Source organism: Antedon mediterranea, chromosome 2, assembly GCF_964355755.1.
Source record: "Antedon mediterranea chromosome 2, ecAntMedi1.1, whole genome shotgun sequence".
Taxonomy (NCBI): Eukaryota; Metazoa; Echinodermata; class Crinoidea; order Comatulida; family Antedonidae; genus Antedon; species Antedon mediterranea.
In genome coordinates this window covers 24437817-24543104 of record NC_092671.1, presented here as the reverse complement: position 1 = coordinate 24543104, position 105288 = coordinate 24437817, and the positions used below count along the sequence as shown (strand labels likewise).

Sequence of the window (105288 nt, the reverse complement as noted above, 5' to 3'; positions counted from 1 at the left end):
TAAGCATAGGTTAGGAACAAGCAATAGTGTTGACCTTCATTGTTTGTGTTTCAAGGTACAACATCAAGCATAGGTTTAGGAACAAGCAATAGTGTTGACCTTCATTGTTTGTGTTTCAAGGTACAACATCAAGCATAGGTTTAGGAACAAGCAATAGTGTTGACCTTCATTGTTTGTGTTTCAAGGTACAACATTAAGCATAGGTTTAGGAACAAGCAATAGTGTTGACCTTCATTGTTTGTGTTTCAAGGTACAACATCAAGCATAGGTTAGGAACAAGCAATAGTGTTGACCTTCATTGTTTGTGTTTCAAGGTACAACATCAAGCATAGGTTTAGGAACAAGCAATAGTGTTGACCTTCATTGTTTGTGTTTCAAGGTACAACATTAAGCATAGGTTAGGAACAAGCAATAGTGTTGACCTTCATTGTTTGTGTTTCAAGGTACAACATTAAGCATAGGTTAGGAACAAGAAATAGTGTTGACCTTCATTGTTTGTGTTTCAAGGTATAACATTAAGCATAGGTTTAGGAACAAGCAATAGTGTTGACCTTCATTGTTTGTGTTTCAAGGTACAACATTAAGCATAGGTTAGGAACAAGCAATAGTGTTGACCTTCATTGTTTGTGTTTCAAGGTACAACATTAAGCATAGGTTTAGGAACAAGCAATAGTGTTGACCTTCATTGTTTGTGTTTCAAGGTACAACATTAAGCATAGGTTAGGAACAAGCAATAGTGTTGACCTTCATTGTTTGTGTTTCAATGTACAACATCAAGCATAGGTTTAGGAACAAGCAATAGTGTTGACCTTCATTGTTTGTGTTTCAAGGTACAACATTAAGCATAGGTTTAGGAACAAGCAATAGTGTTGACCTTCATTGTTTGTGTTTCAAGGTACAACATTAAGCATAGGTTAGGAACAAGCAATAGTGTTGACCTTCATTGTTTGTGTTTCAAGGTACAACATCAAGCATAGGTTTAGGAACAAGCAATAGTGTTGACCTTCATTGTTTGTGTTTTAAGGTACAACATTAAGCATAGGTTTAGGAACAAGCAATAGTGTTGACCTTCATTGTTTGTGTTTCAAGGTACAACATCAAGCATAGGTTTAGGAACAAGCAATAGTGTTGACCTTCATTGTTTGTGTTTCAAGGTACAACATTAAGCATAGGTTAGGAACAAGCAATAGTGTTGACCTTCATTGTTTGTGTTTCAAGGTACAACATCAAGCATAGGTTAGGAACAAGCAATAGTGTTAACCTTCATTGTTTGTGTTTCAAGGTACAACATCAAGCATAGGTTTAGGAACAAGCAATAGTGTTGACCTTCATTGTTTGTGTTTCAAGGTACAACATCAAGCATAGGTTTAGGAACAAGCAATAGTGTTGACCTTCATTGTTTGTGTTTCAAGGTACAACATTAAGCATAGGTTTAGGAACAAGCAATAGTGTTGACCTTCATTGTTTGTGTTTCAAGGTACAACATTAAGCATAGGTTAGGAACAAGCAATAGTGTTGACCTTCATTGTTTGTGTTTCAAGGTACAACATTAAGCATAGGTTTAGGAACAAGCAATAGTGTTGACCTTCATTGTTTGTGTTTCAAGGTACAACATCAAGCATAGGTTAGGAACAAGCAATAGTGTTGACCTTCATTGTTTGTGTTTCAAGGTACAACATTAAGCATAGGTTTAGGAACAAGCAATAGTGTTGACCTTCATTGTTTGTGTTTCAAGGTACAACATTAAGCATAGGTTTAGGAACAAGCAATAGTGTTGACCTTCATTGTTTGTGTTTCAAGGTACAACATCAAGCATAGGTTAGGAACAAGCAATAGTGTTGACCTTCATTGTTTGTGTTTCAAGGTACAACATTAAGCATAGGTTTAGGAACAAGCAATAGTGTTGACCTTCATTGTTTGTGTTTCAAGGTACAACATCAAGCATAGGTTTAGGAACAAGCAATAGTGTTGACCTTCATTGTTTGTGTTTCAAGGTACAACATCAAGCATAGGTTTAGGAACAAGCAATAGTGTTGACCTTCATTGTTTGTGTTTCAAGGTACAACATCAAGCATAGGTTAGGAACAAGCAATAGTGTTGACCTTCATTGTTTGTGTTTCAAGGTACAACATCAAGCATAGGTTTAGGAACAAGCAATAGTGTTGACCTTCATTGTTTGTGTTTCAAGGGACAACATTAAGCATAGGTTTAGGAACAAGCAATAGTGTTGACCTTCATTGTTTGTGTTTGAAGGTACAACATTAAGCATAGGTTAGGAACAAGCAATAGTGTTGACCTTCATTGTTTGTGTTTCAAGGTACAACATTAAGCATAGGTTTAGGAACAAGCAATAGTGTTGACCTTCATTGTTTGTGTTTCAAGGTACAACATTAAGCATAGGTTTAGGAACAAGCAATAGTGTTGACCTTCATTGTTTGTGTTTCAAGGTACAACATCAAGCATAGGTTTAGGAACAAGCAATAGTGTTGACCTTCATTGTTTGTGTTTCAAGGTACAACATCAAGCATAGGTTTAGGAACAAGCAATAGTGTTGACCTTCATTGTTTGTGTTTCAAGGTACAACATCAAGCATAGGTTTAGGAACAAGCAATAGTGTTGACCTTCATTGTTTGTGTTTCAAGGTACAACATTAAGCATAGGTTTAGGAACAAGCAATAGTGTTGACCTTCATTGTTTGTGTTTCAAGGTACAACATCAAGCATAGGTTTAGGAACAAGCAATAGTGTTGACCTTCATTGTTTGTGTTTCAAGGTACAACATTAAGCATAGGTTTAGGAACAAGCAATAGTGTTGACCTTCATTGTTTGTGTTTCAAGGTACAACATTAAGCATAGGTTAGGAACAAGCAATAGTGTTGACCTTCATTGTTTGTGTTTCAAGGTACAACATTAAGCATAGGTTTAGGAACAAGCAATAGTGTTGACCTTCATTGTTTGTGTTTCAAGGTACAACATCAAGCATAGGTTTAGGAACAAGCAATAGTGTTGACCTTCATTGTTTGTGTTTCAAGGTACAACATTAAGCATAGGTTAGGAACAAGCAATAGTGTTGACCTTCATTGTTTGTGTTTCAAGGTACAACATCAAGCATAGGTTTAGGAACAAGCAATAGTGTTGACCTTCATTGTTTGTGTTTCAAGGTACAACATTAAGCATAGGTTAGGAACAAGCAATAGTGTTGACCTTCATTTTTTGTGTTTCAAGGTACAACATCAAGCATAGGTTTAGGAACAAGCAATAGTGTTGTACCTTATCTACAATATCCTACCTCTGATGATAGGCCGGTGAAGCGAATGACGGTGTTTAAATTTGACGCAAAATTGAGTTCAAATGTTATAATAATGGAATAAAGTTATTGCTTAGATGTTAACAGGTTGTCTTTTTCGTTTAATCTTATGAATATGGGTGTAATGTGAGAACATAGTACACACTGAAAAATACTGAAATAAATATGAGATGATTCGTAAGTTATAAATGAATAATGTGGTGGACTGGGCGAACACTTTCGATATTCCAAATGATGACCAAACTAACCGTATGCTTACCTGATTTTACCATAAACAAGCATGACGAGAACTAACGCACGAATAATTCTAAACATTTATTGACATACCGGGTTTTCAAATTGCTTGTAATTAAAAACTCCGTAATTTGAAATCCTTATTTTAAATATCAATTAATTTTATTTCACACATAGAAATAATTCCAAATTTTTTTTATAATAATAGAAATTAAACAATAAAATACATTTCCTCTTATGCTTGTGAACTTTTCAATTTACACATAAATTGTTGATAATAGTGAGAAGACCATTGACATAAGACTTCATTCGTATGTAAATACTACGAGCAATAGTATAGTTGTATAGTTGGAGCCCTGCTGATTAACATATTTCAACCGAGAAAACTTGTCAACGCATATAAAATAAGATACCGTCCGTTTGAAAAGTTTGAAAAGCAACTCCACTGTTGCTTACGAATTCGAAAGTTGAAACTTAAGTTGCTAGAACATATTGAAAAGAATTTTGAAAATGGTGGTACGTCCGTCCGTAGATATGTAAATAATTAGGTGATTTTTTATATAACAGTAACAGATATCTCAAAACACTAAATTTTCACAATATCTTTCAAATAATAAAATCTCCTCTAAAATATAAAATCACTCGTCCGTGAATTCATTTATATGTTGTATAATCACATTATTAATCATATCTCCGTAACTTTTCATCACATAGGCCTATCAGTTAAATTCAATTTACTTAAACTTCAGGTTAAGGGTAAAAATATTTAAAATAAACATGTGCGCATATACAAGGTCAGGCGCATAAAATCGCGCAAAATTTAAAATGCTTAAATAACATTTTGATCAATTAGAGCATGATTTATGTCATTGTGAGCTTGAAAACATTACTGCGCAGAAACACGTATTTGCGCGCGCGATACTTAAGAAATGTAAAAATACTATTTAGTATTTTTGTACACATTTTTATTCCACTCACCTTCCTTTGTACATTTACCAAATTTGATTTGATTCTGACTTTAAATAGCGCTATACGAGCACGTTAAATATGACAAAATGCGTAAATTAATTGGACAAAAGTGCTAAAAATTGTAAAAAATAAGGAATTTTTTAAATCAAAATAACTCTTCAGAAGTTTCGTCGACCCCCAATTTTTTTATGATATTTATAGCTGCCATCTGCCAAAGTTTATTGAAACTACTCCCTCTATAATTATTTACCGGCAAGAGAAGATGGGGGATGGGGGAGGGGAGAAGGAGGGGGATGGGGGAGGGGAGACAGAAAGTCATTTGATTTTTGTCTGAAAATCCAAACTCAAGTAATACACGTATGAAACGCTATATGTGTAAAAATATTTATATTTTTACTAATATTAAGAGTCTCTGGAGCCTGACTACGTTGTTAAGTTGTTGCGATTGCGTTGACGGCTTGCTTACTCAAGCATTATAAATATAAAACTAACAGTTGATAACAATAGTAGGCCTAGTTATTATTGTAGTTTGATTCAATTTTAACGGGGTCCTACTAAACACCACCAGATAGGCCTACCACCAGATACCACCAGATACCTACCAGAGCAACAAATCCTACCACCAGAGAGCAGCCACCTGTTTGGAATGTATTATTAATGGTATATTACAAATTTCAAGGCTTAATTTATTCAGAAACTTATAAAATTGAAGTTCAAAGTGATTTTCTCGCCGTCGCAATTACAGAATCGAATGCGTTCGAACTTCGTAACAGTAACGAAACGAACGCGTTCATCCGTGTCTATTGTGTATTGTATTCAGCAGTCAACTGTGAGGCACTACCGATGCATTTTATTTGGTTAAATAAATTCTGTGCATTTATTTGGTCAAATAAATTCTGTGTGCACTAACATTTATTATTCATTTCATTCCAGACAAACAGCGAATCATCGCCACTAACATGCTGGTTAAAATCTTAATAAAAATTACTTTAGATAACAAAAAATTAAATCATTTAAACAAGATGACATCGAAAATAGTCTTTTTTTTTTAAATGAAACCATAGAATTTACTATAAGTACGGTCATTTCAGTAAATCCGACACGCCATCTGTCCGTGATGGTATTCTGTTCAACAATGCGTGTGTCTTTAATTGATCATATAAAATTGTACCCAAAGTATTTATTCAAAACAATCCAAATGTTATCATTTTCGATTTTCATGTAATTATTCTTCCGAAAGTCGATTATCATTTAAAATTCGTTTACGCATTCTGGAGAAATTGTACAAAGACATCTTCAAACAATTGGTACAAAAATACAAAAGAATATTACGCACAGAATTAATGAAGGTTATTTTTTCAAACAAAGGTTTACTTGGATGCGAAGACGAACATGACTTCCAAAAATGTCGATTTAGACCTACTAAAGGAAAGAATCTTTAAAGAAAATCCTGATTTTGTTAAAATACGCTATATTTTGCCGCCGAAATCAAACACATGGTTGCCGTTTGATTGGAAGAAAAATTCTAATAATATATTAAAATTAGCAACTGACTGGAAAACATTAATTAGCCGACCTGATTGACAATATAAAGGATCGTGAAACCGTCAAGCCATTTTACCCCTTTTGTATGATAAACTTCCACGTTTACTTTTATTGTATGTTTTGTTATGTTATGTATCGTTTTTGCCATACGATCGAAACATGATAAAAACAAAATAACCGGCCGTAATGAAAGAAATCGCGCAATCGATTGGTGTGTATTTTTTTGTACCAATTTTTTTTTTTGAAGATGTACATTTTTCTCCAGATGACGTAAACAGAAAATGTGAGATGAAAGTCTTGACTAAAAATTACAATTAACACAATCATTTATCGTGACGATAATAATTTTTATTATTATTGCTGATTCTATGCGATATAAAATACACGATAATACTTTTGGCGGTGTTATATGTTCTTGCCACATCCCTCTTCTCTATGATTCTACTCTTTTTTTTAAAGTACGAAAGCCTAACGAATTTTAAAATGATAATCGACTTTCGCCGGAAGAATATTTATTAAACAGAATACTATACTTCTATCACTGACCATAGAGATATTATATAATATCTCTATGCACTGACAGAAAGGATTGTCGGATTACTGGAATGACCTTAGCCAATTGTATGGTTTCATTAAAACAGGACGAACAACATATCAACCAAAGAATATAGTTGCTTTAAGTTTTATTCATTTTTAAATGTTATAGTGCGTGTTATGTGTACAAAAAGAATTTCTGATTTTATTTGACCAAATAATGCCGTGAGAGCAGTTGACCGAGTAACAAACGCGTTATTTATTTTGAAATGTTATAGTGATTTATTTGACCAAATAAATGCATCGGTAGCACCTCATAGTTGACCGCCAAATACAATATACACGGATGAACGCGTTCGTCTCGTTACTGTTACGAAGTTCAAACGCATTCGATTCTGGAAAGGCGACGGCGAGAAATTCACTTTTAACTTTAATTTTATCAGTTTCTGAAAGAATTAAGCCTTGAAATTTGTAATAATATATACCATTAATAATACATTCTAAAACAGGTGGCTGCTCTCTGGTGGTGGTAGGATTTGTTGCTCTGGTAGGTATCTGGTGGTGTTTAGTAGAACCGATTACGCGTAGCCTAGGGCTATCTATGAGGGATATTATGACTAGCTAGGGCTAGGCCTAGCTAGGCCTAGGCTATATGTTGTTATTTGGAGATCCTCAGGCGTTTATTATGACACCACCAAGTGAGGTTTTGTTACTTGTTTATTTGTTATTTGATAGCATTTTCGCCGTAGGCCTAGGGCCTAGCTAGGGTAGGCCTAGCCGAGGTCTAGGCCTAGGCGAAACCTAGCCGAATTTTACTGGTAACGGGACGATTCGGCCCCGAGACGATTCGGCCCGAAACATCCCACTTTAGACCAAATTCATATTCATTTTTGTTGGTATTTATCAAGTTTTTAAAGGGGTTTAATTTAACAATCCGTATTTTATTGATATTGACAATATTGATATAATAGGCCTAGGCCTAGGCCTATATAAAATGTTATGCGCGATTTGAACGATTTGCGCAATTTGAAATTGCGCAAAAAAAATCCTTGCGCAATTTGAATTGAAACATGTGTTTCAAATTGCGCAAGCAACGTATTAAATTGCGCAAGTAATCTGCAAATTGCGCAAGGTTTTTCGACAGATTGTGAAATCATGCATACCCATATTTTTATAGTAATTTCTAAGAATGATTCAAAATTAAAGATAAATATTTGCATTTTCTTATTTTAGTAGTGCAAATATTGTTATAAGTTAGCATACCGTCGAAGAACCGACGAAGGAAAACGAAGCGGTGGTGTTCCACCAGGCGGGCGCGGCGCGGGCGGCCGGCTATACTACTCTAGCCTAGCTAGGGTCTGGACTACTGATACTGACTAGGTTAGCTTAAACTAATATTAAAAACTTAATTTTTACATTTATTTTGATTTATTTCAAGTTACAGTGATAATATTATTTAATTGTAATAATAATAGTTATGTATTTATTACACACATCTTCGCATTTATTATGTTTTATTTTGAGTTATTTAGTTTCCAATAAATTATTATAATACCGATTGTCTGGTAGAATTTTGTTGCGCAATTTGAAAATTTACAGTTCGTTTTCAAATTGCGCAAAGGTGTCATATTGCGCAAGAACTATCTTGCGCAATTTACAAATTGTGCAGCGCAATTTAAAATTGCGCAAAGATTTTCTTGCGCAATTTGAAATTGCGCAAGTTGATTGCGCAATTTGAAATTGCGCAAAAAAATCCTTGCGCAATTTTAAATTGCGCAAGAATTCTTTGCGCAATTTCAAATTGCGCAAGGATTTTTTTGCGCAATTTCAAATTGCGCAAATCGTTCAAATCGCGCATAACATAAAATAAATTACTAAAAAAAATGTAATTTTATATTCAATTTATTACTTCTTCGAAAACTTTGTGTTTTGGGCATGACTTGTTTACATCGTTCGCGTGACTAAAAAATGATCATTTTCAACAATGTTTTCAAAATATTTGCTTTATTGCATCTTTATCCCTAGTACTAGGCCTAGTAGTACTGAATGCAGGTCAAGTCGGCCTCAAGTCAACTCGGCCTCACGTCAACTCGGCCAAAAAATAATTGGTCAATTCAGCCACAATAAAGTATGGAATGCAAAAAGTGCTTAATATTATTATGATTATTACTATCCACGCTTTAAAAAAAATGAAGAAATAAGAAAATTACTCATAAAAACATGATCTCTTATTGCCGATATGAAAAGAAGTACCCACGTGCAGGTACCGCATTTTAGTAAATCGAAGACGAGGCTATGCATATGTTCCACCATTTGTCCATAGACAAAAATAATCGTACATATCATTTTTGTCCATGATTTGAGAATAAGTGAGCGTTTTAAAAAAGGGGAATACCCCGGTCAGCGAAAAACACGTAGCATATCAAAATAGCTGCCAAAGGCGCAGTTGTTTCAGACGCCTAATTAAATGCATACACTGCAGAAATCTACGCGTGATTCAACCATGGAGTTAACATTTTATACCTCCATAGTCAACCAAACAATCTTATTACACCTAATAAATATCCCCGCATATCTGGCATGTTTATTGAATTTGACGCCGCCGAACGAACATGTACGCGCCCACGTACGTGCATCTTCATTATGGGCCTACAATGTGTTTTATCCAAATGTTCATTGTAATCATTAATAATAGTATGAATGCTTATTAATAAATTGTTTGTTATGCGCTGTTATGCGCGATTTGAACGATTTGCGAAATTTGAAATTGCGCAAAAAAAATCCTTGCGCAATTTGAATTGAAACATGTGTTTCAAATTGCGCAAGCAACGTATTAAATTGCGCAAGTAATCTGCAAATTGCGCAAGGTTTTTCGACAGATTGTGAAATCATGCACACCCATATTTTTATAGTAATTTCAAAGAATGATTCAAAATTAAAGATAAATATCGCATTTCCTTATTTTAGTAGTGAAAATATTGTTATAAGTTAGCATACCGTCGAAGAACCAACGAAGGAAAACGAAGCGGTGGTGTTCCACCAGGCTGGCGCGGCGCGGGCGGCCGGCTTTACTACTCTAGCCTAGCTAGGGTCTGGACTACTGATACTGACTAGGTTACATGGCCTAGCTTAAACTAATATTAAAAACTTAAAAAGTGAGTATTAAACATTATCTTCATTGAAATGGTCTTATTTATATAATAAAATACTAAATTTTAAACTCCTCTGCCTAGGCCTAGCCTAGCCATGTATGGGAAAATGTACAGTTCGTTTTCAAATTGCGCAAAGGTGTCATATTGCGCAAGAACTATCTTGCGCAATTTACAAATTGTGCAGCGTAATTTAAAATTGCGCAAAGATTTTCTTGCACAATTTGAAATTGCGCAAGTTGATTGCGCAATTTGAAATTGCGCACAAAAATCCTTGCGCAATTTAAAATTGCGCAAGAATTCTTTGCGCAATTTCAAATTGCGCAAATCGTTCAAATCGCGCATAACATGCGCAATTTGAAAATTTGAAATTTCATTAAACGTAAATAAAGGAAAGTTGGTGAAATCCTTCTTTATTGGTTTTATTTTCTAAACGTATTTTTGTCTAAATAATAATATTTATTAAAAGTCAGAATTATTCAGAAATATTATTTTATCGATCCCTTCCTTTGCACTTTTTGCGTTCCATACTTTAACGGGGTTGAGTTGACCGAGTTGACTTGAGGCCGAGTTGACTTGAGGGCGAGTAGACTTGGGGCCGACTTGGATTGAAATCGTAGTACTAAACCCATAATCGGAAAATAAAGTTAGATAAAAAAAAAAAGCTTATTATGCATATCAAAGCCAATAAATTTATGCGTGCCAAATCGTCCCGGGCCGAAATAAATGATATTTTAAACTGTTTCTCTTTTAATGTTACAAAAGGAGCAGTTATCTTTGTCAATGTACTTAATAATCTTAAGGTAAACTTTAGTTGTGAGGATACTGATTGTTAAGTCTATATATTGGAACCATTGTAATTTTATGTTGTCGGTCACCTTAAAAGTTGCAACATTAATTCCTTCCCCATTCATGTTCCGAGAATTCAACAGTTAAGATTTTACCCCACTTTTGTTTAGCTTTACAAATTACAGTAATAGTCTTTGTTTTGAATAAACTTACTATAGAAAGCTTTACATCCTGCTTGAGGTTTTGTTATGGTTTCAAGTATGGATAATTAATTTATTGGGTTTTGTAATTAGGTTATATGCATTAATGCATATAACCTCTTGATTCAGGATCAGGATCTTTATTTATTTATTTATTTATTCTTTCCTTAGCACTATTTTGTCCGTGAATTATCTTGGCATCAGTTTCATCTAGCTAAGTCAATTTTTCAGAGTATATTCCTTATGGCCAGGAATCGATGTGGTTATGTTTTCACGGTGTGCAATCAATCATTACGCGGTCTACGCGCGATTTAACGAAATCACGTTTGTAATCATATCTTCACAAGCATGAATCACAATTAAACAAAATTTGGTACTCATAAATGTCGGGTCATATTTCATCATATGGCAATACAATTACGTGCGTAGCGCATATAACGCTTGCGTACGCGCACTTAAAATGTTCAAAATTTTCAAAATTTATTTTCGATGAAATTAGAGTACGTTTCAGGCAATGATTTTTAGGCGTTTAAAAAATTGCCATGAGTGCACAGATTTTTGCACGCGCACTGCACGTTAAACGTTAATAAATACGCACTCTTTTTACCCGATTTCTGTTTTACAGTCTTTCTTTAATAATATCATCATATTTGATTCACTTTTCAACTCGAAATTGCGTTATACGAGCACGTCAAAAGTGACAGGCTACGCACGTATAAGTTAACAAAATGGTGAAAATATGCTAAATTTTAAAATTAATATATATCGTCCGAATGCTGGGGAGCACCTATTTTTTATTTCATTTTCTTGAAGTGTATGTATCATATGATGATTTATTATCAAATTAAGAGAACAAAAGTTGATTAAGTCTTCATTAATTGCATATTAAATTTAAAAAAAATAATTTCGACAATCAAACAAATTATGACATTTTCTTAGGCCGAAATAACAAACTTAACAGTAACTTTCTTTCTTAAAGTGGAGCTCCACCCAGAAAATTACTATATTTCATACATTTCAACTATTATTTAAAAATATCATCCCTTATACTTCATATTTTTTTGAAATTTTTTTCAATGAGTACGATTTTCTTGAAAATCACGCCTTTTTGCGTTTTGGGGGGATACCTTGTAATTTCCTATTCTTTTACATGCAAAAGGGGGGTATATTTGAATAATCCTAAAAAATTCATTTCTTCACCAAAAAAAAAATGTAAAATGTATATTCATGTAATTTTTCCAGATCTTTCTATTTCTGGTATTTTTATCACGTATACATTGCGCAATTTTGCGTAAATAGACACTTTCCCCCGTTCGGGTCCAATTGGGTTTTTTATTTTGCTAGGGAGTACGATCACGTGACATTTTTCACAATCACGCTACTGCAGCTGGCGATCTGTTATTTTGTCGCGATGTTATTTTTGACGGGCGAAAAGTATATTAAAACATTCTGAATGTGACCCTATTATGTTTCACAGTGTAATAATGTGATTATGAGACTATTACTAAAATGTCAAATTTAACGAGATTTGAGAAAGATGTGGCTATATATTCAATAAAGCTAGGCCTAGGCCTACTAGAGTGTAGGTATGTACCGATGCTGCTTAGAGTGGCTTGGCCTCAGGCTCTAGCTAGGCTAGGCTGACAGCAGTGAAGTTTGTTTTGCTGTTACCCGACCTTGGCCTACCCATGGGTCATGATAGGGTGCCTGAATAGTTGCTTTTCAGTCAGGTCTAAGCTTGCACATCGCTTTACTATTCTTTACTACTCTTGTTCTGTATAGGATTTTGTGTTTCACAATTCTTAATATGCGAGAAAACCCAGGAACGATAAATGGGGCGAAACGACCATGCCTATGAATACATAGGCCTCTAGACAAAAATTCAAGGCTAGCTAGGCTGAGCAGACGGCTTAGCTAGGCCTAGACCTAGCTTAAAGTTAAAAGCAATCTGATATTATAATGCTGTTGTTGTACAGTGAAAATCATGAGGTTACATGTAAATTATACTGACATTCTTATCGGAAATATTACTTAGGCCTAAACAAATCGTATTAATTGTGTGTATAAAATTTATTCCCCATTTTTCGACACATAATTTACCAAAGGGAAGAAATTTCCACAATGCGTTGACCAGCGACTAAAACGCGTCAGTCGCTAAGTGTAACGCGTTTCGCGACGTATTGTAAACTAATAACCCCTAAGTTACTGAAAAACTGTAATTTGTTAAAAAACACTATTTTCTGACCGATTTTTTAGAAATGAGTTTTTGGAAAATATTTCCGTATTTTTCCTATTTTTTTTTATGTAATCACTTTCAATTAAACATACTTAAACATAATATAAGCTGAGAAAGTCTGAGTGTAGCTCCACTTTAAGAAGTTCATATATTAAAGTTAAAAGTATATAGTTTGACAGTGCATCATTTTTTTACATTTTTAAAGATGTCATCATAGTAAAAAATTATAATTCATTGCGGTATGTAATAATCTATTTGCACCAAAGTGGTTACTGCATAGTAAATACACGGAGGAATTTTTCTACAACTTTTAGTCAGTTGTGTATGGCTCGATGGTCTGTGCTCGTGTCTATGGCATTCAAGGTACCGAAATCGAGTCTCACCTTGGCAAACGAAATAAGATTTTTTTTTATTATCCGTATTGTTTGTTCAAATTTATTTCTTAGTGTATTTATTATACGCATGATTTATAATGAAATCTAGATAAAAATTAATCAATATATCTTTTAAAAATCAATTATCTTTATTTAAATCAATGCATATAACCTATAATTCGTCATAGTGACGAATTAAATCTAGTTTAGTATTTATTTCTGTACCCAAAGAAGGGTATTTAGTTATAATTGCATCAATTAATCCATAGTATTTAAGGAAATTATTTTTTTTCGCCAATTTTTCAATTCTTTTCTTGATTTATTCGCCTTTGGGTTTTTGAGTGACTGAAAGGTTACACGTTTTAAAGCCATATTTCAAAGAACGAAGAAGTAGAGCACCCAGTTTCCCCCAAAAAATCTTGAAAAATTCAGACGTAAAGCCGTCTGTTCCAGGTGATTTGTTGTTTTTCATTTGATTGAGTGCATTTTTAAGCTCAGCTAAGGTCAATTCACTGAGCTCTCAAGCTTTTGAGACTCTTCTTCTGAAACTTTTTTGAAGTTCTGGTTTGTTATTAATAGGTTTAAGTCAATTTGCTCTATATCTTTTTTTTTTAAGTTGATAATTTTTGTTAAAGTCGATAATTTAATGAAAGCTGCTTCTGTTGCTGATAATTAGGTGCTCACGCACAAGGTGGTGGATAAAGTCTGTTGATGATTCTAAGGTCTAATGTCAGAAAACTACAGTCAATAGTAGTAGTAAATTTGTTAGAATTGTTTTTTTATTGCAAGAAAAAGAGTCATTGGCAGATTGCTAGCTGTTTCAAAACAAAGAGATGTTGATGAAAGTAAAAAGTTGATCTAATCTTCAGAACACAGAAAAAGTGTGAAAGCTATAAGCCTTTCCTCTCAACTGGTTCTGTAGCATTGATCAACGATATGAATCCGAGTCTTCCTGTATAGGGTGTCACCCTTCTTTTGGGAAATTACTTGGCTGGATCTATAGAAAATAAAACCATAGATGAGAGTATTGACTTTAGTGATAGTTTTATGGAGAGGCTGTCTGCTCAGGTCCTAACTTACACACTGCCTAGGCTGAACAACAGCATCCCAAAGTGTGTGATTTTGGTACGGTAGTTCTCAACCAGTCTAGGCTATAGTGTCAATAAAAAAGTAGAAAAATTTTGGCCAGGTCCAAAAATATGTGTCTAACTATTGTAAATCCTGTGATGCGTGTCAGGTAGTGGAGAAGGTTCCAGTAGCCCACACTTCTACAGCCTATTCCTGCATTGGTGAAAACATTTTCAAGGGTTATTGTTGATTGTACAGTATGGGACGGTTTATACCATGTACTAAAAATGCAAAATCTATTAATTACAATAATGTGTGCATCAAGTAGGTTTCCAGAATAAAGCCGATTTTTGTGATGTTATCATATGGCCAGCTGAATGAAGTTAAAATGTAGTTGGGAATACAGTAGAAATAAACATTGTTGGGTTAAAAACAATTAAAAGATTTGCTCAGGTATGATCAGAAAGTTGAAAACAAATTTAAGTTTATTAATGATTTTAAACTTAGACTTAAATAGTAATTAAGAAAAATAAAACTATAGGTGCAGTTGCATTGCTATCCTATAATAAGTACATTTTTGTTTTTTTATTTCTACAGTATATATTATGGAATTTGACATATGTATTGTAGGTGCAGGAACATGGGGATCAGCAGTGGCTTATCATTTAACTTCAGAGAACCCTAACAAACTTAGAGTTTGCTTGATAGGTCCCGAGGAACCACAGGTTTGTTTTAATGGATTGTTTTTGGTCTCAGTTTTCACAACATTTTCTTCTTAGGTTTGGAACATAACGATGTACAGTACACAACTATGTAATTTTCAGTTTTCGTTCATACAGTATGTTACAAAAAACAATATTCACAAAGAAACATACCAATACAGTGGTGTTATTCACCGTCAATCTTCACAAAGAAACATACCAATACAGTGGTGTTATTCACAGTCAATCTTCACAAAGAAACATACCAATACAGTGGTGTTATTCACAGTCAATCTTCACAAAGAAACATACCAATACAGTGGTGTTATTCACAGTCAATCTTCACAAAGAAACATACCAATACAGTGGTGTTATTCACAGTCAATCTTCACAAAGAAACATACCAATACAGTGGTGTTATTCACAGTCAATCTTCACAAAGAAACATACCAATACAGTGGTGTTATTCACAGTCAATCTTCACAAAGAAACATACCAATACAGTGGTGTTATTCACAGTCAATCTTCACAAAGAAACATACCAATACAGTGGTGTTATTCACAGTCAATCTTCACAAAGAAACATACCAATACAGTGGTGTTATTCACAGTCAATCTTCACAGCTACGCCCATTATCACTACAATGCACTGGCTAGCTAAGTTTGGAAAATTGGGGACAAAACTTTTTGATTCCGCTTGTGCCAATAGCTTTTTAAAAGGTCAATTTTACACATTCTAAATCTTTAATTCTCAAAATAGCTTATTGCTTAAAGTCCTAACAGTTAAATTTACAATTACGTCTTGAGCCACTTATTTTTCAGTAATTTTAATGGTCAAAGCACTTTTAATGATCCATGACCAAAAACCAACTCGAAAGGGTCAAACCTAACGTTTCTTGTACAAATTCCTTTGTCCCAATGCCTTTGAAATTCTACAAAATATCATCTTAGCATGTTTTTTAAATCTCTCTACAGCACCTTGAGACTCTGGGTGATACCACCTAGGTGCAGTATTGGTCTAGCACCAAAAAGCAAAAAATAAGCTATATCTATTTTGCACATATAAAGGCATATAATTACCTCTTTATATAACCTTTTTTCTCTTTATTGCATAGCTTATGTTTCGCTTAAGCTTTAACGCACCTATTATTCACATGTTTAGCACTTGTAATGCTGCTTTATTCACTACTTAAAGGACAACTTGACCGAGGACCATATTTTTACTTTTTAATATTTTAAATACAGCCGTCGCTGGACTCATTAAGTAGATTTTGCTATGCACCTGTGACGTCACAGCAATTTTAGGCGACGGCGAGCGCGTGCGGCGATATCCTTAATCTCGTGATTCTGAAATCAAATGTACATCCCTAAACAGTTGTAAAAATATGGTCCTTTATTAAAGCTATTTGCTATTGCTATTTTTAGGTAAAGGTAAAGGTATTCATATTTGTCCTCAAGCTTAACTGGAAACTGAGGAAATTCGGATTAGGCCCTCCACGGACACACGGCAGCCAGCAGTGCAGTGCCTACCAGATTAGCACACCGGGAGACGATCCCCTACTCTTTTCGAATAGTGTACCAAGTTCTTTAACGTGCACTGTTAAGTACACGGGACCAACGGCTTTACATCCCATCCGAAGGACGAGGCAATAAGAGTAAAGCATCTTGCCTAAGGATGCAATTAGTATGGTACAGATAACCTCGAATCCATGCCTATCACATGCTAGTCCGATATTACCATTACACCATCACTCTCCAGTATATACAGCACCCGCCGCGATTTCTAGACGGTCTCCCATCCAGAACGCAACCGGGCCCAACGTTGCTTAACTTCGGTGATCTGACAAGAACCGGTGTTTCAACGCATTGCTATATCTCTTTTTTGCACTGATAATGGCAATGCTATAATATTGACATGCTCTTAACTTTTCCTTAATCTGCTGAAACTGCTATATGCTCTAAAGTTTAGCTGATGCTGCTAATATATTCTGACATGCTGTAAAGTGTTGCTTAAGCTGCTGAAACTGCTAATATATTCTGACATGCTGTAAAGTGTTGCTTAAGCTGCTGAAACTGCTAATATATTCTGACATGCTGTAAAGTGTTGCTTAAGCTGCTGAAACTGCTAATATATTCTGACATGCTGTAAAGTGTTGCTTAAGCTGCTGAAACTGCTAATATATTCTGACATGCTGTAAAGTGTTGCTTAAGCTGCTGAAACTGCTAATATATTCTGACATGCTGTAAAGTGTTGCTTAAGCTGCTGAAACTCTTTCGATTTTCCAACTTCACTCCCGTCCTCAAATATAATCACTTCTTCATCTAAAGTATTCATCTCTTTAGTCTTACATTTACAAAAGTTTCTCAAAACCAATAAATCTGGCTTTTGTAATGTATTAAGTGTTTCCCATAACACTACAATATGATTTTCATGGGCTTCAATTCACTACTACTTTTATTGTTGATTTATTTTTGTAGGATCGATCAAATGCTACAATTTTTGGTTCTTATTTTGATGAAGGTCGAATAACGAAAGTAGCTGATCAAAATATAATTTGGGGTCATCTTGCTAAAAGGTCATTAGAAAGGCATCGTGAAGTTGAACAGAAATCAGGTGCTATAAGTTAATATATTTTGTATTTGATTGTTCTTCCTATTACATTGGCAGCTATTTGTAATAAAGGTTGGTTTTTGATCGCACGTTATGCAACAGCCAACTACTTATATTGCAAAAACTTCTCAAATGTTATAGTCTGAGAGATGAGTCAAGTTAGTGCACATATTTTACCATTGGTCTTAATATGATTTTTGTGTGAGGCATACTTTGGTACATCTAAAAACCCAATTCTTAAAATGGACCTGAAATGGATTTTCGATTTTTTTCATTTTAGAATGATGTTTTGGGGGCTATTAGGTGTTGCTAGAATGTATATTGTTACAAAATATAAATTGGCCCTTTTGGGGAAAGCCCCATTTGAAAATCAAAAAAATTCGCGGGTGACGTCACTTTGCAAATGGACAATTTGCAGTTTTTTGGCTATAACTCTTGAAATCTATGGAGTATTTTCTAAAAAATGCTTGTGCATTTGCAGAAACGTATTTAGAATTTTTTTAGATAAAATTATTACCGTATAAACGGTTATTCATCGAGTAAATGACGATTTAAAATCTTAAAATCAACGGTTTTTTTCTGGCAATACCGAAGTTGGCCTGGCAACGTTGTCCGGGATACAGCTCCGTGCGCAATGATGCGTATCCATATTTTCCGTTCGTGTATTTTGTATCGTTCGTAATTTATACTGCTAAAATGTGTTAGTTTCTTTAGTTTTTAGTTTAGCAGAATTAAATTAGTAATATGAGATGATAATTTATTTGTCACGAATCAGGCAGTTTTATTCATATTTTACTTTGGCTTGACAATGAGCGCAGCAAGTTGTTGATATCACTTTGGTCTTGGATGCACATGAAACGGAGCCTCGCCGCATGATGTGGGTGGTGGATCGACTCCGCGCACTGGATTGGGGGCCTAGGCCTAGTAAAGGTTTGGGAGGTAGGCCTTCTAAATTCGGGTTTTAGAACAAACGAAGTACATTTTAGGAACCTATATTTCAACAACATTAGATATTGAATAAATTAGTATTAGTGTCAACGCTTCGCGTATCTTTCCAGGCCGTCGATCATTCACTGACTATCGGGCGGCATACACGCTCTCGATATCATCGTGTGTATGTGACGTCGTGAATATAGAGGCTTCCGACGGCCGTTGAAATAGAATATTGCAATGGCGTGAGTAATTTTCGCTAATTTACCATGGTATCTTAAAATTTCGTTTTTACTCAAAATACTATACATTTTGTTTTTATTTGTATGGGTTTGTGTTAATTTGATACATTTAAATAACATGTGTGAATTTCTTGAAAATCGAAATTCCATTTCAGGTCCATTTTAAGTGATTCTGGTGATGCACTTTCGGGTCAGAGGTTAATTACCTATTTTTCATGCAATTTTACCAATTATCTTTATTCTATGGCACAGTATTTGATGCAATGCATCAATTCTTTTGGAATTAGGCTCAAGGTAAAGCTGATGAATCATACTACACATTGATTATCATTATAAGTCATTTGAGTCATTATTTTAATAAATATGTGGAAAATAATCAAAATGTTTCCATTTTATTTGGGTAAAAATTTATTTTTGTTATTTAATGAATAAAAACTGCCCTAACTAATGGGAGTGGATAACAAAAAGAAATTTTAAATTTGCGTTACAATTAGAGCTTAAAAATGTAGCCCTAAAATACTGATTTTAATTTGGTTTAAAATTGGTAAAAAAATCTATCTCTATCTACTTGTAGTAGAATGCTAAATCATACATTAAATGAAAGCCAATGATAATGTTTACATTCATTGTAATGGAGGTTTTTGTCATAATCCTCCATTACATTGAATATGAAGATTGTCACTAACTTTTATTTAATGTCTGATTTAGCGTTCTATGACAAGTAGTTCACAAGATAGCATTTGTTGTAATTTTTAACCAAAAATGAATAAAAATCAGTATCTCTATATAAATTTACGTAAGGGCAAAATTTGGTGACTGAATGGATAAAGAATATATTTAAAAATTGTTCCTTTTTGCACCCATTCTCTTCCCCATCCCTAAACCCTAATGTTACATACAAAACAACTTGGATTTGTTTATTAATTTGATAATTGGTCTCATTTTGTGACAAGTTTCACTTTCAGGAAGTAAAGAGAAGGGTTGAGAGATGGGGAAGAGAATGGGTGCAAAAAGGAACAATTTTTAAATATACAGTATTCTTTATCCATTCAGTATTAATTGTTTTCATTGTTTTACAAATAATATACCACTAAATACAGTAACAAATTGCAATTTAATGTTTAATAAAATTGTCACAGTCGATTGAAATAGTAAAGTACATGTAACATACACCACTACGACGTTTATATTTTTTGTAATAATAGTATTATTTAATACAAACGTTGAGAAGCAACTGTCAATAATAACATTTATTTGTATACGTGTTTTATATAATTTAAAACAGTTTGTGAAAAACACCTCTATTCGGGGAAAATCGTAAATTAGCTTTAATCATCAATAAATAATTATCTAACTCAACTTAATTAGGCCTAATGGTATTTAATTGTTTCTTAGAGCAAATTCATACTTTAGTTGGTTCCTACCCACCAAAGGTGTTCTGTGTTAGGGCATGTGATCCTTCATACTGTAGGCATATCCTAATGTGTTTAGTATAGAGCCAGTTCATACAGTAAGTTATTTTCATGAGTAGGTTAGTTCCTACCCACCAAACTCAGATAAATAACTATGCCTAAAAACGGGCCCTTAGAAAGGTAAAAGCAACGTAGTAAAACTGTTTGTGGAAAACACCAGCGAATCGTTTAACCTAAATTTTAATCATCAATAAATAATTATCTAACTCAACTTAATTAGTAGGCCTAACGGTTTTTAATTGCTGGTACAATTTAGTACGGAATGTATGAACCCACTTTCTAAAGCATTGAGAAAAATGTTAGGCGCGATTTACTGAAATTCCCTTAATATGAATACTGTACGAATAAACTAAATACGTCCTACGTCCAATAGTAAATGTATACATACGCGCTTGTAATTGCCCAGATGGCTCTTTAATACAGGAACTTTGGCGTTAATAACTGGAAATTGTAAAAATGAACACAGAGCTAATGAATACAGTCAAATACGGAAAAAAATTGCAAAAATTGAGATTATTTTTCATATATTTTGTAAATAATGACTCAAATGACTTTTGATGATAAACAATGTGTAGTATGATTCATCAGCTTTACATTGAACCTAATTCCAAAAGAATTGAATTAAAATGAAGCTTTCAGATGTATCAAAGTATGTCTCACACAAAAATCATATTAAGACCAATGGTAAAATATGTGCACAAAATCGACTCATCTCTCAGACTATAACATTTGAGAAGTTTTTGCAAATATAAGTAGTTGGCTGTTGCATAACGTGCGATCAAAAACCAACCTTTAGTATATATATGCGCCTTTTTAATCGTCTATTCTTTTACATTTGATTCATAGATGAAGCTGCAGATTAATTGACTAAAAGAGTTATATTCGTTGGATAGTGTACTTTATTTCGTTCTCTAACCAACTACAGGAATGAAAATATCCTCATTCAACTCATAAACAATATTTATTATATTTATTTATTACTATTTAAAAAAATATTATTTGCATAAAGAATGAATAAACTATTCTAACTATACACTAAAACAATTTATCAATACAGTATTATGTATTTTTACATTTGCTGAAGGTATATCGTTTTATGAGGAAGTTGGCTACTTGTTTCTTGGAGATAAATATGTTAAAAAGCAAGCAGATCTACATGCTGATTTATATGCACCTGCTACAAAGTTAGATTCCCAAGAAATGAATGAGAAATTTCCATTTTTAGCAAGCTCAACTGGTCTATACAGCAATACAAACGCTGGTTATATTAATATACGAAAGCAAAGGCTTGCCCATCAAAAACTAGCAAAACTCAAAGGATGCATTATAATTTCGGATGTTGTTGATGATATTCAAGAATGCAGCAATCACCTGCATCTGCTTACAACATACACTGGTATGCACATTCACAGTAAGAAGGTTCTTCTCACCACTGGGGCCTTTACAGGCTTTAGAAACTTAATTCCAGGAAATGTTGTACCGGATATGGAAATTACAACTGAGAGAGTAATTTTGTGTGAACTAAGTGAAGATGTTGTATGCAGAATGAAGTCCATGCCCAGTATTCTTTACAAACCCGATGACTTGTCTAATTCCTGTTATATCTTACCTCCAATCAAATATCCAGATGGTATGAATTATTTGCTTATTTATTCTATATTATTATACTGTTACATACTAGATATTTTCATTTATTTGCACCGTATGCCATCAGACTTTTAAATGATATAAATTTGCCCAGTACTACAAGAATCATGCCATTCATTCACTGTGTGAGGAAGTACTGTACATTGCTGACGTATGACTTTTTAGACTTAGGCCAGCCTAAATTTTCAGTTATGTTTGTTTGTTTGTATTTTCATTTCATTATCGCTATATTGATATAAAGTTTGCGGTAACACCACAGTATTAGTTCTAAAAAGAACTGTTGAGTTTCTTGATGTTTTGATCAATATGCTTTGCTCGTCCTCAGGAGTGAGAATGCAGAAAGTCCAGGAAACTTGGAATGTAAAAGTGGGACTGGTGTGAAAGCTAGAAACAATAGCAAGTTCACATAGTGGGAGGGATTGAAACTAGCTATAGAGAAGCATTGTTTCTCATGAACAATAGTGAATGAACACTAGCTATAGAAGAGCATTGTTTCTGATACTGATAGTGAGACAAGCTAAAAACAATAACATTGTCTCGAAGCTGGGTGCAGACTGGCCAAACAAAGACCATGCGTCTAGACAGACTTTCTGTATTCTGAGAACTTTCTGCATTCTCACTCCAAAGGATCAAGCAAATTGATCTAATCGAAACGTCGAGAAACTCAACAGTTTTTTTCAGAACTAATACACATGGTATACCGCAAACTTTATATAAACATTTGGTTTAGCCATGCAAACCTTCAAACAATATTATTGCTATACTTTATTTAGTTGACATTTCATGTACTGTACATTACATTTATGGCTGTTTTTAGGCCTAAAATATTGAACCGTCTATGCCACTTAAAGGATACAGTGTATAGCTTAAATCTATGTAACCTCACACATTTTTAAAATTACAAACAGCAGCAGCCCTGTGCCATATGATTGACGGGTTTTACTATATATTCATTCCCAGCAAATAAGGTTCCTTTAAGATCCAGAAAATAGATGTTAATATCCGTTGTTTTGGAAGACTTGACAGTGTTAACTGTTACAGTTAATACACTCCAACATCCTTACTATCAATAATAATTATAATACAATTTTAATGAGGTAGTATTTTGTTAATAATTATAATTAATAAATTTCCTACTAATTAGTACATATTTTATTTCATTAGGCAAATACTACTTGAAAGTAGGCCATGGTGTATGGGGAAACATACCATTAAAAACCAACAGAGCTATAATACAACACTTCAGAAACCAAGAAGCAAGTTGGATAACATCTAAGCTGTATAAGATTATGAAAAATGTTATGGCAGGTATGTAAAACATTTTGTTAAATAAAATTTCTCTGTACTGAATAAATGAAAGATGAATGGGTCTTTGGAGTGTTAATAGAGATCTTTAGTTTCATGATGTACCGCTGCTAATCAGTCATTTTGCGCATATTGACAGTTGCGTAGGCCATTATTAGGGAGCTTTTGATTTGCGAAGAACAATCTAGGAGAGGTCAATCGATGTTTTGTGGGACATCGTCTGAACCTAAAAACCATGCAATCTGTTTCAATGTGAGTAGAACTTGTGCACAATGAACTAACATGACATACTGTACATCAGTCGGTCGCAAATCATTCTTGGTTAACTTTGGTCTGATAGCGAATAAAATACATATGTTTTGTTATTTTAAATAATTTAAAGTTTGTGTGTTGCACATAAAAACATGTATTTTGTCTTTCTGTCCTTGAAAAATTGAGAGTAGATGCTTTATTTTTATAGATTTTACGATGTTGTCTGTTAAGTATGACACCTGTGTTACATCTAAAACACCAACTGGTTACCTATATTGTGACATGATAACAGAGACTCTTGGAATACTGGTAGGAGGTAATGGGTATGGGGCTAAGTCAGCTGATGAGATAGGAAAGATGGGGGCTATGATGATAAGAAATTGTGGCTGGGAATATGACCTTCCTCAGAGAGAATTCAAGATTAAATTAAAACCTCTAATTATAGAGTCTCAATTATAGAGGTAGGAATTTAATATTAATTAATATCATACTCCAACAATGAAATACATACCTTATACCTACCTACCTAATAATACCTAACAATATTTTTATTAATTATTAACACACTAGCTTTTCTGTGAATTCACTCTTTTATATATATAATCTTGAGGAATCATTATATTGGAATATAAAAGGTTGTTAAAAAAGCCTGCATCATGCGATGTAATATCATAATCACTAGACAAACATATTTCTATTTTTATGTGGATTATGAATAGGTGTTTTATCTAACCTACTGTTGGGTTATGGGCTGTACTTATTTTATATAACTTTTCCATTCAATTCAAGACTTTGTTATGAATACATTTTTTGATTGTAAGAGCATTCTTGTATGCCATCGTGAAATTGTTTTAAATCATTTGCTTATACGTATACCATTGACCACATTAACCCTTTTTAAATCTGTCTACATGGTAGTTTGGTTTCACTTGAAATACTGTAGCTGAAAAATCATGTTCAGATTTCTTCATAAATAAAATTAAACAGATTTGTGACAAGCTCGACAAAACTCCAAGATATGAACAAGTTGATGACAAAATAATCCCACTTTGAACAATCTGAAAAAATCCTGTGAATTAGATTTTCTGCTGACAAAAGTACTAAAACAAATCTTTCCAGCAATTATCACAGTCTCGACTAAAATAGTTAATATCTCCTTGACAGATGTGATTTTTCCTCAACAATGGAAGACCGCAGTCATAAGGCTATACTTCTAAAGAAATCGGGTCTAGAACCAGTAACAGCTATTGTCCTGTGAGCAATCTTCCCTTCATGTCTAAAGTAGTTGAGAAAATTGTTGTGGAACCCTAACAATCATTGTTCGAAGAACTCACAATTGTCTGACTACCAAAAAGAACTATAGCTGCGAGACGGCACTAGCCAAACTTGTCAATGACATGCTATAGAACATAAAAAAAATGTGTCACCGCTGTTGTAGCAATGCAGTAGATCTCAGCGCAGCATTTGAAATTGTCGACCATGATGTTCTGCTCCAATAAATTTAGAATTACAGGTCCAGCTAGAGTTAGATGGATGGATAGTTACTTGCGTCCGCGATGTTTCAAAGTTATCGTAGGCGAAAGCTAATCTGACTACCGACCAATCTCTTTCTCAGTACCACAAGGCTTTTGCGCCGGACTTGTCTTATACTCGGCCAATGCCAGTACACTGAGGGAAGTAATTACCAATCCTATTAAAATCCATGTGTACGCTGATGACCATGCTATCAAGTTGTCATTTAAACTAAATGTCATCAATAAATATTCTCCAGGATTGTTTGCGGCACGTCAAGCGTTGGATAGAAAATAAACAGCGCAAAAACAAGAGTTTTTATACTGTCGTACTCATTGAATTGCCAAATTATGATATCAGCTTCAAAGAATACAACATGAGCTGTAAGTTTATACTCAATAAAAAGAAATTTGACAGCGTTAGCGAGTGTATGAAACAACTTCAGTGGCTACCGATATGCCAACGGATTGACTTCAAAACACTTATTTTGGTCATAAGTGTTTGAGTGGACACGCTCCTGAATATATTTGTCAACTAATAATTGTCTGACGTCCGAGAAGATCTGACATGCGTTTGGGCCTCGATCTCTGTAAGCTAGAAGTTCCCACCACAACCAGGAGAACATTTGCTGACAGGTCTTTTGGCATCTCAGGTCCACTGGTTATGGAACGATATTCCTGTGTCAATTCTGTCTGAAACTAACGTTGATAGCTTTGGCATAAACTAAAAAATGTTTCTTTCCCAATAAGTTTGTGGAACATAATTTCAATGTACAGCGCTTTTGATAATGGTTTCATTCTAGGAGCGCTATTTCAAATTTGTGATGTAAATTTGATGAATATTTTGTTGTCTTTTTTTCATTCCATTATGGGTGAATGGTGATTTATTTATATGCATTTTGAACAGGATTTATTTTTGTCATTTTGCATAGATACTGTAGGTACATATTATGGAAGTAAGTCAAAAGGATGACTTTAACTTGCACACTTTTTGAGTATTAAATGTCCAGTCCTACATACATATTAGATATATTTATATTATAGATTAGTTGACAGACCAGGGAATAATTTAGGTTGTACCTAAGGGCACGAAATTGGCAGTTCTTATGACCTGTGAGATTAAAATAATCTGCTTGTGAAATGAAGTTACACGGAATCACGTTCATAGATAACTCTAGGTGGCGCTATTACAATAATTATATCTCTCCTTTATTGGAATGAAATTATGACTCTGTATCCTTTTTTGTGAGTTGTCTTAATGGTTGTGTTTATGGTTACAAAATCCGGCACAAATCGTGCGCAGTTTGACGCCATGCCGAACAAACTTCGAACTTCACCTGTGTTCTTTCGCCTCCTTGATGGCTTTAATTTTCCTGGGATCAGGAGATATGCCTTTGTTCAAGAAGATGTGACCATAAAAGGATAGGTTGGTTTTATTGAAGATGCATTTATCAGTATTGAGTTTCTAGCCCTTTTCTTTTAGGTACCTTTTACACCAAAACACAGAGATGTCCCCGCAGTTCACTCTCCGGAGAATGTTTAGCTGTTAACCCCGCAGTTTTAAACTCCGGAGTTGCTTGATTTTACCTTTCACACCAAAATACTGGGGCGTCAACTCTGGAGTGTGAAAAGGGTATCAGTCTTTTGAGTACCTCTCGTAGGCTTTGATCATGTTCTTTCAATCACATTTTGGAAGATCTTTGTAGCTGAACATACACCAAAGTTTTATATAGACATGACAACAGTTTATAGGTTTGTTGGATCTTTGTCTTCGCAACGTTTATAGTATGTTATGTAGGTATTTACTGTAGAGTACACTTGTTAACATTAAGTTATAAACTACTGTATGTAAATGTTACTAATTTTCAATTACTTTACCACAATTATTAACTGGTAACTATGTAATAAAATATATATTTTCCTATGTAAAATTCATTGTTCTTTTGATAATATTCTAAAATAAGAATTAATTATTGTGAATTGTGTATACCTTTTGTGCAAATTTATCAATCAATGTTGTTTTAAACACAGAGCTACTCTTTTTATAGTTAGCAACATTTTGAAACACAATCAAGTTGAGTTACCAAAGTATATTTAATTTTTTTCAGGTAAATAATTTAATAATCCAATTTAACTACCGTTAATTATGTGAAATGGCTTAATTATTTTTCATTGGGGATATATTTCATCTTTTTACTATAATTGGGTATATCATGGACCTATAGGTCATTTAATTTGAATATAATGAAGTCATTCTCTTTTTAACAATGTACAATTGAAACATGTAACAATTTGTATTGTAACCAGGTTTGAATAGTGTGAAGACAATTTTCTGGAAATTCACCAGATTGTGAAATCTCGCAAGAAAAACAAACACTGATGAGAGGCCAGTTTTTGTTCCAAGATTTCCCAAATTGTTACTGAGTGTGCATGCATTGCATTGGTATTAATCTGACCTATCATAGTAATCAAATAGCATGCAACTATTGCTTTGTATTATATATATACAGTATATATAATATACTGCGTGTATGTAATAAATCAGGAGATCAAACCTGGTTAAGTTGTAACAATTTATGCAGATGTGAAAATGTATTATAATATAATAAATTAATTAAAGTTTACAGATAATTATAAATCTACAATTACAGTAAAATGTTTGGATTTTGTGATTTAGAGCACTTACTACAAAAAATAGTAAAGTAAGACACCCTAATACTCTTTTTAGTGTCTGACTTACATGTAAAGTATACAATTTGTACAGTATATTTAAAGTGTTAATAAAAAACAATAACATTACACTTGTTTACATATTTGTTTATTTTGTGAATCATACATCAAACTATTTTACACACAATAAATACAAGAAATAGTTTTTCATCATTTGTGCCATTTTATTAGAAATTCTTGACCTTCATTTCCAATCATTTGCCAAAGTTCATTTTCATCACCATTGTTGAGCAAAATTGATGTCCTGAAAGAAGTAAAAATCAATTGTTACAGATTTGTTTGCCATTTTGACCTTTGCCCGGTTGTGACCTGATATCAACCAGATTCAACTAGTAATTGGCCATCAATTAATAATAAATAAACATTTACAGTACTGTCTCACATGTGTCTAGAAAACTCAGATCTTAAAAACTCAGAGTTTTCTAGACACCCCTGTCTCACAGCCCTGAAAAACTGTTAAGCTGTTAAATAGCGACATATCATTACTGCAGTTACAAAGAAATTAAAATTCAGTTATTTCCACCTTGTAAAGTAGGCATATGTTAAAATGCTTATTTGAGCACTGAGGCAAATCCTTAAAAAAAACTTGGCAGACTCAGTTTTTAGTTCTTTTGCCATTCTCTACCGGTTGACATAAAGAAGAAAACATGAAGAAGCTTTTTAACGTGTAACATCTCTTTATTATTATTATAATTTTAGCAATTTTTTGCAATATAAATTATGTGATAGTGGTAATAGAATAATTAATCAAACTATACATTTGACACAGATGTTGGCACATTCTTAAACATTTCTATGACTATATTATCAAAATTTAGATTTATTTAAGAAAACCCTTCTTATTCTAGGCAATGACCATCATTTATTTGATAATATTGGAATTAAGTTGTCGACTTTATGTGTTTTCCCGTGCATCGTCAGACTTCATTAATCCCGTCATTTTTATTTGCTTTTTTGATGTATTTTAATATTTAAGGTGATTATATATATTATTGATGTATTTTTAATGTTACGTATTGAGATGCCAAATAAATGAAAGAAATGAAAGAAATTATTAAGTCTCTAATCAACAAATTCTGTAAATCATTGGCTAAATGTTTATGGAAGAAACGTTGTGCTTTGTTAAACTTGTAATGTCAATCATGGAGGTATAAAAATACCTCCATGTGTCAATGCTGTTGTGTTTTGAATTGCTTTTCAACTTTTGTGTGTCATTTTAATTTCTGTTTAGTTAATAGAGAGTTTTCGCAATCTTACATATATATATATATATATATTATATAAACGAAAACGGATACGTCACGCACACGTATTCGTTTTTGGTAAGCCATTAAAAATCTGTTTCGCATAGCAACGAAATATTGAGGGCGCCGCCCAAAATATGACTGCGGTAAATTTGAGCGAAGCGCAGGTACGTGTTGCTTGGTGCTTGTCTGCCTAGGCCGAGCGTAACATCAAAGCGAGTGAGGACTTTAAAAACTGCTATTTATCAAAATTGACCTGGCATTTTAGTAAATTACTTTAGTAAATTACTTTCAATAAAAGTATAATTATATTATTATAATCATGAATCATTCCTGATTCAAATGCAAAATGTGCAAAATAGATCAAAAACTATATTCGTTTTGTAGTCACGAATATGACTGGTGATATTCGTCAACACGAAAACGCTTTACGAATATGAAATGGAGATCAGCTCAAAAAATTTCACAAATGTGTGACGTATCCGTTTTCGTTATCGTATTCGTAAGGTTGCGAAAACTCCCTAATGTTGATATGTAAGTATTTTTGTCTTTTTTTTACATACACACCGTTATACTCTTTATTTTGATTCATACCATTACATGAAATTAATTTTATTATTTATTTTGTGTGTAAACATTTTGATTTATTTTGATTCTTCTTAAGTTTGTTTTATTTATTTATTTATTTTGATTTATTTATTTTTTTGGTTTTTGTAAGAGTTAATGTTTTGTATTTTATTTATTCTTGTATGTTATTACTTGGACGCACCTTTATCAACAAAGTGTGCCACTGTTGTAAAAGTGAAGTTTCCAATAAATTATTATTATTATTATAAACATAAATTTTAAGTTGAACTAAACAACAGCTCTGAAGTGAGTAACTTGATTGATTCATGTTATATGTAATAATAATAATAATAACAAAATGTTGATTAATTGGTTACTACCAATGCCATAGCCACAATCAATTTGAAAAACAACATAGGCACCACTCATGTAAAGTACGTAAAGCAGCGGGGAAAATATATCAAGCAGTTAATTACACAAACAAAAACTGGGTAAATGCTGATAGCAATTTGAAAAAAGCCACGGTAATTTTAAAATAAAACATCACAGCAAATTAAAAATAAAACACCACAGCAACTTAACAAAAATACCACGGCAACTTAAAATGAAACACAACGGTAAATTAAAAATGAAACATCACGGCAAAGTCCAAAATGCCACGGTTACTAGGAAGAAGTGATATTTTTTGGCATACTATTTCCCACAAACTAAATTCCTCCCTCGAATAAACATCCCCCTAAAAACCCTTGCAGTATAATAATAGTGGACAAGAATTGCTTGTTACAAAACCACACTGAGGGACACAATTTGCAGAAGTGGTTGTGATAAGTGGTTGCTTCCCATTTTGTTCATGCTACCATCATTGCCTTTTTTATATGTATCTCTTGTATTAAAGCAGCAGGTTTGACAAATTTATCATATCCCAAAAATCAAACTTACGTTGTATCTTGTAGACATTTTAGCATTATAATCAGTCTTACATCTGTCTTTGAAATACAACCTTCTCTCTGCATCTTGGTCATGATGACAGTGATGTTGGTAATCTCCATTCGTAGACGCAACCTCTCTCTTGTATGTACTTGATTCATTTTGGATCCGTTCATAGAGTAGTTTTTCTTCAGCTTCCCTTTTTTGATGCTGTCTCTGTTATTCAAAATGGAAAACAATAACTATCAGTAGTATGCATTCTTGAGTCGTTTACAAATAATGAATGTTGATGAGTATACTAGTATACAAATAATGAATGTTGATGAGTATACTAGTATACAAATAATGAATGTTGAAGAGTATACTAGTATACAAATAATGAATGTTGATGAGTATACTAGTATACAAATAATGAATGTTGATGAGTATACTAGTATACAAATAATGAATGTTGATGAGTATACTAGTATACAAATAATGAATGTTGATGAGTATACTAGTATACAAATAATGAATGTTGAAGAGTATACTAGTTTACAAATAATGAATGTTGATGAGTATACTAGTTTACAAATAATGAATGTTGATGAGTATACTAGTTTACAAATAATGAATGTTGATGAGTATACTAGTTTACAAATAATGAATGTTGATGAGTATACTAGTTTACAAATAATGAATGTTGATGAGTATACTAGTTTACAAATAATGAATGTTGATGAGTATACTAGTTTACAAATAATGAATGTTGATGAGTATACTAGTTTACAAATAATGAATGTTGATGAGTATACTAGTTTACAAATAATGAATGTTGATGAGTATACTAGTTTACAAATAATGAATGTTGATGAGTATACTAGTTTACAAATAATGAATGTTGATGAGTATACTAGTTTACAAATAATGAATGTTGATGAGTATACTAGTTTACAAATAATGAATGTTGATGAGTATACTAGTTTACAAATAATGAATGTTGATGAGTATACTAGTTTACAAATAATGAATGTTGATGAGTATACTAGTTTACAAATAATGAATGTTGATGAGTATACTAGTTTACAAATAATGAATGTTGATGAGTATACTAGTTTACAAATAATGAATGTTGATGAGTATACTAGTATACAAATAATGAATGTTGATGAGTATACTAGTTTACAAATAATGAATGTTGATGAGTATACTAGTTTACAAATAATGAATGTTGATGAGTATACTAGTATACAAATAATGAATGTTGATGAGTATACTAGTACAAAATATATTATTTGTTCCATTGCACGAACATAAAACTTCTATTATTTGTTTTATAAACAAATGGAATATATAGTGCAATATAATTATACTGTAATTGTTTATATTGTTTATTCAATGCAGCTTATTTTTAATTGGTGTATCTCATTATAACTTTGTTTTGTTTTGTTTTATTTTGACTTAATTTGTGCTACTTAGTTTTGTTATTTTTGTATTTTATAAGTAATGATGGAGTAAGAGCAGTTTTCTGTTTGGGCTCATGCCTATTACTTGCTCCTGGCAAGATGAATTGTAAAATGTACTTTATGAACTTTTGCCGAATAAATATTATTATTATTATTATTATTAATATAGTCGACGCACACTATCCCAGGTTCAGTCAATAACAGCAACCAATGCTGTGCGTGTGGTTGCTCGCTGTGTAACAAAATTGAACAAAAATATTGACATTGCACTCTCAGTGACATTATTAAGAGTGTAATAGAACATTTTTAAATATCATGTGACCCACAATCCTTCAATCAAATAAATCTACCAAGGTGTGTTAATAAGTTTATGACACATTCAATCTGCTGACTCCGCAACAGAGGGCACAGTATCTGGTAGTGACACTGCAAAAAAGATATTTTATAATCTTTTTAGTCAAAATGTTTATATAAACTTTAGACATTATGGCCTTCATTGCCTGCCCTAGAAGATGTAATACATTTGTGGCAAAATTGTAGGCCTGGGTCATGCTAATCTTCGGCTGGTAGGGTTTTATGATATAAAAGTACATGCTAACATAATATTTAATGTTATACTGATTATGTTTTTTCCGAAACTGTTCTTATTAAATAAGTGATGTTTTGTTGTGACAAATGAAATGATATTTTTAACTTGTTTCTGGAAAGAAAAATATATATTTACGTTTAGTTAAATTACGACTACAACATTTTAATAACATATGTACTTGACATCATTTCATGATCATAAAACCCTCTACCAGGCGATACCGGGGCCCCAAGTGGCAATACCGGGCCTTACCAGATGAAGATTTTAGTATGACCGCTAGGCTAGGTCTATTGACATTTGTTATGTTTTCTTACCGCTTCTTGAAGATCTTGGTGGTGTTTCCTATCAATAACTTTTTGCTTTCTAAGTGCTTCCCAATGTAAAGCAGACATCGCAAAATAATCTAACTATACCACCACTCTATAATAGTAGGCCTGGCTAGGCTGCTCTTAATCCTTATTATTAGGCTCAAAACGTCTATACTTTTTTAACTTAAGTACTACCCACACCACAATAATTAATTTTAGTGAGTATAGATAGGCCTAGATAGATCTAGATCAATTATGTTATTAATTTGTTGAATTTCCAATTCACTAGTGGCAGACGTCAGCCAACTGTCTGGGCATCAACACGTTAAATAAACAAAGCTTATGGGCAATCCAGCATCTTCATTGAGTTGCTGAGTTGCTAGTACACAATCACTTCTAACGTCATCGTAAAAGACGTAAACACTTATAATATGTTGTTATGGTATCTATCATCTGCATGGTTACGGGACGCGCTGGTTATCAAGCCCTCCCCCCTCCCCTCTAGTGTTAATATCAAGACAGTCTAGTCACATTCATGGATCGTACTACCTTGTCTATTTTTGTAAAACAAAGCTCTTCTATTGCAGGGACGGGTTTTGTTCTTTTTATACGATTAAAGTATAAGCAAAGAATATATATTACGGTATAAGCTACAGTAATAATTAATCCACATGATGTGCGCCCTCTCCGAAACTAACTACTCTAACTTTGCGATATATTGTGCGCATGTGTATCTTGTACCACCCAGGAGTCGAGTATGGCCGGTCGATCGTCATTCGTCGACGAGTTACTTAGCAACACATATAAAGAAGTATAAAAAATAACAACACGTTCACAATAATAATAGAGCAGGCTGCTTTGTAACCAAAATACCATCAATGTATATCATTTCCAATCATTAATTTATTATAACCATTTAAAAGGTAAGATATAATATTGTAAATAACATTTCTATTTGACGTTTATGCTCTAACCTAGGCCTAGGCCGCCCCATATATGGCCTACTAACTAGGCCTAGCTCTAGGCCCCTAGCTAGCTACTAGCTAGGCCTACCTCTACTAGGCCTAGGCTAGGCTAGCTAGTAGTAGTAGGCCTAGTACTACTAACTAGGCCTAGGCTAGGCCCTAGGGGCCTAGTAGGCTAGGCTCTACTTATTAGAGAGTATTAAATACAGACAGATCAGCAGATGATAAAGTAAGTAACCTGGCCCTACTACTAGTTACTAGGGCTAGCCTTAAGGCTAAACTAGATATTATAGGCCTAGGCCGAGGCTAGGCTAGGCCTCTATATAAGCCTGGCCTACTAGCTAGCTAGGCCTTTCTGCTCTGTTTAGCCTAGCTAGGGGCCTAGTAGTAGGCCTGGCTGCTGCTGACTGATGTGGCTGACAGTACAGACAATCGAGAACACGGACGACCAAAAATGCGGTCCAGTTTGTCCTATTGTCTTTTTGGATTGACAGACGATCGAGGCCAGTCAATCAGGCTTTTTAAAGACGATCGGGTACCAACGCGTACGGACGTTCAGGCTCAACTGTGTGGACGTTTGGGCTCAACTATGTGGATGTTCTAATATAATTAGACGATCGGGCCCTTTGTAAAAATAAAGAGAAGACGTTCGGGTCCACGAAAACGAATTGGATTTATAATTGTTCACCATAAGATATTTTATATTATGAATACCTAAGGGAACATTATTTTAATACACTCACACAATAAAAAACAATAAAAAAAGGGACTCAATATTTAATTTCTCTCTCTGCCAACATTTGCAATAGTAGACACAGATATACAATTTCCAAATGACAAAATGTGGTGTGGTTTTTTTTTAGCTTTCGCCACCTTTATTAATCTAATAATTTTACACAGGGCTATCGGGCCCAACGATAAAGATGATCGGGCTAAACTTATAAGACAATCGGGCACATAAAAAATGGCGGCCCCGATCATTTGTGGCCCTGATCGTCCTGGCCCCAATCGTCTGTTCACTGTCTTATGCCTATATTTATAAAAAAAAAACAATGGATGGATGATGTACCATACAGCGATAACTGTGCACCAGTTTGCAATATGGTACCCAATTTGCGGTAATGACTTTAATTGATACGCCGCTCAAGTTTGGTCACATGACTGAGAATATTGAGAGTATTACAGAAAGTTAACATGCTTATGAATGACCACACACACCCACTAAATAAGTACTACATTTTAAACAGATCGGGTATCAGGCTACGTCCACTAAGAGGAGATCATGATTGTCTTCGAAAGTAATTTGTTCCAAATTCTTGCCATTTATAAAATATATGCTGTAACATAACTATTAAGAGATAGATTGAAAATGTAATGTGTTTTAACTGTATAATACTGCTAATATATATATTTTTTATATATTTTTATATGTTACGATATAGTACTGTATTTTTATATTTTTGTCTATGTTCGATGTTTATTTGTATTTTTATAAGATCTTGTATTTTTATATTCATGACTTTTTATATTTATAATTAATTGTTTGAGAGCTTGTCAACGAAACGAATTTCCTTTTGGACCAATAAATTTCTGTATTCTGTATTATATGTAAACGTGATTATAGTGTTTAAAATCATAAATAAAACACAAATAATTCATATTCATATGGAGTATTTTTGGAGCGTGATGACGTCAGCATTCACACAAGGTGCGAGCTAGACAAAGTGACACTGGTAGTAGGAGTGCGTGTGTTTTGAAAATATACTCAGTTGTGGGTATTTTCCGTAGATTTTAAACTCTTGAATTCATATTATTAAACTCTTAGCTCCTCTTTCACTAAAGTAGACCTACAATATTTACACAACTAATGCTAACCCTAGCTCCAGGCCTACTCTTCTTAATTAAAAAAAAAGAGTTTTTTAAAACTTCTCGTATCAAAAAACATGTACCGTACATTAAATGAAATCAATTTATGGTTTAAAATTACAAATCACAAATTATAACTCTTGCCTCTTGTACAAAAATGAAGTTTTTTGGACAAGTAGTTCTCAAAGAAATGCAATTTCAGTTATTGTTACAATAAGCGTGTTTGCCGTCTTTTGAAAATTCTGTCCTATCTTTTAACACTAGCAGGTCTAAAAAAATAATAACTAAAAATTGGTCCAGAATTGGGACCATGGTCCGGATTGCCTTCAAAATTTAATGGAGTGGTCTTTGACCACCTATCTGTATTTTCACTTCGGTAAACATCTTGCAATAACTTTTTGAGTAATCCTGCTAACAACTAGACACATGCGATCCATTACATATACCTCCTTGGCGGAGGTAAACAATGTACAATTAAAAGTTAATATTAAATTATACATTGCCTGTTGGTTTTTAGTAATATATTTTGTATATCAACATTGTAAAATTCAATAAAATTTAGAATATGATATTACTTGTTTATTAAATAAAAAAAGAGTATTTATTTAAAACGTCATTCAAAGAATTTCAATACATATATTTTCCCGTGTAATTGGACAGGCATGAGAGACAACGTGAATGCACACGCAATAAAATTATTCCGCGGTGTGTTGATTGCGTCAACCAATTGATTGGCTTACGATGACATCATACCACAAAATAGTACTTTGTACTCGTGGTATAAACATGGATATTTGTCATGGTATATGGGTTGTTTAATGTTACTATGAAATATTTTAAATCATAAAGGCTTCATATCGGGATAAAACTATTTTTTTAGCACTTAAAATTAATATTTTTCTTAGTAACAAGCTGCAATGCAAGCACATACTGTAGTATGTGGAACTATATTATCTTCGAGCAAAAATTATCCACCGTATATTCTACCATCTTTTATCACCTTCTAGGGAGTCATCAGACATGCAGTAACTAACTGAAAAAAAGTATTCTTGGTTTTTATAGCAGAATTTTGCCAAATTTTGTATTTGACCATTTTAAGGGAAATGTATTTTCATATTGATTTCTGTTACAAATATTATATTTAAAATTCATGTCTGCATCTGAGCTTTAACATAGCATTTATCTATAAATTTTAATACGTATACACAGTTGCTCATACTGTAATGTTATATACCGGCACCTTTCAAATCATGGCATCTGATTGGTTAGTCTATAGTTATTGCCATGCTCAAACTAGACAGGCTAAACTGCACATGTCTGTTTCTTCTATCTTCTTCAATACAATCAGATCCACACACGCAACAACCCAACAATTGCTTAGCTATCCCTAGCCTACGATGATTAACTTAAGTTTAGCGGCCAGTTAAAATAAGAAGAAAAAATAAAGTATGATTTCGAAATATTTATTGCATATCTGGAAGCGAGGAATTATCAAATGCAGGCCTTTTTTGTTTGCTTTTTTACAGAGAAACAGTGCCACTAACTAGGCCTAGGCCTACTTCAACCAAGTCCTTGTTTGCATTCACCTCAGCCAAACCTGCAGCCAAATTGCGTGGTACAGAATAAAAGCAAAATATTTACTGGGCTTTCATTGGGGCATGGTAAAAAAATAAAGCCCTCTGTAATCTGAACCATGCCCCTCAGCCCAGTAAATATTTCTATATTAGCAATCCTGTACTGTAAAAAAACTGGATTTTTAAATCTAGAAACATAGTTTTGTAATTGTATTTTTGCTATACAATTCAACAAATAATTTGTAGCAGTAAAAGGTGTGTTGTATAGTTTTTTTCTATGCTACTGTGGCGAAATTATTCCCTTTTCCATTTTGTTTGTTGAGCCTCTACTAGCGAGTTTGCAAGATTGTGTTAACTATATAGCTCATGGCTGATTACTTAAAACTCAATGTTGAAATAATTAGTTAATATGATTTTATTTAAGGAGATTCAGGAAGTGGTATACCATGGGTCAGACACTTACTCGTGCAGCACAGTGGACGTCAGTAAGTGAAGGAGGTAGAGGACGTCTTGAATTTTCACCGGTTAATGAAGCCCTAATAAATAGCATCATAAAATATGTTGAAGGCTTCTCATCCAAACACCCAGCTGAAACAGCCATTGTCTTCAAATCACCTCTGCAGTGGAAGACCACTATTGAGCCATCAACTTTTGGCTCAGGCTATGAAATAAGGTAGAATTGTGTGTGTTTGTTTATGGTACTAAATTAAATTGAATGAAGTTGTTAAATAATTTAATTTATTAAAATTGTTCATTCTCAGCGATGATTCTGTAACTTCCGAAGCTAAAGATAAGAATGACCAACCACTATTGACTTTGCGTAAACTTGGAGAACTAAACTACGACATTAAAGTGTACTGTTTCAACCAGCTTAGTAATGTTCTTAAAATTGCCGGAGACATGAAGATGCGAGAAGCTAGATCAATTTTAGAAGGTAAATTTTGAATACTCATTTACTATAATACACTGATATTAAAAACCCTAACACATTAGTACTGATTCATCACATAGTTATTTTCTAAAAGACTACTGTACTTTACTATAGCTACTTTAGCAGTTCAATTCAAAATGCTGAATTCTAATTAATTAAAAATCACAAACAACAAATATTCCCCTTTTGTGGATCCCAATTGAAATCAATATTACAGTACATTGTTTAGTAACTATACTGGTTTATTTATATGGTTGAATATTCACACAGATAAAAATAATGTTCAGAATATTACATTTAATTACTATTTTGAACAGCTAATCCTGATCCAACTGCTAAGATGTTAGGTGACGGGTTTGCCACCATAGAAGGAGAGGACAATTCAACCCTTCGTCTTCTTGAACAGACCAAGAAAGAGAGTGGAGATGAAGGAGATGAACTTGAAAGTAAACTACGACTTTTGCTTCTAATTCAACAGTTTGATATGCAACTAATGAACCAGTCTCTGAAGCATATCTCACAGTAAGTGCTAAGCACCAGAGTTGCACTGCTCATTTTAAGTTTATTTAGCATTTGTGACATATTCACTACCTATCAGACATCATGATTTTCTCATAACAAAGAACTTTACTCCACAATGACTTTGGTGTAGCGCATCTTGGGTATGTTTGTCATGTGACCAGAATTTATATCTTTGAGGACAGTGAATGTAATCCCTTATAGTATCCCAATTTCCCTAAGCCTGTCGATGTAACATTACGGCAAGTTGAGTTGCGTTGAATTGACCGGATTCAACGATTTTACAGGAAAAGAGGGTAAAAATCAACGTTAACAATCGTTATAATCTGCAATCGTTGAAGTTGAATCGAGTTCAACTTCAACGTTACGATCGTTTGTACACTTTTAAGGTCTGATACCTGTATTTCCAAATAACAAGTGTAAGTTAAACTAAATTATAATATTAAAACAATTTAATTTAATGTTTGTCTTTAGTGTAAGCCTAGATTAAGATATCAGCGAAAGCACGCCAGGCTGGATTGCAGCATCAAAACCTGTAACTTTTTCAATTTTCACACGGGCCCGGCTGTGCGTGGGCTACCTTGGTTTTGCAATGCTTCACGTCCGCGTGTCCCAGCAATGCTCGAAAGAACCAAGAAACCATTAATGATCGCGTAAAAAGATGTAAATATTAGCGGTCCGGCTCGATCATTGTTATCATTATTTTATTTTTAACTTTACCAATTTGAAAATTCAGCGCAACTTGGCGTAGCGTTATGTCGACAGGAAAACAGACTTTAATTTAGAATAAAAAATGTGTTTTAAAATCTAAAGTATAATACTGACTGTATATGTTTCTATAAATAGAGAACTGACTAACAGAATTTAGGGAAAAATAATTTTTTTTTTTTATAGAGAAGTGCGCTTAACACCACAGCAAATAAATAGTGAGGTTGCACTACTAAAGCGGTATTGTGGTGCTGATAGTGGAAGTGTTTTGGAAAGAATTTCATTTACTACTGACTACGTATTTGATAACGGTTGTCGTGCACCACCATGGCGTCAAGTTCATGGCGATATCTGCTGCCTTAACATCTTGCTACTGGATGGGGAAGAGCTTAGTGTCATTGCCAATACTGCTGGTGTATACATCAATAAGGTATTGTTTTAAGGAATGCGTAGTGAACTAGTACACTGTCGCCCTCAGTTGAAAATAAAATAGAACTAAAGCTCTAAAAATAGAAAAATCATCTACTGCAAACTGTATTGTAAAGGCATAATATGCCTTTACAATACAGTTTGCAGTAGATGATATTATGTGGGCTAAGACCTTAATTAAAATGGGTTGTGAGAAAGATTGTATTATTAGGATACCACCTATTTCAATGTATAACACTATAATAATAGAATGCTCATAGAAACATGCTCTCTTTTGGTGTACGGAGTGGTGGTGGTAAACTCATATTGATAATATTGAAAAATAAATTGTTTATGTGCCTCTTAAAACAGAGTTACAGCTCAAATTCTGATTTGTTAGTAAAATTTATAAAAAAATATTATTGATCATTTTTGTAAAGGGCATCGAGGGTGAATCTAATGACCAAAGCTATGAACGAGTTGGTGATATCTACAAGGATCTTGTTGCCCTGTTGAAAACTAAGAGTCCTAAATTTGCAGAAATAATTGCCAGCAAAGAATTTCAGCTCAAAGAGGATCAGAAAGAAGAACATTTTGAAGCTTCAGATGATGAAATTGATGGTGATATGACAGAACGTGGATTTGAAGAAAAGAAGGAAGACAAGAAAATAGAAAAAATCAGTAAACAGGTATACTTTAAGTTTAACACTTTGATCTTTGTGTTTGGAAACACAACGCTTGACTGCCAAGCACGAAGATCTTCGTCTTTCGCGTTTTTTTACGAAATCCGGTAAAAGGTAAATTATTGGTTTATACTATAAATATGGACACTATATTCGGTCTGGACCGTCAATATTTTACTATTTGAAAGTAACTAATCTGGTTATGAACGACTGTCAAAATGGTACCTGTCAAAAAAACATACACCGCGCATCACAGTAGCGCGTAGAGCGATGGCTTGGCGCATTGTGTATCGGTCGCGCGCTACCTATGCCGCCGAAGCATTACAAAGGTTTTTGTGGATTTGTTTTCTGAATAAAAAATAATGGAGTCATTTTCAATATGAAGTCTTTAATTTTTTTATTGTATGTATACCCTAATTGTTTTGGTGTTTCACTGAAGTGACCGGGTTTCACGCAAAAACTTGTTTAGAAATGGTATGGATATTATCATCAGTTTAACCCACAGTACAGGCTAGCCTAGGGCTAGGCCTAGTCGTAAACTGGTTCCGGACCAACTTTAGGCCTGGTTAACTAGGCCTGGTGTCATTACTATGAGGATTTTGGCGAAACATTGATGTAAGATTTATGATTTATAAAATTTAATACATTTTTCAATAGTGATAACTTGTTTTTATAGGCCTATATGTGCCATGTAAGTAACTTTTTGGTTGTTTGTTGATCTCACCGGGCGATATTTTCATATTGTGATTTCTTGCACAAAATCGCGAATATCTCGACTTTCTTGCGCGAAACTACGAAAAACTAAAAAAGTGGGTAATTTTATTTTACTATTACGATTTACATATTGCGATTCGAAAACGTTCTTGGTACCATTGTAAAGCTAAAATCTTTATGATTATTTTAGTCTAAATTACATATAAATCGGATCACATACATAGTTTCAATCAGCTTTAATAAAAACATCGAATTGGGCTAAAAACGCTGGCGGTGGCAGTTTCTAACTGGAGAAACCTCTGGCGGTCAAAGTGTTAATACTGAGTTAGATCTTAAACCAAGTGGATTCTTTATGTTTTTGTTCATGGTAGGGATGAAGAAGTATACAACTTTAAAATATATAAATATATAAATTTCATTTAATTCATTCAAAACATTTTTTTGGAATTTAGTATTAAAACTTAAAATAAACATATTGACTAGCAAATTCTTGCCATGGTAGGTTTCAGATGTTGTTTAAAGCCTTCCCAATACAATTTAGATTATTTTGCAATCCGCCCTACTCTCCACTTGGTTTTCAAATGTAGTTTATAATATTTCTTATACAATTCCAGTCCATTCCAGTCATTTTGATGTGTATGGATGCAGTAGCAAAACAATATACAAATTGTCTCCCAAGAGATTAACATTATGTTTGTAAATATAAACCTTTTTAATTCACCTCTTAGACAACAAAAAGAAAGAAAGGTGCAACAGTTGCTAGAACCAATGCCACACTCAACTGGAAGAATGAGGAAATGAATAGACAGAGTAGAGAAAAAAAAGATAAAGACAAGAAAGAAAGATCAGAGAAGAGGTTATCCAGACAAACTATGTAATGATGATTTTATCCTCAGACATCTACTACAGTATAATCTTTATGATGCTTAAAACTGTGATGCCAAAAAATGGCACCCACCAAAAGTAGAGAGCAAAAGTACATATATATGTGTTAAGATTAACAAACATTTGTCGTTATCATCGATAAATTCATTCTGATCATTGGCTCATTCTATTATACACAATGTTTATAGTACCTAAAAATGTTGATACTTCTTTAAATCCTCTATTTTTGTTTTTACCTTGATGCCTTAAATGTTAAGCTTACATTGATTTACCTATACAAAAGGAGAAACATTGGTTGTGGTTGCATTGGCCACGATTGAAGGTGTGCTTGAGTTTAAGGTTATGCCAACACTTCATAACGAGATAAGAAAAATAGTGATGTTTCTTTTATATTGTACAGTGATCGCAAACAGAAGACACCGGCTCTTCTTGAGGATGAGTTTTATAGTGATAGTTCATCAGAGAGTGAGGAGGAGGAAGATACCCCAGACAGACGACAAGAACAAAATTCAGATTTACCTTCTGAATATTGGCAGATTCAAAAACTTGTTAAATATCTTAAGGTAAATACAATATTCTTTCTTCTTAGTGAGAGGAAATAAGAAATTCCTAATAGCAATCCACATGCCTTCAGCAATATTTGCATGCCAGTGCAATTGTGCTTCAGGTCATCTCTTTTGTCATATTTATGAAATAACAAACTGAGTAATAAGATAATTGATATTCAAATACTGAATAACAGTATGATGTCATACGATGTACTGTGCTTTATGATGTACAGATGCTATGGAAAAAATATTCAAAGAAGTTATACTGTACCATTATGGTAGGAGTATGCTTTACAAAGGTCCAACATGGTCACTTGGTCTGATGTATTTCTCTACTTGCATCTTATGTCCTGGTAGTTGCTCTACTTGCATCTTATGTCCTGGTAGTTGCTCTACTTGCATCTTATGTCCTGGTAGTTGCTCTACTTGCATCTTATGTCCTGGTAGTTGCTCTACTTGCATCTTATGTCCTGGTAGTTGCTCTACTTGCATCTTATGTCCTGGTAGTTGCTCTACTTGCATCTTATGTCCTGGTAGTTGCTCTACTTGCATCTTATGTCCTGGTAGTTGCTCTACTTGCATCTTATGTCCTGGTAGTTGCTCTACTTGCATCTTATGTCCTGGTAGTTGCTCTACTTGCATCTTATGTCCTGGTAGTTGCTCTACTTGCATCTTATGTCCTGGTAGTTGCTCTACTTGCATCTTATGTCCTGGTAGTTGCTCTACTTGCATCTTATGTCCTGGTAGTTGTGGTATGAGAGTACCAAACTGTAAAGTTAAGATAATGTTTAACATTGAATATCCTTTAAGAGATATTCAATGTAAATTAATGTACAATGTATTCTATATCTTGTATTAATTTTGTTTTAGGGAGGCAATCAGACTGCTACAATTATTGCTTTGTGTGCCATGCGGGATTTTAATTTGGGTCAAGAAACATGTCAACTTGCTATTAGAGATGTCGGTGGTCTAGAGGTTCTCATTAATCTGTTAGAAACTGGCGAGATCAAATGTATGGTAAGTGACTTAAATTTTATATTTTAACTTTTTCTACAAAAGAAGCATTACTATTTATTAACTGAAATTTGGTACAAATATTTATTGTATTGCTAAATATACAAAAAAAGTTAAATGTCCAATTGGCAGGCACCATCTAGTTAGTGAATTTGTGGTATTAGCCAAACATGTGGTAGTACAGTCTACGCTCACACTAGCCATTCACGTTTTCGCAAATGCCGATTGGAGTAAATTTCATATCCTATGGGATATTCTATGGGATAATATGGACTGTTTAAATACTGTAAATGTCAAAATAATAGAATACAAGTACGATATTATTTTTGTTCCAATGGAAATCGAGACGGATCACTCCATTCGTAATTCGTTTGCCCAGTGTGTTTATATCCACATGCTTATGATCCGCGGATGGATACTCTCTCTAAACTGTACTTGTTATGTTTTGTTTACCCTTCAATTTTGAATTTTCAAAGTTGAACTTTTAAATAAAGTCCTGCGTATTTTAAATTAAATGACTAAAAAACAAATCAACAAGATCAGGCAAGCACATGTTATGTGTCCTCCGATCCTCTTCTTTGCTGATGACCTGTTATTTGACCCTCCACCGATCCTCTGCTGCAGGTTGTTGTTACAATAGTTAATAATGGAGTTTGATGTACAGTTACGACAGTTTCTAGCCTGGATATTTTTTGTTTAAATGAAATATACTGACGTGCTGTACTGTATTAATTACTTATAAAAAAATAACTTGTAATTTTAGTCCTACTACTAATACTGTTACTAGTATAGTAATAATGGAAGGTAGTCATAACGGTCCGTCATCAATAAATTTTGTACAATACTGGCCGGCAATGAATGTGAATGTACAGTCAGCAGTAGGCCTAGTTAATGAGACTTTTCCCGTCTAGGCTGGCTTTGAGCAGTTTAGAATTGCTATTTTCTTTAGAAAAATTTGAATTTCAAGTATGTTTAATGATGATGATATTATTGTATTGGCGAAACAATCGTATCATTTCTATTTATTCGAACTTTTCATAGCCTGCTTAGCCATCGCCGATGTATGTGTACACAGTTACACGGTGACAGTTGAGTTTGGGGAATTCCCACACACAGTTGATCACAACGTAGGCTACAAATGCTGCGCGTAGCCTACGCACTACGAATGCTACGCCACGCAACCACCACGCGACCGCACACGTGGCAAAAGTTGCAGTAGTTTTTATCTGTACTGTAGATAGCTAGCTATAGGACAAACCATTTGCAAGGGTTTTTGTGGATTATTGGCATGATTATTATCTGAATAAAAAATAATGTTATTTTGAATATGAAGTCTTTCAATTTTATTGTGACCGAGTTTATCACAATGGATATGTTTGGTAATGGTATGGTTATTATCAGTTTACTGTAGGCTTAGCCCTAGGCCTAGTCACTGACGAGGCCTGTTGTCTTTTGTCTGGATTTTGGCAAAACTTTGACCAGTGATTTATAAAATTTTTAAAATGTAATATATAGGAATAACGTGTTTATATAGGCCTATCGATGCCGTGTAAGTAGCGTTTACTTCTTAGTTGTTGTATCGACAGGCGCGGATTCAAGGGGGGGCCACGGGGGCCCGTCTCTCTCTCCCCCCCCCTCTCCCCCGTCATCAACACGGAAAAAATTGTAAATGAAAAAGTAAAAAAAAAAGTTTTTAGATTAGAAACTGGATAACTTCTTCTGTCAATCTGTTTTATTGCCGAAATACGATAGCTCAACAGACACGTTTGATATTTGTTTAGACAAAACCAAGCGACAACCAAGCACACGTACTGTGTAACAAGTTTGATTTGCTTGCTGCCTCCACCGTCGTGACACCAGTCTGCGTGACACACACTATTCATCATGTCCAAAAAACAGAAGGTGCAACATCATTTAACCTACTACTGTATTCCTGTATAATAATAATATTGTATTTAGGCTATCCTGCGATATTTTTGCTATAAAATAAGAGACCCCCCCCCCCTCCCCCGAGTACGCAAGTACTTTTCGTCGGGGAATATAATATACAGTAAAAATCATTCGCGTTCACTTCGTAGCTTCAGCGCCTAGAAAACCGCGACGTTCCATTTTTTTTAGTACGTCGGACGGAGAGCTATTACACTTTTTTGCATGCATTATTGCCGGCGATCTAATAAACAATAGGTACGCACTTGTCTGGCGGTGTCTCTTTGTACGAATCGTTTAACATTGGGCCCGGCCCATTGCGGTTTACGCGTGATATCATGTTCCATCCAGGGACCAGAATGTGTACTGTTAGTATCCAGGCGAACTTTACCGAAGCGTTACGTTGTGAACTGTGTATCGACGTACGCTATACAGCAAAAGGTTACGAATTATGTTCGCGATCTATTGTTTTTTTTATTTACGATTAACCCTGTACCGTGGGGTACCTAAAATAGACGTTTCACTGTAGGCTCGCCTAACACTCGCACTAAACAAACATTTTTCCAACATCTTATTAAGTTATTACATTTCCAATGTCCTGTATGTCATGAACTGCTCATCATCATACATCGAAATTCCCGATTCACATCTGGGAAATAAACGGAAATAAACGAAGGAAAATGGTCTACGCTTGCGGACGCATTCCCCTCCAAATAAAGGTAAAAGGGGGCACTTTTTTAGGCCTTTAGGCCTGAATTTTTTTTAAGTCATAAGTGTAGTTTTTGAAGTTTTTTTTCAAAATTGTCTTAGCTCAATCGTCCCCAATTATAGAGCTGGTCAAGGATACTTATACATTTCGTTTCATATTTCGATGTACAATATACAGTTAGTGCATTGTCTGGGAACATAGAGCTCTCTTTTTTTTTCAATTTTGTTTCCATATCCATGTTAGGGATGGTTCTGGAGACGTACCGGTATATTTTTTGTTATGCTTCGAAGTATAATACGTTAATTTTCGGGACCTAGCAACTCTATTTTTCAAAATGTTCTTAGCTCCATCCCAGCCATGGTGGGCTGGTCCTGTAGACCTATAATTTCGTTTCGTATTTCAATGTTTTGCAGGGACCTAGCAGCTCTATTTTTCAAAATATTCTTAGCTTCACCCAACCATCCAAAGCGGGCTGGTCCTGTAGACTTATAATTTCGTTTCATTTATCAATATGGGCCTATAAATGCAATTTCCAGGTACCTAGCAGTTCTATTTTTCACAATTTTCTTGGCAGAAATGGTAGCTGGTCCTGGAGACGTATGTATTTTGTTTCTTTTTTTTAAAAATACTATAATCCAATTTCCGGGGACCTAACAACTCTACTTGTTTAAATGCTCTATCTCAACCTCGGTGGGCTGGTTCTCTGATAGACTTGTAATTTGTTTTCATATATCAATGTATAATTGCAATTTCCGGGGACCTAGCAGCTCTATTTTTCAAAATGTTCTTACAGATCAGCCCATGAGTGTTAGTCTCGCGCATTTACAATTTTTGCACCCCCACCAGACAGCAACCTGCCTACGCCTCTGTGATTATAATGATATAAATCTTGGTAAGTGGGAAGTTTTACGTTCGCGTATAGTTTGTATGATAGGCATATTAAACTTCATTTTTAAAATTGAAAGAATGGATTTAAACAGTCATCGCATCGGATCTCGTGCAATGTGTTTTATCGCACAGTATTTTATCTATATACCATACAAAATGAAAAAAGTTGGCTACCCTAAATCTGATTAAAACGGCCTCAAATTACGCTATAACGCGTTGCTCCCGGGGGCGTCGCCCCTGGACCCCACCGGTCCCCTGGCCCCAGCCTAGCGATGCTCGCTTCGCTCGTATAGCCCCTCCGTCGGGAAATCTAGCCCCCGCGTCGGAAAGATCCTGACGCCACCGCTGGTTACAAGGGCCAAAGCGAGTAGTTACGCACTACCCTGGTGGTGTCCCTTTGTACGAATTAATTAAAGTTACAATTCTATATTTAGGAGTTGGGCCAGCTTACGCCGCCGCGGGCGTCGATATCTGAGTCATGCTACATCCAGGGACCAATACGTAGTTACAACAAAGCGATATCATCCCTATTTGTAAGAATCGGCAATTCATTAGGAAAGCGCAGCGTACTAAAATGTTCATTCAGAAGGCGAGCACAGAAATGCATATTCATAATAATGCTCCCCTAAAATGGGACGAAATAGGACGCCCTCACTCGGATTTTCAGAGAAAGTCTTTGGTAAAAATACTTTCGCCACCCTGAAGTTCGGAACGGTGAATAGGTGAGAGGTGTGCAACAGATGATCGAATCAGAGTGCGTTAGTAGTGATCTCAAACACCCTAAAATGCATTTTTTTTCTGGGCTTCGCCCAGTGTATTTGGTCTCTGCGATCGCGTGTGCCCCCCCGCAAAAATAATCCTGGATCCGCCCCTGATCGATATCTTGATATTGTGATGTCTTGCAAAAAATAGCGAATATGTTGCACGAAAAACTCAAAAAGTGGTACTATACTATAAGTACTATTACATATTGTTATTTAGATAACATTTTTGGTACTCATTGTAAAACTAAAATCATATTGATTCTTTTAGTCTTTATTACATATCAATCAGATCACATACGTAGTTTCAATCAGCAAGGTAAAAACATTGAAATTGGCAGGCAGTCAAAGGGGACAAAGTTTTGTGTTAGTGCTATTATAATATTATACAATAATACAAAATATGTATCTATATATAAATTTACGTAAGGGCAAAATTCGGTAAATCACGCGTTACTTCTAGAATATTTACTCGATTTTTACCACCTCATGTAACCCTGTTTACTAATTAAATGGAGTTAGATAATTAGTTTTTGACAATTAAAATGAATTTAGGTTGAACGAATGTGTTACAGTATCAAGTGGTATATTATTTATAGGCCTATTAAACATGAAAAACATATTTTGTTACTGAGTAGATAAAGAGTATATTTAAAAATTGTTCTTCTTTGTACCCATATCCTCTTCCCGATCCCTCAACCCTAATTTTACACACAAAACACAAATTGGGTTTGTTTAAATGAGTCCAAAGACAAGTTTCTCTTTCGGAAGTAATTCCCAGGGTGCTAATTTTAGTTGACTACATAAATCATCGTGTCTATTTATAATATTATACAAATAATGAATGTTTATGAGTGTAATGGTACAAATAATGGCATGAGGTGAATGATGAATGGTTATATATCAACGAGGCGACAGCCGAGTTGATATTAACCTTTCATCATTCACCAAATGCTATTATTTGTACCATTACACGAATATAAAACATTCATTATTTGTTTTATATAACATCTAAATAGATTCCTGTCATTTGAATCAAATAAGGTGAGGTATAGCCCTAGTCAAAGGCCTATATTTCATTCACATTGATTAAAAAGAGTAACATTTGGTTTTTAATATTATATTAAATGTTATATTTATATGGATTTTATAAACACACCTACTTTAGTGTTAATTATGTCAACAAACGACCAAACAGTCTTAGGCCTAGCAAGGCTAAAACGCCTAGACTAGGCCTAGCCTAATACTAGCATGGCCCAGGCTAGACCTAGTAGCCTAGTACTAGCTTTACTGAATGAAAGGCAAAACTTCGACAGACAATTGGAACTTATCTAGGCTAATTATGGTTTTTCCAACAATTCCACGTCTTGTACTATGTAGGGATGTCCCCATTAATTAATCAAAATCCTAAAAACGATCTAAAGCTAATTTAAATGCCTTTTTGAATGAAATAGTACATATAGGCCTATGTCCAAATCGTACACAAATATCTGCTGCTGTTACATATCTCGCGGTGATGTTTACAAATGAAACTGAGACCAGACGACAGGTGGCGCTGTTGTATTTCACAGTACAGAGCCATATCATAGGGTAATTTGTGTACTAGATTTTTTTTCATCCGCGAGACGTTTTTTTTTTCGTACACAAAATTTTTTCAAAAAGTACTATTAAACGATCGTTTAATAGTGCGTACTATTGCACGCCATGTGACCCACAATCGTCCAATCAAATGACAGGAATTTATTTAGGTGTTAATGTTATATAAATATAGTCCTGCAGTCATACATTTTATAAAAAATTTTTTTTTTACGCCGAAATTACTGTGTATTCGAGAACCATCTGTGGGCACGACCTAGATGGTACGCTAGCGAAGTGAGCATACCATCTAGTTATTAAAATTAAAGATTAGATGTCATTATAGATTGTATTCTTGTTTCTTATAGCCTGGGTGCAGAACAATTATTATACACATTTGCGGGAAAAAAGTATAGGAAAATTTTTTTTTGGTTTTTCTAATAGAGTATACCATATGGAATGTCAGAAAAAAAATCCCCATCCCAGGGTCTTGGGGAAAATTTTTTATGGCACTTTTAAATTTTGGCCTATATAACACACACAAATTCCTATTAACATACACAAATTAAATTAACAGTTTTTGTTACTTGCAGTTGTGTTTTAATGATTAAAATTAGTAGAGGCTTACTTTAATAACTACTTCTCATAGTAGTTGATGAATCAAGTCGATACGATGACATAATCATGCCAGAATCCAATATGGCGTCCAATTTGGCGGGAAAAACAGGGTATTGCTAAACCCCCGCAAACCCCTGGAAACCTAAAAAAAAAACATAGAAAACCCCACCGAACCGACATAAAAGTGATTGAATCATGGAGTGTACTGGGTATGTCCATGTAAACAAAAAAAAATTTCTACTGTTAACTACTTATTTTTGGGATAAAACGTCATTTTTTGGTTACAAATTAGCAATCATTTTTTACCAAAAAATGATGTTTTATTCCAAAAATAAGTAGTTAACAGTAGAAATTTTATTTTTTTAAAACATGGATATACCCAGTGGGTCGTGCACTACATGATTCAATCACTTTTATTATGTTGGTTCGGTGGGGTTTGCTATGTTTTTTAGGAGGTTTGCAGGGTTTAGCAATCATTTTTGACCAAAAAATGATGTTTTGCCCCAAAAATAAGTAGTTAACAGTAGAAATGTAATTTTTTTTTTACATGGATATACCCAGTGGGTCGTACACTACATGATTCAATCACTTTTATGTTGGTTCGGTGGGGGTTTGCTATGTTATTTTGGAGGTTTCCAGGGGTTTGGCAATACCCTGTTTTTTCCGCCAAATTGGACGCCATATTGGATTCTGGCATGATGATGTCATTGTTACCGACTCGATTTATCAACTACTATGAGAAGTAGTTATTAAAGTAAGCCTCAGCTAATTTTAATCATCATAACACAACTCCAAGTTAAACAAAACGTGAATTGGTTTTCCCTATCCCCTATATATAGGTATTTGTGTGTGTTAATAGGCATTTGTGTGTGTTATATAGGCCAAAATTTAAAAGTGCCGTAAAAAATTTTCCCCAAGACCCTGGGATGGGGATTTTTTTTCTGACATTCTATATGGTATACTCTATCAGAAAAAAAAGAAAAAAATTTTCCTATACTTTTTTCCCGCAAAATTTGTACTGCACCCATACTATTATTTTTTTCTTTTCCTGCAGTCAAAAACAATAAATACCTTATGCTAAAAAATGTAGCTATATACAATAGGTTTTTGAATCATTGTACAGATTGTTATCATCATTTCTTGCCAATATTTTAAAGCTTAGGTACAGGCATGAATTTTAAATATAATATCTGGTTAATTGTACATAAATCAAATATTTGTAACAGAAATCAAGATGAAAAACCATGAATTTCCCCTAATATGGTCAAATACAAAATTTGCCAAAAAAACTTTTTTTCAGTAGTTAGGTAGTGTAATAATAATAATGTAATAACATGTCTGGTGACTCCCTAGAAGGTGAAAATAGATGGTGGATATACGGTGGATAATTTTTGCTATAGCATGAAAATAAAATTCTGAAGTTGAATAAAAATACCAGAAATGTAAAATTCAAGTTATATTACCTATATTTAGTCATCTGATAACATTTTTTACCACACCGTTTATTTTTCATAGCTTTTTAAAATGCCTCTCTATTTTCAAAATTTGTGTACAAAAGAATAGAGATTTTACTGTGTAATTTGAACTATCCCCCCACTGATATGAAAGTTCTAATTTTCAAAAACCTCCCTTAACACAAATAAAATCCCAAAAATTATGAAACATAGGGGAAACTATAGATCGATAATTATTGGAATGTATGATCAATAGAAATGTTTTGCCCGCACCTGGCCTTTAAATTCAATTTAAGATTGAAAAATAATTTTGTGATACCTTTCTTAATATGATTTTTGATTTTGTTTTCAACAGCGCTGTAAAATATTGATGTGTCTATAACACTGTCATAGGATTATTTTCTCATTATATTTGAAGTTTTTATGATTAGCTTTTTTATAGTTATTGATTAGACCTGTTAAAATATCGAGGTTAGAATTAAATTGTCTTTGAAAAAGAAATGGATTTTCACAGAGTTCAAGAATTTAGGAAATATATCCTCAGCCAGACAAATCTATAATGTTTCATTGACACAAAATATATTCTGTACTTTACATTACATTATGGGATGGCAGTTTTAATACATCTATAAACGAAATACCGGTATACCATATTGTACTATTACCTCACCCTTTTATCCAGTTACGATAGTGGTTTCTTTTTATTAGTAATTATCCCGCTTTTCTTTCTCTCTAAATAAATCTTAGACACATACAATAAGAGCCTTTTTTAAATTACATTGACCAATGGATAAACTTGCTGACCTACTGTAGTAATAACACTAGTCCAAAATTGATTAGGAGTCTGAGATCATGTCTTCTAAAAATTAAGTTTATACTGAAATGATGCGATTATAAATTTTAACACACCTGGATGTATCCCTACCATTTGATTGGTATTACACATCATGTGCTGTTCAATATTTAGTTTGATTAATCTATCTTCCGTTATACGCTGGTAATCTGAAAAATAATGAAATCATAATCACATCCCTGTTAAAATCCTATGGCACTACCTAAATTAAATGTGGCATTTTTTACTGAATGAATCTGAACTAGATTCATTTTTGGTACAAATAATAATACAGTACTAAAAAAAACAGTCAAATGTACTATATGTGAGAACAACAAAAAGTTGCAATCATTAAAAAAAAAACTTAGGCCTAGCAACACACAGTAGGTGTGTTATAAAACAAATACTGTTTTGTTCATTAAATGAGCAGAAACATGAAATGTTCTCACCATTGAACCCATAATTATTCATTATTTGTATATTATTGATATGGATATGTACCGTATATAATACTTGTAGTTACAATTTGACAAATTATACTTCACAGATTGGGTCCTTAAAAATTTTAAAAGAGATCTCGAAGAACACACAAATTCGCAAGGCAATAGCTGACCTTGGAGGACTTCAAACAATGGTAGACATTTTAAAATCGTCTAGCAAAGACCTGAAATGTTTAGCTGCTGAGACAATTGCTAATGTAGCCAAGTTCCGACGGGCCAGGCGAACAGTCAGACAACATGGTGGTATTAAAAAATTGGTAAATTATTACTTTTTTTAAATTCATTTATTGTTCAAAATTATAAACCTCACTGTGTTTATTTAATTAATGTGAAAACATTCTTTTTAGAGCACTTTTCTGCTGCAAGTAAATAAGCTAAGTGCGTAATAACCATTTCTTGGAAGCAAAAACGAGAAACGAGAAAGAAAGTAACCGATAAAATGGCATATATATAAATTGTGGTTATTTCTGGTATAGGTAGACACAACATAAACGCATGTCACCAACTCCGCGTCGGTTACTCATCCTAGTTGTTCCATGTGTACCGCGATAGGTATAATTTCGACATATTTCCAATTGTATGTATTGCGTATGAAATTGGACAATAACAAGTTTTTTAAATTGTTTATTTTTTAATTTTTTGAATTTGCCTACAATATTTTTTTAGCAGGCCTTTACGATATAGTTTTAACTGTCGGCGGTAAAGTAAGTTAGCGTTTTGGTGAGTCATCACTTTGCAACTTCCTCATTTCAACTAAGTTGGCAGTTGGTGGCGATAGCCATTTTAGCTTCTTTTTTGTTATTTTCTTTTTTTTTTATTTTCAGACCGTGCATGAAGTTAGTTAGCAAAATAAAAATTTTACTGCAAATTACCAAAGATCAAATTAGGTTAGATGAGAATGTTGTAGATAGTGTTCCAATACTCACAATTGATCTATTGTACTCCCTTCCATTCCACTCATGAAGTCAATGACATTATCAACATTATCAAAGAACTCCTAAACAAATCGTGCCCACTTGACCCTCTCCCTACCTGGCTTTTAAATGAATGCTGTGATCAAATTGCCCCAGTCATTACTTGCATTGCCAACTGCTTGTATGCTAACGGAGAGTTCCCACTACATTTAAGGGAGGCTGTAGTTACTCCGACTATTAAAAAAGACTCTCGATGTTAACATGCTTGATAATTACCGCTCAGTATCCAATCTCCCTACATTTGGGAAAATCCTAGAGTGTCCTAACGTTTTACCAACATTGCTTGCAGACACTCTCTGAGAGAATAATACCACGCTTCTGTACAATCCAATTACTTGGCATGTTTCAGGTGATCCTGCATTTTTCAAGTATGGCCTGTGTTTTGGAATGCTCTTCCAGCACAAATTAGAAAGGCTAAATCATTTTTTTTGTTTAAACGCCCACTTAAAATGTATTTATTTCCCAAGTAGTTTTAAATATATAATTATTTCGTATATGTAATTTTAAATTATTGAGATCTCTATTTTTTATATCTCAAAAATTTTATTATTTTCTAAATCAAAATATGTGAAGCGCTTTGATTAACGTGGAAAAGAGCTCTATAAGAAATTTTTAAATTGGCATATCTCAACAAAAACATTAATTTTCAGAAACCCGAAAAATAAAGGTTAATGAAAAATAAAATCAGACTTTAAATAGGCCATTTTGCAGTTTAAAAAAAAAAATTATTTCAGTTACTTATAAAACTACAAATGAAACGGTTAATTTTAACCAAAAACCATTTTCTGACAGACAATAATTACTTTTTTGCTTTAAATTACATTTTTTTCAGGGATTAGTTTTTAAAAATCTACAATATATATTTATTTTTATATTTTCTATTCGGGTGAAAACTTCCTAATACTTCCTAATGTTTATCTTTTTTTTTTTTTTTTAACCTGACACTGACAGGGCACACCTTGTATCATTGACTATGTATGCTGTGCTCTTGTTTTTTTTCTTTGTAGTACAGTTTCATTAGTAAGCATATTTCATTTAGGTTTCTTTACTTGACTGTGCACCTCTTGGGTCCATGCCAATGACAGATGAATTTGAAAAGGATGTGGAAGTAGCTCGCTGCGGCGCTTTGGCTTTGTGGAGCTGTAGCAAGAGTACTCGTAACAAGTTAGCTATTCGTAAGGCTGGTGGAATCCCACTTCTTGCAAGACTACTTAAGTCACCTCATGAAGACATGCTGATTCCAGTGGTTGGAAGCCTTCAGGAATGTGCATCTGAGGTAAGACTGTCACAAACTCAACACAAATTTTCCCTTGAGTCCAACATATTCAGTTGTCTGTCACTTTACAGTATCAATTTGAATGTGTTTTTGTACAGTAGTTTTTATCAGATTCAATAAATAAGAAACTTATGTAATTAAACTTTAATTATTATTGACTTAGAAATAGAAAAAATATGCAAAAATAATTCTGAATAATTTGTTATTATATTTTTAGCATCATATTTAGACAAGGAAATAATGTACCATTCAGTTTTAGAAACTCCATTGACCTGAAAGAGACTTCATGTCCATGTCAATTAGAACAATCAATTTCTCACAGGTTTCAATCATATCTTTTTTACTACTTCTCTAATCAATCCTGATTGCCAACATATTCATTTTTTAGGCCTAATAATGTTTATATTTATATTACTCCTCTTTGCCAGGCAAGTTACAGACTAGCTATTCGTACTGAAGGTATGATAGAGGATTTAGTAAAGAACCTGAACACTGAAAATCAAGAGCTACAGATGCACTGTGCAAGTGCCATATTTAAATGTGCTGAAGAGAAAGAAACAAGAGATCTTGTGCGATTCTATGGTGGACTCGATCCGTTAGTTGCCTTACTCAATAACTCGGACAACAAGGAATTGCTAGCAGCTGCCACTGGAGCCATCTGGAAATGTGCAATGAGTTCTGAGAATGTGGAAAGGTTTCAGGAATTGAAAGCAATTGAAATGTTGGTGGCTTTGCTTAATGACCAACCAGAAGAGGTAAACTTGGTTGGATACACCTTTTTCACAAAAAGACATCTTTAATGGATGACAAACACAGCTGTGCAGGGAAGCGTAACCAACATGTTAATTTAAAAATGGTAACTCCTTAATGGACAGTCGTATGAACAACATTTTTACAGTAAAATGTTAATTTTTGTTCTCATATAACATTTTTTAATTATCATGGTGTCCTGAAATCCCCTGAAAACGCTATGGTATTTCTGTTGGTTAAGCTTCCCTGCACAGCATTGTTTGTCATCGATCAAAGATGTCTTCCATTTCATGAAAAAGGCGTATTGGGTTCTTTTCTTATTTTAATTGTAAGTAAACCTAATTTGTAAAAAAAAATAGTATTTTGCAAGGTTTAAAACCCCAGAATGATTGTCACCAATAATCATGTCTGAAAGTTAATGTCTCTAGAAACAACTTAAATTAATGTATTATTTAATTATCATTTTGATGGGTATCTGCCAGTATCACTGAACTGAGACCTCAAAATGATTGTCTCACTCCAATGAAGCGCAATTATTAGCATTTTCTAATTGCTCTCGTGATAATGATAGTTCTTGTTTTTTTCTTGAAATTGAATTGACTTACTGTGGTTGAAGTTAAGCTTAGGGAAGGGTTAAAGTAAAATGTAGGTACCCACAACAACCTGATCTTCCTTCCCCATACTTTCAAAGTGTACAGTGCCTTTGTTTGCATTCTAAATTTTCTTAACGTTCAAAGGTTCTAGTTAACGTTGTTGGTGCCCTTGGAGAATGCGCAGCCCAAGAACCTTCAAATCGTTCTGTCATACGTAAGACTAATGGTATCCCATCATTGGTCAATCTTCTGACAGGCACTAATCAAGCTCTCTTGGTTAATGTAACAAAGGCAGTTGGAGCTTGTGCCACTGAACAAGACAACATGGGGTAAGACTTATACTCCTTAAAATTCATTTTCCAAAACCATTTTACCTTAAAAATCATTCATTAATGAAATGATGATTGATGACAAAAAGTAGAATTCCTTTGTTAACTTTTTTATTATTACCAGTGAGTTATTCTAGCTAGTTTTATAGTTCAAACATTTTTTTAGCTATGTTTTATTTTCAGAATTATTGACAGACTTGATGGAGTACGTCTTTTGTGGTCACTTTTAAAAAATCAGAATCCAGAAGTTCAAGCTAGTGCAGCGTGGGCAATATGCCCATGTATTGAAAATGCAAAGGTGAATAGAAACACGTATTGTTATTGTTAATATATCCCATCATTCAAATGGAATGTTGATCATTGTGTCTGAACACCATGGATTACTGTACACCTTGTGTTAGATAACAAACCTTGTCCGAGTCTGAGCATACCCACATTTTCCCATCACTGTAATAATATAACAGGTGTTCATTTATTCCCTTTTCTGTTACTATGCTGTTCCAATGTTAAAGTCATGAGTTTGAAACACTTCTATTTTCATTAAAGTCAAATGATAAACGTGATTAGGGTCCTTCACTCAAAAAGCAAATTGCTTTAAATCCATTAACATTTAGTGTCAGATATACAAATTAGAACATCACTTTTAGGTGTAGTATTTGAGTGGCAAAACTTCACTAGATATAAAATATTTTTCTGCTACAGTATTTTGATCATATTTTTTCATTTCAATATACCACTAAAGTCTTGTATCTACATAATCTTAGAAAAAGCTAATTTCAAATCTCCAAATTGGATAGGTTTTGATTACTGCATTAAGTTGTTGGAAAAAAATATTACTCATTATTTAAAATGTTTCATTCAACTGAACTACTTTTTGACAAATTGAATTTGCTTTTCTTACTGGGAAGAAAATGAATATAATAGAAAATAATATATCCCTTTGTGCTAAAATTCATAGAAAGAATAACAAGTTTATTTTGGCATAAAATATTTTTAACATAGATTTTGGGCTTAACTTACACCAGATGTCTATTAAACACCGGAAATGTAGTAATTTTTCCATCATTTGTGATTCTTTTTTCCCATATTTTTTTCTCTGTTTTGTTCTTGTGTATATGTGGGTACCATGTATTATTATCAATTGAAATATTGTAACCTCTCCTTGGGGAAAGACACAGTTCATTAGCTAGTTAGCTTGATAAATTAATCCACTTACAATTCCTTGACACCTTTGATCAAAGGCAGTGAAGTAAACACAGTTATTTTCTCTTGATATGACATCAAGTTCATTGCATTGGTATTTATAGGTTTAGAATAGGTTAAGAATGGTGAATCAACAACCTAAAAATATAAAAATGTGTTTACTATAAACAAGCCTAATATTAAATAAAATACAATATAACAAAATATCAAGTATCAAATATTCGAGTCATTGAATGTAGTTTTAACATGAATCATTTTGATGAAACTTCATAAACTAAATTAAGATGAACTAGATTTGAACTCGTCACTATGGACGAGTTAGGTTATCCGCAGCCCAAAAGCCACGTGCACGTCATACGTTAGAATATTGCGCGCAGAAAAACGATTATGCCATTGAAAAAAATGTTAGTGCGCTCTCTATTTTGCGTCACGTCGAAGTATATGCGGTATGCACTATATACTGTATACGTACTACATACAGTTCAGAATAGGTGAAAATAAGTGACCAAAGTTAATGACGCTTTTGACCATGATGACGTCATCAAAATTTTAAAAATTGTAAATCATGTGAAAGATAATTGATCGACCTAGACAATATATAAAAATGGAGGGAAATGGAATACGGATAAGTGGAGATGCGCTCTATTAAATGTGATGAGCATGACGAAAGAGACAAAAATCCTATAATTGATATTCGAGTGGCCATACTATGACGTCACAATGTCCGGTTAGCCAAATCGATGCATGATTCTATATCTACAACTCATCTACTTTCAGAATATGTAAAAAAAAATAAAATTCACCATGTAGTTTAGAATCTATGTTTAAAAAAAGGTATAATTTTGACAAATTTTTTAATTTTTTTATCAAAAACGCGCGCAAATTGTTCAATTCTACGTGCTCGTATGACGTGATTTTAAGTCGAAATTGTTTGAAAGTTTGTAAAATTACTAGAGAAGGCTGAAAAAACAAAAATCAAGCCAAAAAAACATGTCTTTGCCCTACGTGCGCATGCACGCGTAAAAATATTGCGCACGCGTGGGAATTTTTGAAATGCTCAAAATGACATGAAACGCGTAGAAAGTTGATTAGAAATGGATTTTTCGCAATTTGAAATTTTAAACGTAACTTTCTGCGCAACCTGCCATTTTTAATCCATAGAAAGTTTGCGCTTGATATGACTTAAATTTTCACCAAGTTTCAATACAAAATGACTTTTGGTTTTTAATCTATGATCTATAATTGAAATTCATAAAATCGCGCGTAACTTACGCTGCGCAACTCCGAAATTGTCCAAAAGCTTGGCTGCACATCTACAGCTATAGGTCAATCTTATGACAAAGCTATACAATTTTATGTTGGCCAGAAAATAGAGATACGCTGCGAACAAAATTCGTGGAAAGAAAGAAGAACGTAGAAAAAAAAAGAAAAAAAAGATTCTGACAATAACAAGGGGTTATCCGCCAAGTGCGGATAACCAATAATATAAAAATTATAAATGGAAGATGAAAAAAAAATGGATAAAAAACATTAAATAGGCTATTTTAAGTTATTTACTTCAGTAGATTTCACTTATAAAAAGAAAAAATAAATGGGACAATGGAACTCTTAGGTTTTCATGTTGATTTCTACCCTATTACGTCATTTTTATGATATGCACATGGCACATTGACTAGCAAATTTGAGCACTTGTGCAGTGGCATTTTGGCGTTCACTCTCTCACTTGAGTACCAGTGGACGTATGACGTCGTAACACTGCAAAGGTTTACCCATATCATGGCCGAAAATGATCTTGGGATTTTCTGAGATTGTAGTAAAGGGAATTTCAGTCAAATTATTGATTTTTATTGTTTATTTTAAATAAAGCTTTTAATAATACAGGTTTTGGCCTTCGTTCAGAAAATTAAGGATTTAGGTTAGGCCTAATTAGCTACACACTTAGCCTGGCCTAAGCCCATGTACTGTACTTCACCGACCCAGCACGGTGGAATAGCTCCATGGACGAGCGCCAAACTATAGAGATTACAAGGTCATTACGTCATATGTTCACTGGCATGTCAATGAGTGCATGTTCACTAAAATATAAAAGTCTCTAATGAGCTTCGGACTTCCAACTCATTTTTGCGTTAAATAGTTTTATAACTTAAATATTTTGTTTTATGCAATATTTGGTCAAATTTGATAATCATTTGAAATCTTTTTAAATGTCATATTATATTAGAAAACAGAAATTATTTTTCAAGGAGACAACAATTTATTTTTGTGAATGAATTAGATGAATTTAAATATAATATAGAACAAATCCTCACACTACCTTCAATTGACATTGATCCTAAACTAATTTTAAGCCTTGAACTTTCTCTATCTAGAGCTTTCAATATTTTTACATCTCGCACGCATACACACACACAGTAAATAAACTTCTAAGATAGATAATTTCCAATTATTGGCAATGTTAAACAATGTGTTATCTAAACGTTCACAATTGAATGATGTGCAATGTTTTTAAAATTGTGTTTTTGTTTTATACTAGGATGCCGGGGAGATGGTTAGATCATTTGTGGGTGGCTTAGAACTGATTGTGAGCTTACTAAAAAGTGATAATAAGGAGGTATTAGCAAGTGTGTGTGCTGCTATAGCTAATATTGCTAAAGATGAAGAAAACCTTGCTGTAATAACAGACCATGGTGTCGTACCTATGCTAGCCAAATTGGCAAGTACTGTAAGTTACATTGAAAAATAAATTAAGCCAACACAATTAGGAAAATACCTTAGTATGTATTTAAATACAGAAACAAACAGAGAATTGTAAATGTTCAGATCGGCTACTGCGTAAGCTTCGTCGGCATGTGGAGGACGACCCAAAAAAAGATCCAACTATTTTTTTTATTTTTGGTTCATCCTGTGTTAGTTTTTTTTTTTTTTTTTTAGTTTAAACCTCTCCATTTCTGGTCATTGCTTGTTATCAGAACTGTATCAAATAAAGTGCACTTTTCCTATTAATAGTTTAATTTGTTTTCAAATTATGTCCGACGACGACGGTCAAAAGGCTAATAGACAGTTGACAATTAATTATGTGATTGTTCAATTCAATTGGGAATGTTCTGTGGTACAAAAAGTCACTGTGTATCTTCCTTGGGAAAAGTCAACATTTTTCACCATACATGTCTACTTTCTCTAATTGTATTGAAATATGCACTCTGAGACTAAATTACAATCTTGTGTGGGTTCTATAAACGCAAAAATAAGATGATTCTACTTGAAGCCAAGATGAGATAAATTATAAATTCGTGAAATATACATGGTAATTTGTGAAGTTTAGGTCTTTTCCTAAAAAGCTGTCATTAACATTTAGATCAAATCAGATCAAATTAGAAATAGACCATGATTCAACATTAGTTTTTAAGAGGATCAGATTAGAAATGCATCCACAGTAACTTGTTTCATTTTGTTTTGGATTTTGGAACACATAGTAAAATTTATATATATTATAATAAATTAGTGCTTTTCACTGTGTATATTATGGTGAAAGAAAATCGACTACCAACATTTGTGATTTCTTCCAGACTGATGACAGATTACGGCAACATCTTGCAGATGCAATTGCTCGATGCTGTATGTGGGGCAACAATCGTGTTGCATTTGGTGAAAATGGGGCAGTTGCACCTCTTGTTCGTTATCTTAAGTCACCAGATTCTACAGTGCATCGGGCTACTGCAGACGCCCTCTTTCAATTATCACGTGATCCTGATAACTGTATTACTATGCATGAAAGTGGAGTAGTAAAGGTTTGTCACCAAATGAACAAAGCTTATTAAAAACAGGGTCCAGTACAAATTTCTCTTCCTCGCCTATTGCCCGGATGATTTTTAGAAATTTCTCAAAAGGATTTAACATAATATAGATTATGGTTTTCAATTAAAAAGAGTTAAAAGTGATAAAGAATGTGACAAAGTATAAATTCCATAATTTCATTCTACTAATTATAAATAGGAAATTATTTGAAGAACAACATCAACTCTAATATAACAAATATTCTCATTTCAGTAAATTTATCTTCTTTTACAGCTTTTGGTTGGTATGGTGGGTTCAGACGACCAGGAACTGCAAGTTGCAGCAGCAGGGTGCATTAGAAACATCAGGAGGCTTGCATTAGCAAATGAAAAAGCTCGTTATTCAAAATCATAATTACATAGTTTATCTGTTTTATCAGAAATTATTGAAAGTAGTTTGTTTTGTATGTATAAATGTTATGCCTTAAAATAGATTACAAAAGAAAAAATTAACTGTACAATATCATAGCTTGGAATTCATCTTTTCCATATCATTTTTTTTAGTTTAATATTTTAAGTTTAATACAAATATGTGAAAAAACGTTTTACTTAATTGTGTGTACATATAACATTGATTGCCATATAGTTTTCCCCATGTTTAATTTTTGGTTGTACCACAAATTTTTGCACTTTTTTCATGTTCAATATGTCAACTACCTAAACTACTGTACCTGACTGGTTTTTATAGTAGAATGTTGCCAAGTTGGTATTTTGTGACCATTTTAAACTAAAGTCATGGTTTCTGTTATAAATTGTTTATTTATGTACATTTAGCCAAATATAGCTGAGTTATAAGCTGAGAGGTTTCTGAAAAACTTGTCTTGGTGATGATGCAGAATACTGTTAAATAGTTAATGATATTCATCATTATGACAAATTACTAAAACTAATCTTATTGCTATTGTTTTTGAAACTAAATGGCTGTCTAAAGAGTATAAGTATATCCACATCAAATATGACAATTGCTTAATGGTACAGGTATGTTTCATTAATACACACATCCTATTCTAATCCTAATAGTTGTGAACTTCTGAAACATTATAAAAAAAAGTCAAACGTCTTGTTTTACAGCACCATTTGTGGTAGGCCTACTTAAACTTGAAGGAACGTTAAGATGATAAAACGAAACTTTATTAGCAATACATTACTATTTGATTTAACTGTACAGTATAAGTGTATAATATTTATGTAGATTTCTTCTTGTTTTCAACTTTCTGGTGGTAAATGACTATATAAGTTTTCCGAATATATTGGAAAAGATGAAATTATATCAAATTGTAATGTTTATAAACGAAGCAGGTGTTCCCTGGTACTAACTTGCCTATGATTCCCATGTTTGGTTCGTCCTGGGAGAACGATCTCTCTTAACTAAAGCTTTTGGTGTTTAATAATAGGAGACAATATTACTACAATATATAAATATTAAGTTATTCATAACTTAATTAGTTGTAATTGTAAACAATTAAACCATGCCAGATTATGTTTTGGCCTTTGAATCAACACGGATAGTCTTTGTCGATAAAATTAATCGTCCGCTTCGTTGTCATCAATTTATTAAACAGTTCCATTTTATTCATATTTCGTGACAATAAACATTGATTTTACATAAAGGCAATCGTTTAAAGCAATACTCAAAACAACTAAAACATAAATCGAACACAAATGGAAAATAAACTAGTAACAACAAAAAAGACGTGTTGATACAAGAAAAAATTGCCTTCCAGTGCTTTCTAAAAGTCATTACAAGATTCTAAAATCATTGTAAGTCGGTGCATGTTAAATATATTTTATTACTTACATTTTCCTGTCAGTTTCCCAATGACCTTGTTTTTTGTTCATAATTATTCTAATTGAGTTTTCTTTAATTTTTTTTAATCATCTTCATTAAAATGTTGGATCATCCACAATATGAACATAACTAAAATCGTTACAATCATAAACAAACATTATCACTTAAACTCATTATTCGTTGTTCGAAGTAGGCCTACTGTACCATGCATGATGGACCATGATCCTCCATCATCATCATCAACCTTGCACGATGGACCATGATCCTCTATCATCATCATCAACCTTGCATGATTGATAATAATCCTTCATCATCATCTACCTTGAATGATAGATCATGATCCTCCATCTTCATCATCTACCTTGCATGCTCCATCATCATCATCAACTACCTTGCATGATGGATCATGATCCTCCATCATCATCATCTACCTTGCATGATGGACCATGATCCTCTATCATCATCATCATCAACAACAACAACCTTGCATGAGGGAACCTGATCCACTATCATCATCATCTACCTTGCATGATGGACCATGATCCTCTATCACCATCGTCATCTACCTTGCATGATGAACCATGATCCTCCATCATCATCATCATCATCTACCTTGCATGATGGACCATGATCCTCTATCATCATCATCATCAACAACAACCTCGCATGATTTAACCTGATCCACTATCATCATCATCTACCTTGCATGATGGACCATGATCCTCTATCACCATCATCATCTACCTTGCATGATGGATCATGATCCTCCATCATCATCATCAACAACAACAACCTCGCATGATGGAACCTGATCCACTATCATCATCATCTACCTTGCATGATGGACCATGGTCCTCTATCACCATCATCATCTACCTTGCATGGTGGACCATGATCCTCTATCATCATCAACCTTGCATCATGGACCATGATCCTCCATCATTACCATACTCATGAACATGTTCATATTAGAAGCTTGTGAACTTTTTCATCATTAAAATATTTATATATCCATGTCGTATTACCCCAATGAATATCGTTATCAGGATGCACCCAGCTCCTCTTTCTCACTTCCCCTTCCATCAATATAATCGGAAATTTATTATTACAACACAATATATAAACGAATTTTGGTCAACGTAAAAATATTACTATTATCATCATCATCATCATCATCGTCATTATTATTATTTTTATTAATAATAATATTATTATTATTATTATGTATTTTTTTTTACCTAAATGTCGTCATATTGTCATGATAAACATCCTCAACAATAGCAAATGCTCAATCAATAACAAATAAAAGGATTTGGGCCTAATGTCTAACAATAACAAATATACGTGATTCTGAATTTAGTTGGTTCTTCAATAGCTTCTGTCCTTCCGATTACACTTTTCTTTTTAATATCCGGGGAGAACTTATTACCACAAAGCTTCAAAAGTCACTGTTCAACTAATTACGTCATATTCTATGACGATAATTATCTTGCTTTGTTTCAACAGAATTCATGGAAGACTATAGCTAACATTCTCAAATTACAGATTGGAACTGAAGGATAGAAGTGCCGTTAAACCTGCAAGTATTGACTGGATGTGTGGTGAATTACAAACATCTAATCAGAGATTGTCTGAACAACATTGAAGAACAATGCGTTATATCATGATTAGGCCTATAAATCAGTGAATTCTGTATTTTTGCAAAATAAATGATTCATTCATAGCCTAGCAATAACATGTCCATCTTTGATGGTAGGAGGAATTATCAATTTACATATACTTAACTTGTTTGTTACTACTCCGGTTTCTAACAATCAAATATCAATCAGTGATGTTAAGTGATGTTTACACACTTAACACACATCCCATATTAACCTCGGTCAATGATTTATGGTGTCTTTTTCAGCATGAAAAAATATTTTTAGAAACCGAATGTTTATTTAAAAGAAATTATGTCGTTCTCCAGACGTAGCAGTGTATTTTTGTTTATTTTTATTTTTTCTCTCCATATAATAAAAAAAAAACACAGCACAGACATAACAAGAAATTATCACATTTTTAAAACACTTCTTCAAAACATTTCTTTACATGGCATAACATTAGCCTACTGGGTGCTCTCTAGGCCTACAGAAGATTTAAGGGAATATCTTCGAGGCCCAACAAATTGTCACCAAAATAGGGGTGTCCCCTGAATGAACACTAATTAATATGGACCCAAGAATATGAATTAAAACTTTAGCACGACAAAGAAAATATAATTATTATGATATCCATTTTTGCATTTATAACGATATAAATGAATAATTTTTTATAATTTGGTCCTTTTTGTATTTGTGTGGAAAAAATTGTCCCCTTTAATAGTAAGGGTTGAATCAACCACTTGGCACATTCAAACATTACCCCCTCCCCATAACAGGGTGTCCTCTGAGGGTTGACCGTAGTGTTAAAATATATAAAGTGTCCCCTGAATAGGGGACAATCATAGTAAGATAGTTTTTTTTTCCATGGCGATATTTGTTTCTACCTTATACACTATTTTAATCCATATATAAATTTACGTAAGGGCAAAATTCGGGTAGTAGTACTGACAGTTGCTTCTCAACGTTTGTATTAATTAATAATTACAAAGAATATAAACGTTGTAGTGGTACGTGTATCGTTACATGTACTACCGTATTCTATTTCAATCGACTATGACAGTGACAGTTTTAACAATAAAGTATTAAGTCGCAAATGTGTTACTGTATCAAGTGGTATATTATTTATAGGCCTGTGAGTAGGCCCTACTGTTATACAAAACGTACAATATACAAATAAACTGTACTACTGACAGTTGCTTCTCAATGTTTGTATTAATTAATAATTACAAAGAATATAAACGTTGTAGTGGTACGTGTATTGTTACATGTACATGCTATTTCAATGGACTATAACAGTGACAGTTTTAACAAAGTATTAAATCGCAAATGTGTTACTGTATCAAGTGGTATATTATTTATAGGCCTATCAAACATGAAAAACATATTTCGTTACTGAGTAGATAAAGAATATATTAAAACATTGTTCTTCTTTGTACCCATATCCTCTTCCCCATCCCTCAACCCTAATGTTACACACAAAACACAAATTGGGTTTGTTTAAATGAGTCCAAATAACAAATTTGGACTCATTTTGTGACAAGTTTCTCTTTCGGAAGTAATTCCCAGTGTGCTAATTTCAGTTTAATACATAAATCATCGTGTCTATTTATTCGTTTCTGTAGGCCTAAACAATAATAACTATTATCATCCTGCAGTACGTACATTAAAAAAAAAGCATTTTTTTACGCTGAAATTACTGTGTATTCGAGAACCATCTGTGGGCACGACCTAGATGGTACGCGAGCGAAGCGAGCGTACCATCTAGTTCGAGTAATTTCTTAAAACATTGTAGGCCATTGACATAACGTTTTCGATTTCCTTGCTGAATCTTGTGATGTTGGTACAAACTCTGATGTATCTCTTTAAAATCAATTTTTTACTTTTTTTTCACCAGTTTCTAATATCGCTTTCTTGTCATGTCTAAACTATCAAACTTAATGTAACATCAACTTGTGATGTGCCCATATATGGACATGATGATGTTATATCACTACCATATTTGTGCATATCGCCACCTTATTTGGGCACACCTCACTTTTTTTGTCATAGAAAGTGTAGAAAGAGCGTAAGATTCTAGAGAAATGCGTTGCTTTAGGCCTATATCTCATACAATTGACACGTTTGTTTACAGGTCCATACGGTCCCACGGTGATGGAGTTCAGAATGACTTGCATGTCATTTCCTAATGGTGTGAGAACAACAAGTTAAGTTTAGTGTAAATTAATGCGATTGAGTAGATCAACTCGGCATATTGCCATCACGAATGATTACGTAATTGATTCCACTGTTCTTGATGTTAACAGTATGAAATATTTGGGCGTGTCTTTTAAATCTAAACTTGATTGGGGTGTTCATATTCATAACACTAGATCGAAAGCCTCCAAACTACTCGGATTTATTAAACACATTGTTAGATGCAGAGATTCTATTGTCATTCCGAAGCTGTACCGTGTTGTTGCCAAGTGTCTCTATGGTAGCTATTCTCTTAACATCTTTGACTATATTAATGTTAACTCTGGGAACTTGGATAATCTCAAATTTTATCACGTCTTTGCTCCAACAAATTCGCTTAAATACTCCTCTGTTTTTCTCCTTTCCTCGCACATGTGATGAGTTGCCTACGGAGGTCAGGAGCAGGTTGACCATGAGTTTGCCTTATTTTTTGTAGGGGCCTTAGAGAATTCTTTTCTGTCAACCGACTTGACAGTGGCACTGTATAGCTTCGGAATTTTTAGTCACACATTTTAAGCATAGTATTTTAATCTGTATTATTAATAATACAAATTAAAATCAATATTATAATCAATTTTAAAATAAATAGACATTTTTAAATATTTTAAACGTTTTATATTTATCTTAATGTATTTGTTGTACTGTTTTTGTGTCTAAGGGTCCCCACCCGACACTGATTTAGTTCACTTTTGGACTGCCATAATGTTCTGGCTGTTATTTATTATGCGTGTGTATTTTATTGTTTTGTTTTTTATTTTTGAGACGAATAAATGAAATGAAAATTACAGCAATAATCTGTTTGACCCACTTCAATATGGAAAGTAGCACTGTACAGAATCAGCAATGTAGTGTACACTATCAGAATGATTTATCTACTGAGTACGGTAGCTTTTTAATGAATGTATTTTTTAAGATGAATAATGAATGAGTTGGAATCTTTTAGGCCTAAGTGTTTTGGGAAACTATTCAAAGTTTGGTCCTCTGTATGGGATCGATTGTTGTGCTTTTATAGTTTCTTTCTTGGAAAATTGGTCAGTGTTATAAGCCTACTGGTGAATATAAATAATTGAAATTAAAATAATAAAAACTGGATAGCAAATTCGATATTGTGAAGAGAGATTTTGAGTTGATGAAGGTGATCTTGTTTGAAAACGGTTACGCATAGCTTTACACGAATAAGTGATATTAAGTGTATATTTTAATGTTTATTGGCAGGTAGATTTTGTATTTAATATTTTTGTTTGGTTTTAATAGACTTTACTATACCCTCTGTGAAAGAAAAGCATATATTGATACTCAAATTAAGTTGGGTGATGACGAGTTAAGTTAGCATCGTTGGTGTCCAGTATAATATACCATGTAAGATTATCAAGTTCATCAAAAGACTAATTAAGTTAAGCGAAATTTTGTTTAAAGATAAGTTTGGAAGATTTTTTGTTTTTAATCAACAAAACAAATTGGGGCTAAACCAGATAAAAAACATAATTTCGGAATAAATTGAACATGGCATTTCTAGCTCCTGGTCGTGTCAGGCGAGAGATTCAGAGAATGTTCATGAATTCTTTGATTTCTTTACATAACCAAATTTAATTAGTATTCTGTTATACGCCTTTGATCTACACAAACATGTATAAAGGCATTTGATTCATTTGTCAAAATTAAAATATCCTATCCGAAAACAATGCTTTTGCACTTTTATACCAAAGGTTACCGTATTTAAACCTAATTAAAATGAGATATTCTAAGTAAATAATGTAGGCGTTTAAGCTTTTGTAATTGAAGTGTCGTTTTTTGTAGTTAATTGTTGAATAATCTATATTGATTCTGTATTACATGACTAGATATTTACAAGAGCACGAAGTTTATTCCGATGTATCATATTAGTATCTAAATTAACTGAGGGTTATTGAGCTTCTGGAGAATTGTAATACAGTAGTAGCTACCGAAATATGGATATAACTAATTTCAAGAGGTAGAACATTTATCAACACATAAGTGCCGCTATGTATTTTTACTATAAACTTATTTTATTAGTCCTGCTGAAAATAAGAATATTTAATATTGTATCAATGTTTACTTTTCTTCGTCCACTTATTTCAAACCAGCTAAAAATATATGATATTTCTAAATATTACTAATTAAAATGTGTAAACTCATAAACATCATTCACTTCTCTTTAATAATGTTTTTTAATATTGGCTACACAATGAAAGATAGTAGTTAAACGTAATGAGGCGCAACATTGCGCATGATCCGTTAATGGTCCGCAAATGATCAGTGAGAGCTTTTGGTATTGTCACACAATTACAACGCATTCTAATTTAAGTATAAACTGACCAGAAAATAATAGTAGGCCTAATAATTTATAATCCTTATGTCGTCCAACATCTTAAAATAGTCTTGTATTGGCCGTTTGTTATTCGGAAAATAAGCATACGCGGGGTCTTAGTAAAGAGGCAGTGAAGAAGCTTGATATATTATAAACCTAATTTCATCTATTGCTCAGAAGACCTTAGTAACAGGAGCCAGAAAGTTATGTATGGTGTCAGTTGGCTGACATTTACGGTTGTCAAATATTTGTTACGTACAATACCGATAGATTCATAACTAAATATTTCGTTTGTTTGTAGATTTTAATCTGTAATATTGCCTTGGAAGAGCTTCATAGGTCTACAACATTTTCAGGTTAGTGTGATTTTTTAAGTATTTAACGAATTGCGTAAGGACTTCTGTAATGCAGAGAACATAAATAGTTTAAGAAAAATCCATTTAACATATAAAATTAAAATAATAAAATCTTTAATTAATATCTATCTTTGTTTTATTTCCAGTTAAATTTAATAGGGAAAATACTATTTGTAGGATAATTCTAGTGGCTAATAATATTTAAATTAAATTAAAATATAATTACAACTCCATCTCGACAAGAATAGTAAATTTGGTTTATTTGTGGTTTTGCGGTATTTCTTTTTTCATTTTTAAGTCTTTTCATGATTTATTTTATTTATACTTCTTTGTATGCCGCCCCTAAACAATTTCTTTACTAGGCCTAATTATAAATTCGAAGATAAATCCCGGTTGTGTAATTATCAGTCATTCATTTACTGGGCAGTTGTCTATAATATAAGCAGTTTAGCACAATCCTACCTCAAAACAAACACTTTTGCTAATGGATTTGTGTATAGGTAAACCAACATAATGAAAAATACCACAATCATTATGTAAAAGGTATATTTTTCATTTACATCATACGACACATCAAAATGGTATGTAAATTAGGCCTATATTAGTGTAAACTGAATGAAGTGAAAGACTAAACTAGTCCTTTTCTGCTTTGCGGCTGGATTTTCCTACTCAACAGTAAAGTCTCATAATCTCTCTAATTTATTAGTAGTAAGTAGTTCTAACCACAATCTCTTATTTTAGCAAACAATTTCTTTATTTACACTACCTTCCATTTCCGTTTTACTTTGAATCTTGTGTATTCATCGGCATAATGGTCACGTGCTTTTTAATTCTTATACCTTTTTTTTTATTGAAAATGGTTCTAGTGTAGGCCTACGTATATGACTGTAATATCTGTTCTTACCAGAATAATTTTAGAAACCTTCTCGAATGCCGCAGTAATAGCACACGCATTTCAGAATGTTTTTTAAACGTGTCATTTAGGCCTACTGCCTTATCCTATTCCCCTCATCCCTCTCTATTTCAAATTCTGGACTCGTTCTTTGTAACGTCATCAGCTGCTGTTATGCCCGGTAAATTAGTTGATTAACAAATCACGATCAATAAACTTTGTATAAATTGTGTAATTTTATTGGCAGAAATTCGCGAAAAGCATCTGAACTGGTAGATTTGGGATTTAAACGTGTATGCCTATACCTTGAACTTTTACTAAGCTAGGTTAACAGTTAAAACAACTTGTACACATTATATTTAATGAAAAGTATACCTTATCAATATGTTAGTTCTACACCAAACATTCATTGAATACGGTACAAAGTTATAAAAAATTAAATGTGTTTTCGTTCAAGTTGGAAAAGGTCCTATCGAGAGAAAAAAACAATGTTTTTGTTTAAATTATCGACCGACCTTTTCATTGAATCGGTTGACCACGATGATTTTCATCTAATGTCATCTAATCATATTATATTGTTCTCACATTATAGCATTCTATGTGAGAAGATAGCAACGTGTATTGTTGCTAACTTTAGTTAACAGTAGGCCCCTATGCGGAACAGAAAAAAGCCAAACACAGGCAGTGGTCAAAATGTTAATGTAATAAACATATTATTACGCGGTTATTACATTATAATGATTATAAAATCAGCATCAAGAAGACAACTAACGTAACATTAAATTTGTTTGCAATCGAGTTATAGTTTGTATAAACAGCTAGCTAACAATACTAGTACACTTAATTAAGAGTCATTTTTTCAGATCATCTCAATGGCAACCTGGTAACATCTCGGTAACGGTCATTGGATATGAACGCATTAAGGCATTCCCCTTTTATTAATTAATTTCCGCTAATGGAAGGCCAGGTAAAATGTTACATGAATACAGCTTCAATTTAGTAAAGCTTTTAATAAGTAGGGGTGTTAAATATACTAGTATATTATAGGTATAGCCAAAATTACTTACGTATATTAAGTATTGCAATAATCACAAGGTCGTAGACCAAAATACAAATATGGAGTGTAGATAAAATTAAGTGAGTGTGTTCAAACTAAAAAATTATCATCTAACAGCAAATTCATCAAGTTAAATCAAAACTTGATCAAAATAAACAAAACTGCGTGTCAAAGTCATTATTCATATCTGCATATACATCAGTATTACATGTAGGCCTAATATATCATAATATTACTAAATCTTATATTACTAACAATAAAATACGGTAAGAATAATATTTTATTAAAATTTTTAGAATACAGTATCATTGAATCTATTTGTATATAGCTCATAATAATCCGTATTGTCATTGGAAATAAATTGAAAACAAATCTGTCACACCTCTTTTTTTAAATATACATCGTGTACACGTTTGGAGAATATTTATAAAATATATTGCATACATTCGTGTTGAATATTGCAATGACGCCATTAGCCACTAGTCATCTCATGAAGTTACGTGTTTGAATTTAACTTAACGGCACAGATTTGTGCAAATGATGTACCTAGTGTACTCAATATTACCACGTCAGTGTTACTCCGTGTCAGAGGTTTGAAATGTACAAATTGAAGACAGTAATTATGCTCTGGTTTAGCAATTCCACAGGTTGTTTTACATTCACCTGATAATTCTCTGTCGTATTGTGTGTTATCTAAATTAATTTATATTTATATTTTTCAAACAGATTGGCTACTATCTGTTGTTGCCACCATTTTAAACATTATTTGTCAACTTATCAAATTGTCACATCATCATTATCAACATATCAAAATATTCTTCTTTATAAATTATTTTCAATCCTCAACATCATAGTCGAAATTATAATATGAAAACTGTATCATCGTCAGGCATACGATCATCGTCATCACTATTTATTAAATTGTTATTTTTTTGTTATTAATTCTATATTAATGTAATGATAATAAATACATAGACTCCAAATGAAGCTTATTCACACCAGCTTGATTGAAAAAAGCAGACAAATCGTTTGAAACATTATTACTATTGCTTTCGTCACTAGCGGATACTAGGTACTTTTCTGAAATTAGTACGTCGTTGTGTTAACTTTCAATTATCTGTATTTAATGAATACAGCTGAGTGTATAGTGTAAGCTACTTCTTCATCCCTCTTTAAGTAGCTTAACGAGCTTTTTTCATCTCCGAAAAAATTCATTACTTGGAAGATATGTTACATGAATTGATCACAAGAGAATTTGAAGACCAAACGCATTTATATAAAAAAGTGATATATTATTTTATTTCAATTCTCGTGGGTTTTATTAAACACATGATTTTACATTTTTTTTGCAAATTAGGTCACTTAAACATTAACGTATGTTTTGCTAATATAATGTGTTGTTAAATTTGAACATAATCATTTTTAAAAATCAGATAGAGATACGGATAATCTAGCCAAATACTAAATTTACATATTAATCAGTAAGCTTTTATATTCAAAATAGGTGGTTAATAATAACAGCTAATAAGCATGATGAACATGAATTATGAACCTAATGTTGGCACTTTCATAAGAAATCTTTCTATATTTTTGTTAAATGTTTAATTATCCCTGTAAATTAGCTCCACTCTTGACATTTTCGTGTTTTTTTTGTAAGTAAATGGTTTAATCATTGTTTTAGTTTAGTTATTTTTAAATCTGCTCGGTACTCGTGTTAATTCAAAAAGTGTTAACTTTATTGTTCCGTAGTATTGTTTTTTGTAAAGGTAGTTTCATTACGGGACGTCTATTCTATTCAAATACAATATTTTCTCTTTTTTGTATCATCGACGTCCATTTTTTTAATAGCAGTTTGACTTGGTTCCAATCGATGATTTTACACATTTTTCATTTATATTTTATACTTAATATTTATCTTTGTGTTAGTGGGATAACTCACTCATGGGGCTTGAAATAAATTACAATGTTGGGGAATGCTTAAAGGGAATGCGCATTCTATCTGACAATACAAGAAGATTGCTCTTGTCTGAAGATTGACTATGATTTTGTGAAATACTGATAATGTATACAATATTATATGACTATTTTTGTATCTTCTTATAATACAAAGCACATTAAGTTGTTTTTATTTTCATAGATATTATCATACGACAAAATAATAATAATAATTACAATACAATAGTAGTGATTTCAATATTGTTATAACATACCGTGTTACGTTTGGCATGTACAAAATAAGTTTAGTTTAATTTAAGTAATAATCTTACCACACAACGACTTGGGAATTAACTCATTTATAGTAATCAAAACAAAGTCACAACATTTTAATTATGTAGGTGAAACAAGAGACAGGGATGTATATAAATCAGCAGCATGTATTTGTCAGTATTTGTTATTACAGCAAAAATTGTATAATTAGATATCAAGAAGAAGTAGATATTAAATATGTTTTCTATATCTTTAAGACTCAACCAACAAATGCTCTCTTACATGAGGCTAATAATTATCATTAAAGAAATAAACTGATTTTTATTTCAGTTATTTTTATAATTTTGAACAATATAAATAATTTCATCTAGTTTGTAGAAGATAAATATAAATAATTCACTGATTTAATCCTGGTTTTTGTGCAATCACGTTTAAGAATAATACTCAGTATTATGTTGCCATTTAAAGTTATTTGAGGGCGTCCTATATGAGTGGGCGATTGATATAATATAATTGACATGTGGATTTGACAATAATAAATACTCTGGAAACTTAAGGGAACGTAACGTGTTCACACTTTTGAGTTTTAGCAAAGCTAGATAAGCCTTGTTTTTTTGCTAATTATTTGACCTATTATACAATTCATTGGTAAGAAAAATATTGAAATAGTTATTTTTTTATCAGATGGAAGTTTGTCGACGGCGACTATGTCTTCTTATGTGGACGTGGCTACTAGCAGTTTTAGTTGGTTCTACTTATTCATTACAAGATTATTCAGATAGGTAAGATTTTCATTTTTAGGTGATCATTTAGAATAAAATGATCACCTATTGTTATTGTATGAAGTCTTTATTCTTTCTGTACACTATTTTGTGTAACAATTATCTCAAAAAGTTAAATGTCAATGATTGCCAAAATTTCACAATGTCTTTCAAATACTGTAACTTAGTTCTAATAAGCTTTTCAGCGTGATCACTCATCCGTGACGTTATTTATACGCCATTTTTTGAAATCACATTATCAATCATATACGAGCACGTTAAAAATGACAAAATGCGCACATTAATTGTACAAAAGTGCTAAAAATGGTAAAAAATAAGGCATTTCTGAAATGAAAATAATTCTTCAGAATGCACGGTGACCCCCAATTTTTTTAACTTATTATGGAAGCCAATGAGTTGTAGATATAAATGTATATACACATTAGACGTACAAAATTGTATGACGTCATCATTTGGCCACATGAATTTTTAAAATAGGATTTTTTCCCCTTTTGTCATAGACCACCATATTCAACAGAGCGCAACTCGCTTATCTGTGATCGATTTTCTTTTAATTTTTAATACATTGTGCCTCAACCAATTATGTTACTTATGAATTGCCAAGATTTTCATTTGGATAACGTCATCACGTCTTAAAATTTAAATAACGGTGGTTACGTAATTTCAACTACAAGGTAAATTTGAATACCTTACAGCTCTTCTGAATTAAAGTTAACCTTGATATTTATAACTTATTATGAGATCTAGTGAAATGTAGATATGTATTCATATAAAAATGAAGCCTATCGGATGTTGTGACGTTATCATATGGCCAGTTGAAGTTAAAAAGTCATTTTTTCATCTCTTTCGTCAAAGTTATACAAATTTTAAAGAGCGCGCACCGCGCTTCTACGTGCCAAATTTTCTTCCAATTGTTATATTTTATTGCTCAATTCATTATCTTTCGATATTGTTCTCTTCAAGTTTATTTTGACAACGTCATCATACAAAAAAATTAGAACATGATGTGGGTCCCGTAAATTCACCTATGCTACACTGTATATAGATATACACAGTACAGTATATACAGTACATATTGTATATGGCATATAATAGGCACAACTCAGCACTATAAGCGTATAATAGGATGGCATACATCAACATTTTCCGATCGTATGTTAACATACGTGCATGTTTAAAAAATATGAATGTCAATAAAATGATAAAAATGATCACCTATAATTCGTCAAAGTGACGAATTAAATTCTAGTTATTTTTTGAAATTGTTTTTATTTCTAGTTTTTTGTTATAAAGTTATACAAGAGTGTTAATAACTTTAAATTCTACAATGAAAATCAAATATTGGAGCTGTAAACATGAATAAATGACTTTATAAAGTTTAATAATTATTATTTGTTACAAAGATATCATTCTAAAGTTACTACTGTATAATCCATTTGAACATTATGTGAACTTTGTAATTAGAGAATTTATAACAAATGATACTAATTTATTTTAAATAAATAGGTTTATATGTATTTTGTATAGATTGTTTCATTTTGTTTTACTATTTTGTTGCAATGTAATAAATGTTAAATTTACAATTTGTTTGAATTTGCAGAATATTATTACTGATTAATATTAATTGTTTACCTAATAAATATTTTTTTACAGGTCACACCATGATTGGGCACGAGTATGGACTGTAGAAAGTATGCGGCAATGTCACGAAGATTTAAGGGAGATGGTACATATTTCATGTCACAATGACCCAAGAAAAATTACTTCAAAAAGAAGCAGTAAGTTTACTATTCGAATTCTCATTTATTCAATTTTTTAAATGCCACAGTATTTTATGGCGATCTTTAGTGAATCTAATGATTGTTATTGTTAATATAATTATTTTTACAGTACCACAGAAAGAGCAACAGGGACGGCAACTTTCTGTTCAACACTTCCAATTTTGAAACCTTTATTTAGGATACCCGATTGGTGGGTTCAAGGATGTAGCCAATCAGACGCGCTGAAATGAGTCGTGTTTGCGACACTCTACAGCTTACTATATCGGTCGGTCGCTCGGTTGGTCGGTAAACACTAACTTGAGCACGCGACTGCAGACATGTATATGGCCTTGTTTCACTATCATGCACTGGAGTGCAAAAAGTGCGCAGGTAAAAAGCATAACAGCACTCTGCGTGTAAATAATATGACATATAGGTCCGTTTAAACTATGACGATAACGACCGACGACAAATAGAAAAATGTGCACTTATCGTACATAAAACAAAAGAAATTAAAAAACTTTTCATTCTAGAACTATAGAATAACCATCTATGCTTTGATGAAAATGATATTTTCACACGTTCAATCAAATGACGTCATGATTAGTAAGAGCAATAATATCATGACGATACAGCGATTTTATTGTTTTTATTTATTATGACGTCATTTGATTGGAATTTTAAAAATATTATTTTTATCAAAGACAGCATAAATTATTATCCTATAGTTCTAGAACAAAACCTTTCTAATTTCTTTTGCTTTATGTAAAAAAAATGCACATTTGTCTATTTATCGTCGATCGTTATCGTCCTAGTGTAAAAGGGCCTTAATACCGATCGCAATTTACGAATAAGAACCAGTCGTCTGCGCCGCAGCCCCATTTAAAAACATAGCGAAACTAAAACAAATCAAACATACACCGCTTGTATATCTTGTCATTTCTGGTACACGACTGCTAGGCCAGGCGGTGATTTAGAATGGTTCAGTGCCGCGGTTGGCCTAGCTTCTAGGCTAGGTCCAGGATTATTCAGCCAAATAGGTATGTGAAAATAGTTGTTATAAAACAAATAACGCAAGTCTAAGTCTAAATTCGTGCGTGACGATGATGTTCATAATGCCTGTCGTGCAACACGCACTCGACTGCGCCTCGTGAATGTCGCGCACCACATTGTAAATACCATCGAGTGCGCTGCATTTCCACTAACGCACTCCGACTTGTGCATTAGCCTATTTGTATAATATTTCTACCCCTTGAATTCCCGCATATAGCATACAATATAATGTCTTTCATTTAGTAATATCTCAGACTTCGCTTGAACAATTTCCCAGAATCCCAATTATGTGATAAAATTGTTCCCTTTCAGTTAACTCACAAAATTTTCCAAAATACTTGATTCATCAATTTAAGCATTCTCATTTAGTTCACAGTAATTAACTTTCGAGTGAGGACCATTCACCAAAAACTTATCTGCCTAATATGAATATCTGCTTTCACCTAAAAAAAAACAAAAAAATGGGATGAGGCCTACCTTGCTGCCTCTAATCTCTAAAAAAATGTATATTTGTCATTTCGACGAATTATATGATGATCTTTGTGATTGAAGATTAAAATGGAGATAATGGATACAAACAAATATTATGTTATCCGCACAAACGCAATAATTAGTAGGCCTACGTACGTTAAGATATGAGCGCAGAAAGTTGATGTATGACATACTATGACATGAAGCATGTGTGTTTAGTATAACATAATTATAATAAGCTTTAGTTATATACTATATACATTTCTGTCATTTGATTGGATGATTGTGAGTCACTTGGCGTTAAATAGACGATAACGTATTATAGGCCTATACCATCTAAATATATTTAATTCATTTGATTTGACGATTGTGGGCCATAAAAAAGTGCCCTATTTTTATCGATGAAAGACCTGTCAGCGCGACCCGTTAACAACAGCATAAACAACATTTAACCTTTTATGTTTCACCTTTTGAAATTGTTTATACCATCGCACTCATAAATATTCATCATTTGTATACTATTAAACGATCGTATGGTAGTACTTTTTAAACAATTGTACGGACCAAAATCTTCTCGCGTACGAGACCAAATGTGAATCGCGTGAAATTCAACACAGCGACCGCTTTGGCATATAAGCAATAACACTATTCTATTCGAACTCGCACTCGGTCGTCGACGGAATTTTTTAGAGCGATACGCACTAAATTAGACTTGTAAGTAAAACAAAAAACTAAAACTAATCGTTTGTATGATTTTGTTAATTAATGGAAACAATTCTACAAGACTTAGAATCGTTGAAAAAAAAAACAGAATTAGCATAGACCAGTTTCAGTTGCCTGGCGACGTGGTAATGGTATCGCTACTTAGGCCTAGGATTGTTTTGTTGTCCAAATAAATATAATTTTATTTAATATATTAAAAAAAACTACTACACATTGTAACCAAGAACAACAGTCGGAACGTTTGCGAAATGTCTTTGTGAAAGTACTGTACTTTATTCAATCTGACAAATAATGAGTATTTTTATATCTGAAAGGTTATATCTTCAACTCGTAAAAATAATTTAACCATCACACTCCTAAATCATTCTTTATTTGTATACTATACTGTACAGTGTATCATGATGAAATTACAGGTCCCACTTTTATTCTTAATTCTAATAATAATTTTTATGTTTTTATATGATGATGTTCTCAAATGGTAAAATAACATTTCTAAAGATAACTTGCGAGAAATTGACAAAGTAGAAGCGCTGTAACGAAAGAGTTGGGAATCCCTACTTTTTAAAGTCAGCTGTTCATATGATGACGTCAAAACACATAGGCCTAACGACCATACTTTTTACATCAATTAATATCTAGGCCTACAATGTAACAGCTCTCTTTATAAGTTATACACATGAAGGTCACTTTTCATTCTGAGAGGTGACGGGTTCAAATATACAGTATACAGTAGGTGAAATTACGCGTTATTTAAAGGTTTAGTTATGAATGAAAACGGTGGAAATTCATGAGAAAAGTAATTGCTTGAGCAAAAGCATATTAACATTTGAAAGAAAAGCTGTCACGGATAAGCGTTCTTAAAGAAATTGTACAAGAAATCAGATTTAACCCTCTTTATGATTGGCTTTACATTTGTTTTTACACAAGTCTGGCTAATCAGGAAAGATATTAATACTAGCAATTAATAATAATAATATTTGTTTGTGTTAATAGTTTTTATACCACGAAACGAAGCTACCGGATTTTTATCAAGATTTCTACGCACCCGACGGCCGTCAGAACTTCATGAGGATTGCTGTCTTGATAGTAGGGGTTGTACATGGGAAGAAGTAGCAGAAATTGCATGCATAAACAACAGAAGACGTATGCATAGACCTGGATCACCAGTTGGAAGATAAGCCTAGTGTTGTATTTAACATCCATCTGTACGTTCAATCATGTACCTTGACACATCTAAAAAATATATTCCTTTAAGTACTGTATTTTAGAGTATTTTTTCGATCATTTACAAAAAAGAAACATAACAAATACAGAAAAAACAAACCCATATCATTATGATACCTATATGTTTGATTCCTTCAAATATTTTTATAAGAATAGACCTTTCCCAATTCTGTTTGCTTGATTAGAAATCATACTTGTGAATGTGATTTAAGTATGCGTTTTACTTAATACGAGGTAGACGTAATCGTCTTCAGTAGAAACAAATGTTACGGGATATTAAAGTAACTACTACCTAATTATGCGTATCGTATCGATTTCTATCAATCATTGTTGAAACTGTATCAAGAGCAACAAGAACTACCGGTATTGAATATGGATGAGTGGGTGTAAGACCTCTTTCCATGCGTAAACAATTATTATTTATTGTTGATAATTTTAGATCTATTAATAACGTAATATTAACATCAGAATGAGAATTTGAGGGCAATATAGTACAAGTGGGGTTTGACAACGTATTAACGAATTCTCAAGGATATTTTATGTTATTTCTAAATCATTATAGCAATACACCTCGTATAAAAACTTTAAATTTGTTATCCTTTACTAAAACTGAATTAATAAATATTGATAACAGGCCCATACCCTCCTCATCATAATAGATAGCTACTCAGTTGATAACCTAAGAGATAGATGCTTGTTGTAAAAATGATAGGATAACATACAAATAGTTTAGTTTAAGGGGAATAGGCCTAAGTTTGTTTAATAAAATTATCTTCAGAATTATGACGTCTTTATATGAGAAATTGCCATCTGTCAGGCAGAATTATAAAATATTTATTGAAAGAATGTAATGAAAACAATATCATATTGAAATCTATCATGCTCGATCTAAAAACAATGTGTCGTGTATTTATGGCTGTACACTAGTAAGGTTGGTGGATGCAAATTGTATGAATTATTCTACTTTTAAATGTGTTGATATAGACTCTCATTTGATAACATAAGATGTATTGCATATAACTGTTAGAAACTTGATAAGATATTCACATTGACAAAGTTTAATATAAGGCGTAGAGGATTCGTTTCCATTGTTGTTTTTTAGTCACACAGACATTACACTTTACAACGTTTGAATTGCTATATCTAGTAAACGAATCTATAAAAACGATATATTTTTTCTGTAAAAGCCGAATTTGTTCGCGTCATGGAATATACAGGATCGCGAGATAACTTTTGACAGCATAAATATAACTTAAAATGCCTGTACTGTTTCTGCTATTATCAATTACTCCTCCTTTTTTATTGATATTTTATTGTATATAAGTTATTATCGCTGACACAGAAATTTCACTTTGTAAACGTCATGGACATTACAATTCTGTCTCTATTACAATGGACCCAAAAAACCACTAAGGCCCAGCTATAAATTAAACTAAAAACGTGTAGTATCAAGTAACTTGTATGACATAATAATACCCTTCGGTGTTTTTATTAGAGGGACAGCAGCCTACAAACGTAGTCGAAGCCGTACATTTAAAACCAAGTGTTGCCTTAAAAATTGTTATTTTATCGAAGTGTGTGATTCCTAATCCAGGTAAAATGCATATTAAATTCTTTCATTGGGTTATTAATACCTTAACTGTGATTATAAGCTATTCCTGTTACAATAATACTTTGAATACGCTGTTAGAACATATACACTTCTAATATATAATTCTATATCAAATGTACTCTACACCTGCAAGTGATGTTTACTGTTTGTATTTCAACGCTAAAAATCAAGACAATTTGGCAGCTTTTTTAGCGTACGGATACTATTGGTGTATTTTGCATTCAATACAAATAACTTCGGATGCGTACTCTTCCTTTAAAAATAAAGTCACATTTTCATTTGGGGATTCGAATGAGGGAAAATCGCTACTGGGCTGTATTTTCCAATTGCCGCAATTCTATTTAAAATATCAGTAACTATTCAACTTACAGTACAAAATATACGCATAATTATTTTTTTCTGTAAATAGGTTTGTTATTATAAATTTCGGCAAACGTCAGTTTTGAATTAAGTTGAAAGTGTCATTTGTGATTTTCTATAATGGTCATATACGTTTTATCTGTTTTAAACTAGACAAGTCTGATATTTTGTATTAATGTGTGTACATAAGATTATGTTTAGCGATTAACAAACATGTCCACTGACTGTGCACCAACTGTACGTTTTAAATAAACAATGCATAATGTAAACGTGTTATACTCTACTGATTTTATTATTTAAATGACTTTAAAGAAAACAATTGAATATGAACCTTCAAGGTTATGAAGAGTTCCTTAAAAAGTAATTTATTTATAAGAATATCTTCTAAACAATTTAAGATCAAAACCAAGTCTATGTGATTGATGGTTACCAAGATACAAGCATATCAAGTTATAAGCGGCCATTTAAAAAAATGGCGCATGAAAATGTTAGGTTCGTATGATGAAGGGTTTCCCACAAAAATCGCTTTATAATTGCGTTTTTCCAGGTTTGGTGCTGATTTTCCCTAACATTAATGAAATGATTGGTCGAGTGTATCAAACTCAGATGTTTTAAACCTTGCTTGGTCTGCCTTAAGATGGAGTATAGGCCTACGAAGTAAACACCGTACTGAAAACTTGATAAAGCCAAACAACCCAAGCAAAATAGACAAATGGGACAGTACTATAAATACATTTAGTAAAGATAAAAGAAAAATAAAGTCCTATGGGGAAAACATTTAAAACAATGACATTCTATCCAAATTGACATCAAGTATCAATTTATTCCACAATTATCAACGTAATCATAATACTGTATATGACACATGTTGTTCATAACACCAAAAGAAACCATCAAGGAAGTCAAAGCAAACCTTATTTTTTAATTATTTAAAAAACAACACAGTCGGGCAGCCTGCCTCATTTAGTCGTTAAAACGCTGTTTTTTTAACTGCGCAGGTGACTGAGCATCGTTAAGTTATAGTAGCTCCCGGTCCACTGTTGACGTCGGGGCAAATATTTTGCATGGGAATACCCTTACAAATCTGCTGCAATTTCCACCATCCCGGTTGAATTATGTCTTTCTATATTCGGAAATTGATATTCCTAATAACAAGGCCAACAGCCATTAAGTCGCGTGCTACAATGCATAGTGATACCGGACCGACAGACAGACCGACAGACCGACCGACATAGTGAACTATACTGACCGAAATTACTGAACATGTTTAAAAATGTTGAAATGTTTAAAAACATTTATATTTTTTTAATTTACACGTGCGTAGCCTGTCACTTTTGACGTGCTCTCTAGTTGAACGTAATTTCTAGTTGAAAAGTAAGTCAAGAAAACAGAAATCGGGCAAAAAGAGTGTGCAATAACATTGAACGCGCAGTGCGCGCGCAAAAATCTGCGCACTTATGGCAATTTTGTAAACGCTTAAAATTGCCTGAAACGTACTCTTATTTCATCGAAAATAAATTTTGAAATTTTTAAGCGCGCGTACGCATGCGTTACATGCACTACGCACGTAATTGTATTGCCATATGATGATTTATGCCCTGAAATTTATGAGTACCACATTTTATTTAATTGTGATTCATGGTTGTGAAGATATGATTACAAACGTGATTTCGTTAAATCGTGCGTAGACCGCGTAATTTTTTATTGCGCACCGTGAAAACATAACCACATCGATTCCTGGCCATAAGGAATATACTGTGAAAAATTGACTTAGCTAGATTAAACTGATATCAAGATAAGGTCAGAAAGCGATAACACGCATAGTGATACCGGACCGACAGACAGACAGACCAACAGACCGACAGACAGACCGACCGACAGACCGACCGACATAGTGAACTATAGAGTCGCGTCCACGCGACTAAAAATATGAAATATTATTCCCGCCACGAAATGTTGGTATAAATAGCCCAGAAATGACGACAGACCTTAATGAAGAAAAAAGTGCAGCTGAAGGTGTGATTTGAGGTAGTAAGAGCTCCAGGAGTTAATTTTGTTTGGTTTTGTAGGGAATCCGGCACTTTTCTCATCTGCACGAAACCTTTGTGGTTGGTTATTAGATTATTAATCTATCGTTTCTCAAAAATTAAGCTTGGGGCAGCTTGTGAGACAGATTTATTATCCGTTCAAAGCTGGGAATATATTCTAACTAAGCAGACACCATCTTGGATTCATATGTTTAGTACATGCCGTGTGGTTTAGTAATTTCAATCCTTCAAATAAGTTTTTGAACCATTTAATGTTTTGTACCATAATACGTATTAGTAGTTTTGTTATTTTGGATTTGGTGCTAGTTTGGTAAATATAAATTGTAGATTATTAGGCTGTAAAAAAATGTACCCAACTTGAATTATCTAGCCCACTTGACGGGAACCCAGTGATATTTGTAGGGATGGAGAGGGCACGGGCTAGTGTTTAGTATTAGTTCCTGTTATGGAGAAGTCTCAATCAATCTAAACGGAAGAATTTAACATACTAGAGGGTGAGCTCGCTTCACTCGCCCCCCTCAAGGAAGTGTAGACGATGGTTCTCGGAATGATAAAAATGTTCTCCTTGTACATTTTCTGTCGGTTACCATTATTGAAAATGCTTGACATTCGTAAAACTAAACTACTCTGTTTCACATTGGTTTAGATGATTAATAACATTTTAAAGTATAGTGTTTATTGTTTGGTAGGGCCCTTTGGGGAGGCGGAGTTCATTTGAGGGAGGTGCTTATTCGAGGGATATATGTTAATTTTTTTAGTTTTAATAATATGGTAACATTTATAATCAAATGAAATCCTCTAATAGATATGAAAAGTGGTAAAAAAAGAATGCTTGGTAAATTGTAGATAACAGTGCGATGAATTCTACTACAAATAGTATAATGATTATTATTCAAAGTGATGTTTTATTGGAGAGGCGTTTATTCAAATAAATACCATCCTAATAATTATTAATACATTATTTAATTTAAACATCTTTTGAAACTAACTGCCGTGACAGAGTGGGCCCAAGAAAGAAGACATTATACGGCTTGCAACATGGGCAGACATCTCGGTCCTAACGGGACACAGATAGCCTACAGCTTATTATTCTAACGATTATCTCTGGAACATTCTCCCCTTCTCCCCAGACTGTCAAACTCAATTAAAGAAAATTATTTTCAACAACTTCTAAAATCTATAGAAATTCGAATAAGTAATGTAGGCCTAACGCAAGCTTGTCTTAACAAAATCATCTACTAATATTTCAGTAACTTAATTTTAACTATTCTTTCTATTTTGTGTTATTATTAACTTAGCATGCGTGAAAACCTATATCATTCAATTTTTTTACGAAAAAGTCGTGTAACTAACAACAAATAAAACCTCAACACTAGGCAACAGAATATTGATAGGCCTAATAATGGCGACGTTGGTGCAGGTAATTTCCAGTTTTATTAGTATTGGTTATTTTGATGTTGTATGCTACTAAATTTAATATGTTAATTATACAGTCTTTTGATTAGCAAAGTTCAGGTCTGCTCCTCGGTGCATTCTAGTGGGCATAGTTTATCGAGTAATTATACCACCATTAACTTTCACTTCTACTACACGGACTTGCTTGTCTTGCTTGCTCGTCACCTGGAAGTGGCCACTTTCCTCTGGCTGTATTGGGACTGTAGACCAACACTACTTTTCCCATTCGGAGATTGTACGTCGATCGATTTTACTTTTTTCTAGAGTTCAGAGCCGGCAGATATTCTTTTAGCCTTCGACGCGTTTCTTTAAATTATATTTTGTCCGATCTACAGCTTCAGGTGCAAACTTCCCTCCCTCCGACCGTGAATGAAATGATTAGGTGTCGAAGGAATTACATCATTAGGACTTGCCGATTGGTATGTTAGAGGTGTTTTGACGTCTTTAGTCTTTTGTGGTACGCAATGACATTGGGTTGGTTTAAATAGACGAGGTATTTGTAAAGTGAGGGAGTTCCAATAGGTGTGGTGAATTTTGTCCAAAATGAGGAAATTTCTGTCCAGAATGGGGAAATATTTTGTCCAGAATAGGGACAAAATTGATAAGTGGCGCTATTATCGTGTCCAAAATGGAGAAGCTGTCCAATATAGAGAAATCCGATTTGTCCAAAATGGGGAAATTTTTGTCTAGGATGGGGAAGTGGTGGCGCTATATCGTGTCCAAAATGGTGAAATTTCTGTCCCGGATAGGGAAGTGCTGTCTAAAATGGGGAAGCTGTTCAAAATAGAGAAATTCGATTTGTCCAAAATGGGAAAATTTCTGTCCAGGATGGAATAGTGGTGGCGCTATATCGTGTCCAAAATGGGGATGTTTCTGTCCAGGATGGGGAAGTGCTGTCCAAAATGAGGAAGCTGTCCAAAATAGAGAAATCCGATTTGTCCAAAATGGGGAAATTTCTGTACAGGATGTGGAAGTTCTATGTACAAAATAGGGAAGCCGGTCCAATATAAAGAAATCCGATTTGTCCAAAGTGGGGAAATTTTGTCCAAAATAGAAAAAATTTCAAAGAGAGAAATCTAATTTTGACAAATTTCTCCAGAATACAGAAGTGCTGTGTCCAAAAAAGAGAAACTACAGTATCCAATATAGGCCTAGAGAAATCCGATTTTTCCGAAATAAATTGTATAAAAGAGAAACTTTCAAATATGTAGAGAAATTCGGAGGGGGTTGGCAGCCATTTCAAAATGGCCGCCATTTTGGAAAAAACTGTTTAAAATATCGTAGGTTTATGACAAATATTTTTTATTTTTAAAAATATATTTGGTAAAAATTGGATATGTTGTAGAATAGACATCACTGAATCCAAAAGTATTTGCTCCATTTTGTTTCATATTAGCCGTAATTTTTGACAATTGTTTTTTAAATATTGTACGTTTATGGCATTAAAAGATGTTATCGGGATAGAAATTCAATCATAAAAGTACCAATAATTGTTCAAATAATATTTCACATCATTTGTGTAACAGAACAAGCCTAAATGGCTGCCATGTTATCCAATATGGCCACCATTTTATCAAAAATGGCCACATATATCAATGAAATATTTTTTTTAATTTAATTATTTATATATATTTGGTAAACATTAGATATGTTGTAGAACAGACATCACTGAATCAAAAAGTATTTGCTCCATTTTTTTTCATAGGCAATTTCAAAATGGCCGCCATTTTTGACAATTTGTTTTAATATTGTAAGTTTATGACATTAGTCCTACTATACAAGATGTTATCGGGATAGAAATTAAATCATATGAGTAACAATAAATGAATATTAATATAAATTAATAAATAATATTTCCCTTCATTTGTGTAACAGAACAAGGCAAGATGGCTGACATTTCAACCAAAATGGCCGCCATTTTATCCAACATGGCTGCCATTTTTATCTGAAATTGCCAAATAAAATTGGTTTTCTTTAACTTTGATTAAATACATAATAACAGTACCAACGTAACAACATAATAATATTTGTGTTTAATTATGTTACTTATTCGTCGTCACTTTCGTCATCACTATCACTGTCTGAATGGGATGTAGACAACAATGGTCGTAAGTTTTCGCAGTTATTCTGCTAGACTGCACAGAAACTCTTTGCATCCTGCCTTCACATTGAAAGATGTCACATTGTCTTCTCCGAGTTTGACTAAAGCTTCTATGATGTGAGGAGGTGACTTTATATACATCTTAAAAGGTGAGGTGATCGTATATTTGTTGAAAAGCAATTCTTCTTGTTCCAGTATTTTCCCTCAACTGAAATAGGCGCCTTAAAATTAAAACAAACCAGTCGGTGTGTTTGTGTTTGATCATCTCCTCCTAACATTGTGGAAATTATTCTAGAAGATTCCATATATATATGTTCTCATTATTGCATGCACGTACAAGAACAATGTACCAAGATGTGTAACAGCAAACTAGACAAGAATAACTGCAACAACATTACGACCATTGTTGTCTACATCCGATTCAGACAGTGATAGTGATGTTGTTATGTTGGTACTGTTATATGTATTTAATCAATAAGAAAAACCAAAACCATTTCAGATAAAAATGGTGGCCATATTGGATAAAATGACAGCCATTTTGGGTGTAATGGCGGCAATTTTGGCTTGTTCAGTTACACAAATGATGTGAAATATCGGGCGTTGTGATTTTACTTAACCAAGGTATAGTTTTTTACAGCTCCTGAAATATAGTTAAAATTTGACGTTTTCTAAATCTCGATTGATTTCTAAGTGAGTATAATACAGTGAATAAGTCAAGTTAAACCAAGTCTTTGTTAAGGTGGAAGTTTTTACCTGAAAGAAATACTAGGAAAAAACAATCTGTATATCATTCACGTCTAAGCCCGGTGAAAGCCAAACAATGGCGTCAAAAACCCATAGAAACGGGACTAACAAAGAATGTACAGTGCTGCACAGGCTGACGGTGACGAAATAGGATGAACGGGCAAACAGTAAACAAAGAACGTAGTGTAGTGAAGCCAATCTTTTTGAAAGCTGATCAAATACCAACAGGAAAAAGCTTTTTCAAAGATGAAGACCTATGTATAGCCCTACTAAAAATAATTGCTGCAGAAAGTATAATCGGTGTTAAAAAAATACGGAACCTATGGCGAATTTATCTAAATAATAGAAATGATAGAGTGAAACTAATTACGAATGGACTAAACATTAGGAATTGTAATATTACAATTCATGATAAAAATCTTTATTTGGCATACAACAACATGGAAACAACGAGAATAGTCATAAAGGATATACCATTATCGGTTGCTGACGTAGAGATTGCTAGCAAGTTGAAAGCGCTAGGATGCAAACCAATAGGAGATGTTACAAGGCTAAAAATAAGGGTTAATGGTCAATTAACCAGCTGGCTAAACGGTGACAGAGCTGTCGTTGTAGAAAAGCTAAAATCGCCAATACCAAGACAGATAATAATAAATGGTTTTAGAGCACGGGCTTTTCATGACGGTCAGGAAGTGAAATGCAACAAATGTACAAAGACTGGGCATTTAGCTTTTCAATGCAAAGCTGATATAATCTGTTTCAAGTGTCATTTACCAGGGCATACTAGGGACAGATGTAATGTTGAAGCGCATAATGTATCATCATCTGGTTCACCTGGTGCATACATTAATAAAGTTTGGGAATCGGTTTTTAACTTTGAAAACCCAAAAAATAATAATGCTAACGATAACCACTACGGGAAAAGAGCTACGGTACAATCTGATACAGAAACACATGATGAAGTGTTTAGTATTGATGGAAGTAGTGAATCATCAGATGATGAAAATGCGCAGAAAGAAACAAGTGTGATCACTATAGAACAACACACAAACCAAAATGAGCAGGAAGATGATGACAGAGAGGAGCAGAGAGAAGAGCAGGAAGTGGACGAAAGAGAGGAGGAGGAAGTTGAAGAAGGAGAGGAACAAGAAGTACCGGGAAGAAAGTACCAGAAAGCTGAAGAAAGAGAGGAGCAGGAAGTTGGGGAAAGAGAGGAGCATGAACAGAAGAAGGTAACTGACTACTTTGAAAAAAGTATGCAAAAAAGTAAAAGTTTTAGCACAAACAAGAAAGTAGCGAGAGATCTGAAGGAACAGTCCGGAAATGAAGGCAGGACAGAAGAAAAAACAAAGAGTATTGAAAAAAGAAGTTTAAGAAAGAGAAACAAAAACAAGTAATTTAATCTTAATAATATGTATTCTAAATATTGTAATTTCCCTAGGAAGCTCTTTACTCTAATCTTATGAATTTACATTGTATAACACTAAACGTTAGAGGAGCTAGAAATATAAATAAGCAACATAAGCTATTCCAATGGGTAAAAGATCAAAAAGCGGATATATGTCTGCTTCAGGAAACCCATCTAACAAATGAGATTATTAATAAATCAAACGTTGTTTGGGAAGGTGAAGCGATCCATAGTATAGGTAATTCACATAGTAGAGGAGTGTCGATACTATTACGAAAAGGTCTTGAATGCAAAATTGTTAAAAAGTTAACTGATATTGATGGAAGGTATATATTTCTTAATTTAATGATAAATGAAAAGGAATTGGACATTATAAATATTTATGCACCTAATGAAAGCAAAAATAGAAGTGCATTCTTTAGGACCATACACAAACGTTACAATGACTTTGATGGAGGGAAGGGTAATTCTATCATTCTAGGTGGAGATCTGAATTGCATCATGAATAGTGACATTGACCAAAAAGGTAGCGCAAATAGGTCTGATAAATCTGTTTTTACGATTAAAAACCTAATGAAAAATTTAAATTTAAATGATATTTGGAGATCCAAAAACATGAATAAGCGACAATTTACGTGGCGTAAGAGATTTAACAACATTTTCCGTAGGCTGGATTACTGGTTAATATCAGAAGATCTCTTTTCAAATGGAGATGTTTTAGCCTGTGACATTCGTCCAGCTATTCTCACAGATCACCAGGCGGTATCAATTAAAATAGATTTGCATGAAAAAATACGCGGTCCTGGTTTATGGATGTTCAACAATAGCTTTCTGAAAGATGAAACATTTACAAAATTAGTAATTAAAATAATTGATGTTTCAATACTAAAAAATAATAGAGAACCTGTAAGTGCAAGTTTGTTATGGGAGCTTGTAAAAACAAAAATAAAAGAATTTTCAATTGCATACGGAAAACAAAAAAATAAAAACCAGAATAAAAAGAAAGAAAAATTACAAAAACAAATAAAAAACTTAAATGAAACAATTATGAATACTCAAAATTGTGATATAACCATTGAAAATAAAATTGAAAACAAAAAAATAGAGCTTGAAAACATTTATAATATAGAAGCAAAAGGCGCGCAAATTAGGTCCAGAGTAAAATGGATAGAGGAAGGCGAGCGGAATACAAAATACTTTCTTGGGTAAGAAAGATCCAAAAGTAAAAAGAAACACATAAAAAGTTTAATTACTAAAGATGGGAGCTTAGCAACGAGCCCAATTGATATTTTAAAGGAACAAATACAACATTTCGAAGGTTTATACGCAAAAAATATTATAAACCCTGGAAAAATTAATAAATACCTTTGTAAATCTATTATAAACAAGCTTTCAGAAATAGAAAAAGAAAATTGTGAAGGTTACGTCACTATTGATGAATGTAAAAAGGCCATTTCAATGATGGAAAAAAATAAAACACCTGGATCGGATGGTCTAAGTGTTGAATTTTATGTGTTCTTTTGGAATAATATTAAACATTTAATTTGCGATGCGTTAAATGAAAGTTATAATTCTCAAGAATTATCCTTTTCGCAAAAACGAGGTGTAATCACCATTTTGTTCAAGGATGGAGAAAGAGAAAATTTGAATAATTGGCGTTCCATTACCCTCTTAAACACCGATTACAAAATTCTTGCACATGTATTAAGTAACAGACTTAAAATGGTTATTAAATCAATAGTAAGTTCAGACCAAAAAGGTTATATAAAAGGCCGTTTCGCTGGTGAAAACATTCGGTTAATAGAAGACCTGCTTTATTATACAACGTGTAATGATATCGAAGGGGCAATAATTACCGTAGATTTTAAGAAGGCTTTTGACTCTATTAGTAGAGATTTTATGTTCAATGTTCTAGAAAAGTTTAACTTTGGAATGTTCTTTTGTAACTGGGTAAAAGTATTATACAATAACGTTGAATGTGTCACAGTTAACAATGGTTGGGTTTCAAACAATTTTAAAATGGAAAGAGGTATTAGACAAGGTTGTCCTCTATCTGCTCTGTTATTCATTTTAGTGGTTGAAGTAATGGCATCTAGAATAAGACACAAAGATGACTATAAGGGTATTAAACTTCCAAATAATGAAAATAACATAGAAGCTAGAATAAGCCAATTAGCCGATGATACTGTTTTGTATGTTGGTAATGACAAAAGTATTGAGTCAGCAGTCAGTGTAATTGAACGTTTTTGTGAAGTATCTGGAATGACACTAAATAAAAAAAAAACCAATGCTTTTTGGATTGGTAAATGGAAGAACAGAATAGATAGACCTTTAGAATTAAATTGGGTAAAACACCCGATCAAAATTTTAGGCATATATGTAGGGTATAATACAGAAGAATGTACCAGAAAAAACTGGGATGTTAAATTAATAGAGCTAGAAAAGACTTTAAAACAATGGAATGCTAGAAATATCTCAATTTTTGGTAGAATAATAATCCTGAAAAGTCTTGCACTATCTAAATTAACATATGCTGCAAATATCACTGATGTTCCAAAATATGTATATACACAAGTTACAAATCTAATATATAATTTTATTTGGAACAATAAAAGGGAAAAGATAAAAAGAAAAACTCTAATTGGTGATGTTGAGATGGGAGGCATTAAAATGCCTGATTTTACTCTTCATGTTAACGCACTCATGTGTGGCTGGTTAAAAAGAATTATGAATGATGATGGTGCTAAATGGAAAAATATTCCAATGTATTATATTAAAAAAATATGTGATGTTAATGTTTTACTTAATATGTCATGTTACAACATTATTGATGTTAATTCTGATAAAATTCTACTGTTTTACAAAAATATGATAAAAGCCTACATAAATTATAACAGAATCTCTAAAAAAAAACCTGAAACTTATAACGATATAATGAATGAGCAACTGTGAGGAAACCACTACGTTAAACTAAAAAAAAATCGCTTTTCTACAAGCATTGGATTGACAGTGGCATTATCAGTATTAAAGACATTGTTATTAAGAACACTTTTTTAACATCAAACGAAATACTGGTGAAACTACAATGTAAAACAAACTGGTTAAATGAGTATTTGTGCATTATTAAGGCAATACCAATTCAATGGAAACGTATTATTAAGGAGGTAGATATTTTCAATTGTGATGATAATGATGAATTAGTTGGGACCAAGTATGAGATTAATACTACCAAACTAATATACTCATGGTTTGTGAAAGAATATTTCATTATTCCAATGTCACAACTAAAATGGGAAGAGTACTTCAATGATAACAACATTGATTGGAAAACTTCTTGGTTACGGAAAGTATGTAAAATGAAAGATAAGAAACTAGCACAATTCAATTATAAGATGTTACATAGAATACTGCCTACCAACAAACGGCTGTATCAGTGGAAAGTTAAGGAAACACAAACGTGTGACAAATGTGGAGAAATTGAAAACGAAAATCATTTGTTTTTTAGTTGTAGATTTATTCAGAAATATTGGAGGAAAATGCTTAGTATCTTTGTAAGTTTAAATCACAATAATATATCATTTAAACAATTAATACTAGGAACGGGAGATAAGCTAATAGAGTATATTTACACTTTTACAGCATTTACTATTTATAGAATAAAAATGTTATCTGCACTAAATAAGCCAGTGGGTAAATCTTTATGGAATTCATTTAAAAGCAATATGTTATATAACATTGAATGTGAAACATATAACAATAAAGAAACAAGTATAGAAAAATGGGTAGCTTTAAGAAATAAGATTATGATAATATAATTTCTAATTTGATACGATTAACCGAAAAAGAATTACAGTGATACGGGTTACTGGTGGTACTGAGCTATTATTGTTTTTTTTATCATGTATATAAATATATTGTATAATCCGGGTTGTAAAATGAAAACAAACAAATGAAAATGTGTGAACTATTTTAAAACGGGATAGATGATAATGATGATCCTGTCAAGTGTATAACAAAATATAAGAAAATTAATGAAAAAAGGAGTAATACAGAATTCATATATGTAAAAATGTTACAAGTTAAATAATACGATTTTATGTAATATGAGATAATATGAATGTGAATAAAAGTGGTGTTTGCGCCACAAAAGAGAAAAAAAAAATGATGTGAAATATTATTTTAACATTTCTTGTTACTTTTATGATTGAATTTCTATCTTGATAACATCTTTTAAGTCATAACCTTACAATATTTTAAACAATTTTATCCAAAATGGCGGCCAATGCTGCCAATCCCCTTTGCGTATGAAAAAAAATGGAGCAAATAATTTTTGGATTCAGTGATGTCTATTCTACATCATATCCAATTTTTTTCCAAATATATGTAAATAAAATGTGGCCATTTCAGATAAAATGGTGGCCATATTGGATAAAATGGCTGCCATTTTAGGCATAATGGCGGCCATTTTGGCTTTTTCAGTTAAAAAAATGATGTGAAATATTATTTGAACATTTATTGTTACTTTTATGATTGAATTTCTATTTCGATAACATCATTTAATGTCATAAACTTACAATATTTTAAACAATTTTATCCAAAATGGCGGCCATTTTGAAATGGCTGCCAACCGCCCTTATGAAAAAAAAAATGAAGCAAATACTTTTTGGATTCAGTGATGTCTATTCTACAACATATCCACTTTTTACCAAATATAGCAAACATGCAACTTATCATGGCTATATCTCATACTGGACTAATATGCGGGACTTACAGATTTTCGACACGATGTAGCTATATTGACACAAAAAAATTTCAAATTTCACTACATATTTGACAGTTTCTCTTTTATACAATTTGGAAAATCGGATATATTGGATACTGTAGTTTCTATATTTTTGACACAGCACAGTCTATTCTGGAGAAATTTGTCAAAATAAGATTTCTCTGTTGAAAGTTTCTCTGTTTGGGACACAATTTTCTCACTTTGGACAAATCGGATTCCTTTATATTATTGGACAGTTTCTCTATTTTGGACACAGAACTTCTCTATTCGGGACCGTAAATTTCTCCATTTTGGACACATTGGATTTCTCTATATTGGACAGCTTCCCTATTTTGGACACAGCCTCCCCGTCCTGGACAGAATTTCCCCATTTTGGACAAATAGGATTTCTCTATTTTGGACAGCTTTCCTTTTTTGGACAGCACTTCCCTATCCTGGACAGAAATTTCCCAATTTTGGAGACGATATAGCGCCGCCACTTCCCCATCCTTGACAGCTTCTCCATTTTGGACATGATTATAGCACCACCTATCGCTTTTTTCCTTATTCTGGACAAAATATTTCCTCATTCTGGACAGAAATATCCCCATTTTGGACAAAATTCACCAAACTCTCGCGGGAGTTCCGGGCAGAAGGTTGTGCACAATGAATGAATAAAGTTAATAACGGTACCGAGTAAAATGTGTTGCGTATTTATGTGTGGAAGACCCACAATCAATATTTTATATTGATTTTAAGAATCTGATTTAGCCTATGTTAAGTTTTGAAATATATTCTTCCGGTGGATTCAGAACTGGTATTGATGGGATTCAGAACTGGCAGTGCTGGGATTCAGAACTGTTGGTGCTGGGATTTAGAACTATGGGGTGTTGAATTCTGAACTGGATGGTGTTTGAGGCGGATATTTTCGTGTGCTGGTTTTGACATTGAAGAAATTAACCAACGGCTGTGAGTGTTGGATTGGAAACGGCAGTAGTTGTGTGGTTGTACATCTTATGTAAATAATATTTCTATTTATTTACCTTATTTTTATAATTGGATATGTTCTAAATGTAATAATTGATTGATTCATTTATTTAGAGATTTTCAGACCATGCTTCATTGAGGGGTTATACAGAACCCAAAGCCCTTTTAGCGTTGTAAACCGTTATAGTTGGTCATGCGAAAGTGTTTCTAGATACATTAGAGGAGGAACATAAGAATTCTATAAATAACTAAAATATTCATTCTGAAACCATTGATAACTAGAAAGCCACTCCGACAGTGCATACCTCCGCCTACTGTAAAATTCTCCTACATAAGATTTCTCCGGGAAAAATGTGTGTGTCTTAATGCTGTTTGTGATTTAGACTAATTTCACTACAAGCATGTGTATGCGAGTTTGGTGTAATGGTTATGTAACTAGCCTTTCAATTAAATTAACAATTACTTCAGTTAACAAACAATAGAACAGCAACGCGAAAATCAAACGAGTGAATTTGAAAAGAAATAGGGTTTTTAAACTACTCGCATCAACAAAGGTGCACATTAAATCCTATTATGTTTTAAAATTACAAATCACAAATTATAACTCTTCCCTCTTGCACAAAAAGTTTTCGAGAAAATGCAATTTCAGTTTACTTAATTGTTACTTTAAGACTGCTCGCCGGCTTTTGAAAAAATTCTGTCCTATCTTTTAACACTAGCAGGTCTGAAAAATATACTAAAAAGTGGTCCAGAATTGGGACCATGGTCCCAAATGGTCCCAACATATAATGGAATGGTCCTTGCCACATATCTATCTGTATAATCATTTTGGTAAAGATTTTGTAAATATTTTTTTACCTTCTTGGCGGAGGTAAAATATGCGTCTATTTTTATGAGAGGGTATTTGTTTTTTCTAAAGAACCTCAGTCTTTTCGAGATGCTTTAGATGCAACTCGGCTAGACATATCTGTCCAGCGTACTGTGGATGAACCTTCCTCTAGTACTTTTATAAATAACTATCCCAAGTCCCATGTTAAGGGTATTTCACACCTGTTCCGGCACGGTTCCGGGTTCAGGGGGTGATTCCTCCTTTTAATAGTAATTTTGGTGATAGGAAAAATGCCGATAGATCTATTCGGACATTTAACTCTCGAATTATTTGTTGGCGTTGTGGTTTTCGGGGTCATATGCGAGTGGCTTGTTATGCTTAGACAATAAATACGCAACACATTTACTCGGTACCGTTCACTTTATTCATTCATTGTGCACAACCTCCTGCCCGGAACTCCCTCACTTTACAAATACCTCGTCTATTTAAACAAACCCACAGGTGGAAAATATGAAAATAAGTCATTGCGTACCACAAAACACTAAAGACGTCACAACAGAGGTCTTGAGTTTGTCAGTACTTACGCTCCAATTACTGCGCTGATTAACTCTTCATCACAGGGATGTCAGCGTTCCCTAATATTGCTTTTATCGCCCGATTTACTGCTTTTATCATGACTTCATGCACTCCAATAAAATGTGTTGCTCCCGGTGGATTGAACGTCCATTTTACTCAATGGGCTGCTGTTTTTTCAGTGATTATATGGTTATCCAAGTTCTCAGCTCTTTCAGTTTCATTATTTCCTTCCACGAAGTTGGTTCCGTTATCTGATAGAACGTTCTCGGACATACCTCTTCTTGACGCATTTAGAAATGAATCGGTGTCCAGGCTCCAAGCTACTTTTAAATGCACTGCGCGTACCTCTAGGCATGTAAACAAGCAAAAATATCTTTTCACTCTTGCCCTTCCTCGTCCATGTATTTTGATGAGTGGTCCAGCAAAATCAACTGAAATGTTGATAAAAGCACGAAGAGATGTACCTAATCGATACTTCGGATGTGGTGCCATCTTTGGCTGAATTGCGTTTCTCTTTTTGCATTCATAGCATTCTTTTTCCCATATATTTTTCACATAATTTGTCCCAGACTGTAATGCTTGTTCATGTGCATCTTTTATTATAAGTTGACCGATATGATGATCTTTTGGTAAGATAATTCCCAGGCAATACATTCACTGTATCGGAGACGACCATTACACCTTAATACGCTATTTGAATCAATCATTGGGTTTAATGGTAGTAACTTGGATCAATGGAGAATTTGTTTTTGTATTTTAGAGCTTTTATTTCATCGCCAAAAGTTTCATTTTCAGCTTCCCTGGCTAGTTTGCATTTGGCTTCTACAATTTCATCCTAAGTTAGAGGTCCAGTCTGGTGATGTGTAACAGTTAATTTACAGTTTTGTAGAAAGCGAATAACGGTTGCGTATAGACTCAATCTAGTCCAACACGAATATCGCGTAGGTTCCAGTCGACTATTTGCAGATTGATTATCAACAACAAAACATGTCTGTTGATTTTTCTCATTAAACTAAGTTCTCATTTCGCAGTTATTCTCTACGTTTGCATTTTGGCCACTCTGAATTTTTTTGTAACAGAAAGTTTGGTCCATTCCACAACTTAGGTTCTTTGGCTAAATCTGATACATGTATAACCCTTGTGAGCAAGTCTGCTGGATTTTCTTTTGTCGGTACATATTTCAACTGTGCCGGATCAGTTCTTTCTTGGATTAACCCTACTCGATTGGCATCAAAGTGCTTAAACCTCCTGCTCATACCCCTAATCCAATTCAATATTTCCATACTGTCAGACCACATGGTCCACAGCTGTTGATCAAATAGGGCTTCACCAATCTTCTGTGCTAGTTGAAATCCTTCAATTTGATTTGATTTGATTTATTCAATATCGGCTCATTACAATTACAAACGTTCGAGTAAGTACTCCGTTAACTTGTGCTTTTACAAAAACGAAATTTGTCATCTATACAAAAGAATACATAGAAATACAAAATAAAAGAAATAAAATAAAATATAAAAATAAATAAGCTAAATGACGGTTAAAAAATGAATTTAAATTTAAATAGCAAAATAAAGAAAAACAAGGCCAACAGCCATAAGTCGCGTGTTAAAACGCATAGTGATACCGAACCGACAAACAGACCGACAGACCGACATAGTGAACTATAGAGTCGAAGATTGAAAACAGACAGTTCGAGCAAAGGGTGGCTTGAAGAAGATCAAATTTGTGACGAGAAATAGAAAAAAGGACAAAACATCGAGATCAATAATAGTATATAAACAGTTGACAACAAATATAATAGTTTAGAAATCAATCCGAGAAGTCAAAGAAGGAAGATGAATGAAAGCTAATCTTTCGGTGTAAGTAGGATGTTCAAAGTGTTTACCCGGAAAAGAGTATCTTGTAAGAATGCGTTGGGGTTTTTCAAGAAGAGTAAGATGGGAAGCCAAATGTGGAAACCACACAGGAGCACCATATTACAGAATCAGACGACACAAGGATTTGTAAAGTAGAAGAAGAGAATGGGAGTCATTGGTACCAACAATACGACGGATAAATCCTAGAGGCAGAAGAGTAAACAGTTAAAATGTGGTCGTGCCAAGAAAGGGTACTATTAAGGGTAATGCCAAGGTATTTATGGTTGTTATTAGAGATATCATTAAGAGTATAATGGTAGAGAGTAGGATTTCAAGAGCGAGAAACGTGCATAACTTTACATTTATTGATGTTAAGGGACATTTTATTTACGTTGGACCAAGAAAGAATATTGTCAAGATCAGATTGTAGGATAAGGGAATCAGAGTTAGATTGAATATTCCTGAAGACTACAGTGTCATCAGCATATTGGAGATTATTAGATTGAAGAGTAGAGGGAAGATCCGAAACAAAAATATTAAATAACAGAGGGCCTAGTAGAGATCCCTGTGGAACCCTAGATGTAACTTGGGCCCAATTGGAGGAAGAACAATTAAAAAGCACTCTCTATGACCGACCAATTAAGTAAGAGGAAATCCAATTAAGTGTAGTGCCACAGAAACCATAGTTGTGTAGTTTTTGAAGAAAAAGAGTATGAGAAATCTTATCAAAGGCCTTGAACCAATCAAGAAATATAACATTGGTTTTAGGAGAATTACGTTTATCAAGATTAGAAGCTAGATTATGGTAAAGTTAGGAGACTTGAGTATTAGTTGGCACGAAACCATGTTGGGCTTTAGGAATAAGACATAGATTAATTAAGTGAGTGTTAATATGGGTAAAAAGAAGTCTTTCTAAGAGTTTACAAGGAATAGAGCAAAGAAAAATAGGTCGATAGTTTTTAAGTGTTGCACGATTACCTGATTTGAAAACTGGTACTACATTAACCCTTTTCCAATCAAGTGGAACTTGGCCAAGAGAAAGTGACAGATTATAGATGTTAGAGAGATATGAAGAGATAACAGGACCAGCTAATTTAAGAAGTGAAGGAGAAATATTGTCTGGTCCAGGAAATTTATGTACGTTTAAATTAGAAATGGCTTCGGAGACATTAAGAGCAGAGACAGAAAAATCAGTAATAGGTGAGAAGCTGACAGGAGAAAAGTTTTTAGAAACTAAGGTAGGATCAGATGAAAGGTTGCCATTGATTAGAAAATTAGAGGAGTTTAAAGATTTACGTTTACTCCTAACAAAGGACCAAAAGCGTTTTGGGTTAGAAGATGAGTCTTTGCCCAAGTTCTGGATGTATAAGTAGAAATCAGTATTGCATTAATACTTTACATTGTTACGAATCCGTTGATATTTCTCCCAGACAAGAGGACCATTAGATCTTTTAGCTTTTTGATATAACCTGTTCTTTTTCTTAATGAGTTGAATAGTATCAGGAGTTATCTAAGGAGAATTTTTTCTACGAGATCTAGATTTTTTGACAGGAAAAATATCCTTTACTGCAGCAAAAAGAAAGTTCCCATGTACTATTTATATCTTTGGGATCGTAACCAAGATTCCAAGTCTTGGTTACGACAAGGATGCCCTCTCTCTCCACACTTATTTATATTGTGTGCCGAAATATTGTCTCATATTCGCCACAATCCAACAATTAAAGGTGTTACAATTAATAATCAAGAAATTAAACTAACGCATTATGCCGACGATACAGTTGTCATTATCGATGGTTTTAAAGAGTCTATTTTGCGTACTATGAAAGTTCTTGAAAATTTTGCCAATATCTCTGGATTAAAAATAAATCAAGATAAAACACAAGTGATGTGTATAGGATCGGAAAACATATACTAAATAAATTTGAAGAGGATAACAAATTAAAAAAACTTACTTGGATAAAAGGTCCGATACGGTTACTCGGAGTAAAATTTACACTCGATCCTTCGGATCTGTTTACTCTGAACCTATTACCTCAACTTGACAAAATTAAAACGCTTACTAACATTTGGTCAGCAAGAAACCTCACCCCAATTGGCAAGATAACGATAATCAAGACTCTAATAGTGCCCATGCTTACTTTCTTGTTTACTGTGATAACCAATCCACCTCTATCATTTTTTAAAACATTAGATAAAATTCTGTACTCTTTCATTGGGAATCGCAAACCGGATAAAATAAAGAGAAAACTAATTATAAACACAATAGAAAAGGGGGGACTTAAAATGGTCCATGTAGAGTCGTTTTGCTACGCACAGAAAGTATCATGGGTAAAACGATTTCTAGATGAAGACAACCGGGGTCGCTGGAAAGGCATATGGCGGGAGTTTTTACACCCGGCTGGGGTAATTTGATTTGGTATTGTAATATAGCACATAATGACTCAATTCTCAATAGAATAACTGACAATTTGTTTTTATCTCAAGTAATTAAATGTTGGCACTCTGTTAATTTTAAGCAAATAAATGAGGTTGTAACGTTCCACAATGAAATAATATTATGGTATAACAGTCATATTACAATACAAGGTGAACCGTTTTTTTTATAAAATGCTATATGATAGTGGTATAACAGTAGTTAAAGATTTGCTTAATGATAACGGAAGTATGCTGTCTTATGAACAGTTTCCTATTAAATATGATACAGGTGTGGATTTTTTTGACATTCCATAGTTTAATAGTAGCTATTCCTAAAATATGGAGAGGTACCATGCAATCTAAGAACTATGATATAATGTTAAAACAAAAAAGTGAAGTAATTATAGCATCGAATTTAAAATTAGGAACAAAACTTGCATATAGCTTAATACTTAATCGCATTAGTGTTCTTCCGCATACCTGTATCAAATGGGAAAACGATTTTGGACATATAGCCGACTGGGAGGTGTTATATAACTTAACATACAAAAGTACAATAGACACAAGACTGAGATATTTTCAGTACAAAATATTAATTAATTAAAGATTCTGAATTATGCGATACGTAAGGAAGAGCCGGAGTGTTTGCAACATCTTTTTTGGAAATGCAAAAAAGTAATATCATTTTGGAAAGACGTCCAATTCTGGTTGAACAATAGAAATATGAAAATAGTATTTAATGCAAAACATATATTATTGGGTTTTCCAAAAGATTCTGTAATAAATTTCATTATTTTTATTGGAAAATACTATATTTATAGATGTAAATGGAGAAATATAGCAGTCACACTAAAATACTTCCTAGTCGAACTAAAATATCTCCAAAACATGGAATGGCATATTGCATAAAAAAATGATAAAATAGATATGCACTTGAAAAAGTGGTTACATATCGGACAAAATAGGTAGTTAGAAAACAAATGTTAGGCAATTCTGATCGAAATCTGATCGCTTTATTTGTTTATACATATTCACATTTGGGTATTGTGTATGTAGTGTATTGAATTATGAAAGTTGTGTATTTATGGTTTTTTTTTAAAACTGAAATCAAACTTATTAAAGATGTTTTTACTCCCCAAAAAAACATGAAAAATGAAGATTTATGCAATTTATAGCCTTCTTGTATTTTTAATGTTGATTAATCACCAAACTGTTCAATAGGGACAACTTAATATATCTTTATATATCTTTATTATCTTTATTTACCATAAATTGTTTTCCATTGTTAAATTACTTAGAACAATGAATTTGATTTTTATTTTTATTTTGTGTGTGTGTTACCGCTGCGTCTTGTTTTTGGTACCATGAAATATGAAATAAAAAAAAAAATTAAAAAAAAAAAGATTCCAAGGAATGTGGGATAGCGTAGTGTGAAAGTAAAGGACATCAACTTTAGACCATTGATAAAAGTACGATTCAGAGTGTTGGAAGGTTTAGTACAGGAGAGAGAAAAGAGAATGGAGTCATGGTCACAGTTGTTTAGGCTAGGACTAGATACAATATCTGAAATAGAAAGTGGGTTATTAGTGAACAGAAGATCAAGGATATTTCCAGACTTTGAATAAGCAGAAAATCTACGAGTATGAAAGTTACCAAGTTGATAAAAGTTAAAAATTCTAACTACAGAGTTTAGAGAATGAGGTAAGGGAGAATCAGTTTGAAGTTGAAATCGCAAAGTAGACAGATATTCATAAAATTTACAGATGTTTCCTCATACTCAGCTGAATTGGAATTAGGAGTTTAGATTTATGCATGATTTGCGTGTCATATATTAGAAAACGAAGTCAAAGTTCAATAGAGAGATTCAGAGAAATACAAAGTTTACAGTGTTAAATAGTTGACATAAGATTCATAGTTTTAAACAGAAGTTACTTTACTTTATTTAGGAATTGACAATTCATCTTTTGTTGGATGACTGTGTGAGTTAAATTATCTAGCCTTAAGTTAACCATATGAATAAATATATTACTTTGCAGTGACATGTTATATTGCGTATTCGCTAGCCATTGCTAGGCTAGGCCTACTATTAGCTAGGTTTCTAATGTAATTGTAACATTAGTTTCATGATATCAACCGATTGTGAAAAGTGTAGTTAATGACTTTCGGTCTGTTCTGTTTTTTGATTGTTCGTTTACTTTTATGCTGTAGGTTTTACTACTGAAAATAAAGAAGCACAGCAGTAAAGACACCAAGTCCATTCTTTTATTATTTGTCATATCCAAATCAGTAAAAAACGACCAACTACAGTTAGCTGCGATGGCAGAACCATTCAGTGATATGAGTATAAATGACCTAATTGAAAAGTACAAGGCGTTGAAGGGTCATTTGACCAGAGCAATTGATATATTTAACAGAGTAATTACAAGAAACGACTCTGATGTAATCTGAATTGCATATCAAGATGTTCAAACAAGACATGACCGTTGTAAATTCAGAATCAGAAGAGACTAGTAAATGGTCTCCATGGTACTCTCAAGGACACAATCGATGATGTAGAAGCAAGATTCCAGAACAAATTTGAACGTATTGTTCAAGAAGAAAGAGAACCCCCAACTCACACAAGTGAACTAACACAACTCATAAAAGCATTGACAGAAAAACTAGGAACAAGTGACACCAGGCACCCAATAAAGTTACCAGGCTTGCCCCCACCCGAATGGGATGGCACACCAAAGAATTTCCATTCAGGGAAAATAAGAATGGAGCAATATTTTGAATCCTGTCAAGTCAGAAATGATAAAGAAAAGTTGATGATACTCCTGAATGGCAACCCCCTTCCATCAACGATAAGAAGCCACATATCTGACTGTCTATCATGCGATGGAGAAAATGGTGCATGGCAACGCCTGAAAGAAAAGGTTCCAGACGCTGCAGTTATTCGAGATATTATCTTAGCTTTGCAAAGTATAAAACCAATGAGATCAGCAACGGCGTGTGAAATGAGAATAGTGTTAGATGGTATAACAGAGTTTTGTAGAAGAATGAAAGAATTGGGGAAAGAAGATGATCTAAGAACCTCACTGATGTTTGAAATTATAAGCTCAAAAATTGAAAGTAACCTCTTTTTGAGTTTATGAGAAGACAGAATGAAGATGAGAAATCAGTACAACTGTTAGTTAATTTCCTTCGCCGAGAGACTGAAGCCAGAGAGCTGCGTGAACAACCCTGCAGCCTTGTAGAAACCAAGACATGTCATATATTGGAGCAGCCAAATTACGACTCCTCTCAGACTGGAACGACGCTTTCTCAACCACTCACACCATCACCCAGATTTGAGAACTTCGACCCCTGTCCATTTTGCCCGAAGAAAGATACTCACCTAATTATAAGATGCCCAATATTTACTAGGAGTACCGCCGAAGAGAGGAGAAACATGATTAAAACAGCTAGAGATGTTTTTTCTGCCTAAAAACAGGTCATGTCGCAATCCGATGTAGGAGAGCAGACAAAAAATGTTGCCCAACGTGTAATCTATACAATCATCGGCTAGTAGCCTGTCCTCTGAACCGTGAAAAGGAAATCGAAAAAAAACAGGCAGGAGTTTCAGAGAGCACACTAAATGCAATGTCTACCAAACATAGATTCTCACCCACTACCTTTGTAGAGATTAAAGACCAGCATGGTAACTGGCAACGTGT

At 33.3% G+C, this 105288-nt stretch overlaps 4 protein-coding genes across 9 annotated transcripts; 3 read left to right on the top strand and 1 right to left on the bottom strand.

Moving 5' to 3' along the window:
- The first annotated feature begins 6962 nt into the window (after positions 1-6962).
- Positions 6963-27831, top strand: LOC140040743 (monomeric sarcosine oxidase-like). Of its 6 annotated transcripts, none has more exons than XR_011842770.1 (8): positions 6963-7135; positions 15002-15129; positions 17584-17719; positions 21445-21990; positions 23172-23315; positions 23773-24025; positions 27124-27183; positions 27383-27831. XR_011842770.1 is itself a non-coding variant. In XM_072086905.1 (7 exons), the coding sequence occupies exons 2-6, from the start codon at positions 15010-15012 to the stop codon at positions 27171-27173; spliced, it is 996 nt and encodes a 331-aa protein (XP_071943006.1). In that variant the 5' UTR covers positions 6963-7135; positions 15002-15009; the 3' UTR covers positions 27174-27183; positions 27383-27831. The 6 variants fall into 6 exon arrangements, 4 of the variants coding, with proteins under 4 accessions (XP_071943006.1, XP_071943004.1, XP_071943003.1 ...); XR_011842771.1 differs by having other exon boundaries at positions 24729-27183; XM_072086905.1 differs by lacking the exon at positions 23773-24025.
- Positions 27832-27881: 50 nt separating this feature from the next.
- On the bottom strand, positions 27882-33246 carry LOC140039790 (uncharacterized). Its single transcript, XM_072085389.1, has 3 exons — positions 32892-33246; positions 30556-30759; positions 27882-28049 (listed from the first exon to the last, which is right to left on the bottom strand). The coding sequence occupies exons 1-3, from the start codon at positions 32967-32969 to the stop codon at positions 28023-28025; spliced, it is 309 nt and encodes a 102-aa protein (XP_071941490.1). The 5' UTR covers positions 32970-33246; the 3' UTR covers positions 27882-28022.
- A 406-nt stretch (positions 33247-33652) lies between these two features.
- LOC140040749 (outer dynein arm-docking complex subunit 2-like) lies at positions 33653-63421 on the top strand. The gene is made up of 17 exons (XM_072086912.1): positions 33653-33808; positions 37715-37963; positions 38052-38224; positions 38539-38743; positions 39635-39878; positions 40297-40545; positions 41982-42127; positions 42539-42701; positions 43557-43703; positions 53011-53220; positions 54977-55213; positions 55642-55968; positions 56701-56885; positions 57069-57183; positions 60622-60810; positions 61655-61876; positions 62157-63421. The coding sequence occupies exons 2-17, from the start codon at positions 37737-37739 to the stop codon at positions 62274-62276; spliced, it is 3159 nt and encodes a 1052-aa protein (XP_071943013.1). The 5' UTR covers positions 33653-33808; positions 37715-37736; the 3' UTR covers positions 62277-63421.
- Positions 63422-69915: 6494 nt separating this feature from the next.
- On the top strand, positions 69916-81078 carry LOC140039789 (insulin-like peptide 7). The gene is made up of 4 exons (XM_072085388.1): positions 69916-70267; positions 75109-75206; positions 76860-76984; positions 80207-81078. The coding sequence occupies exons 2-4, from the start codon at positions 75109-75111 to the stop codon at positions 80389-80391; spliced, it is 408 nt and encodes a 135-aa protein (XP_071941489.1). The 5' UTR covers positions 69916-70267; the 3' UTR covers positions 80392-81078.
- Positions 81079-105288: the final 24210 nt, after the last annotated feature.

What these genes read in the sequence shown, in the direction of transcription:
- LOC140040743 (XM_072086903.1), top strand. Translation starts at nt 15,010, where the DNA reads ATGGAATTTGACATATGTATTGTAGGTGCAGGAACATGGGGATCAGCA. An exon ending in TCCAATCAAATATCCAGATG is followed by an intron (nt 21,991 to 23,171) that starts GTATGAATTATT and finishes TTATTTCATTAG; the next exon opens with GCAAATACTACTTGAAAGTA. An exon ending in TATGAAAAATGTTATGGCAG is followed by an intron (nt 23,316 to 23,772) that starts GTATGTAAAACA and finishes TTATTTTTATAG; the next exon opens with ATTTTACGATGTTGTCTGTT.
- LOC140039790 (XM_072085389.1), bottom strand. Translation starts at nt 32,969, where the DNA reads ATGTCTGCTTTACATTGGGAAGCACTTAGAAAGCAAAAAGTTATTGAT. An exon ending in ACCAAGATCTTCAAGAAGCG is followed by an intron (nt 30,760 to 32,891) that starts GTAAGAAAACAT and finishes TTTGAATAACAG; the next exon opens with AGACAGCATCAAAAAAGGGA. An exon ending in AAATGTCTACAAGATACAAC is followed by an intron (nt 28,050 to 30,555) that starts GTAAGTTTGATT and finishes TACTTCTTTCAG; the next exon opens with GACATCAATTTTGCTCAACA.
- LOC140040749 (XM_072086912.1), top strand. Translation starts at nt 37,737, where the DNA reads ATGGGTCAGACACTTACTCGTGCAGCACAGTGGACGTCAGTAAGTGAA. An exon ending in AACTTGTTAAATATCTTAAG is followed by an intron (nt 42,702 to 43,556) that starts GTAAATACAATA and finishes ATTTTGTTTTAG; the next exon opens with GGAGGCAATCAGACTGCTAC. An exon ending in ACTGAACAAGACAACATGGG is followed by an intron (nt 56,886 to 57,068) that starts GTAAGACTTATA and finishes TTTTATTTTCAG; the next exon opens with AATTATTGACAGACTTGATG.
- LOC140039789 (XM_072085388.1), top strand. Translation starts at nt 75,109, where the DNA reads ATGGAAGTTTGTCGACGGCGACTATGTCTTCTTATGTGGACGTGGCTA. An exon ending in TTACAAGATTATTCAGATAG is followed by an intron (nt 75,207 to 76,859) that starts GTAAGATTTTCA and finishes ATTTTTTTACAG; the next exon opens with GTCACACCATGATTGGGCAC. An exon ending in AATTACTTCAAAAAGAAGCA is followed by an intron (nt 76,985 to 80,206) that starts GTAAGTTTACTA and finishes TTGTGTTAATAG; the next exon opens with TTTTTATACCACGAAACGAA.